Source organism: Ornithorhynchus anatinus, chromosome 5 (assembly GCF_004115215.2).
Source record: "Ornithorhynchus anatinus isolate Pmale09 chromosome 5, mOrnAna1.pri.v4, whole genome shotgun sequence".
Taxonomy (NCBI): Eukaryota; Metazoa; Chordata; class Mammalia; order Monotremata; family Ornithorhynchidae; genus Ornithorhynchus; species Ornithorhynchus anatinus.
Genome location: NC_041732.1, coordinates 55,625,579 through 55,753,893, shown reverse-complemented (window position 1 = coordinate 55,753,893; position 128,315 = coordinate 55,625,579). Strand labels below are relative to the sequence as shown.

General features: G+C 54.7%; 2 protein-coding genes across 4 annotated transcripts; one reads left to right on the top strand and one right to left on the bottom strand.

The window, feature by feature from the left end:
- The first annotated feature begins 6,309 nt into the window (after positions 1-6,309).
- NOC2L (NOC2 like nucleolar associated transcriptional repressor) lies at positions 6,310-38,633 on the top strand. Its single transcript, XM_029066304.2, has 19 exons — positions 6,310-6,365; positions 6,452-6,592; positions 13,511-13,685; positions 14,589-14,693; positions 22,141-22,261; positions 22,357-22,447; positions 24,340-24,418; positions 25,040-25,150; positions 26,355-26,468; positions 26,918-27,106; positions 27,424-27,563; positions 28,432-28,543; positions 31,380-31,493; positions 31,978-32,079; positions 32,563-32,706; positions 33,489-33,602; positions 34,865-35,009; positions 37,533-37,625; positions 38,267-38,633. The coding sequence occupies exons 1-19, from the start codon at positions 6,340-6,342 to the stop codon at positions 38,416-38,418; spliced, it is 2,268 nt and encodes a 755-aa protein (XP_028922137.1). The 5' UTR covers positions 6,310-6,339; the 3' UTR covers positions 38,419-38,633.
- Positions 38,634-39,637: 1,004 nt separating this feature from the next.
- Positions 39,638-118,797, bottom strand: SAMD11 (sterile alpha motif domain containing 11). 3 transcript variants are annotated; one of them, XM_029066709.2, is made up of 14 exons: positions 118,292-118,797; positions 114,864-114,955; positions 85,497-85,675; positions 76,651-76,701; positions 68,693-68,817; positions 60,162-60,254; positions 58,505-58,669; positions 52,952-53,081; positions 46,121-46,236; positions 45,656-45,734; positions 44,672-45,354; positions 42,864-42,988; positions 40,716-40,826; positions 39,638-40,027 (listed from the first exon to the last, which is right to left on the bottom strand). In XM_029066709.2, the coding sequence occupies exons 1-14, from the start codon at positions 118,791-118,793 to the stop codon at positions 39,782-39,784; spliced, it is 2,697 nt and encodes an 898-aa protein (XP_028922542.2). In that variant the 5' UTR covers positions 118,794-118,797; the 3' UTR covers positions 39,638-39,781. The 3 variants fall into 3 exon arrangements, with proteins under 3 accessions (XP_028922542.2, XP_028922544.1, XP_028922545.1); XM_029066711.2 differs by lacking the exon at positions 118,292-118,797 and adding an exon at positions 116,160-116,256; XM_029066712.2 differs by lacking the exon at positions 118,292-118,797 and adding an exon at positions 115,634-115,785.
- Between the last annotated feature and the right edge of the window lie 9,518 nt (positions 118,798-128,315).

Sequence of the window (128,315 nt, the reverse complement as noted above, 5' to 3'; positions counted from 1 at the left end):
TAAGTGCTTACTATGTGCAGAGCACTGTTCTAAGCACTGGGGGAGGTACAGGTTGTCCCACGTGGGGCTCACAGTTAATCCCCATTTTACAGATGAGGGAACTGAGGCCCAGAGAAGTGAAGTAATAATAATAATAATGTTGGTATTTGTTAAGCGCTTACTATGTGCAGAGCACTGTTCTCAGTGCTGAGGGAGATACAGGGGAATCAGGTTGTCCCATGTGAGGCTCACAGTTAATCCCCATTTTATAGATGAGGTAACTGAGGCCCAGAGAAGTGAAGTAATAATAATAATGTTGGTATTTGTTAAGTGCTTACTATGTGCAGAGCACTGTTCTAAGCGCTGGGGGAGATACAGGTTGTTCCACGTGGGGCTCACAGTTAATCCCCATTTTCCACATGAGGGAACTGAGGCCCAGAGAAGTGAAGTAATAATAATAATAATGGTGGTATTTGTTAAGCGCTTACTATGTGCAGAGCACTGTTCTCAGTGCTGGGGGAGATACAGGGTAATCAGGTTGTCCCACGTGAGGCTCACAGTTAATCCCCATTTTACAGATGAGGGAACTGAGGCCCAGAGAAGTGAAATGTCTTGCCCACAGTCACACAGCTGACAAGTGACAGAGCTGGGATTTGAACCCATGACCTCTGACTCCCGAGCCCGGGCTCTTTCCACTGAGCTACGCTGCTGGAGCACCCACTCTGTGCAGAGCACTGCTTGGAAAGTACAACTTGGCAATAAAGGGAGACAATCCCTGCCCACAGAGGGCTCACAGTCTAGAAGGGCAATAATAATAATAATCGTGGTATTGGTTGAGCGCTTACTATGCGCCAGGCACTGTACTCAGCGCTGGGGTGGATACAAGCCAATCGGGATGGACACTGTCCTTGTAATCCCCATTTTACAGATGGGGGAACTGAGGCCCAGAGAAGTGAAGTGAGTTCCCCCAGGTCACCCAGCAGACAAGTGGAGGAGTCTGGATTAGAACCCGTGACCTTCTGACTCCCAGGCCCGTGCTCTATCCACTCCATATCTACCCCAGTGCTTAGTACAGTGCTTAGCACAGAGTAAGCGCTTAACAAATACAATTATTATTATTATTTTTATCTGTTTATTTCTGCTTTGCTCTCCAGCCCCCCCGGGGTTGGTCCAGGGCCTTGAGCCCCTTCCCCCCACCGGGAGAGTTAAAGCCTGGTGGCTAGAGCATGGGCCTTGGAGTCAGAAGGCCATGGGTTCTAATTTGGATCCTCCATTTGTCTGTTGTGGGACCTGGGGCAAGTTACTTCACTAATCTGGGCTTCAGTTACCTCATCGGGAAAGCAGTGTGGTCTAGTGGCTAGAGCACGGGCCTGGGAGTCATTAGGTCATGGGTTCTAATCCAGATCCTCCTCTTGTCTGCTGTGAGGCCTTGAACAAGTCACTGCACTTCTCTAGGCCTCAGTTTCCTCATCTGTAAATTAGGGATTATAACTGTGAGCCCCATGTGGGACAGGGACGGTGTCCAACCCTATTTGCTTGTATCCACTCCAGTGCGTAGTACAGTGCCTGGAACATAGTAAGCACTTAACAAATACCAGTTATTATTATTATTATCTGTAAAATGGGGATTGAGACTGTGAGCCCCAAATGGGACAGGAATCGTGTCCAATTTGATGTGCTTGTATCCGCCCCAGTGTTTAGGACAGTGCCTGGCACAAAGTAAGAGCTTAACAACAATGATTATTATTATTATTATTATTATTATTTAAAGGGCTGGGCAGCCCACTTGTCTTGCTCTGGAACCAGCAGGGAACGGTCAGGAGGTCCAGAGGTCATGGGTCACAGCTGGGAACTGGGGGACACTGGCAACTGACATCCTCAATTGCAAACTGGGCACTGACCCTCCAGCTGGGACACTGTGGGAAGGGAATGTGTCTATTATATTGTTGCATTGTACTCTCCCAAACGCTTGGTACAGGGCTCTGCACACAGTAAGCGCTCAATAAATACAACTGAATGAATGAATGAATGAATGACCCCCCAGACCAGGAGAAGCAGCGTGGCTCAGTGGAAAGAGCATGGGCTTTGGAGTCAGGGCTCATGAGTTCGAATCCCAGCTCTGCCACTTGTCGGCTGTGTGACTGTGGGCAAGTCACTTAACTTCTCTGTGCCTCAGTTACCTCATCTGTAAAATGGGGATTAAGACTGTGAGCCCCACGTGGGACAACCTGATTCCCCTATGTCTACCCCAGCGCTTAGAACAGTGCTTGGCACATAGTAAGCACTTAACAAATACCAACCTTTATATGCTTGTTGAGGGCGGGAAACGCATCTGTTAATTGTTGCATTTTGCTTTACCGAGCGCTTCGTGACTTAGTCCAACTCGATGTGTTTGAATCCACCCCAGCGCTTAGAACAGTGCCTGGAATATAGCAAGCATTTAATGAATGCCACAATGGTTTATTTTTTATTATTATTGTTATCATTTTTACTACCTCTTTCCAAATGGCTATTTGCCCAGCTAGTGAGTGCTACAACACAAATTTTCCCCAATATAGAGTGTTTTAAAAACGGTTTTACTACCCCCACCAACCCCAACATCCGCAGAGAAAGGATTGTCCTGTAGCTGCAGTGGGAATATTTTTTTTTTGGGGGGGGTTGGGGTATCTGTTATATATCTTCATAACCCTATTTATTTTGTTTAATGAGATGTACATCACCCTGATTCTATTTTCATTTTTATTGTCATTGTTCTTGTCTGCCTGTCTCCCCCGATGAGACTGTAAGCCCATCAAAGGGCAGGGACTGTCTCTATCTGTTACCAATTTGTACATTCCAAGCGCTTAGTACAGTGCTCTGCACATAGTAAGCGCTCAATAAATACTATTGAATGAATAGTAGAGAAGCAGCGTGGTTTAATGGAAAGATCCCGGGCTTGGGAGTCAGAGGTTGTGGGTTCTAATCCTGACTCCGCACAGCTTGTCAGCTATGTGACTTCGGGCAAGTCACTTCACTTCTCTGGGTCTCAGTTCCCTCATCTGTAAAATGGGGATTAAGACTGTGAGTCCCACGTGGGACAACCTGATTACCCTCTATCTATTGGCACATAGTAAGCCCTTAACAAATACCATTGTCCTGATTTTTCATTCCTTCATTCAGTCACATAGTAAGCGCTTAACAAATGCCATCATCATTATCGTTCTTTCATTCATTGTCACCTAGCAAGCACTTAACAAATACCATCATCACTATTGTTCATTCATTCAAACGCATTTATTGAACGCTCACTGTGTGCAGAGCACTGGACTAAGCGCTTGGAATGTCCCATTGGGCAACAGATAGAGGCAATCCCTGTCCAACAACGGGTGCACTGTCTAGACGGGGGAGGCAGACAACAGATTATTAGTCCAGTGCTCTGTAAAGTTGTCAATAAATACAACTGACTGACTGACTGATATGTCCTTAGAGGTCTCCGGAATGGCGATCTCCTGGCCCCATCTAGAGAAGCAGCGTGGCTCAGTGGCAAGAACCCAGGCTTGGGAGTCAGAGGTCATGGGTTTTAATCCCGACTCAGTTGCTTGCCTGCTGTGCGACTCTGGGCAAGTAACTTCCCTTCTCTGGGCCTCAGTTCCCTCCTTTGGGATATGGGGATGAAGACTGTGAGCGCCACGGGGACAACCTGATCACCTTGTATCCCCCTCTCCCCCCAGCGCTTAGAGCAGCGTTGCTTAATGGAAAGAGCCCGGGCTTGGGAGGCAGAGGTCATGGGTTCTGATCCTGACTCCGCCACTTGTCTGCTGTATGACCTTGGGCAAGTCACTTAACTTCTCTGTGGCTCAGTTACCTCATCTGTAAAAATGGGGATTAAAAAAAAAAAAGTGAGCCCCACGTGGGACAATCTGATTAACCTGTATCTACCCCAGCACTTAGAATAGTGCTCTGCACATAGTAAGCACTTAACAAATACCTACATTATTATTATCAGCCACTGTCAGCTGTGTGACTGTGGGCAAGTCACTTCCCTTCTCTGTGCCTCAGTGCCCTCATCTGTAAAATGGGGATGAAGACTGTGAGCCTCACGTGGGACAACCTGTATCTCCCCCAGCGCTTAGAACAGTGCTCTGCACATAGTAAATGCTTAACAAACACCAACATTATTATTATTAACAGTGTTTGGCACAGAGTAAGCACTTAACAAACACTATTATTATTATTATTATTAATAACAGTGCTTGGCATCTAGTAAGCGCTTAACAAACACCAACATTATTATTATTGTTATTATTATTAACAGTGCCTGGCATAGAGTAAGCACTTAACAAACACCATCATTATTATTATTATTATTATTATTAACAGTGCTTGGCATAGAGTAATAATAATAATGTTAATAATAATGTTGGTATTTGTTAAGCGCTTACTATGTGCCGAGCACTGTTCTAAGCGCTGGGGTAGACACAGGGGAATCAGGATGTCCCACGTGGGGCTCACAGTCTTAATCCCCATTTTACAGATGAGGTAACTGAGGCACAGAGAAGTTAAGTGACTTGCCCACGGTCACACAGCTGACAGGTGGCAGAGCTGGGATTCAAACTCATGACCTCTGCCTCCAAAGCCCATGCTCTTTCCACTGAGCCACGCTGCTTCTCTAAGTGCTTAACAAACACCAACATCATTATTATTATTGTTAACAGTGCTTGGCATAGAGTAAGCACTTAACAAACACCAACATCATCATTATTATTATTATTAACAGTGCTTGGCATAGAGTAAGTGCTTAACCAACACCACCATCATTATTATTATTATTATTAACAGTGCTTGGTACAGAGTAAGCGCTTAACAAACACCATCATTATTATTATTATTAACAGTGCTTGGCATAGAGTAAGCGCTTAACAAACACCAATATCATTATTATTATTATTATTAATAACAGTGCTAGGTATAGAGTAAGTGCTTAACAAACACCAACATCATCATTATTATTATCATTAATAGTGCTCTGCACGTAGTAAGCGCTTAACAAACACCAACATCATTATTATGATTATGAACACGGCTTGGCACAGAGTAAGCGCTCAACACCAACATTATTATTATTATTATTGTTATTATTATTAACAGGGCTTGGCACAGAGTAAGTGCTTAACACCAACATTATTATGATTTTGAGTATGAACAGGGCTTGGCACAGAATAAGCGCTTAACACCAACATTATTGTTATTATTATTATTATTCTTATTATTATGAACAGGGCTTGGCACAGAGTAAGTGCTTAACACCAACATTATTATTATTATATTATTATTATTATTATGAACAGGGCTTGGCACAGAGTAAGGGCTTAACACCAACCTTCTTCTTCTTCTCTTCTTCTTCTTCTTCTTCTTCTTCTTCTTCTTCTTCTTCTTCTTCTTCTTCTTCTTCTTCTTTTTATTATTATGAACAGGGCTTGGCACAGAGTAAATGCTTAACACCAACATTATTATGATTTTGAGGATGAACAGGGCTTGGCACAGAGTAAGTGCTTAACACCAACATTATTATTATTATTATTATGAACAGGGCTAGGCACAGAGTAAGGGCTTAACACCAACATTCTTCTTCTTCTTCTTCTTCTTCTTCTTCTTCTTCTTCTTCTTATTTTTATTATTATGAACAGGGCTTGGCACAGAGTAAATGCTTAACACCAACATTATTATGATTTTGAGGATGAACAGGGCTTGGCACAGAGTAAGTGCTTAACACCAACATTATTATTATTATTATTATGAACAGGGCTTGGCACAGAGTAAGGGCTTAACACCAACATTCTTCTTCTTCTTCTTCTTCTTCTTCTTATTTTTATTATTATGAACAGGGCTTGGCACAGAGTAAATGCTTAACACCAACATTATTATGATTTTGAGGATGAACAGGGCTTGGCACAGAGTAAGTGCTTAACACCAACATTATTATTATTATTATTATGAACAGGGCTTGGCACAGAGTAAGGGCTTAACACCAACATTATTATTATTATTATAATTATGAACAGGGCTTGGCACAGAGTAAGCGCTTAACACCAACATTATTATTATGATTTTGAGGATGAACAGGGCTTGCTCGAGAGTAAGCGCCTACTCAATGGCCTCCTTAGGCCTAAAGACGCCCGCCCGCCTGGGCCCGGCCGCCCCCGAACCCGAGAGCCGGCGGGCTGGGGGGGGGGCGGGGCCTGGAGGGGGCGGGGCCGGGAGGAGCGCCGACCAATGGGAGCGCGGGACTGCCGCCTAGGGGGCGTGGCTTGCGCGACCGTTGGTGAGGGCGCGGTGCAGTGTGGGAGCGGAAGTGGCGAGCACGCGGCGGCGCGAGGCGGCATGGCGGCGTCCGGCCGCCCCTCAGGGTGGGTGAGGGGGGCGATGGCGGGCGGGGAGGGAGGGAGGAAGGACCGGCCGGGCCGCCCTCACCGCCATCGTTCCCCCGCCGCAGGCCCCGGCGCTTGGCCGACCTCACCGTCGACGAGTTCCTGGCCGGAGGCTTCGGCTCGGAGCTGGACGGGGAGACGGACGACGAGGCCGCCCCCGACACGGCCCGCAACGGGGGCTCCCGCAAAAAGGCGCCCTCGGGAAGGTAACGGCCTCACAGTTATACTCATAAGACTATGCTAATGATATAGTAATAGTGTAGTAATACTAATAAGATAGTAATAGGTTAATAATAATGTTGCTTAAGCGCTTACTATGTGCACAGCACTGGTGTAATAATAATATTAATGTTGGTGTTTAAGTGCTTACTATGTGCAGAGCACTGGTAATAATAATACTAGTGATGTTGGTGTTTGTTAATAATAATAATTATAATAATGTTGGTATTTGTTAAGCGCTTACTATGTGCACTGGTAGTAATAATAATGTTGGTGTTTAAGGGCTTACTATGTGCAGAGCACCGGTAATAATAATACTAATGATATTGGTGTTAATAATAATGTTGGTATTTGTTAAGCGCTTACTATGTGCACTGGTAGTAATAATAATAATGTTGGTGTTTAAGGGCTTACTTTGTGCAGAGCACCGGTAATAATACTAATGATATTGGTGTTAATAATAATAATGTTGGTATTTGTTAAGCGCTTACTATGTGCACTGGTAGTAATAATAATAATGTTGGTGTTTAAGGGCTTACTATGTGCAGAGCACCGGTAATAATAATACTAATGATATTGGTGTTAATAATAATAATAATAATGTTGGTATTTGTTAAGCGCTTACTATGTGCACTGGTAGTAATAATAATAATGTTGGTGTTTAAGGGCTTACTATGTGCAGAGCACTGGTAATAATAATACTAATGATGTTGGTGTTTGTTAATGATAATAATGTTGGTATTTGTTAAGCGCTTACTATGTGCACTGGTAGTAATAATAATAATGTTGGTGTTTAAGGGCTTACTATGTGCAGAGCACTGATAATAATAATACTAATGATGTTGGTGTTTGTTAATGATAATAATGTTGGTATTTGTTAAGCGCTTACTATGTGCACTGGTAGTAATAATAATGTTGGTGTTTAAGGGCTTACTATGTGCAGAGCACTGGTAATAATAATAATAATGATGTTGGTGTTTGTTAATAATAATGTTGGTATTAAGCGCTTACTATGTGCACAGCACTGGTAGTAGTAATAATGATAATGTTGGTGTTTAAGGGCTTACTATGTGCAGAGTGCTGGTAATAATAATACTAGTGATGTTGGTGTTTGTTAATAATAATAATAATGTTGGTGTTTAAGTGCTTACTATGTGCAGAGTGCTGGTAATAATAATACTAGTGATGTTGGTGTTTGTTAATAATAATAATGTTGGTGTTTAAGGGCTTACTATGTGCAGAGCACTGGTAATAATAATACTAGTGATGTTGGTGTTTGTTAATAATAATAATAATAATAATAATAATGTTGGTGTTTAAGCGCTTATGTGCAGAGCACTGGTAATAATAATAGTAAGAAGAATGATGTTGGTGTTTGTTAATAATAATGTTGGTATTTTTTAAGCGCTTACTATGTGCACAGCACTGGTAGTAGTAATAATGATAATGTTGGTGTTTAAGGGCTTACTATGTGCAGAGCACTGGTAATAATAATACTAATGATGTTGGTGCTTGTTAATAATAATGTTGGTTTTTTTAAGCGCTTACTATGTGCACAGCACTGGTAGTAGTAATAATAATGTTGGTGTTTAAGCACTTATTATGTGCAGAGCACTGGTAATAATAATAATGATGTTGGTGTTTGTTAATAATGTTGGTATTTGCTAAGCGCTTATTATGTGCACAGCACTGGTAGTAGTAATATGATAATGTTGGTGTTTAAGGGCTTACTATGTGCAGAGCACTGGTAATAATAATACTAGTGATGGTGGTGTTTGTTAATAATAATGTTGGTATTTGTTAAGCGCTTACTATGTGCACAGCACTGGTAGTAATAATAATGTTGGAGTTTAAGTGCTTACTATGTGCAGAGCACTGGTAATAATACTAATGATGTTTGTGTTAATATAATAATAATAATGTTGGTATTTGTTAAGCGCTTTGAGCCCGGGCTTGGGAGTCAGAGGTCATGGGTTCAAGTCCTGGTTCTGCCACTTGTCGGCTGTGTGACTGAGGGCAAGTCACTTCACTTCTCTTTGCCTCAGTTCCCTCATCTGTAAAATGGGGATTAAGACTGTGAGCCTCACGTGGGACAATCTGATGACCCTGTATCTCCCCCAGCGCTTAGAACAGTACTCTGCACATAGTAAGCGCTTAACAAATACCCACATTATGTGCACAGCACTAATAGTAATAATAATAATGTTGGTGTTTAAGTGCTTACTATGTGCAGAGCACTGTTAATAATCATACTAATGATGTTGGTGTTTGTTATTAATAATAATAATAATAATAATAATGTGGGTATTTGTTAAGCACTATGTGCACAGCACTGGTAGTAATAATAATAATGTTGGTGTTTGTTAAGTGCTTACTCTGTGCCGAGCACTGGTAATAATAAATATAATAATGATAATAATGATGTTGGTGTTTGTTAAGCGCTTACTATGTGCAGAGCACTGTTCTAAGTGCTGGGGGAGACACAGGGTAATCAGATTGTCCCACGTGAGGCTCACGGTCTTCACCCCCATTTTACAAAGGAGGTAAGTGAGGCACAGAGAAGTTAAGCAGCGTGGCTCAGTGGAAGGCGCCTGGGCTTGGGAGTCAGAGGTCATGGGTTTGAATCCAGGCTCTGCCACTTGTCAGCTGTGGCTGTGGGCAAATCACTTCACTTCTCAGTGCCTCAGTTACCTCATCTGTAAAATGGGGATTAACTGTGAGCCTCATGTGGGACAACATGATTACCCTCTATCTACCCCAGTGCTTTGAACAGTGCTCTGCACATAGTAAGCGCTTAACAAATACCAATGTTATTATTATCATTAAGTGACTTGCCCGCAGTCACACAGCTGACAAGCGGCAGAGCTGAGATTCGAACCCATGACCTCTGACTCCCAAGCCCCGGCTCTTCCCACTGAGCCACGCTGCTTCCCAATCTGGCCATAATATCCTGGCTGAATTATGATGTCAACCTCTCTCTGACCTCCCTTTCTCCTGTCTCTCCCTGCTCCAGTCTGTTGTTCATTCCGCTGCTCGGATCATCGCTCTGGGCCTGTCACTCCCCTCCTCGAAAACCTCCAGTGGTTGCCCATCAACGCTTAAGTGCTTAGTACAGTGCTCTGCACATAGCAAGTGCTCAATAAATACTATTGAATGAATGAATCAATCCCTGCACGAAACAAAAACTCCTCACTCTGGGCTTCAAGGCTCTCTATCCCCTTGCCCCCTCCTATCTCATAGAGAAGCAGCGTGGCTCAGTGAAAAGAGCCCGGGCTTAGGAGTCAGAGGTCATGGGTTCTGATCCCGGCTCCGCCACCGGTCAGATGTGACTTGGGGCTAGTCACTCGACTTCTCGGTGCCTCAGTTTCCTCCTCTGTAAGATGGGGATGAAGACTGTGAGCCTCAAGTGGGACAACTTGATGACCCTGTGTCGCTCCTCTGCCGCTCACCTCCTCACCGTCCCCCGTTCTCGCCTATCCTGCCATTGACCCCTGAGCCACGTCCTCCCGCTATCCTGGAATGCCCTCCCTCCTCACCTCTGCCAAACTAATTCTCCTCCCCTCTTCAAAGCCCTACTGAGAGCTCACCTCCTCCAAGAGGCCTTCCCAGACTGAGCTTCCCCTTTTCCCTCTGCTCCCTCTCTGCTCCCCCTCCACCCTCTGCTCCCTCCCCCTTTCCCCCTTCACCTCCCCTCAGCTAAGCCCCCTTTCCCTCTGCTCCTCCCCCCCCTTCCCCTCAGCACTGTGCTCATTTGTATATATTTTTATTACCCTATTTATTTTGTTAATGAGGTGTACATCCCCTTGATTTTATTTATCGTGATTGTTGTCTTGTTTTTGTCCGTCTATCTCCCCTGATTAGACTTTGAGCCCATTATTGGGCAGGGATGGTCTCTATTTGTTGCCTAATTGTACATTCCAAGCGCTTAGTACAGTGTTCTGCACATAGTAAGTGCTCAATAAATACTATTGAAAATGAATGAATTAATACAACCTCCACCATTCTGTTTATCTTGAGGATGTTGTCCTCTTTTCCTCTTCTCTTTTCCATTGATGTCTCCCCCTTTTCGACTGTGGGCCCGTGGTGGGGCAGGGATGGTCTCTATCTGGTGCCCATTTGGACATTCCAAGTGCTTAGAACAGTGCTGTGTGTGTAGTCACGTGGGACAACCTGATTACCCTATATCTACCCCAGTGCTTAGAACAGTGCTCTGCACATAGTAAGCGCTTAACAAATGCCAACATTATTATTATTATTATTGTTAGTAAGCGCTCAAGCAGTACGATTGAATGAATGAATGAACGGGGGAGAGGGGCCTGTCTGGGCCTGTTAGTGGAAAGAGCCCGGGCTTGGGAGTCAGAGGTCATGGGTTCTAATCCAGGCTCCGCCACATGTCAGCTGGGTGACTTTGGGCAAGTCACTTCACTGCTTGGAGCCTCAGTGAGCTCATCTGAAAAATGGGGATTAAGACTGTGAGCCCCACATGGGGCAACCACGTTACCTTGTATCTATCTCAGCGCTTAGAATAGCGCTTGGCACATAGTAAGCGCTTAACAAATACCATCATTCATTCATTCAAGGGGGGAGGGAGAGGGGCCCTCCTGTCCGATCCTGTCCAGGACTGTCCAGGCCACTTCGGTCCTCCTGGTGAAGTGGGGGCTCAGCGCTGGTGGGGGCAGTGGGGTCCCTGGTGGCAGGGCCGCCTTGGCCTGCCCCGGGGGTGATCAGAGAGATTCATTCATTCATTCAATCGTCTTGATTGAGCACTTACTGTGTGCAGAGTGGTGTACTAAAAGCGCTGTGATGGGTATGTATCTATAATTCCATTTCTATTGATGCTATTGATGCCTGTTAATAATAATAATGATGGCATTTGTTAAGCACTATGTGCCAAGTACTGTTCCAGCACTGGGGTAGATACAAGGTAATCAGTTTGTCCCATGTGGGGTTCACAGTCTTAATTCCCATTTTTACAGATGAGGGAACTGAGGCACAGAGAAGTGAAGTGACTTGCCCAAAGTCACACAGCTGACATGTGGGGGTGCTGGGATTAGAACCCATGACCTCTGACTCCAAAGCCCAGGCCCTTTCCACTGTGTCACGCTGCTTCTCAGGTTTACTTGTTTTGATGTCTGTCTCCCCGCTTCTGTTCATTCAGTCGTACTGATTGAGCGCTTACTGTGTGTAGAGCACTGCACTAAGAGCACTGTGATGGGTATGTATGGGTAAGTTGAGAAGCAGCATGGCTTAGTGGTAAGAGCCCGGACTTGGGAGTCAGAGGTCGTGAGTTCTATTCCTGGCTCCCTCACATTAGCTGTGTAACTTTGGGCAAGTCACTTCACTTCTCTGGGCCTCAGTTCCCTCATCTGTAAAATGGGGATTAAGACCGTGAGCCCCACTTGGGACAACCTGATTACCTTGTATCTACCCCAGTGCTTAGAACAGTGCTTGGCACATAGCATTTAACAAATACCAACATTATTATTATGTGTCTACAATTCTGTTTATATGTGTTGATGCTATTGATGTCTGTCTACTTGTTTTGATGTCTATTCCCCGCCCCCCTTAATCGTATTTATTGAGTGCTTACTGTGTGCAGAGCGCTGTACTAAGAGCACTGTGATGGGTATATATCTATAATTCTCTTTATACTGATGCTGTTGATGCCTGTCTACCTGTTCTGATGTCTATCTCCCCCCTTCTATTCATTCAGTTGTATTTATTGAGTGCTTACTGTGTGCAGAGTGCTGTAGTAAGAGTGCTGTGATGTGTATATATCTATAATTCTCTTTATAGTGGGCGTGGCTCAGTGGAAAGTGCACGGGTTTTGGAGTCAGGACTCATGAGTTCGAATCCCAGCTCTGCCACTTGTCAGCTGTGTGACTGTGGGCAAGTCACTTAACTTCTCTGTGCCTCAGTTCCCTCATCTGTAAAATGGGGATTAAGACTGTGAGCCCCACGTGGGACAACCTGATAACCCTGTGTCTACCCCAGCGCTTAGAACAGTGCTTGGCACATAGTAAGCGCTTAACAAATACCAATATTATTATTATTATTAGTGATGCTATTAATGCCTGTTTACTTGTTTTGATGTCTCCCCCCCTTCTATTCATTCCATCGTATTTATTGAGTGTTTATTGTGTGCAGAGCACTGTACTAAGCACTTGGAAAGTACAATTCAGCAACAAATAGACCGAGCCCATTGTTGGGTAGGATTGTCTTTATTTGTTGCTGAATTCTATTTTCCAAGTGCTTAGTACAGTGCTCTGCACATAATAGACACTCTGCACACAGTAAGCGCTCAATAAATACGATTGAATGAATGCGTGAATAGGAAGCAGCATGGTCTAGTCGTCAGAGCTTGGGTTTGGGAGTCAGAGGTTGTAGGTTCTAATCCCCACTTTGCCACTTGTCTGCTGTGTGACCTTGGGCAAGTCACTTCACTTCTCCGGGCCTCAGTGACCTCATCTTTAAAATGGGGTTTGAGACTGTGAGCCCCTACGCGGGACAACCTGATTACTTTGTATGTACTCCAGTGCTTAGAACAGTGCTTAGCACACAATAAGTGCTTAGCAAATACTATTATTATTATTATTGTTATGGTGTTTGTTAAATGCTTACTATATGACAAGCACTGTACTAAGCTCTGGGGTTGGTACAAGCAAGTAAGCGCTCAACAAATACCGTCATCATTATTATTATTATTACTAATCGCTTGTAAGAGTACAGTACAACAATCAACAGTCACAGTCCCTACCCACAATGAGCTTAAAGTCTAGAGAGATGGGACCTGGGTCTGGTTGGGTCGGGGGTGTCTGGCTGCTTGCAGGGAGTAGGGGCGGCTTGGCCAGCGACAAACTCTGCAAGCGACTCCCCGGCCTGACGTGTCCCCCGCTGCCGTGCAGGAGGACCAAGAAGGGCGAGGCATCAGAGCACAAAGACCAGCTGTCGCGGCTGCAACAGCGGGATCCCGAGTTCTATAAATTCCTGGAGGAGAATGACCGGGAGCTGCTTAACTTCGACGACTCGGACAGCTCCGACGAGGAGGAGAAGTTCCACACGCTGCCCAGCCAGCTGGAGGTGTGGGGTGCCGACTGGGCCTGCTGGCTTCATCCCCCGGAGCCTATGGGACTGAGATTTAGGTCTCCCCCCACCTCCCCCGCCCCAGCTGGGAAAGGAGAAGGGGAAGGAGAGGGGGTGCCTCATGGATCGGGAACTGCTCGCCTATAATTGGTGAGAAGTTTCAGGGGAAGGAGGTAGAGGAATGGGGAGCATGAGGGACGGAGAGGGGTGAGTCAGGATGGATGGGCTGTGCTGGATCACTAAAGGGAGGGTTAGGGATGGGGAGAGGAAAGCCAAGGGGTTTTGTCTGGTCCAAGCTGGGTCACTGAGGGAGAGATAGGGGTGTTGATTGGACTTGCAGCCAGTGCTGTTTCCCTGGAGAGTGAATCAATTCAAGGTGGAGAGGGAAGAGTTAGTGTGTTTGACTGGCTCGTTCTTCACTGTGAGAGGGGGTGGACAGGAGGAGACAGCCTACTGTTTGTAGTGCTGCTTGGAGGGGATGGTTAGGCCAAGGGACTGGTCTTGGGATGATGCCTTATGTTCTCAAGAGTTTGACACGGCTATAGTGAAGCTTCCACGCTGTGGTTTCATTCACCTCCCAGGAGAGGGTCAGGGAGAGATTCCTCTCCCTTAAGTTTACAGCTGGGAAAACTGAGGCACAGGCGGGGGCAGAAGCTGAGAGGGAACTGGGTTCTCCTCTCCCCTCTCTTCCCCCCACCCCAGCAATCCTCTTCATTCTCCCCCCTCCCTGGCGGATTCTTAGCTCTCTTGCTCTCGTGTATCATTCGAAGTATTCTCCTATCCTGGCAGCTATAAGACCCCTCTGCGTCCCCTTCAGGAGAAGGATGGCTGGGGTGGGAAGGGTTGGGTAGGGTGGGACTCTTTTCCCTCATGGCAACAAGGCTTCTCTGCTTGCTTCAGGAAGCAAGTGAGGATGATGATGATGCTGAGGAGTCCCAGGGCACCAAGATCGAGTTTGTTAACGTGACCATGAAGATGGTGGAACAGTGGAAACACATGGCAAAGGTGAGTAGGCCCAGTGGCAACAGGAGGGAGAGTCCTACGGGGACTCTTTCCCCAATGTGGACAGAACTGTTGGGGGAGGGGACGGCCTCACCTTCCCAAGACACGTGACTGTGAGCTCCCCATGTGCTTTGTAGAGTGCCCTGCCCATAGTAACGTCAATTATCAGGCATGCAGAGCGTTTTAGTTGGCACTTGGAACAATGGAGGTTAAAAGACATGGTCCCTGCCCACGAGAAAGACAGGCACTGTGATTTACTGAAAGGCAGACGAAATGCTTAAATACTGGAGCGAAAAGTGCCTTGGGTGGCCTTGAGCGTGGGAAAATGTAAGTGACATGAACGCATGGAGCTGATAGTTGAGAGATTTGTTTCCTGGGGAGAAGAAACATGAGTTAGGGAAGGTCTCCTGGAGGAGGTGGGATTTCAGAAAGTCTTTGTAGTTAGGGGAGGGCTGGTAGTGGCGGATTGGTAGTGGGGAGGGAATTCCAGGCAAGAAAGGGGAGGACATGAGCAAGAAGTTGGAGGCAGGAGGGTTGAGAAGGAGGCAGCGGAACAGGAGGAATGGGGAGTACGAGCTGGGGTGTATCGGGAGAAGAGAGCAGATGCAGTGCCTTGAAGGTAGTGGTCAGGAATTTTACTTAAATTAGCAGTGCCAGCATAACCACAGAAGGGTTTTGAGGAGTGGAGGGATCTTTTCAGAACGACACTTGGGAAAGATGATCTGAGCCACAGAGCAGAGTATAGACGAGTGGAGGGTCTGGGGACCGGGGAGCCCGGGGAAGGCCTGCTGAGTAGTCTAGCTGGGACGCCACACCTGCCTGGACCAGGCTGGAGGCTGTTAGGGTGGAGAGGAAGAGGCAGATCCGGTTAATGTGAAGGAAAAACCAACAGGATTTAAAATGACAGAGTCGAAGGAAAGCAAGGATGATGTAAAGGTTCCAGGCTGGAGTGAAGGGGAGGATGGTAGTGAGTCATCTTGGACGGGAAGGTTAGGTAGAGGAGAGAATTTGGGAGGAAGTTTTAGGAGTTCCATTTTAGACATTTTGAGTTTAAAGGTGCCCATGGGCATTCATGTGGAAATGTGAGTTAGAGTGTGTATTAAGCACTTACTTGGTGCAAATTGCTGGGGTGAAAACAGGATAATTAGTTCAGAAACAGCCCCTGGGTCACAATATTTTTTAAAGGCATTTGCTAATCGCTTATTATGTGCCAGGCAGGTTTTCTAAGTGTGGGGGTAGATACAAGTTAATCAGGTTGGGCACAGTCCATTTCCCACTTGGAGCTCACTGGCTTAATCCCCATTTTACAGATGAGGTAAGCACAGAGAAGTGAAGTGACTTGCCCAAGGTCACACAGCAAACAAGTGGCAGACCCGGGAGCCCGTCAATGGGCAGGGACTGTCTCTATCTGTTGCAGATTTGTACATTCCAAGCGCTTAGTACAGTGCTCTGCACATAGTAAGTGCTCAATATATACTAATGAATGAATGAATGAATGAAATCCAGGTTCTTCTGACTCCTGGGTCTATCTTCTATCCACTACGCTATGCTGTTTCTTTAGTAGTAATAGCAGTAATAATAATTGTGGCATTTGTTAAGCACTTTGCACCAAGCTGTGAACTAAGTGCTGAGGTAGATACAAGTAAATCAGCTTGGGCACATGGATACATGGGGCTCACAGCCTAATGGGGAGAGAGTATTGGGATTGAATCCCCATTTTACAGATGAGGAAACAGGCACAGAGAAGTTAAGTGACTTGCCCAAGGTCACAGCAGGCAAGTGGTAGAGCTGGGATTAGTACCCAGGTCCTCTGATTCAAAGGCCTGTGCCCCTTCCACAAGGTCACGCTGCTTCTCACGGAGCTCATTGTCTAAGTGGGGAAAGAACAACATAGAAGACATAAAACAGTAAGAGTGAACTCTAAACGTAAATCAGAGACAAATTCAGCAGTAGAAATGAGAGTGTGCAGAGGTTGGAACTAGGGAGATGGGTTTGGGAATCATCTGCAGAGAGATGGTGGGAGCAGGTGAACTTTGAGGGAGCCAGGAACAAGGGGGAAGAGTACGGGACCCAGGGTAGGTTTTGGAGTGACTCCCACCAATAGGCATTGAGGCGGAAGAGGAACCAGCAAAAGACTGAGACAGACTGCCAGAGAGATGTGGGGGAGAGAACGGTGTCAGTGAGACCAGAGCTAGATTGCGTTTCCAGGAAAAGAGTAGTTCAGGAGACCAGGGAGCGTTAGGATAGAGTAGCGTCCTTTAGATTTGACAAGAATGAGGGCATGGGCATTGGTGACCTTGGAGAGTGCCATCCACTGAGACAGTGGACTGAAGAGTGGAAACCAGATGGCAGTGGATTAGTGAAAGCAAAATCAATCAATCAATGGTATTTACTAGAGACTTACTGTGTTCAGAGCACTGTATTAGGTGCTTGGGAGAGTATAGTACAACAGAGTTGCTACATATGTTCTCTGCCTGCAAGGAGCTTCCAATCTAGAGGACTGTAAAAGGGGCAAAAGGTGTAGGCAACCAATTCAGGGAGTTTGGATAGAAACAGGACATGAGCTGGAGCAGGCAGCGGGATCCAGAGAAAGCTTCTTTGAGCGTGGTGGCTGAGGCTTGAGGTTGCTTGAAGGCAGAAGGGGAGGAGGCATCAGAGCCAAGAGGGAGACGCATCTCCTGATGGGTGCTGTCAACTTCTTGAGGACAGGGAGCATACCTGCTTACTCAAACGTACTCCCCCCCCCCCCCCCCAGAAAGTTCTTAGGAAATAGTACTGATAACCATCAGTGCTGTAGGGCACTCTTTCACTCTGCTGGCTATCTGGGTGGGCTTTGCTCCCAGGCTGGTCCTGGTGTGATCCTCGACTCATATCTCTCTCATTCCATCCACATACTCAATCTGTTACCGAATCCTGTCGGTTCTTCCTTCACAACATTGCTAAAATCCGCCCTTTCCTCTCCATCCAAACTGCTACCATGCTGATCCAGGAGCTTATCTTATCCCGCCTCGACTCCTGCATGTGCCTCTTCACTTAACCTCCCAGCTTCCCGTCTCTCCCCACTCCCATCCATACTTCACTCTGCTGCACAGATCATTTATCAACAATATCAGTTCATGTCTCCCCACTCAAGAACCTCCAATGGCTGCCCATCCATCTCCGCATCAAACGGATACTCCTTATCATTGGCTTTAAAGCCTCAATCAGCTCACCCCGTCCTACCTCACCTCACTAATCTCCTACTACAGCCCAGCCCTCTCATTCCGCTGCACTAGCGCCAGCTAACTCAATGGGCCCCGATTTCGTCTATCGCACCGCCGACCCTTTCCCGTATCTTTCCCTTAGCCTGAAACTCCCTCTCCATATATGACAGACCACCTACTCTCTCCACCCTCAGAGCCTTATTAAGTTCACATCTCCTCCACAAGGCCTTCCCGATTAAGCGCTCTTTTCCCCGTCTTGCTCTTCCTTGTATGTCATCTGTAACCTTCGATCTGTGACCTTTGCACATTTGATGTTTGTCCCACCCCCAACTCCACAGCGCTTATGTACATATCTTTATTACAGATGGCTTATGCGTATTCATGTCTGTCTCCCCTTCTAGACTGTAAGCTCATTTTAGGCAGGGAGCGTATCTGCTAATTCTGTTATATTGTACTCTCCCAAGAACTTAGTACAGTGCTGTGCATATACTAAGTGCTCAACATATATGATTGACTGATTTAGATGTAGTAGTCATCGTACCTATAAAGCACTTGCTGTGGGTAGGACACTACTCTGCTGGGAAAGAGGGCATAGGTAGGAATTGGACGCAGTCCCTGGGCCTTTGGGGGGGTCACAGTCTGTAAAATAAAAAAAGGGGAGAGGGGTCTGGTTAAATGTGTTATTTTTTAAATGCTTACTGTTTGCCAAACATTGTACCAAGCGCCAGAGTAGATACAAGGTAATCAGATTGGATGCTGTCCCTGCCCCTCAAGGGGCTCACAGTGTAAGGGGGAAGTAAAGCAAGCACTGAATTCCCCCATTTTACAGATGAGGAAACTGAGGTACAAAGAAGTGAAGTGACTTGCCCCAGGTTACACAGCAGGCAAGTGGCAGAGCTAGGATAGAACCCAGGTGTCATTCATTCATTGTCATATTTGAGCGCTTACTGTGTGTAGGACACAGTACTAAGTGCTTGGAAAGTACATTTCAGCAATAAAGAGAGACAGTCCCTGCCCATACCAGGCTTACAGTCTAGAGGAACGGAGACAGACATCAAAACAAGTAAACAGACATCAATATAAGTAAATAAGAATTATTTACTGTGGGGCAGGCAGGAAAAGGGAGCGAGTCGAGGTGACACGAAAGGGAGGGAAAGCTGAGGAAAGCTGAGGGCTTGGTCTGGGAAGGCTTCTTGGAGGAGATGTGCCTTCAGTAGGGCTTTGAAAGGGGAAAGAGTGATTGGCGGATTTGAGGAGGGAGGGCGTTCCAGGCCAAAGGTAGGAGGTGGGCCAGGGGTCGATGGCAGGACAGGCGAAAGATGGAGGCACTGTGAGAAGGTTAGCACCAGAAGAGCAGAGTGTGTGGGCTGGGCTGTAGAAGGAGAGAAGGGAGGTGAGGTAAGAAGGGGCAAGGTGATGGAGAGCTTTGAAGCCAAAAGTGAGGAATTTTTGTTTGATACGGAAGTTGATGGTCAACCACTGGAGATTTTTTGGCAGGGGTGGGGTGACATGCCCTGACTGTTTCTGTAGAAAGATAATCCAGGCAGCAGAGTGAAGTGTGGACTGAAGTGGGGAGAGGAAGGAGGTTGGGAGGTCAGAAAGGAGGCTGATGCAGCAATCCAGTTGGGATAGGATGAGTGATTGTACTGATGTGGTAGCGGTTTGGATGGAGAGGTAAGGGTGGATCTTGGGGATATGGTGAAGGTGAGACCGGCAGGATTTGATGATGGATTGGATTTGTGGGGTGAATGAGAGAGCAGAGTCAAGAATGACACCATGGTTATGGGCTTGTGAGATGGGTAGGATGGTTGTGCCGTCCACAGTGATGAGAGTTCAGGAGAGGACAGGATTTGGGAAGTAAGATAAGGAGCTCTGTCTTGGACATGTTTAGTTTTAGGTGGCGGGAGGACATCCAAGTAGAGATGTCCTGAAGACAGGAGGAGATGTGAGCCTGGAGGGAGGGAGAGAGAACGGGGAGGAGATACAGATTTGGGTGTCATCTTCATAGAAATGATAGTTGAAGCCGTGGGAGTGAAAAAGTTCTTCAAGGGAGTGAGTGTAAATAGAGAATAGAAGGGGACCAAGAACTGAACCTTGAGGGGCCCCCACAAGTTAAGGGATGGGAAGGTGAGGAGGAGCCCACAGAGGAGGATGAGAATGAGTGGCCAGTGAGATAAGAGGAGAACCAGGAGGGGACAGAGTCAGTGAAGCCAAGGTTGGATAACATTGAGGAGAAGGGGATGGTCCACAGTGTCAAAGGCACCTGAGAGGTCGAGGAGGATTAGGATGGAGTAGGAGCCGTTGGATTTGGAAAGAAAGAGGTCACTGGTGACCTTTGAGAGGGTGGTTTCAGTGGAGTGAAGGGGGTGGAAAGTCTCCTACTCCCACGTTTGTGCTCTTTCCACTAGAGTACATTGCTTCTTATGAGAAGTGATAAAACATTAAGGCAACAGATCTATGGGATACTGTGACTAGAAGAGGAGTGACTTAATTAAGGGTGTTTATTGAGGACTAATCGGGGTTAAGCACTGTGCTGAAGGCTCGGGAGAATACAGCAGTAGCGAGGCTTGTATTGCTTGCCCCCAAGGCTTCAGTCTAATACTGGGGGAGAGACAAGCAGAAATAATTTTCTGATCATAAAAGTTGGAAGAACAAGTGTGAGTAGGAAGCAGTAGGGAGCACATCCGGATAAAGCAGCTGAACAAATAATTGAATGTGCTGCTAAGTGTGTTAATGATCCATAAATTAAGATATATAAATGCTCACTAGTGTTGAGATTTTGATTAAATTAAGTGCTAAGGCTGGTCCCACAAGACTGGAGACTTGACTTGGTCAGAGGAAACTTCTTGGAGGAAGTGGGAATTGCAGAGAATATTGAAGATTCGGGGGCGGGCGGAGGGGAGAAGCGCTCCAGGCTGGGGAAACAGCGGAAGTGGAGGGGAGGAGGCGAAGAGGCGGGAGAGTCGAGAGTGAGATACAGCCAGGAGATGAGCTTAGCATCTCCCTGCAGTGGGAGGCAGACAACCTCTGGAGGTTTCTGAGCAGAGTGCGGACGAGTGTGGAACGCCGTTTCGGGAAAGTATCGGGCCACAGAGCGGAGTGTGGGCAGGAGGGGCGAGGGGCCAGACGGGTGGAAGTCAGAAGGAGCGATCTGGAACGGCTCGGATTGTGTCGAAGTGGATGGTTTTTGTTTTGGCGACAAACGGCTTGGCCCCGGGGACTCCACCCACGGCTGGCATAGTGATCTGGGCCAGGCAGGGGGCTAGGCCCCATCGCGGTGGTGGCGCCAGCCCTTGCTCGAGGCCGTGGCACGGGGCCCATGCTGCAGTTGTGCCAGGCAGCCTCCGGCAGCGCCATCTGCTCCCGCGACGAGCCGGCACGGCTGCAGGCGGGACTTGGGAATGGCCAGCCTGCGCTCCTGCTTCCCCCTGCTGTTTTGGTCAGAGGATCCCCACCCGGCCCTCTATGCCAGCGGCAAAGAGCGCAGACAAGGGCGGAGAAGCTTGGCTTGTTTGCTGCCTGGGAAAGAGCTGAGGGCTGGGAGCTGCAGGTTTTGTGGGTAGTTACAGCAGCTCCCAGTCACTGCGACCCCCAGCCCAGGTCCACCCTGGGCTTCCCAGGCCCTTGCTCTCCTTCTCGCCCTCGACAGTCCCCAGTCCACCCTAGGTCTTTCTGGCCCCTAGCTCACCCTAGTTCTTCTAATTTCCCACTGTTCCTCCCAATCCCCCCAGCCCCCAGCCCATCCTATGTCTTTCCCCAGAGCAGTGACCCCGGGTCTGAGGCCCAGCCACTAGTGCGAGTGAAGGGGAACCTCAGCCTTATTGCAGGGACGGGGGCTAGCTTCTCGTTCCCATCAGCTTCAGTAGGACCCAGAGAGAGGGTCCAGACCCTCTCTCCCCAGGGCTCTGGACTGCTGTGGATGACCTCCACCTGGTACTTATGAGCTGTACCAGGGCATCAAGGTGGTTTTGGGGACATCAGATGGCAGCAGTGAAACCATGGACACCCATATTTAATGTCCTCTCAGATCCAATGGGGGTGGGTGGGTGTGTCCGTCCATCCGTCCCCCGGGTGTGTGGGTGTGTTCACATTACATGCACACTCATATCATCTCCCTTCTCCTTTTAGGTGGGCTTTGGAGAGAACTTTAGTGAATCTGGGGTTGGGCCTCTGGGTCTCTGCTTGGGACAGGCAATCCCCGGACCCAGCCACACCCTCTCAGACTTGTGCCCCTCATCCTATTTCAGCGCCAACTGACTCCCAGACTCTTCCATGACATCGCCCAGGCGTTCAAAGCTGCCGTGGCGACCACCCAAGGGGACAGCGACGGGACCGACACTGGCAAGCTCAAGGTAGTCGACGGAGCAGGTGAGTGGCTTCTCTCTCTCCCGCTAGCCAGGGTGTAAGGGTGCTGGGCCACAATGGCGTGGCTCCCCTGAGAACCCTGGCCTTTTCCTGGACAGTGTTCAATGCCATCGTGACCTTCTGCATCAAGGACCTTTTTGGCTGCCTGGAGAAGCTGCTCAATATGAAGCCGTCAAAGGACAGGACCAAGTAAGTGAGGCCAGCTGCAGGGAGGGAATCGTGCCAGAAAAGGGGCTGGGCTAGGGCCGGCTCTGGAGTGGCCAGAAGAGAGTTGGGGCCTGATGCGCCATTTGGCTTGTGGGACCGGCACCCGCTGTGGGTAGTGTTCACTGATGGTGCTGACCAAGGACTACTTGTCTGTGGGAGGAGTAGGGAGCAGGACCAGACCCCATCTAGCAAATAGCACCATGTTGGCTTTTCTGAGAGGAAGAGGTCTTTCTGTCTGTCTCTGTTTCTCTCTCTTTGTCTCTGTCTCCCTCCTGCTTGTTGCTCTGATCTTCTCCCCACTTGATCTGTGATGCCCTATTTAAAACAGGCCCCTTGAGTATCACCTAGACCGCTCTGCCACCTGTCTTTGAAGAGGGGGAGGGGGTGGTCAGGACTTCTTGTAGACGAGACTGATGTTGGCCAGGTAGGCCCCCACCAGGCACCATCCTGGAAAGGGAGAGACAGCTAGAGATGGGCCAGGGAAGGACAGCCAGGATGCTCAGGCTGGGCAGGGGAGTTGGGACAACTTCTCTCTGGACAGAGTCTGAAAGGGCCAGGACTCTATAGTCTGAACAGGTGCGGGACAGTATTGGAATGTATGGAACCCAGAAGAGGGTGGGCAGGGTGCATATGAAATTACTCTTCCCCAAATCCCACACCCCCATGGCAAGGGACATCCTTTGGAGGTGGTAAGGGGAAAGGTTCAGAACAAACGGGAAAAACATCTTACCATAACAGGGTCACTTTTATTGGTGTATTGTACTCCCCCAAGTGCTTAGTACAATGCTCTGCACACAGTAAGCGCTCCTTAAATATGATTTACTGATTGGAGGGAGAGTTGGGGTGGAAGAGGAAGAGTCAGGAGTGTGGGGCAGTCCATATTGGGCCATTGGAGGGAGACCCTGGGGGTGGGGCAGAGGGGTGGATGGCTGGGTGATCTGTCCCCAACCATGAGGGTGGGAGGGCAAACAGTGCATGCTCCAAGTGTCCTGATGTTGCTGCTTGGGGCAGAGTCCTGGACTGGCCCAATGCTAGTACACTCAAGTGCTGACTCAGAGGCAAGGTCCCCACATCCAAATGTGGGCTTGGGAAAATCTGGAAATTCTGGGGAAAGGTGTTTTCTAGATCCCTGTTTCCAAACGTGCAGAAGAAAGTTGGTGGGCCAATCTAGGGGGGTGTTTCCAGGGTCAAGAACAGGCAGCAAGCAGTGCACACCGACATGGAAATCCCCAGTGGTCCTCAGCCGTAGTCTGTGGCTTGGCTGTTTGATCTGGTCTGGCCCTCTGTGTCTGCCCGGGGCTCCGCAGCAGCTCCGAGTTGTTAACATGGGTACCGGGCAGTCACCCCGGGCCCCGCGCCAAGGTGCTGGCACCTCCCCCTTGAGGGCACTGGAGGTGATAAGTCCAGCAGGACCAGGCAGCGGCTGTGCTCTAGGCCACAGACTTCTCTGGCTTCTGGTGTCTCTCTGGCGGTAATGATCATGGATCGTTGGTGTGGGGCCCCAGCCACGACAGTCCGCTTGCTTGGGAGCCCCAACTCCATTCTGCTCGGGCCTGGCTTCTGGGCTCCCTCCCTCCGCAGCCTAGCCCCATCGTGGATGGGTGCCCATCAGACCACCCCAGCAGAGCAAGAGGGAGCTGACAGCTGGGCCTTGGGTCCTCTAGCTTCAGCTAGCGGAGTTCAGTGGCTGCGGCCACTCAGTGGAGTCAGTGTCTTTCACAGGGCTGCCCCGGGGGCTCAGGGTTGGCCTGAGGCATGGGTATTCTCTGGCTAACTGAGCTGTGGGGAAGGCGGTCTTGATATTGAGCCGGGCCCTGGTTACCTGCCTGGGCCCAGGAGGTGGTGGAGAACCTGACGGGATTTGTCCTATCCAGGCTGACACTCCCGACCAGCAGTCCGCTCTGGGGGAAGCTGCGTCTGGATATCAAGATGTACTTGGGCTCTGTCATTCAGGTATGAGCTTGGACTGGATTCCCCCCCGCCCTCTCACCCCCATACCTTTCCCCTTTCCAGTCTTCTACCCAATTTCCCCCTCTTTGTCCCCTTCCCGTCTCTTCCTTGGGGCAGAGACTGCACAAGGCGCTGTGGCTCGGCTGGACCGGGGTTCTGGCTCTCTGGTGCCATGGAAACCATGGAGGAAGAGAGCTAAAGGGACGCCTCTTCATTGGGGCTGGGGTCCCGCTTAGCAGTCAGTCATCTTGTCCGGGATACAGAGCTTTCCTGGACTGAGACTCCATCTCCGTTCCCCTGCTTGGAGTCCCGGGCGGGCAGGGCGGGATGTGATTCCACAGTCCTGGCTGTCTTGCTCCATCTGGTGCCGAGAGATAGGGTTGCAGCCACCCAGCTCGGGGTTGGGGTCCCCCAGCTCGGGGTCGGGGTCCCCCTGCTCCGTGTGCGGCGCTTGGCAGGATCACCTCCACGTGACCCCTTTGGCCTCCCACCTTAGTCTTTCCAGCCCTGGCAGAACAGTGTCTCCCTGGCTCTGTCTCCCCTGCCAGGGTGGCAGCTCCATCCCCCTGGTGATACCACACTGGGCATTCGGTCCGAGCCGACCATTGTCTCCCGTTCCCTCAGCTGATGTCGTGCCTCACCCAGGCGTCCGTGGTGGCTGCCGTCCTCCACCACATCAGTCGCACCATCGCCTACTACCTGGTCTTCCCCAAGCAGTGCCGCAAGATGCTCAAGGTGCCGGGGGGTACGGTGGGCTGCGGGTGGGTGGTTGCCTGTCTTCCCTTCTCCTTGGGGCCAAGGGCTGACCCCGGGGGCAGCCTAACGCAGCGAGCATCAGAAGACCCAGGTTCTAAACCCATTCTCCGCCCTCCCCACCCCCTTACAGTTTCTCAAGAACTGTCGGATCTGAGCTGATTGTACTGTGCCCTACTAGCGCATAGTACAGACCTTGGCATATAATAAGTGCTTAACAAATATTACTTTGATTATTGTTCGGAAGGCCAAGAGGTCTCTGATAGGTCCAGGACCCACCCTCACTTGCAGAGATGGGCGTTGGCCCGCCTGAGGTGGAGGTGATTCTGAAGGGGCGGCTGGGAGTGGAGGCCCCTCCTGCCCCCCACTCCACCCTTGCAAACCCCCACTGCCTCCCTCTGCCTCACTTAGGAGCATCTAGCACAGCACTGTGCAGATGGGCGTGCACCTGTGACCACCTCCAGCCGATGTAGCTGGGTTTTTCCGTGTGGGATAATGGTATTTGTTAAGCACTTACTATGTGTCAAGCAGTATTCTGAATGCTGGGGTAGATGTAGGCTAATTAAGTTGGATACAGTCCCTGTCCCATATGAGCCTCACAGTCTTAATCCCCATTTTGCAGATAAGGTAACTGAAGCTCAGAAACATTAACCGAGGCCCAGGGTCACACAGCAGACAGATGTCAGAGCTGGAATTAGAACCCAGGTCCTTCTGATTCCCAGGACTGAGATCTATCCACTAGGCCATACTGCTTCCCAGTCCCTGGCTGGGGTCTGAGGACTGGGACTGAGGGCCTGGCTGTTTTCCCCGCTACCACACGCATACAACTCTCCCCCATTCCGGGGAGCCGGGGGGGCTGGGTCAGGAGATAAACCAAAGCCCACTCAGTGCTGGGGCTGGCAGGGAAGAGATCCCCCTGGGATCGAGCTAACGGGCCCATCTACCACTCTCCTCATCGCGGAAATGAGGAACAAGGAAAAGGGCGGGCATGGCTAGATGCCCCAGGCTCAGGGGAACCATGGGCTCGGGGCCTACATGGGGAGGAGGCCTGACCTCGTGTTGCTAGAGGTGAGCCAGGCTCAGTTCCCTCTTGGGGATGACCACTCCACCCCTGCCTCCCGCTGCTGGACTAGGGTGGGCCCACTCTGTCCCCCTGACCTCTCCCCATCTGCCCCACTCCATCCAGAGAGCAGTAGGGCTGTGGAGCACCGGGGAGGAGACGGTCAGGGTCCTGGCGTTCCTGGTTCTCAACAGAACGTGCCGGCACAAGAAGGACACGTACCTGAACCCCATTCTCAAGGTAACGGTGCCAGGATCGCGAACTGAGTGCCCGCTGCTGGTCTTGGTGTCCAGGCTGGGAAATGGGTGATCTCCAAATGTTGTTGGACCCCAGTTCCCTTCCCAGAGGAGGGGAGTGCCCAGTGGACGTGAGGGGCAGGTGCTGGATCGGGGCCCCCATCCCAAGGACCGGTGACATATTCCTCGGTCATCCTCAGGGCAGCCCCAAGGGGATTGTGGAGGTTTGGGGGCACCCTGAGGCCGGGGTCGGGCTTATTCGTCTGATTGGATGATTCCTGGTGCCCGCAGAAGGCACCAGGCCATGCTCCGTGCACCGTGGGCGAGACTCGGGGCATCGGAGAGCTGGCGGCGGCTGGGAACGGGAGGCCAGGCGGGGTCTGAGCCGTCCCCGGTTGAGGAGGCCGGTGCGGCCGAGTTCAGGGTGGCTTCTCCTCTCTTTCTCCCTCTTAGCAAATGTACATCTCACTGGTGAAGAATTGCAAGTTCACCTCACCCAACGCCCTGCCCATGATCAACTTTATGCAACGCACCCTGGCAGAGATGTTTGCACTGGACCCCAGCGCCTCCTACCAGCTCGCCTTCCTTTACATCCGCCAATTGGCCGTCCACCTCCGCAGTGCCATGGCAGTAAAGAAGAAGGTGGGCGGGGTTCCCGGGGAGCCGAGTCAGGGTGACCCCCATCTGACCGGACGGCCCCTCCATCCCAGAGTTGGCTGGCCCGCTTCCCGGCATTAATTGCCGGAGAGACGAGCCGCCGTTAGGCGGTCTCCCATCCTGAGCGGAGTCAGCGGCCCTCCCGCTGCCTCAATCGTTCCGGGCTCCCGGTTCTTCCCACCAAGGTGGCCGAGGCCTCCAGGCAGAATTGCCCGGGGAACCCCACCAGCCCGAACCCGGAGTAGCCCCCAGCTCCTCCTCCCTTCCTGCCCTCACGGGCCTCCCGTCACCCCTCCTCGCAGGAGACGTACCAGTCGGTGTACAACTGGCAGTACATCCACTGTCTATACTTCTGGTGTCGCGTCCTGAGCTCGGTCCACCCCAGCGAGGTGTTGGCCCCACTGATCTACCCGCTGACCCAGGTCATCATTGGCTGCATTAAGTACGTGCGATTGGCGGGGCCGGCTGGCGGGCGGGGGCGCGGTGGGGAAGGGACGTCAAAGGCAGGGTGACAGGCGGGGTGGGGGCCGCGGAACAGGCCTGCCAGGCCTCCGGCCTGCTCGTCGGCACGTCTCTTAAGGGATCCGCCCCTGGAAGGCGTTTTCCAGCCGACCCCAAAGCTGGGCCCGTGGCCACGTTCTGTCAAGGGTACCAGCTAGCCGTTCCTGTCAGGGCAGGGAGATGCTTGGGACCCCCAGAGGCCAATCTGGAGGACGCAGTGGGTGCAATCTCACATACCCACCCCTGCGTGCACGATACATACCCACGCATGTCCAGACAATCCTGCCCGTGGGAATGCTGCTGTCTCCTAAATGGCTGCGGGGACCCAGACGGCAGAAGGCCAGAATGCAACCCCAATAAGCCCTGGGGTGGGGATGGGGTCAAGAGGGGGTGCAGGATGAGGTTGGGGAAGGCCTCCCTGCATCGGGGCAGGGCTGGAGGGCTTCCTGGTGTGTCCAACCCCCAGTTTTCCAGCTTCTGGCCAGGAGGTGGTGCTATGCTCCCGCTATGGGGTGCCTGATTGCTGGGAAGGGGGCCTCGTCTCGGGCGGGAAATCCAGTAACCCTGGGGAGTGGGAATGGCGTCGGTGCCTGGAGAAGATCTCCGAAGGGTGGCGCCTGCAAAATTGGGATCAGCCCCTCCGTGCCTGCTTTCTGGGGAGACCTGGCAAGGAGCTGGTGAAGTCAGGCCCTGGGGGCTTTGGGAGCTGGGAAGAGGTGGGGCTGGGGGAGCCGGGGTTGTATGGGCAGGGCCCTCCCTCTCTTCCCCCTCCTCCCCCTCCCTGTAATGGTTTCCCCGGTCTGTTGCAGGCTGGTCCCTACGGCGCGCTTCTACCCTCTGCGGATGCACTGTGTCCGGGCCCTGACCCTGCTGTCTGCCAGCACCGGGACGTTCATTCCCGTCCTGCCCTTCGTCCTGGAGGTAACGGCCCCTGACCCCGCCCCCCCCCCCCCCCCCCCCCCCCCCCGCCTCCTCCACCCCAGCACCTGTTGCCTTGTATCTGGAGCGCACACACTCACACACGCCCATACACACTCTGCTCAGGTAAACCGCACTGGGATCTTCATTCTGTTTCCTCGAGGATGGACTCTTGTGCGGTTACAAACCCAGTGTCAGCCCCCACCCCTCTCTCCATTCCTGCGCTGGTTTTTGCCCCGTACCGCGGCCTCCTGGTAAACAAGCTATGAAGCAGAGGCCACTCCGGCCCCTTGGCTGTTTGTCGTCCATCCACACGCCCCTCCTCCTGCCCTTCGTGCATCCGGCTGGGTGGGCTGAGCCGGACCGGGCTGCGGTCTTCGAGTTGGTTGGCCCGGAGCCCCCGTCCCTCTCCTTCACGTCCCAGGGCTTGTTTACCAGGCTGGCCCTTCCGGCCTGGGGCCCGGGACCTCAGGACAGGGTTGGGAAGAGGGTGAAGGTTGGCGTTTGGGCCTTTGGCCGGGGAAAAGAGGGGCAGGAGTGGACCGGCTGGGAGATCTCGGGAGAGCGGGGGTCGGGGCTCCTGAGTGTGCACGGCGCTATTCTCGCTCACGCTCCCACATCCCCACCACCCCCGTGGTGCTCGGACCCGGCGGCCGTGCCGCGTGGGGCCCTGTGGTCCGGCCCCTCCCTGTCCGGCCGCAGGCCCTGGCGCCCGAGCGCAGACGGGAACGCGGAGGCGGCGCGGGGCGAGGGGGGGCCGAGGGGGGCTGAGGTGGCCAGGGCAGCCAGCAGCGAGCTGCTCAGCCCGGGCTGCGGTCAGCCCCGCGGGAAGGAAGCGGAAGGGGGGCGAGGGGGCGGCGGAGGGAGGCTCCATCTCGGTTGGGTTCTGCGGAGGGACGGCGGGGGGGTGGGGGCGGGGAAAAAGGCTCGCGGTTTTGTGTTGTTGTAAACGTCGTGCGCAAACCACATCCTCTTCCCCTGGGGCAGCCAGCGGGGACCCCCGTGCCCGCCCGCCACCGCCCCTCCCGCCTTGTCTTCCTCTCAGGCAGCTGCCAGCAAAGTCGGGTGGGGGAAGGCGGGAGGGGGGGTCCGGTTTCCTCCCCAACCTCCCCCCTCCCGGCCAGGCTCCCTCCAGCTGTTACCGCAGAGCCGGGGGCTCCCCCCACAGCCCCTCACCACATCCGATGTCGGTGGGGCTTTCTGCTTGGCTCTGTCTGTGTGTGACCGAGCCCGTGTGTGCATGTGCACGGATGCCTAGGCATGAGGATCAGAGGTGCTGTGGGTCTACGTGTGTGCTCCGTGGGGTCTGCGTATGTCCACGTGCGTGTCCCTGTGCTCGGTGCAGTCCTGACCCTCCCTTTTCCTTGTAAATCAGGCCAATTATTCAGCCAGAACTCCCCCCACAATGCCTCCATCCCATGGAGCGTGCCGTTGTGGGGGTCGGCGGCCCTGGTTTCTGGCTTCCCCTGCCGCCCCCTCCCTGGCTTTTCAGCTCCGAGAGCCGGAGGCAGTCTGCCGCCACGTCCTCGGCTCCCCCCTCCCTGTGCAGGGCAGAGCCCATCCCACCGTGGGGAGCTCCTGCAGCCCCGGGCGGCGGATGGGCGGGGAGCGAGGCCGGGGAGGGGGGCCAGATAAAGGGCCTAGCGAGCGGGAGCGAGAGAGCGGGTAGGCGGGCGGGCGGGCAGGCAAGCTAGCGCTCCAGGGAATCAATACATTATTCATCGTCGCTGCTGCCGCTGCCGCTTTCTTTCAGGATGCGCGGCTGCCCGCCGGCCGCCAACCACGCCACCACCTCCCCCCTTTCTCTTCCCGCTTCCCTCCCTTCTTTCCTCTCAAAGTGTGTGTGTGTGTGTGTGCGCGCGCGCGCATACATGTGCGTGCGTGTCCCCGAGTTGCCCCATTAAGAACAGCGTCAGGGACTTTAGAGTTCTGGGCCCTGAGTACTCCTCCTGGGGGCAGAGCCTGCCGGGATGGAGAGAAATAACACAGGGGACCTGAGCTATTGGGTTATATTGGATTATTGTGGATCACGCACACGCACTCTCACGTCAATGACCCCTGCAGGGCCATGGGGGAGGGGTGACGGCTTCAATGTGTGTGAGTGTGTGTGTCGGTGTCTCAGTGCCTCTCCCAGTCCCCCTGCCTGACCAGATGGCCACTCCACCTCTGCTCTTTCCCACACTCTCTGTGGGGGTGCAGAGAGTCCCTCCGTTCCCAGAGCTAGTCGCTGTTCACTTCCCCGCCACACACCCCCCGAAGGAAGATTAGGGTTGCTAGCCCATCTGGAAGAGAGGAAGATGGAAATGTAGGTGGGGAGGTGGGTGGGTCACAGAACTCCGTGTCCCTGAGCTGGGCTGCTCCTTTTCCTTTCCCATCCAGTCCCAGGGTCAGGCTAGACCCAGGGACCCCAGCAGCAGGCAGGGCTGCTCGGGTTTCCCTCCACACTAGGGGCACCTGAGGGGTTGAAGGAGATGGGCCACACAAACCAGAGCTCTTGAGTTAGAATCCCATCCCTGCCCCAAACTTGCCCTGGGTCGCCATGGATCTCAGTCTCGTCTTATGTGACACGTAGAGAGTGGACTTATTGGGAAGCCGTGCCTTTCTGGAAGCCTCCGTGGGCCGGGGGTTGGATCAGTGCCAGGTCCGAGGGTCAGTCCTGGGACTCGGCAGGACGCTTCCCGGTGAGGACCTGGCCGATGGCAATGGGAGGTCGTCAACCGGTCACGGGGGCTCCCGACGAGGATTCCGAGGACGGTGGCGGAGGTGCCGAGTTCCCCGGGTCTGATGGGCGTGGAGGCTGGTGGCCGACCTCTGACCCCACTCCCGCTCTCTCCGGCAGGTCTTCCAGCAAGTGGATTTCAACAAGAAGCCAGGGCGCATAAGCTCCAAGCCCATCAACTTCGCAGTCATCTTGAAGCTGTCCAATGTCAACCTGCAGGAGAAGGCTTACCGGGTGAGAGGCCTGACTCCAGGGAGTGGGGGCAGCCCCGGGGGAGCTCTGGGAGTGGGTGGGTGGGGGTGGATTTCTGCAAGATCCAGCACAGGCCTGAGCAAGCCTGGGCAGGGCTGGGATTGGGCCTCACTGTGGGCCAGCTGGAGCGACACCGGACAAAGGGCGGGGTTATTTGATAAGTGCTTACTATGTGCAGAACACTGTTCTAAGTGCTGGGGTAGATACAGGGTAATCAGGTCCCACCTGAGGCTCACAGTTAATCCCCATTTTACAGATGAGGGAATTGAGGCACAAAGAAGTTAAGTGACTTGCCTGCAGTCACACAGCTGACAAGTGGCAGAGGCAGGATTCGAACCCATGACCTCTGGCTCCCAAGCCCGGCTTCTTTCCACTGAGCCACGCTGCTTGAGAGCCTGATCCTTGGGTTGTCATCGGTGGGCCCCGGGATGGTATGTGACTGACCCGCGTGACGGTCCCCCTATAGGATGGGCTGCTGGAACAACTGTACGATCTGCTGCTGGAGTACCTGCACAGCCAGGCCGCCAGCATCGCGTTTCCGGAGCTCACCCTGCCCGCTGTGTTACAGGTGAGACCGGGGGCTCGGGCCTTGGGTACTTATTGTGTGCCATTGCGGCATGTATGGCACGTGTGCATGCTCACACAAGTACACACGCGTGCGCGCGCGCGCTGTACTTTCGGGTTCTCTGCAGCACCTGGTCCTGTTTTGGCAGAAGCCCCAAGAGGGTCATGAAGCAGAGCCACACCTCAACATGTGGGAAAAACCATCTTGGAGAAGTGGGGGAGAGGGAAAGGGTATAGGGCAGGTGACCTGGCCCATAAAGAAGAGGCCGTGCCTCCGGGCTGGGATCGTGAGTTAGAACACCAGGCCTGGGATGAAGGGGCAGCTATCCAGACGGAGCCCGCGGTCGGGCGTTCGGAGACGGGTCCCCTCGGGCCCTGTGCTAGAACCCCCGAGCGACGTTTGTTTCCCTAAGCCGGGGGCGGAGGAGCAGGCTGGAGTCCTGCCGGGGTCAGGCCGGGATCTGAGCCCTGCTCTCTCCCGGGGCAGCTGAAGTCCTTCCTGAAGGAGTGCAAGATTGCCAATTACTGCAAGCAGATCCGCCAGCTCCTGGAGAAGATCCAGGAAAACTCAGCCTTCATCTCCTGCCGCCGGCAGAAAGCTCCATTCGGCGTGGCCAGCGCCCAGGCGGTTGTGAGTCTGGGCGGCGAGCCGGGGCGGGGAGGGGGGCGCCGGGGGTTGGGCGGGCCGGCCCCGGGCCATTTTGAATCTGGGCATCAGGCCAGGCGGGGGCAGGTCGGGCCGGGGTTGAGGGGCAGTCCCGACCGCAGGAAAAGTCGAGTCCTTCCAGGCCCCTTGGCCACAGCATCCCAGAAACTCCACCGAGTCACCAGTGTGTTATCATGGAGGCGGGGCCCCGGCCTGCCTGCGGGGCCCTGGTCGGGGAAAGCGGGATGGGGGCCGACTCCGGGGTCCACCCCGGGGCCAGCGGGGCCTGGAATAGGCTTCGTTCATCCACTGTCCGAGGAGGCTCTAGGGAGTTGGCAAGGAGGGCGATCCCACAGCCTTGGGATGCCGAGTGGCAAGACCCCTTGGCTCTGAGCAGCCTCCAGCTTCCGGAACCCTGCCCCTCCCTGCTGCTCGGGGACTCCTGGCCTGTGCTTGAGGCTGAGACTGCTGCTGTGAGTGGCAGTGGGGTCTAGAGTCCGCTGGGAGGGACCAACGAAAGGACGGACAGATGGGGGTGGGGCGGCATGTAGCCTAAGCGAGAAATTCTGCCCAGGCACCCCTCAGTCCATTAACCCTTTGTTGCACTGGTGCCTATCACTCCAAGCCTCCTGGCTCCGTCCTCAGGTATCGGGCTCCCTGCCGGAGCAGGTTGGCATGGATTGAGGGGGGAGGAGTCCAGATTGGAGCCTTAGTAGTGATCCAGGAATGGGACCCTGAGGCATGTGTCACCCCCATTGTGCATCCAGGATGCTTGGGAGAAGCAGACCCAAGAAGAGGGGACACCTCTTTCCCGCTACTACAGTCACTGGAGGAAGCTGCGGGACAAGGAGATTCAACTGGAGATAAGCGGGAAGGAGAGGGTAAGGATGCAGGTCCCCCGGTATATGTGTGTGTGGGGGGGTCTTATCCTCCCCCTCCTGTTCATTTGGGATCCCCAGGTGGTGGAATCAGAGCCCAGCGGGCAGCCAGTTGGACTGCTGGTGGGTGCGGTCCCCCAGAGCCGGTCCGGCTTGAGTGAGGGATGTGGTTCTCACTCTGCTCCGCTCCTGAACGCTGGGAGTTGAGGTGCATTGACCGACTTGATGGGCCGCAGCCTTAGATCTTAGATCGACTCCCTCTCCTCAGCTGATGGGACAGCCAGAGATCACCCTGTCTATCCCCCTGCCTCTGAGCAGGATGAAATTTAAGTTCCTCCCAGGTGCCTCTTACTTTGCCTGCCCTCACACCTCCACCCCCTGCCTTCCCCACCCTGTCACTATTCAGCAGCTCTGGCAGGAAGTTTCCCTTTACCGCTCACCTCCATCCCTCCTGCTGCTGTGGCCGAGGGTTTGAATGAGTGGGGCAGATCTCCTGCCACCGTTACTCTTGGGGCTGGAGCCGTGGTTTGCTGCTGGGTGGGTGAAAACCTCCAGCCAAGAATTTGTTGAGTTCTTCCCGAGTGCAGTGCATTGTGGTAAGCGCTTGGGAAAGTACAGCAGGAGAAACGTTCCCTGCCCACAAGTAGTTTATGGTCTAACAAGGGAGGCTGACATCAAAATATTTACAAATAGTGCAGTCATCATCGGCAAATCAAATGTTGTCGGGATGGGAAAGTGGAGGCGTGGGCTTGGAAGGGAGGATGAGAAGTTCAGGGACATGGGCTGGGCTGGGGACTGAACACAGTAGGTATGAGATTGTAGCAGCAACATAACCTAGTTAGATGGAGCACCGACTTGGGTGTCAGAGGACCTGGGTTCTAATCCCGACTCCGCCACTGCCTTCCATGAGACCTTGGGCAGAGTCGCTTCATTTTGGTGCCTCAGTTTCCTCAACTGTAAAAAGGTGGTTTAATACCCGTTCTTCCTTTTACCCCAGCACCTAGTAGAGTGTTTGGCACATAGTAAAAGCTTAAAAATACCATTATTATTATTACTATTGGTTAAGGAAGGTGGGGTTGGTGTGTGGAAGAAGAGGAGCCTCCTGAGAAGTAGCAGGAATGAGTGGCAGAGGGTGGTCCAGCAGTTGGCCAGGGCAGGCAGATCGTGTCCCCCGAGCCATTGTGGGGAGGGGGACAGAGCATGCCAGGGCCAAACTCCCCTGAGTGTCAACAACCCCAGACCCTCTCTGTCTCTCCCTAATCTAGCTGGAAGACCTGAACTTCCCCAAAATTAAAAGGAGAAAAGTGGGGGATCGCAAGGAAGAGGACCAGCAAGAGTTCAAGGATCTCTTCGACTTGAGCAGCGACTCCGACAGTGAGGGCGAGGGGGCCTCTGGCTTTTCTTTGAAAGGTATGCAGGGGCATGTGGAAGGGCGGGTGGGATCCTCGGGATGCCGGAGCTGGTTTCCGTGGGCGGGCGGCTGGCTCCTCTTTGCGTGCCTCACCTCTGACAGTCTTCACTGAGTGGGAGGGAGGGAGCGTGACCTGCAGCACGGTTCTGGGTCACCCCAACGTGCACGTGCGTGTGTCAGTGTTTGCGTGTGTCAGTGTTTGCGCGCACACACACAAACACATACGCAGTAGTGGATGTAGTTTCCCACCAAGGAGAGGGGAAGACCGCTAGTATAAAAACAAGAGCAGACATGGAAGGGGAGCAGCTGTTTCAGTGGGGGTGCCCCAGTGGCATTCTCTTGAATTGGGGTGGTTTAACTCAATGGGCTGGGTCGCCTCGAAAGGGGTCACTGCCGCCAGAATGGAGACCCCCCTCCGACCCCTCCCTCCTTGCGGAGAAGTACTTGAGGGGAGAGGGGCTGAATTCACGTGGTGGGAAAATCCCTGGTTAATGGACAGGAAATTACCAATTTTCTGCTAATTAGCTGCTGCTCGCCTCCCCCCCCACTCCAGCCCCTTTTTAAAGTTAAATAGTGCTCCCCTGGAGAATTTAGCCTAGCCTGTTGTTGGGGTTAAGGGGGGGATGTTCTGGGCTGAAGCATTGGAGAGGGTCTGGGGGGAATAGTGGGTGGCCTCGGGGTTGGGAAGGCCGTAAGGGAGTTGTTGGAAGGCCTCACAATCCAGCTCCATTGCTAGGAATGCTTGCGTTTGATTTCCTCAGAATGGGCCACTGGTAGCAGTGGTGTGGGGTGGAGGTCTGAGATCCAGGCAGGGCCGCCATACCACAGTCTGGGGGGGTCTGGTCAGCTGGGGCGGGCTGGGCTGGGGCTGGACCTCAGCCTCGCGCCCCCCCGCCGACCCGGAGGTGCTGGGAGGCTGGGGCGGGGGTGGGCACGGGAAACAGCACTCTGGTAGTTTCATGGCAAACACTAGGCGCTTCTGTTAGCTGGGCCCTCCCTTCTTCTCCCCCCACGTGCTCCTCCTCCGCCCAGCAGCTTTGGGAGAGGAGGAGGTGGCGGCGGCGGCGGCGGCGGAGGCGGCAGCTACCACCACTGCTGCTGGAGCTTCAAAGGCGCCAGGGAGGGGTGACCCACGGTCTGAGTCTCTGCCGGGGGAGGGGCTGGCGGGCCGGCAGGAGGAAACCACCTGATTTAGCCGTTGGGCAACTGGGGAGGGGGCTGCACGACCAGCTGTTGTTGTTGGATTGAGGGAGTGGTTTCGTTGTCAGCCCTGGAGGCAGCCATGGCCACATCTGTCTCCAGACCCTCTCTCCCCGCCCCCCTTTCCTGTCCCCGGGCTGCAGCGGGGTCCTGGGATTTCCCAGCCTCCGCAGCCCCAGTCACTCTGGGGCCCAGGGAGGCCGCGCAAACGGGATTCCAGATGTGCCTAGACAGGAAGCCCTTGAAGCTACCCAGAGGAAAGCCCCCTCCCCAGTTTTCTGTTTCCATCCAAGGCTGGGGCAGGAACAAGGTTCTGCCCCTGCCTTGCTTGTTCTGAGGCACAGATGAACACAGCCCGACACTCACGTGAGCTCCCCCAGGCCCACAGTTTTCTACCAGGCCATCACAGCTCCTGGTGGGGTTTTTTATGGTATTTGTTAAGCACTGTGCCGGGCACTGTACTGAGCACTGAAGTTCGATACAAGCTTATCAGGATGTACACACATCCATGTCCCACATGGAGCTCACAGTCCGAATCCCCGTTTTCCAGATGAGGTCATTAAGGCCCAGAGAAGTGAAGTGACTTGCCCAAAGTCACACAGCAGACAAGGGGCCGAGTTGGGATTAGAATCCAGGCCCGTAATCTGTGTCTGCTCTCTCAGGCCCATGTTGCACACGTGTGGGCTGGGATGCCAGCTGCTGCTACTCGGAGCAGGTCTTGGGTCTCCCCATGGCCAGGCCTCCTCCATCTGGCCACAGCCAAAGGGATCCGCTCCAGCCTTAGAGCTGTGTTCAACCACAGCCTCCCCTCCTCCCCCCTGCCTTTTTTTTTTTTCTTTTTTACTCCCCACAGGAATCTGCCCCAGCACCAGAGCTGGGGACCGCCCAGGGCACTACAGTAGAGGTGCAGGAGGGCAGGATGGGGCAGGACCAACCGTCATCCCCAGCAGGCAGCCAGTGGGGTCTGAGCTTTCGGAGGCTGTTATTCCTGGTTTCCCTTCCCAGGCCCCTGAGGCCTGAAGCTCGGTTGGGAATGTCATCCTGTCTTGCACCTTGGCCCCAGTCCAGCTGCAGAGCGGGGTTGGGGGGGGGGAGCGGCGAGTGGAGGGGACTCCCTCTGTATCAGAGCAACCTCCATGTGTCTCTTTGGAGTAGTAGATCCTGGGTGGCTTCTGGTCGGGAAGACAAGCTGCTGTTCTGAGGTCAGAGGGGCTTGGAGGTGGGGAGAGGGGGTGAAGGGGGGGGGGGCACAGAGGCAGATATGTGTCTATATGTGAGACAATTTGTTTCTTCCGTCTCATGTCCCCTCTCTCTAACCCCAGGAAACTCTAAGGGCCAACATGAGCTGTCAGGGCTGATCAGTGATGAGGAGGAGGATGATGAGGAGGAGGAGGAGGAGGAGACCAGCTCAGAAGGTAAGTTGCCCACCAGGCCTATCCAGCCGAGGATTGTCCTTTCCCCTTCCATTCCTGACTCCACTTCCAGTGACGTAGCAGACAGTGTCTGGGGATCAGTCCAAGCCCCACTCTTCCTGCTGCTGCTCCCACTCCCACAGCTTCCTCTGGGAGTGGGATTTTTTGCAGCAGGACAGTGGTTAGGGCTTTTAAGTGCTGGGGGAGCAGACGCCCTGTCTAAGAACTGCCTTATTTAAGGCTGCCAACCCTCCACAGGCCCTCGCTCTTGGCCTGGAAGCCCCAGATCCGGGGTGGGGGAGGATTTGGCTGGGAAGTCTGTCCCAGGGGAGGGGTGGGGGAGAAGGGGCAGGCCAGGGACATGGGGGCCCAGGAGAGGAGGGGGTGGGGTCTGACCTCCCCACCCTGCAACCTCCATTCTGCCCAAGGTTTCCTGCAGCTCCACAGGAGCAGTGACCTCCTCCCGGCCCCACCCCCACCCCAGACACTCCAGCTATTGGGCTGCAGTGGCTCCAATAAATTAATTAGCGGCATGATTAATTAGTGATGAGCAGCCTCTGCTCCGGCTTCTCCCTGATAAAGCAGAATTTATTCAGTGTTCGGCGCTTTTCCTCCTCTTCCCCCTCTCCCCCCTGCCCCCACAGAGGGAGAGGAGGGGGCCCCCCGGCTGGCAGGGGGCCGTGGGGGAGCCAGTTCCAGTTCCGGGCCGCAGCTTTCCCGGGCGGATCTCCAGCAGCTGGCAGCCGGCGAGGACGACGTGGTAGAGGACCTGAGGGTCTCAGAGGAGGAAGATTGAGGACCGCGGCCCGCCCTCCCCCCCACTCCAGACCTACTGCTCTGGGATGGGGGGGGGGGTAGGGGGAGACCTGCAGGGGGCGAGGGGCTGCTGCTGATGGGATGGCTCAGGCCTGTGGGCTAGAGTGCAGCTGCCCCCCCCAGCCCCCAACCGTCCGTAGTCCCCGTCTTCCCACCCCCGGGCTGAATAAACACAGAGGATATTTAATTTATTAATCAATGTCAATTCTTGTTTTCTTTCCCAGCGGAGCGTGGACCCTGCCCCCACCCCCCTGCGGCCTGTTGTGGGAATGGAGAAGGGGGGTGAGGGGGGAGGAGGCCACGCTCACTCTCTCCTTGTTCCCTCTCAGATGTTGTCTCAAGTTTCCCCCACCTCCGTTAGGCTTGGGGCAGGAGGTGTTACTTGAGCACAGTGTTCCCTCTCTGCTGTGGGGGTGCTGTGTGTGGGAGGTGGATGATGGACCCCCCCCCCCCCCCAATGGCAGAAGCAGCCCCCGTTCCTGCCCCCAGGCAGGAAGAGAACTCATGACCTCGAGGCTGGACAGCAGCAGCCCAAGGGCTAGTGACCGTTGTCTTTATTTGACAATATAAATGAGCCGAGTGGCCACAGGAAGGGGGGAGGCCCCAGCAGCTGAGCCAGAGGGGTGTGTCCAGCCAGCCTCAGGCCAGGCTGCAGCACTGGCCTTTGCAGTAGAGTGGACTGACTCCTCACACCTGCAGGGCCGTGAGCCCCCCTCACTCCCCCACTGCCACACCATAAAAAAATAAATCTGGCCAGCCTGTAGGCACCAGGCACTGGGCAGGGGCCTGCCTCCCCTGCCCCATCCTCTGCCTCCCCCCAACCCCCCCCCAGCAGTCATTTGTCCCCTCCCCTGCACTGACCTGTGTGGCCCCACCCTCCCTCCCACCCCCACCTCTCGTCCATCTGTCTGTCTTTGCTTTGGTTTCAATTTGCTAGAGCTGCATAGACACCTGAACGAAGACCAGAGTTAAAGTGGGAGGACAGGGGTTGGGGGAGGTGCAGCAAGACCCTCTCCCTCCCCCACCACTTCATCTTCCTGCTTTCCTGGGAGGGAGCGGCGAGGCAGCATCCGCGACCACCCACCCACGGTTCTCGTAGCAGAGCAGGACGGACGCTGTTTTGCATCAGGGGCTGTCTGCCCCACAGGGGCTGGGGCAGCTGGGGCTGGGGGCTGCTTGCCAAACCCTTGAATTGCTTCCAAAATTCTTTGGGTTTTTCCACTTTACAAACATCGCAGATTTTCTTCTTCCTCCTTGAGACGGCGGGACGAGGCCGCCTCCGCCCCCTGCTCTGCCGCCAGGCCCCGGCTCCAGTCCGTGCGGGCCCCGGCTCCGGCGGGCAGTTAGGAAGGAGGCTGTTTGCTGTCCCCGAGTCCGGTCAGCAGCGGGGGGTTCCCGTTCTGCTTGGGAGAGACGCGGCTCAGGGGACCGAGGCCGCCACCACAGGGGGACGCCACGCTGGCCGGAGAGGCAGGGCGGAGGTCCGGCGCCATCAGGTCCCGCTCCGGAGGCCGGAGGCCGGGGGGCTGAAGGGGAAACGCCATGGGGAAGTTGGCCAGGTACAGGACGCGGCCGACGCGCTTGGCAACCTGCAGAGAGCCCGAGAGGGAGAGGGTCAGTGTGTGAGAGGGTCTGTGCCCAGAGAGAGGGTGGTCCCAAGCCCTTGCCAGGTCCAATGGGCACCTCGCTGCAGGGCTGCAAGTGATCCGAGGGACAGGACCCAACCCTGGGCACAGTCCTTGAGGCGAGGAAGCGATGCCCGCCCCATTGGGCTGAATGGCTTGCCCTCGGCCAAGACTGCCTCTCCTCTGCCTGTGTTCAGTGGGGCCGAGGTACGGAGGCGGGATGGCGGCTTGACTGGCAGCGGAAAGACTAAACCCATGGGCTTTGTCGGGTCTGGCGCAGACTTGGCTCCTGTCTGTGATTTCGCCTTCCCCCAATATGCAGCCAGCCACACTACTGCCAGAGAGGCCAAGGCTGGACCTGGGCTCCGGTGAAGGAAGCTCACAACTCCCTTCCTGGCCACAGGCCCTGGAGGGCAAGGTGAGTCTCTTTACACACCCCTTGTCCCCTCCCCATTTCCCACCGCCCCATCCCCAAGGCTGGGGCCAGGGCTTAGGCAACCGCAGGAGCTTTAAAGCATCCAAGTGGGAGAAGCAGCGAAGGAATGTAGCATGGGCCCAGAACCTGCAGCTCCCTGAACTAAGCACGGGCAATGTACCGAGAAGCGACGCACTCCCAGCCCCGATGGGGGTGACCAGACACGGGCTACCTCACCTGGGCCCGGACCTTGAGCGCTGGCCCCAGCTTCAGCCCCATGTTGGTCAGGAGGTGCTCCTCGGTGAGCAACGGTAGCGTCTCCCCATCAATGGCCTGCTCCCTGAAGACCTGGGCGGCAGGCAGGAACAGAGTCAGGGAGGAACTGGCAGGCTGAGCTTGTTCCGACTCCGTGCTGGCTTCAGCACACGGACCCTCCGGCGCTGGCCCAAGCACGCGCGTGCACACACACAAGCTACAGGCACAAGGGCCCAGCGGGGAGGGCTCCCTCCAGCAGCAGGCCGAGGGTTTGTCTGCATGACCTCATCCTTGTAGCCACACAGTGGCAGGGTGAGGCGCAGTGGCCACTGACCCGCTTGGGGATCGGCTGTCGTGCTGGAGCGAGTTTTAACAACATGGGAGTGAGTTTTAAGGTCATAGGTTCTAATCCTGGCTCTGCCCCTTGTCTGCTGTGACCTCAGGCCAGTCACCTCACTTCCCTGGGCCTCAGTTTCCCCTTTGGTAAAATGGTGATTGAGACTGAACCCCACATGGGATGGGGACTATATCCAATGTGATTTGCTTGTATCCACCCCAGCACTTAAAAAGTACCTGGTACATACTAATCACTTAAATACAATTATTATTCCACCAGCCTGTGCCCATGGCTTCTGCCTGGTGCCTGCGGGGTAAGACCCTGGGCTCCTCATGAGCTTGCAATGGGAAAGGAATCCACAAATTTTGGCCAATGTGATAAAAACAACCCAAGCTCCCTTCCAGCTCCAAATCCTGGGCCCAGTTCAGTCCTGGGGTTTGGGAGATGAGAGTTTCAGCTCCCTCGCCACAGCTCCACAGCTGGAGAACCTGCCCTAACATCTTACCACAGAGTGAGGGATACAGGCTGTGTGGGGAAATGGGGTGTGGGAGGGCTCAAGGGGAGGGGGCATGTACATACCTTTCCCACCCTCCACCAACCCCTGGGAGACAGCAGATAAAACAAAGAAGGGTTGAAACAAATATGGGCCAGCAGATGGGGGCTTGACCAGCCTCAACCCTATAACCACAGTCTTATAATAATAATGGTATTAAGTGCTTACTATGTGCCAGGCACTGTACTAAGCACTGGGGTGGACCCAAGCAAATTGGGTTGGACACAGTCCCCGATCCATGTGGGGCTCACAGTCTCAATTCCCCTTTTACTGATGAGTTAACCGAGACCCAGAGAAGTGAAGTGACTTGCCCAAGGTCACACAGCAGGCAAGCGGCGGAGTATTAAAACCCATGACCTTCTGACTCCCAGGCCATGCTCTACCCAGTACACCACGCTGCTTCATCTGTCCACCCGCAGCTCAATCCCAGCCTGGCTCTGACCCTGTCCTGCCCTTGCCCTGCTCCAGCTCCAACCTGTCTCCCCCCCCAGCCCCGGTTCTGGCCACTGATCCAGTGATTGAAGTATGCATGTGTGCGTACGTGTGCATGTACTACACGGATGCACACACCCCTGCGCTTGTGTCCAGCCCAGCTTAGGATGCAGAAAGCCCAGAGAGAAAGACGCCTTGCTCCCTCCTCAACCTCCTCTCCCTCCGGGCTGGCAGCTCCTGTCTGGCTCCACTTCCTCCCTGAGAGGTTCCTCTCTGGCTGCCAGCCAAGCCCTGTCCCCCGCCGCCGTCTGCCCGGCCCCCTCCCCCTTACTCCCCTCCCCGCCTCTTGGCACGCTGCAGCCTCCACGGCGTCCAGACGGCTCCGGAAACGGCCCGCTCGCCCGGGGGCCCGGCTCAATGGGGCGTTCACGCAGCTCCAACGCTGCACAGACAGATGGTGCGCGTGCGTGCATGCGAGAGACAGTGTGTGTGTACACACACGTGCATGCGTGTCCTATGTGTCCCCCTGCCCCCACACTGGACATCTGGGTCAGCTCCGGGGAGCGGGAACCGAATGTGTGCGTGTCTGGATGCTGGGAAGACTGCACAGGGGTGTCCTCCGGCCCCGGGGGCACGTGTGGTGCTCAGTATGTGTCGGTGAGAGGGTCCTGGGGGGCCCGGAGCGATAGCAGCTGCTCCAGCCGTGCTGCTCAGCTGCAGTTGGCCAACTTCCGAGCTGGCCCTCCCTCAGGGCCCGGGGCACGACCCCCCCGCCTGGCCTGTCACCTCTCCCCCGGGGCTCTGGTACCTGCGTATACTCGCTGCAGCCAGCCAAGCTGCCCACGAAGCTGCACACGTCCTCCACTGTCCACTTGCTGATGTCCTCCAAGGTGGGGCTGTCTTCTCCGTCCAGGAAGAGGCCGCCCACTGCGCCTGGGGGGGCCGAAGGGGGAGCCATAAATCACTCGGCCCCCCCCACCCTGGTCTGCCGCTACAGCGCCCGGAGGGACTCCCCTCCCCGCCTGCCCGTGTTTAATGACCCGTCAAGTCCGGCGGCGGCGGTGGCGGCTGCAGCAGCAGAAGTAGGGTCAGCGCTTGGCGCTGGCTGCAGGGACCAGGAGAGCAGAACGGGAGTCGGGAGGTAGAGGGGACACACCCAGCTAATGCCTCTCACGTGTGAGACAGACTTCAGCTGCTGCCAAACAAACACCAGCCCCACTCCCAGTCTGCCCCCACCCCGTCATCAAAAGACTCCAGCGGCTCCCCCAACCTCCCTCACTCGTGGAACTCGCAGCTGGGGAGGGAAGAGGCAGGAGATGTGCACGGGGGAAGTCAGGTTTGTCCAGAAGTGGGGCCTGGGAATCTAGAGATTCAGAGCCCCAGGGGTTTAGTGCCCGGAGTAGCCAGAAAGTAGATGGGGAGGATCTTGGGGGCCAACTTGGGCATGCTCAGACCCTCAGACACACAAGCGCTTTAAACAGTGCTTGGCACACAGTAAGCAATTAAATATCAACATTATCATTATTATTAACAAATACGCATTTACAGAATTTACATCATGGGGAAAGCCTCTGCCTCCATTGACAAAACTTCTTCCCTAAGAACAGACCAGCTACCTGTCCCCTCACCAACCCAGCTGCCTCAGTAGAGCAATCAAGTCGGATGGCTCATCTACAGACCCCACAAACCACTCCTGCCCCACATGTCCACCCAGAGTGACTGCTAACCTCTGAGCTGTGATGAAAAAGGCTCCAGAAGGCTCACCCGCCAGCCCTACCCCCTGGCCTGCCTCAAACTAAACTGGCCAATGGGGGACATGGGGTGTGTTCCAGGAGGGGCACAAAATTGGATACAAATCACTCACACATGGAGCTGGTTTGGCTGCTGACTCCACTTCCTGTATCTCTCATCTACTGTCCTGTTTTCCACCAACACAAGGCTCAGCCCGGCCTCCCATCAGTCTCATTGTGGGCGAGGCTGAGTGACAAAGTGTCACCCCAACCAGCAACCCCATCTCAGGTGCACAAGACCCCTCTTCCCCACCCCCTACTGACCCCTCACTCTTTCTCATCCAGCTGGTGCCCTGGGCAGGCTCATTCTACAGGCCAGAGGGGAGCTGAGCCAGAAAGGTCCGGCAGTCTCTAGTCCTCACCCCTGTGGTCTTTGGAGCTATAAGCCTCTCCCTCCATCTGCCTCTCCCTTAGCCCCTGAATCCACAATTCTCCCTGTCCCAGTGAGCTTGAACCTTGCATTCCCCGACTCTACCTGCTCCCTGGAAGGTTGAGCCGAGCTGGCCGCTCACCTTTTTCCAGCGGGCGGGGGGCTCCTGCTGAGGGCAGGGCTGACGGGTGGGCTGGGACCGTTGGTCATCAGCATCCCAGGACCCTTCCCGGGCTGGCAGGAGGGGGTGTGGAGGGCAGTTCCCTCCTCACCCTCAGCCTGACACTCCTTCCCTCTGGACCCCTCGCCCCGCACAAAGCCGACGGCTGAGAGTGCCTTGTCCCAGGAGTCTGGCTCCTGGGAGCGGGGAGGGGAGAAAGAGACAGCGGGGGCTGCTGCCTAGGACAGCGAGACCCCGGGGCGGGGGGAGGAAACAGGTGGGGAACCCACACCCACCTGTGTGGAAGTACGGGCTCATGGTGTAGGGAAATCCAAAAGGCAGCGGCTGGGCTGGGGGGAGAGGTACCGGGGGTGGGTACTTCCCCTCGTTCTTGGTCCCGAGCACACGGTTGGGGGATTCGGCACTGGAGCCTCCGCTGCCCAGGCCCCTGGCATTCCCCACTGGCTCCCCGCCGCCCTCGCCGGTCTTGCCCGGCTCCTTGCCGCCTCCACCGGGGAGGCCTCCGGGGAGTCCACTCTCTGCCGGGAGGCCCTCGGGCTTCTCCTCGCCCCCGTCGGGCTCACTCTCTGAGTCCTTCATGTCCTCATCCGCTCCGCCATCTCGCGGCGCTGCTTCAGACGCCTTGACCTCGCTCGGGCCCGACCCCTCCACCCGGGCGGCGCCCCCCTTGCGGGAGGCCCGGCGGCCAGACTCCCGGGGTGGGGTGGCGGGGCTGGGGGTGCCGTGGGGGGTCAGCGGGAGCAGCGGGGCACTGCCGTGGCGTAGGACCAACATGGCGTTGCGGCGGGAGGCGTCGTCTCGGAGGGCCGAGCCGTCGGGGCCATCGTGCACGCTGCGCAGGGCGGGGTGGTCCGGCGGGAGGCCCGGGGGCAGGCTCAGCCCGTCCCCCACCAGGAGCCGCTGCCGGTGCAGGGTCTCCAACTCCTTGTGGCGGATGATCTCTGCCGACATCTCCAGCCTGCGAGGGGAGGGGGTGCTGAGAGCCGCTCTGGCCAGACCGCCCCCACCCAAACGCCACGGAGCCCCCACTGTCTCCTCGGTCATCCCGCAAACACCCCACAGTCCGGCAGATGGGACACCTTCCCGCACAGCTATCTACAAGGTGGCTATGTACAAGGTTGTCTTCAGAGGGGCCAGGAGGGATGGGGCCTGGTGGGGTGGGGGAGAGAATTGGAAGACAGGTGGAAGGAGGGGACAGAAGACAGGCCTCACTATGGGGCAGCTGAGAGAAAGAGGATGTGAGAGACTCCTCCCCTTACCTGGCCAGATTCTGCTTCCGTAGCATTTCCTGTTGGCGGGCGAATATCTCCGCCTGGGCGGGCTGCAGGAAACCGTATCCTGAGATGAACAGGGGATATGGTGAAAGCTCAGAGGTGAAGGGGGCTCCAGGTAATCCCGAACCAATTTGATTCCCTTTGCCTAGTTCTTTAAACATTCCCCTGTCCCAGCCCCTCTTCCACCAGTAAACAAAAGCAGCACAAGTGAGTGCGCAGGCACACACACACAGCCATGTGGCTTTGTTTTACAGCTTCACCACCCTCCACCACATGGACACCCACATTCTTGTCTCACACACACACGGACACCCAGGGTCACAGAGCCATTGAGGCAAAGAACCATGGTCACTCCAAACAGAACCCACCATATTCACTCCCAATAACCCCATCACCTGTCCCAGGTGCACACCCACCAAGCGTACAGACACTTCCACCACGGTGGCTCACCTGGAGTCTGGCACAAAGCTGAGGGTACTCCCAAGAAAGGGGGTCTCAGGTGGGGGCCCAGGGCGATGTGGGGTGCGTTCTGGGGTGACAGCAGAGGCGGGGGGTGGGACATCTCTCTGTGAAAACAATTGGAACATCAGTCCTGGTCACCCATCAGGATTTAGGGGATTCCCTCCCCACCCGCCACCTTCCAAGACTTCGACTGGGGGCCGCAGCTCAGCCCCTTTGTCCACGGGGTGATGGGCCGCGGAAGCTGGGCCTCCACCACAGGAGGTGCGCGGGGCAGGGGTCGTCCCTGGAAAGAAGCGGGAGAAAGGGGCAAGCAGTGAACCACCTCCAGTAGCGGCACCTTCCTGGCCGGCTGATGACCCTTAAGCCCTTGTAATGGCCCTTTAGAGCGGAATGGGGCCAGAGTGAGGCCACCAAGGTGGGGGCACAGGCGGGAATGATTAGGTGGGGCTGGAAAAGGAAGTATCAGGTATTCGATTCCCCACCCCAGCAGGTCCCTCTCGGGGAGAAAACCCTCCCCCCGTCTTCCCCCACTTTACCATCCTCCTTCCCCATCCTCTATCCCTTTCCCATCTCCCTCCTCCTCTCTCATCCCTTTCCCTCCTTTCTCCGCCCATCCCCCTAACCCTCCATCCCATTCCCATCTTCCTCTCCCCCCCCCGGCTCTAAACTAATTGCGACGCGGGGCGGAGGAGAGGGGAGGGGGCGGCGGCGGTGGATCGACCGGCCGCGGCTGCAGCTCCCACTAATCGTCTCAGCGGCCGCGTCCCTGGCAGGAGCAATTCATCTCGGGACGCAGCGCGTGACCTTCGGCCGGGCGCCGGCTGCAGCTCGTGTAATTACACCGCCAAGTGTGTAATCACCTGCCCGGCCCCGCGGCCCGCAATTAGCCCCGCGCCGCCGCCGGGCTGCGGGCGGGACAATTCCCACCGCGTGGCCGGGCCGGGGAAGGGGGGGCCCCGAATTAGCTCTAATCGCGGGGAGCGGCACAGGCCGCCAACCGACCGCGGCCTCTCGGAGGAAGCAATTCGAAGATCCTGGCGGCCGCCTCGACCGTTTCCCGGCCCAGGCCCGCCCCCGGACAGTGACCCGCCGCCGGGATACTTCCTGGCCGAGTGGGTGGTCTTCGTTTGCCTCGGGGAACAACGCCTCTCCCCTCCACCGGCAGAAATCTCCAAAGTCTGGACCAAGGAGTCGCGTCATTCTGCCCAGAGTCTGGGGGGGGGGGGGGGGTAATAGTAATAATCATCACGGTGTTTCTTAAGCGCTTACTATGCGCCACGCACTGTCCTAAGAACAGGGTTAGATACAGGGTAATCAGGTTGGCCCACGTGGGGCTCACAGTCTTAATCCCCATTTTACAGATGAGGGAACCGAGGCACTGAAAAGTGAAGTAGCTTGCCCGAGGTCACTAAGCGCTGGAGTCGATATAAATAAATCAGGTTGGACAAAGGGGCTCAGTCCTAATCCCCATTTTACATCGGAGGTAACAGGCCCAGAGAAGTGAAGTGACTTGTCCGAGGTCACACAGCAGAGAAGTGGCAGAGCAGAGATTAGGACCCACGACCTCTGACTCCCAAGCCCGTCCTCTTTCCACTAAGCCACGCTGTGGGGGATATACACGTATGTATGTATGTGTGTGTTTGTTTGCATCTGCACGCACACATGTGCTCATTCGCTCGTTCCTCAGACTTGTGGTTTCAGCACCTCCCCGCCTGGCTCCATTAAGCAATCCTGAGGGTGCAAACTGTGAGCCTGCTGTGGGCAGGGATTGTCTCTATTTGTTGCTGAATTGTACTTTCCAAGCGCTTAGTAGAGTGCCCTGTACAAAGTAAGCACTCAATAAATACGATTGAATGAATGAATGAAAAGCGGGGTGAGAAGCAGTGTGGCCTCAAGGAGAGATCACGGGCTGGGGAGTCAGGACCTGGGTTCTAATCCCATACTCTGCTACTTGTCTGCAGTGTGACCTCGGACAAGTCACTTCACTTCTCCGGGCCTCAATTACCTCCGATGTAAAATGGGAACTGAGCCCCTGACTTTGTCCAAGCTGATTTATTTATATCGACTCCAGCGCTTAGTACCATGCCTGGCACATAGCATTCATTTAACAAAAAAACATAAAAAAGTGCCTCACCCGTGGGCAAGGGGCAAATCATGGCCCACAGAGGACAAGCAAGTGACCTGAGACTCACTTGAGAAGCAGCATGGCATAGTGGAGAGAGCACAGGCCTGGGAGTCAAAAGGTCACGGGCTCTAATCTCAACTCCTCCACATATCTGCTGTGACCTAGGGCAAGTCACATCACTTCTCTAGGCCTCAGTTACCTCATCTGTAAAATGGGGATTGACTGTGCGCCCCATGTAGGACAGGGGCTGTGTCCAACCCTATTTGCTTGTATTTGTTAAGCACTGTACTAAGTGCTGGTACTAAGTGCTTAACAAATACCACTGTTTCATGGAATTCAGGTATCCTTAGTGCTTCAGACTGGCACTCTTACCCTCCTTCCCCCTCACCCCTCAATTCCACGGGTTCTTGGGGGGTACAGGAAGGGTACAGGACTCTGGGGTGACTCAGAAATAAGGGCGTGGTGGACAGTATGGACAGGATGCCGTTCTCCCCTGACGGAGTCCAGACATGAGGTTCAGTATCAATTGCATCCTCGCCCCAACCTCCAGGCTCGGGCCTCGATTTTCCCTCTGTCCCCCCCAGCCCCAACCAGGCAACAGCCCAGCCCCTCCTGTCACAGCTTCTCTGACCCTGCAGTCCCCAACCCGGGCTCAAGCGGGAAGGGAGGGGGCCCAGCTGGGGCGGGGGGGCCCTGCGGGAATCTGTGCGGCAGGCAGCAACCGCTAAATTTGATCCGTCCTTTACCGGGAGACAAATGGGGCTCGAGGCTTAGAGAGTATTGACTTTTCCTTAACAATAAGCGCTAATGGCCTTCAAATAATCGATATTTACAGTCATTACGGGGTGCACATTACCCGGTTAAAGCCGGCCCCGCCTCTTAACCCAATCGTGTCACCAACCCCAGCCGAGGCGGCCAGGGCTGGGGGGGTGGCGGGGATGGGGGGAAAGGGGGACCCCTCTCTGCCTCCCTCCAGCCCGGGGAGGGGGCTTAACAGAGAACAGGGCTGGAGTTGGGGATTTCTAGTATCTGCTAAAATGGAGTTGAGGGTCCTGGCCCCTGCTTTTTAGGTTCCAGATCCCCTTCAGCCCCAACCCCAAGAAAAAATTCTCACCCAGCTACCCCGACTGGGGTGGGAAGTGGGAGGCGGAGAAAGGGAAGGTAATCTGGTTTCCCCCCTGGAAGTGGAGGCAGGAGAAATCGGGGGGAACCCCCATCCCGATATGAAAGGCCCCCCCACCAGAGTCAGGGACCATGTCTAATACCCACATGTGTATTCTTTCCCAGCACTCAGTACAGTGCTCTGCACACGTTTAAATAAATACTACCACAACCGATGCTAAATGTCAGTCAACCAAACCAACGTACACCAAGCCCTGTACCAGACGACTACTGGGGTCAGGGAGCTGTCCCGGGTATTTACTGCATGTACAGGAGAGCTGTACTGGAAGCCTACTGCATGAAGAGCACTGTGATGGCTGCCTATTACATGCAGATCACCAGACTGAGTACTTGGGAGAGTTCAATTGAATAAGAGACACGTTTCCCTGTCCGTACTGGAGTGTGAACTACCCCCGCCCTCCCCCTTCCCAAAACAGCTTCCCGACTTGGTAATGACCCAGTTAACACTCTCTCCCACCTTTCTCCTCTCTCCCCTTCTTTATCCAGCCCAGCACAGTGCTGGTCCTGGTCCTCCCCCCAGCCTCAGGGCCCCTGCCGTGACTCCCATGTGGGAACACCTGGGCCGTGGGGTTGGCCAGCCATAGAGACTTAACTGATTTTCCAGATGGGGAGGGGGAAGGGAACACTGGCTTTTACATCCCTCCAGCTCCCCCCATTCTCCAGCTAAGTTCCTGACATTCCTGCCCCCCCCCTTCCCTCTCCCAGGGCCTGGAGTGGAGTGGGTCACGGTGGCTGAGGATTTAAGCTGGGCCTGTGGCTTGGAGGACGTGGCCCTGGGGGTTTCTTTCCTTGACAGCCCAGAGAGAGAGGATCCCACCACTGCCAACCAGTTTGTAAACAAGCCCCAATCCCAAGGGTTCTGAGGCAATTGAACAGGGATGTAAACTGAAGCCTAGACTCCTGGCTCTGATAGGAGGCACAGTGTGAAGATGAAATTGGGTGCCTCGATGTGGATAGGTGCAGGGATGGATTAACTCTCTTATGGACCTGAGGCTATTAGATTTTGGAGGGGGGGAACTCCTTGAGCGACACATGACCCCATTACATCTTGCTGCCCACAGCGCAGTGTGATGACACTTTTACATCATACCGCATATATTAGTGGATTTCCCCCGCTTCTCCCTCTTCCTTGTCCGCATTTTGCCCCACGGCCTCCTTCCTCTCCTCATTTTACCCCTCCCCTAAAATCTGCCAAGAGCTTCTCGTACCGGACCCAGCCGGCTCCCCGCCTTCTTTTTTAAATGGTATTTGTTAAGAGCTTACAGTGCCAGGCATTGTTCTAAGCACTGTTCTAAGGACTGGGGTAGATGTAAGGTAAACAGATTGGACACAATCCATGTCCCACAAGGAGCTCACAATCTTAATCCCCATTTTACAGATGAGGTAATTGAGGCTCAGAGAAATTAAGCAAATTGCCCGAGGTCACCCGGCCGATATGTGGCAGGGCCAGATCCTTCTGACTTCCAGGCCTGTGCTCTATCCACTATCCGCTGCTTCTCTCGGATGACTCCTGCTGCCCAGGACAGAATGGTCTGTAAAGGTTAGAGAGGGAGGCAGGAATTGGTGTGAATGTGATCAAAAGCCTTAGGAGTCCGGATCCTCTTGGCTCCTACAGCTTGGGCTGAGGGGCAATGCCTCTTATCTGCTTTAGGTAGGTGCTCCCTGGACTGTCCAGAGCTACCACTGTATCTTGAGGGCCCTGGCACTCTCCAAGACAGGCAGGCAGCTGTGCCCGTGGCTAGGACTGAGAGTGGAGGGGGAAGGGGGCACGCAGGATGGCACAGGTGCGACTGTAGCCAGAGGAAGGACAGGCATCAGGGCCAGTAGCTGGTGTGTGGCTGGGGGCTGCGCGCTTATCCCGACTATGGGTTTGGACAGCTCTCCGCAGGGTGGGGGCATCTGTCTGACCCAGCCATAGGGAGGTTGCAGTGGCGCTGGGCATGACAGCAGTCCCACAAAGGTCACAAGGGTCCCGCGGTGACTCACATATAGGTCTATATGTGTGTAACTTTCTGTGTCTATGATGATTATGGTATTTGTTAAGCACTTACTATGTGTCAAGCATTGTTCCAAGCACTGGGGTAGATGCACGCTAATCAGGTTGGTCACAGTCCCTGTTCTACTGCCCATTTTACAGTTAAGGAAACTGAGGCACAGAGAAGATAAGTGACCTGCTGAAAGTCACACAGCAGATAAGTGGTGGAGTCAAGGACCCAGGTCCTCTGATTCTTTGGCCTGTGCTCTTTCCATTAGCCCATGTTTCTTTCATCTGTCCAGTTACACGTATCTTTGTGGCAGCACAACAAACAGCAGTCTTTGTGTATGCATGACACAGGGTCCCACTCCGGCCTTTTCAGCTATTCAAGCACTGTACAAACATGAACTTCACCATCAAGAGCACCTTCTTGGGAATCAAAGGACAACTATATATGTATTTGTCTCTATGTGTCTGCCTGTCTGTATGTGTGCATGAAATAATAATAATAGTATTGAGCATGTTCTATGGGCCAAGCACTGTACTAAGTCCTGGGGTACATACAAGTTAAGTCAGGTCCCACACTGGGTTCACAGTTAAGTCATGGGGAAAAAAGGTAGTGAATCCCCATTTTGCAGATGAGGGAACTGAGGCACAGAGAAGTAAAGTGATTTGCCCAAGGTCATGCAGCATGTAAGTGGCAGAGCTGGTATTAAAATCCAGAGCCTCTGACTCCCTAATAATGTTGGTATTTGTTAAGCGCTTACTATGTGCCGAGCACTGTTCTAAGCGCTGGGGTAGACATAGGGGAATCAGGTTGTCCCACGTGGGGCTCACAATCTTAATCCCCATTTTACAGATGAGGGAACTGAGGCCCAGAGAAGTTAAGTGACTTGCCCACAGTCACACAGCCGACAAGTGGCAGAGCTGGGATTCGAACTCATGAGCCCTGACTCCAAAGCCCGTGCTCTTTCCACTGAGCCACGCTGCAGGTCTGTGCTCTTTCTACTAGGCCACACTGCTTCCCAGATTGGACACAATTCCTGCTCCATATTCTGTTCACAGTCAAAGAGGGAGAATAGAATTTTTATCCCCATTTCACAGTTGAGGAAATGGAGCATGGAGAAGTTGTCACACAGCAGGCAAGGGGCAGAGGCAGAACTAGTACCCAGGTCTTGTGCTTAGTACAGTGCTGAGTACACAGTTGCTGTTTAATAAATACTATTATTACTACATCTACTGACTCCCCGGCCCATGCCTCTTTCCACTAGGCCATACTGCCTCTACACATGTGTTTGTGTGTATGTCTGTTTAGTTGTGAATGTTCGTGAGCAAATGTAGCCCCCTGAGACCCACAGTGCCTTGGGGGTAGAGGTTCCATACATGCCTCCCCCCCCCCCAGTCCCAAGGACAGGTACCACCCCCTCAGGATGCCCCACACCCCAACCTGCCCATCTTGGACCTGACCCTTCAGTTCCCAGAAGCCCAGGCCCACACCAGCCCCTCAGGCATCCAGAGGACCCTCTGCAATTGTTACCTGTCTGAGAAGTGCGTTTCCCGGGGCTGGGGGACCCCTTGCTTGCGCCGCTGACTGGAGGCACTGGGGGACGAGGAGGGGAGGTGGGCCACAGCCGCCGCTGCCACTTCCTGCCGGACCCGCAGGAGATCTGGTGGAGGAGCGGGGAGAGAGTACCTGTGAGCTGAGGGGACCAGGGGAACTGTCCCTAACGGTCAGAGGTCTCCCTGGACCCACGGAAACACAAACAAGCGTCTGTAAGTAGGAAGCCCAACCCAGCGCCCCCTCCCTCAGCCCCATGCCTCAATCTCCCCCCTCCCACCCTGTGAGTGCCCCCTCTCCTCCCCCCACCCACCCAACACCAGACCCAGAATGAGTTCCACCAACAGGAGCTGAGCGGAGAGCTCCCAGCCCCACAACCCCAGTTCTTCCCCTGGGGAGAATCCAGTGTCTGATCAAGGCCCGGTGCTCTGCTTCCCTGGAGCCAGAGAGCTGGACCAACAGCTTTTGACCCACTGGGCCATAGAGTTTGGGGCCGGATCCCAGAAGACGTTGCTAGCACCTCAATTGTGGTATTTATTAAATTTATTGAAAACAGAGTAAGTAGACACAATCCCTGCCCTCAAAGAGTTTACAGTCTAACCCTTTGGCCTGGTCAGAGGGCAGGTCTGCTGCAGGGAGTTGAGAATGAGGGTAGAGGGTAGAGGAAGGGTGTAGGGGGCATTCTATCAGGTCAGACCAGGACAGGGATGGTTCACTTAACGTCTCTTCCTGGGGAACAGGCCTAGCTAGGATGGGTTAGTATAGCCCAGTCCCTCAACCCCACAACCCCACCTCAATCCGCACGCTTAGAGAAGTAGCGTGGCCTAGCGGACAGAGCATGGGTCTGAGAGTCAGAAGGACCTGGGTTCTAATCCCAACTCCGCCACTTGTCTGCCATGTGACCTTGGGAAAGTCATTTCGCTTCTCTGGGCCTCAGTTACCTCATCTGGAAAATGAGGTTAAGATTGTAAGCCCCTTGTGGGACAGGGACTGTGTCCACCCTGATTAGCCTGTGTCTACTCCAGCGCTTAGAAGAGGGCCTGGCACATAGTAAACACCCCCCCCCCCCCCACACCCATCCACCACCAGCTGGGGGCTGTTCTCCCCTGATTCTCACACAGATCAGGGCCCGTTTCAGAATGGGGGGGTCCTTTGTTCTTCCCCACCCCCCCCCGCCCCACATCACTTAGGAACATACCTGTCATTCATTTATTTATATTGATGGTTGTCTCCCCCATCTAGACTGTTAGCTCATTGTGGGCAGGGAATGTATCTGTTTATTATTGTATTGTATTTTCCCAAGCGCTTAGTACAGAACTTTGCACACGGTAAGCACTCAATAAATGCGACTGAATGAATGAATGAATGGATGAGGCGATCCCTCCAGCAGGGAAGAAATGCTTCACTGCTGAAGTAAGCTATGGACTGCCCCATGACCTGCTTACCAGCAGAACTCTTTTCATCTTTTCCTCCCCACATCTTCCCCCATCTCTCTCTGCTGCTTCTTTTAATCCCAAGGGCCAGTGCCGAACCCCTTAGGCTGCTGGAGACACTGCAGAGTCCAAAACCTTGGGGTTCCCACAACAAAGTCACATACAAAGGCACATGAGTTACAGGCCCCCTCAGAACTAGACACCTCACAGACACATAGTTACAGTCAGGCACACTGACCCCTGTCACACATGTACAGATACACTGTGGCACACCTAGTTACAGACCCAACCACACACCCTCAGACCACAGGTAAGAAACACAGGCACACACACACTGACCCCCATCACACATGTACAGATACACTATCGCACACTCAGTTACAGACAGTGAATCAGATGCACAGTTAAGAAACATAAGCACACACAGACTGAATCACGCAGATTCACAAAGACACCCTGGTGGGGGATGGTTCTACCGGGGAGGGGGGAAAAGGGGGAGGACGGGAGAACTGGATATGATGAGGGAGGGGCAAGGGTACCTAGATGGGGTGGACAGATTCTATATAGGTGTAACGGCAGCAGCACTGAGCTCCTGTAGATCCTTCTCGAGACAATCCCCTTTCCAGATTGAGCCTCGGATTTCTGGGCCAAGCCTCCCCTTCCCCGCCCCTGGTGAAATCTACCCCTGCAATTGCCCACGCAACCCCCTCATTTTGAGGTCCCACGTCCTCTCTCCATCTCTCCCTCCTTTCCCCCTGCCTCCGGGGCAGCCTCTGCCGCTCCTGACTAATTCCCGAAGAGCGCGGGCGGGCACTTCCCCGACGCTGCAGTGCAGCCGGCGGTGGCGGGGGCGGGGGCAGGCAGCCAGCCCCGGGCGCCGCTCCGAGCCGATGACCCCCCTCCCCCGGTTCCCCCCTCGTTATTTACAGTCCTGCCCGCCGCCGCGGCAGCCAGTTGGATGATTGACACCGCGACGCCGGGGACCGGGGATCCAGGCACGGAGACAGTCTGGTGCCCCCCGGCGCGAGAGGGGGAGCGGGGGCGGGAGGCAGGGGAGGGGGGCTGCAGGGCGGGGGATGGACGACACTGGGCTGGGACTGGGGCTGAGCGAGGAGGGGGGTGTGGGGGAGGGCAGTTTGAAAAGGCTTCTGATAGATGAAGATTTGGTCAAGGATTCGCGCTGTTGCTGCCTCAGTGCCCTGGAGCATGAATCAGGCCTTGGGGGTGGATGGACTGGGTCCAGTGGACTCTGCGGTCACAGAAGGACGACGCTTCCTTTCTCCCCCGACTCCCTCACCCTTGACCCCCAAGCTCCAGGCGGCGGTGGTGGAGACTGCAGCCTCTCTGGGAAGGGATGGGAGTCAGCCGGCCTCACTGAAGGGGGAGCTCAGAAAGACTGGATGAGTGGAGGGGCTGAGGTGGCAGTGAGGGTGCTCGTGGGCCCTTGGGGATGTGTGGGTTTGTGAGTGAGTGGGTGCTTGTGAGCTTTTGGGGCTGTGCGGGGCTGTGAATAGTGGGAGCTTGTGGGCCCCTGGGGATGGTGCGGGTGCGTCAGTGCTTTGGGGACGTGTGGGGTTATGAGTGGGTGCTTGTGGATCTTTGTGGACGTGTGGGTGTGTGCGTAGGGGGAGAAGAAGTAGCGTGGCTTAGTGGATAGAGCACGGGCCTGGGGATCGGAAGGACCTGGGTACTAATCCCGGGTCCGCCACCTGTCTGCTGTGAGCTTGGGCAAATCATTTCACTTCTCTGGGCCTTGGTTACCTCATCTGTAAAATGGGGATTCAGACTATGAGCCCCATGTTGGAGAGGGACTTTTTCCAACCTGATTAACTTGTGTCTACCCCAGTGCTTAGAACAGTGCTTGGCATATAGTATGCTCTTAAGAAGTACCATTATTATTATTCTTGTGGGCATTTGGGGATATGTGGGTGTTTGAGTGGGTGTTTGTGGCCCTTGGGGACATGTGGGTGTGTAAATGGATGCTTGTGGGTCCTTGGGGACATATGGGGCTTGTGAGTGAGTGGATGCTTGTGAGCCCTTGGAGACATGTAGGTGTGTTAGTAAGTGGGTGCTTGTAGGTGTGTAAGTGGATGCCTGTGGGTCTCGGGGAAGTGTGGGTGTGTGAGTGATTGTGGGCTTGTGAGTCCTTGGGTATGTGGGACTCTGTGCTTGAGTCTTTAGGCACACGTGAGTGCATGGGTCTTGGTATGAGTTTAGGTGGGGTGTGTCTACATATGTGTGACAGCCTTTGTATGTGTTTTTGAAGTGTGCTTATACATGTCTGCTTATCCTCCACTCATCTTTCTCATCTCTCACATATTCAATCAGACACCAAATCTTAAGTTCTACCTTTCTTCTCCAAACTGCTATGCCGATCCAAGTGCTTATCCTATCCCGCCTTGACTACAGCATCAGCCTCCTCACTGACCTCCTTGTCTGTCTCCCCCATCCCAATCCATTCCATAGTAAACTTGGCTGCCCAGATCATTTTTCTAAAAGAACATTCAGTCCATGTTTCCCCACTTCCTGAGAACCTCCAGTGGTTGCCCATCCACCTCTGCAACGAATAGAAACTCCTTCAATCGGCTTTAAAGCACTCACTCACCTTGCCCTGTCCTATTATTACCTTGCTGATCTCCACTGTAATCCAGCACACTGGCTTTGCTCCTCTAATGCCAATCTTCTCTCTGTACCTCTTTCTCACCTATCTCACCCACATCCATCCCACATCCCACACCCACTCACATCCCGCCCACATCCTTCCCCCTTCATATCTGATAAACCATCACTCTCCCCACCTTCAAAGCCTCATTAAAATAACATCTCCTCCTCCAAGAGGCATTCTTCCCTAAACCCTCATTTCCCCTACTCCCTCTCCCTTCTGCAGTCACCCTTGCAATTGGATTTGTACCCTTTAAGCACTTGATATTCACCCCACCCTCAGTCCCACAGCACTTACGTACCTATCCGTAATTTATTTTAATGCCTGTCTGCCCCTCAAGCTGTAAATTCCCTATGGGCAGGGAACAGGTCTACTAGCTCTGTTACAGTGCACTCTCCCAAGTGCTTAGTACTGTGTTCTGCACACAGTAAGCACTCGGTGGATATGTTGGATTGTGCATGTAAATGTGGAGAAACATGTATGTGGTTTAATGTGTGCATGTGTATGTTTGCATATGTGGGTGGTGTGTTAGAATGTGCCGGTTTATGTCACTGTTGAGGAGTGCTCATATGTGGGTGTGTGTGAGAGGGGGTAAGTGAAAGAATGGGCATGTGTGAGGGCATGTAGATTTATGAAATGACAGAGTGTGCACATACGTTGTGGATGTGGTGGGTGTATGTGTGTGTCTCCATATGGTGGGAGTGGAGTCATTACTGTAAGAATTATGATTACTGTTCGGGGCAGGGCCACCGGACTTTCCCAGATCTCCTGCGGTCCCTTGTCTCTCTCCCCACACTCAGCAGAAGAACCTTCTCAATGTTAAGGGCTAAGGAAGGGTGGAAGGAGGAGGCGTGCGCTTCATTTGCCTAACGAGGTTCCCTGAGGCTGACTCCAGGCGAAAGCGTTTTCCCTCGCAGGCGTCCGGGAGACAAGCCGTCCTGGGTGTTCTCCCCTCCCTTCTCCTCCCCAGGCCTCCCTGAGGCTCCCGCCTCCTGCTTCCCAAGCCAGCCTGCTCTCTCCTCCTCCCCTACCCCAGGGCCCCCTCCCGCCTCACAAGGCACCACAAGCCGCCCGCCACTATAGCAGGGGTCGCAGCCTATCAGAAAAAGTGAGTCTGCCGAGGCTGCGGTAGGCAGAGGCCTGGGCACAGCCTCACCAATGGGCTTTGTGTTAGGCTTATCAACAGAAATATCCTTGGCCCTTTTCAGTCTGGTGACCTCGTCCCACACCAGCCTCCCAGGCTGGCACACCCAGGCCCCCATCTCCCAGCTTGGCATGTTCAGACCTTCCTTCTCCCAGCTTGGCATGCCCAGACCTCTCAGTTTCCAGCCTGGCATGCTCCAGGCCTCCCGCCTTCCCGTCTGGCATGCCCAAGGTCCCATCTCCCAGCCTGGCATGCCCCAGGTCTCCCACCCCCAAATGGTGGAGGGTTCGTACCACTGTGGCTGGGCACCGCTATGCCGCTGGCCAGCTGGTAGAGGCGCTGCTGCTGCTGCTCCTCGAAGCTGCTGTGCTCGCTCAGCGCGGACATCATCCGTCTGTAGTGCTCCTCCGGGGTCATCTGGGCGGTTGAGTCCTCCAACAGAGGTGTGTGAGAGGTTTCTGTGGGGATGGGGGCCAGCATGAGGATCTTGGGGGGGCGGGGAAGTTAGTGTGAAGATGGGGGAAGAGAGGGAGAAGGCTGAGAAACTGATAAACTGAGTAACTGAGGAAGGGTGGCAGCCTGAGGGTGTGGAGTGGAGAGAAGCATGAGGATATTGTGGGGCAGAGGCAGGGAAAGGGAGGTTCTGGGGCAGGGGAGAAGCGTGAGGATTCTGGGGGTGGGAATGAGGGGGAGAAGCATGAGGATCTTGGGAGGAATGTGAGGTTGGGGGAGAGGGAGAAGTTTGAGGATTTTGAGGGGATGGAGGGAGGAGATGTGAGGCTCAGAAGAGGAGGAGAAGCATGAAGATCTGGGTAAGGGGAGGTTCTGGGGAGGGGGAGAAGCGGGGGAGTGTGAGCAATAGGGAGAAGCATGAGGATCTTGGGCGGAATTTGAGGCTGGGGGAGAGGGAGAAGGGTGAGGATTTTTTTGGGGGTGGAGGGAGGGAATGTGAGGCTCAAAGGAAGGGGAGAAGTGTGAAGGTCTGAGGGCAGGAGCAGAGAGGGGGAATGTGAGGCTCTGGGAATGGGGAGAAGGGTGAAGATCTGGAGAAGTGGAGGGGCAATGTTAGGCTCCGGGGATGGGGAAAAGTGTGAGTCTTGGATGGGGAAGGGGAGGAAATAAGGACCAACGAGGGTGGAGGTGAGGCCAAAGGAAGATGACCCCTTATTCCCAAGGCAACAAGATCCTTGGGGATCCCCAAGGGATCCCCACGGACTCATAAATATAAAGCGGAAAATGTGTTTGGGGGATGTCCCGATGGCCAAGCAGGGTCAGGGCAGGGAGTGAGCTGTCCCCGGGCCCCAGGACCAGCACCTTCCTGTCAGCATTGCACCTTTGGGGGAGTTGAGCGTGGGGCACCTGTGCCCCTGGTGACCTTACAGAGATGGTCAACGAGACTGACCAGCCACAGTCGCAAGTGCCTCGTGCCGAGCTCCCTGTCAGGACCACATGCCCTGTGTGTGTCGGGGGGGGGGGGCACCACCACCTCCACCATCTGCTTGCCTGGGGGGGGGGGGGCGTGACTGTCTGCATGCGCATGCGTGTTTACTTCTGTGCATGTTTGGGTTGTCTGCCCCTGAATGTGTCAGGGGTGTGTGCAGGTTATGCCATCCCAAACTTAACCCCTGCCTGACCTTTAGTGATTTTCCCAGAACCAGACTCCGTGACCCCTGCCCCCTGGGGAGGCCTGGGAGCGACTGGTTGAGGGAGGGGGACAGAATAGGGGAGTAGGGGGAAGTAGCTCCCATTCGTGTTGTGAGCTGAGACAATCAATGTGAATCATCTACAGGGGGGACTGGGACCCTAATGCTAGTCCCCTCCCCGCCAAAAATACATTTGGCCTCCAAACTCCATCAGGGACAGGGCTGCTCTCCTCAAACCCCTCCAGCCACCCCCAACTCCACACCCCTTCCCCAGGCGAAATCCAGGAAAGGAGGAGGGGGGACTCACCGTTCGGGGACTCGCTCCGGACTTTCTTGGTCTCCAGGGGGCACTCGGAGTTGCTGGGGGGTGAGCACGCTCTCCTTTTCCCTAAAATGTCATCTGGAGTTGGGGAGGCAAAAGAGCGGCAGAACTGAAAATCAGCAACGGGGCTTCGGGTGGGCCGTTGAATTCTCTCCCTGAGCCTCCCACCCAGTGGGGGGCCAGGGGTCACCGAGGACAGAGGCTGAAGATCGGGGCAAGGAACTCCTATCTGACCACCGTCCTCAGCCCCCTTAATCTTACAGATTCCAGCCTTCGAACCCTAACTGTGTTTCATCGCGGATCTTCCCTCAGGGAATTTTGCATGGGCGTCTTGCCAGTGCGGCCCGCTCTGGGGTGGGGGGTGGGGGAGGAAGTCCCCCGACCCCAGCCTTCTTCCTGCTGTGTCTCCAGGCCCACGGAAACGCTGCAGCCGCTTGCATTAGAGCCGCCGCAGCCCACGCCGAGATCTAATACACAATTACCGCGCGCTGGACAGATTCAGAATCAATACCCTCCCGCCCCAGCGCCGGGAAACAGAAAGCGTGATGTTGTAGGGCACCAGGAAGAGCCTGTTTGTCAGGACGAGCATCAAACTCCCATCTATCAGGGGCTGGTTAAAGCCGTGGCTCTCGGAAAAATCCACGGAATGAGAACCCAAGTGGTTGGTCCAGTGTTCCCGCCGGCCTTTATGCTGGCGACCCCACCCTGTGGCCGAACCCAGGGGGCTTTGCCGCCTCAAACTGACTCTGGGTCTCAGCAGGATCCGCATCCATTTCCTGATGAGTGAAGGTTCTGCCGGACTGCAGGGGAGATTACCAGGACAGACAGGTCCCCACACTGGACAGGAAGGGCAGACAGAAAGGACAGGACTGCTAGGGGAACTGAAAGGACAGACAGGCAGGACCGTTAGGACAGACAGACAGACAGGATGGACATGCAGCTAGGACAGACAGGAAGGAGAGAGACGGAGAGACACAGACAGCCAGTAGAGACATGGAAATTCAGACAGGTATCCAGAGACAGACAGGAGTTAACATTGATGGAGGGTGGGGGAGGATATGTCTCTGTCCATGTCTCTCCTTTTCCATCTCCCACTGTTTTCACCTAAAGAGTTATCTGCAGGAGCTGCCAGTTAGTTCCCAGTGACCCCTCCCTACTGAGGACCCAGCCCCAGCCTCCCAGGATGCCTGAAGACCTTAAGAGGGGAATGACCCCGCGGAAGAGATCACCTCATCCTGCTCCCTCCCGCCCTCCCGCACAGACTCCAGACACAGCTGCGCCAGAGCTGCGCCAGCCCAGCCCAACCAAGTTGGAGCTCCATGGCCTTCTTCGATCATCTCATGCCGAGTTAAAAGTACTTCCTTATGTCTAGCCTAAATCCCTCCTGCTGCCTACATGCTCCCTCTCCAAGGGAAACTGGGTGCAATCGCCCTGTTCCTCCGCACCCCCTCCAGAGGCCTAAGTCCTATGGTGGGAGCAAAAGCAGCTGGGGAGAGGGAGGGGGAGAAGGAGCAGGGCAGCGCACGACGGGGTCGGACCCGGAGCATTCACGCGTCAGGCTGTCTCCTCCCGGCGCTCCGGTGACCGCGGGCAGCTCCAACCCTAATCCCTCTCCCGTCCCCGCATCTGTCATCTTTATCGGCGGGGGGGCGGGCGCAGAGCCGCGGCCCCGATCCATCTCCACATTACAGCTGACAGAATGGTGCTAATAACTTATTGATCCGGCGGGGCTGGCCCCGGGGGCTGAGCGGCCTCATTGATTGGATCCAGGGACGGAGCCGTCGTCTCCCCCGCCCTCCCCCCGAACCTCCGCCTCTGCCCGGTGTTGTTGGAAATTGTCCAATTGGGAGACAGCCCAGAGCTGAGAGTCAGAGACTTGGGGTGAGGCAGAGATCCAGGGAGAGATAGAGACACAGGCGGGTACAGGCAAAGACACCGGGTGAGAGAGAGAGACGGGGGAGGGAGAGAGAGGGGCAGAAACCCGGGAAGAAACAGACAGAAACCCAGGGAGAGAGAGGCAGTTTCTGAGACAGATGGGGCAGAGATACAAGGAGAGGCAGAGATCCAGGGAGAGACACAGAGGGGGCGAGTGGTAGAGACATTGGGTGAGATAGGAAAAGAGACCCAAGGAGAGTGAAATCTGCAGAAAGACAGAGACAGACACACAGGGAAGAGACAGAAAACTGGGATCGCTAGGTTCAGAAATACAGGGAGAAACAGAGACACAGGGAGATATACGTATAAAAAACCCAGGGAGGGGGAGAGACAGAAATGGATATGGGGAGAGAAAAGTGGAGACATAGGGAAAGAGGAAGATACAAAAAGGGAGACATGGACAGAGACACAGGGGGGAGAAAGAGACCAGAGGCATGGGAAGAGTCTGAGATACAGGGAGAAAAAGGTAGAGCGACATGGGGAAAGAGACAGCGACATGGTATGAGACAAAAGGGAATGTGTCTGATTATTGTTGAATTGTACTCTCCCAAGCATGTAATACAGTGCTCTGCACACAGTATATGCTCAATAAATACGACTGAATGAAAAGGGAAGATAAACAGAAAGGCAGAGACATCCAGAGAACATGAAGAGAGACAGACACATCACCAGACCCTGCCAGGTAGGGAAAAAGGTTGAGAGGAAAGAGGAAGGCATGAGAGGGGAGAGGAAATGTTGGAACCAGAGCGTTCTGGGAGTGTTGGGGAAAGGAAAACTCTAAGATCAGAAAAACCAGCGGCTCAGGGGTGGGGGACCTTGGGGGAGTCAAGGATTCCTGCTGCGGAGCCTTGGACCACGATCTACCAAGAGCAGAACTCTCTTCTGAGCATCTACTTCATGCAGAGCACTGGCTTTTACCATGTCTAGGGCACTGTGTTGGGTGCTACTATGTGCAGGGTATTGTACTGAACACCTGCTGTGTGTAGGGCACCAAAAAAAAAGTACCTAATATGAGTAAAGTGCTGTACCAGGTGTTTGCGATGTCCAGAGCCCTGTACTGGCTTCTACTTAGTGGACAGAGTACAGGCCTGAGAGTTAGAAGGATCTGGGTTCTAATCCCCACTCTGCCACTTGTCTGGTGTGTGACTTTGGGCAAATCATTTCACTTCTCTGGGCCTCAGTTATCTCATCTGTAAAAAGGGGATTAAGAGTGTGAGCCCTATGTGGAACAGGGACTGTGTCCAACCTGATTAACTTGTAGGTACCCCAGTGCTCAGAACAGTGCTTGGCACAGAGTAAGCACTTAACAAGTACCATAATTATTACTATTACTGAGTACACAGCATAGTACTTAGTGCTAAGAGCTGAGCACCATGTGGGATGCCAACCTAGGCACCCAATATGGTCAGAGTGCTGTACTAAGAGGGGAAGAGATAGCCAAAGTAGAAGATAAAATCCCTGCCCCCAAAAAGATTACAGACTAATGGGGGTAACACACATAGGTGAGTTAACATTCTTATGAGACAGAAACTCATAATTAAGAGATTCGTGTGAATAGCATCCACATGTTTTCTAACTCGCTCTTTATGGCTTCTGAACACATATATGCACACGTACCCCTCCCCTCCTCACATACGTACACACCTACAACACCCTTAATTCCACAAACCTCACAATCTGGGGTGGGGTAGGATGCCCCAGTCCCCACCCAAGCAAGACACCACCAGACAGAAAGGGATTTCTGTGACCAGTCTAGACTTTGTTTCCAGTTCTTCCTGTCCAGCCTGCACTGTGTGTCTCTCCCCCTGCCACCAATGCGCGTGCGCACATACACACACACACACACACACTCTTTCTCACCTTGGAAATTGCAATGGTTTTTCAAGATTAAATGCATTTGGGATTTTTTTTTTTCTGGGTGAGTTTAGTAATTCCGCTTTGAAGGGGACAAATATCCAGCTCAGGCCACCAAACTCAGGCTCAAGAGGTCACGGTGGGCAGCAACCGCTCCCTCCTTTCAACTCTGTTCAGCCTCTGGGAATGAGATTCCAGAGACACACACAGGAGCAGGGGCTTTGGGGTCAGCACTTGCAGGACCCTCAGAGCGGAGAAAAGGTGGCCGCTCACCCTCCTACTGGGTGGAAGCCTGGACTTCCCTCCCATGACAATTGAGCCAGCCTCCCTGGGGTAGGGAGAGCTGCAGGAAACGAAGAAGACAGCTCTCCCAGTGTCACCCCATGTCCTCCGAGCCGCCCCACGTCTCTGAGGAGGAAGTGAAAGTGAGGGGGAGAGGGGCAGATTCAGAGTGACAACTCAGGTGGCAGCTCCCAGCCTGAGCCCCAGCCCAGGTTGGCATGCCGGCGGGCATCTCCTGGAAATCTGACTGCTCTCTGCCCAATTGGGTCCTGCTGGGGTGGGGGAGGCCCATTCCCCCTCGGAGGGCCCTGGGGCCTTCTTTCCTGCTGTCCCTCTGACTGTGGGGAGGGGGCACAGAGCCTGTCCCCACAAAGAACCCCCCACCCTTAGTCTTGGACAGAAGTTGGGTTGGTCTGGGGAGGGGAGTGGAAGGACCCCACATTGCCTCACCACTCCTGCTCTCATGCACGCTCCCAGCTCGCTGAAGGGGCTGGGCCACAGGGGCGGGCCTGGAGCCCCCCTCCCCACCCCATCGGGTTTAGGAGGACAATTTAGCCGTCAGCTGCCTGCCGACAAACAGCTCCAATCCATCCTCATCAGTGGCTCTCCCCCCGCTGACTGCAGGGTGATAACCTTCTCCACAGGCTGACGGCGCTGACCTGACCCTGTCACACAGCCCAGCCTCCCCGCGACCCCTCTCTGGGCTCAAACTGGAGGGCGGGGGTGGGGGGTGGGGTGGAAGGGGGAGTGGCTTAGAGAGGGGAGGAATGGAAAGAGGAATGGAGGGAAGAGGGGCCTGGTCACTGCATCCTGCAGGGCACTGCTCACAGCTCAGATCAGGAGGAGGGCCTTCTCTATTCCCTTTACCTCCAGGGGACTGAGCTAAGCAATCCAAGCCACCCGCCCCTCCCTGCCCTGCTCTCATGGCTTTCGCCAACCATAGAGGTCAACGGTAGAGCTGCCCCAAGGGCCCGGCCATGATCCCATTGCAGGCTGGCAGAGTGGTTGTTTTAGCAGGTGGGAACTGCACAGTGAGCTCCAACGGCCCAGTGGCACCGGTGGGAGTGGGTTAGTGTCTTCTCCCCAAGACAGGCTTAACCCCAACCAAGAAGCTGGGATTCAGCATTGGCTCTGGCCAGCAGGGCAGGGCAGGGCAGGGCAGGGCTGGTAGAGGCAGGATATGGCAGGGCCAGTGGGCAGGGCAGGTTGGCAAGGCAGGGTCAGTGCAGCGGGGCAGGGCTGGTGGGGTAAGGCCAGGCTGTTCAGGAGCTGGGACTGGTTAGCAAATTTGACTTCAGGTTCCCAAACTACTACTCTACGCACTTTCAATGCCCTTCCAAAATCAAATCTCCTCCAAGAGACCTTCCCTGACTAAGCCCTCATTTCCCCTACTCGTCCTCTCTTCTGCATTGCTTATGCACTTAGATCTGTACCCCTTAAGCACTTGAAAGTCACCCCACAGCATTTCTGTCCATATCCTTTCCGCCTGTCATTTTCCTTAGCTGTAATTTATTTTCATATCTGTCTCCCCCTCTAGACTGGTTCTATCAACTCTACTGCACTGTACCTTCCCCAGCGCTTAATACCATATTCTTCGCCATAATAAGAGCTCAATAAATACCATATGTCGATTGTACCTGTCCCACCTTCCCACTTCCCCTTGTTGAAGTTGGCCCGGCCAGAATCTTGCTCATTTGGCTACAGCAGCTAAGGGGTGGGTTTGGAGCCCTTTAGAGTGCGAGTGTGAACGCACAAATGTGAAGTTGTTTGTTTTCTGCAGATAAATCTGGTGAGAAGAGCATGGTAGGGGTGGCAGGTAGGAATTACAGGTAAACCCAGCAACCCCCATCACCCTCTCCCACAGACCCTACCGACTCCAACCCCAACTGTGAAAAGCTTGACCTGTTGGGTCTCCAGTCCAGAGTTCTAGTAGCCCCTGCCCTTGCTCTCCCCCAGCCTGTGAGACTACCAGTACATGTGCTTGCCTGAACTGCTGGGACACTCAGCCCCTTCTCATGTTCAACCCACGATGCCCCCAGACCCCTTCCCGCCCCACAAGGCTGAGGTGTGGCTAGTGTTTGGGTTGGGAGTCAGGTCCGCAAACCTGGATTTAGCAAACCCCTCACCCTCTCTGGGCTTCAGATTCCCCTCTGAAGAGTGAGGCAACTCAGTGCTGAGTGGGTGAGTGAAGGAGAGTTCTCTTCCCCCTTTACACCTCTCTGAGTCAGAGTCCCTTCCAGGGCCCACGGTCTTCCACCTCCAGAGCCAGAGACTCCAGGGATCTCAACTACTTAAAACAAAAACCCCCTTGGGTAGTCCGAGAGGATGCAGCTTGCAGAGCTGATCCGCTCAGAGTGGGCCGGAATGCCTCTCTGGGCCTGGTCTTGCTCAAGGGTGGATGGGGGTCAACTGGACAGAAGAGGACTCTAGGTGGGGTGATGGGATGTGCCCCACAGGGAGGGAATAAGATCAGGTGAGACCAGGCCTATTCTGGGCAAGGAGGCTGGCATGAACTCTGACAGAGTCCATGCAGACAAAGCGGGGGGATGACCATGAACAGACCTCCCCAGGGCTAGCCGCCCACTCACCCACGGGACCTGGTCCTCAGCACGGGGCCGGCAGTCAGCACTGCCTTGGATTGAGAGGTCTCAGTGTTATCTGTCTGGCCCCGAGGGAAGGCAGGAGGGGCGAGAGGCTGGCAGCTAGCACAGAAGAATATCTCAATCGTTACTCCGCGAACACCGGCTTTGGTCCAATCGATAGGGCAATTAGATTTTATCAGCACGCTCCCCTCTGCCCCGCCCCCGCCCACTGTCTGTATAAACCCTAAAGTTGCCCTGTCCCTGCCCCAACCCGACCCCCACCTTTTGCTAGAAACGTTCTCCTGATGCTGATGGGCACCGTCTTTCTGACTGACATGGGAAAGCCGCCAGACAGGCAGGCGGGCAGACAGACAGACAGGGAGCCACGGAGACAAGACCACTGACCTGGGACGGAGATTCAGGGATGTGAGCAGAGAAACAACGCCAAACAACACGAAAGCCCAAAACCAATCGACAGGGTTGGGGCCCCCACTCCCACCCTCATATTTCACTTGCTGCGAATGAGAAGCAGCGTGGTCTAATAGATGGAGCACGGGCCTTGGAGTCAGGACTTGGGTTCTAATCCCAGCTCTGCTACTTGTCCGCTGTGTGACCTTGGTCAAGTCACTTAACTTCTCTTTCTTCCAGTTACCTTATCTGTAAAATGGTGATTAAGACTGTGAGCCCTATGTGGAACAGGGACTGTATCCAACCTGATCAACTTGTATCAACTTAGTACAGTGCCTGGCAAAGAGTTAGTGCTTAACAGATACCATTAAAATAAAAAAGTCCTGGTTCCTCAGGAAGAGTGTGGAGTCGGGGAGAAGCTGGGTCCTCCAGCCTCTCTCCGGGCCCCTTCCCCTTGGTGTTCCTGCACCAGAAGCCAGGTGTTGCAGGCTGGCTGCCACACTGCCTGGCTTGGGAGGAGGGGACAGGGGTCTCCAGTAGAGCTCCCCTGTCCTGTCATCTTGGATGGCTTCTCTGGGGTTGGGGGATAGGGGAAATTTGCCCAAAATCTGGGGCTTCCTCCTTCCTCTGCATTGCCACTTCCCTATTTCAGAATCTGGATTCCCCTCCCCGACCTCCACCCCGAGAGTGGGGATTCAGACTCAACTCAAAAACCCTTCCAATGCCACTCCACTGGCACGCCCGAATTCAGAGCCTGAATGTTTTGCCCCGGTGTGTCCCACTCCTTCTCTTCCAGTCTCATGTCTTGGGGAGCCCTGGGGGGGCGCTGGCAGCAAAATTCCAGCTATTAGGAAAATGCAATCTCCACTCCTGGCGGGGTGCAGAAGCCAATGTCACAGAGAAAAGCCCCCGTGTCTCACTCAGTGGAAAGATGGGGGCAGGAGCAAGGCTAGGGCACAGGAATATCTGAAGAGTGCGGGTGAGTCTTGAGGGCACAAACACAACCCCTGACCTCACGACTCCCACCACCGAAAACTCCCTCTGCGAGAAGCAGCAACAGACATGCGGACTCGGGGGCTCCCCCTTCCCCTACTGCCCAACAAGGAACTCAGGGCCCAGAAACGCCACCTTCCTCTGGCCACATGTGAGCATCTCTGGGTCCCATGGACAGGGCTGTACCCCCCTTCCTCCATCAACCCAGGATAAGGCTGGCCAGGAGTTAGCTCAGCAGAGCCCGCTCTGGTTCAGCAAGGTGAGGCCCAAGCCTCCACATGAGGCAACTATGAGCGTCTCTATTTCGCCGCTTCCTCCTTGTGGGCACCAGACTTCCCTGAGGGCCTAGAATCCGGTGGGGGAGGGGCAGGGGAGGCCGGGGGTAGGGTCGGCTCAGGGTGGCATGAGGGGTCCCAAGGAGGAGTGGGGGGGGGAGGGTGCGAGGCCAGCCTAGCTCCCTACCCGCCGGCCCCAGGCCGAGGTCGAGGCTGTTTCTCTTGAAGTCGCAGCGGCTCTGGGTCTCGGGCATCCCGGGCTGGCGGCCCTGGTGCAGGCTGGACAGGAGGGCGGGAAGGGTGTTGTCGCGGCTGCAGAGGAGCAGAAAACAGCGAGTTAGGGAAATCCGATTGGATTTGTGCCAGTGGAGGGGAGCTGAGGGAGTTGGGAAGTGGGTGGGGGCCCTAGGGATGGGGAGGGAAGGTGTCTTGGGCCTTCCGAAATCTCTTCTCAGCTGCAGAGGGAAGTGAGAGGGTAGGGGCTGAGAATTCTCAGCCCCCTCCCCAGATGGGCCAGGCAAATGCGTCCCTCCAGAGCTGGTTTCTTGGTTGGGTTGAGCTGGGCCAGGTGGGTCTTGGGCCTGGACTCTGAACCTCAAGGTTTGGGCTATGCAGATGTTGCCCCTGACAGCCTGTTGATTTGGCGGCTTTGGGGGATTCACGGTCAGGAAGGTGACCTGCCCTCCCGCACCTCACCCCACACCCTGCACCCCTCTCCATGGGGGCCAGCCCTGGCCCTGCCCACCCCAGTGCCCCATGTGCAGTTGATTTCCCACAAACAGCGTTACTCCCCTCAACCCTTCAGGGGCACTCCTGGTGCATGGGTCCAGAGTGTAGACTTGAGTGGGGAAAAAGACGCGTGGGGCTGGCCTTGTGCTGGGTCTGAAAGGCCTGTCCCCTGCCTCCGAGAAGCCTTGTTTCCACATGGAAGCGAACACCCTGGACTGTGTCGGGGGTGGGAAGGGGGGCTCCCTGCTCACACGACATCCAGCCCCCCGATCACATTCCTGCAGCCCCCGGGGTCCCTGTTCTGGGTGTATGTGTGTGGTGGGAGGGGTCTGGCTGACACTGGGTGTCCCAGGGCAGCCACCATCCCTGCAGAGGAGCATCCAGCCCACCCGGCCACCCCTTGGCTCTTACCCTGGCCTCTCCCGGCACTGCTCCGCGCTGACCCTCCAGCGCGGCCCCAAGGAGACCAGGCTCATCTGCTGCCCGGCGCCCGCTAAGCCGATCGGTTTGGCGGAAAAGTCTGCAGACGGAGCCACCTTCCGGGGGCGTCTGGCTCCCTCCGGCTTTTCAGGCGCCGCAGACACAAACAGGCTTGGCCCCCGCCCCCCCTCCCTCCCCCAAGCCTGCCTCCCTCCGGCGAGCTACCCTTTGGCGGGTGGGTCCGGCGACGGCAGATGCAGCGGCCCTGGCCCCCTGAGCCCAGCAGTTTTCCGGCTTAGCCACTCCGAGCTGCCACCTGAAGATGCATTATGCAAATATTCGGTGTTTTAAGTAGTTTATGGGATTAATTTGAGGTGATTATCAGTTCTCCTTAATCATCCGAATCAATACAGGCTGTCGGGGACAGATGACAAATGCAGATAAACGCTGCCGTCAGCGGGGGGTGGGGAGACAGATGGGGCGGCGAGGGACCGGCGAGGCTCCTCACCCCGGGCCATGGCCCGGTGGCCCTCCACCGCCTGGCCCACCCCCCATCTCTTGAAGCCAAGGAGAGGGGCTCACTATGACCGACCGACCGCAGCCGCTGCGGCCTAGGCAGGGCCAGTGGGCTTCGGTAGCTCTCTGGCCCAGTGTGGGGAGGGGCTGTGGGGACAGCCCTTTTCCTGCTAGGAGAGACCGAAGGCCTTTGGGAGCTGGTCCATTCCCACAGATTTTCCAGGGCAGGGGCCGCCAGGAGGGACTGGTGGCCCTACCCTGCCAGAAGCCAGCCACACGTCTGGGGCCTCACCAAGTCAAGATCTGGTGGGGGGCGAGGGATCAGCCCGGAGGACCGCAGCTGAGGCCTCCGGACCTCAAGGAAGCTCCTGCTGTCAGGAGTGGAGAGGGCAAGGGCCTGATGGTGGGGGCAGTTTTGTTTCATTAATTGGGGCCAAGGAATGCAAATTTATCCACGGAGAGGCGGCCACTACCTCTGAAATGTGTTTTTTAGCCCAAGCCGTGGTTCCCCTCCGCCCCAGCCCCAAATGAAGCTGCACCTATTGCCTTCGGGGTCACCATCCTCCAAAATTGCAGTCCCCAGCCTCCTCCCCGGGGTCAGTGCCTCAAGAGGACTCCCTTATCCCCCCCAACCAGGGGCCTCCCAGACCCTGACCCCGACCTCTGGTCGAATAGCCAACCCTTCCCAAAGCTTTCTGCTGGGGGAAGGGGGAGGGAGTCCGGCCAGAGACACTTTGCCTCGGGCGCTCCTTCTCCCTCCCACTGCCCCCACGCTTTATATTTCTATATTTTAATGGGTTGGAGAAGGGGGTCATGGCGGATCCATATCTTGCGAAAGGTCAAAGAGGAGATAAATAATCCTTTAAGGGATGCCGGTTGCCATAGCGACAGTCCATTTGTCGGGGTTTTGATAATTAACATGTTGAGTCTGAAGGGTGCGCAGGGCCGAACTGCAAGCAGGCACGGATGGGGGAATCTCAAAGCCCATAGTGGTCATGGAGCAAGGCAGCAGGGAAGAGGCCTGCCAGGCGGGTCACTGGGCTTTGGTGGGTGGGGCGAAACTCAGGAGGTTTGTAGGTGGGGTCCCAAACTGGAAAGGCTGGGCAGCGCTGGGTTTCTCCAGGATGGAGAAGCTGCAGGGCTGGTAGAAAACAGGACTCTTGCGAGGAGGCAGGGGAATGACTGGGAAAGTTGTTCTCCCCCTTCCTGGAAGCAGTGAATAGATTTTCTCCAAGCCTGAGGCATGAAAGGCACAAGATGTCTATGGGTACATGCACTGCATGTTCAAGCGTGTGTGTGTGCGTGAAATACTTTAACTCATTGCCCATGGGTTCTGTGTGGTTCAGTGTGTATACTATGCCCTGTGCCTCTGGGTGCATTTCTTTGTGTGCATGTATGCAAGACTGAATGAACCCAGCACTAAGTGGCCCAGCTGCAGATTCTGGAGTTTAACAGGGAAACTCATAGCTCTGGTGCCCCAAGAGTCCTCTCAGCACTAGCCACAGCAAAAGTCTCTCAGACCAGACCATCTTCTGAGCGTGGGCCAGGCCCATCTACGTGTTCTATGCCTGGCCCAGGGGATGCACAGCTCAGTGTCGGATGGGATCCGGGCAGACATCACTGTTTGGCCACTCCTCGTTTTATGTCTGCCTCACCTGACCCCTAAAATACTGTAAGTGCCTTGTGGACAGGGATTGCATCTTTTCCATTTACTTGCCCAATCAATTAATATAGTGCTCAAGCTAAGCATAGGTGCTCCATAAATACTATTGATTCATTGACTGAAAGCTTGTAGTGGGCAAGGAACAGATCTACCAACTATGTTGTACTTAACTCTTCCAAGCACTTAGTACAATGCTCTGAACGCAGTAAGAACTCAATTAATACCACTGAATGAATGATTGATTGACTGGGTCACCCGAGCCTGGCCATGGCCAGGACAGATGAGCACAACTGGCACTACAGTGCTCTGCCCACAGTAAGCGCTCCATAAATACAATTGAATGAATGAATGAATGGGCAGACCCTTCCTCTCTGATGGTGGACCCTCTCTTGGGTGGGAAGCTATGGCCTCTCTTCTGCTTAGTGGCATTGCTTTTCCTCCCTTAACGACTCCCAGGTCCACTGCCCAGTGCTCCCACCTTCCCCACTGCATACTCCTGACAACTTTGCCAACTACTCTGTTGACAAAATCAGTGCTAACAGGTGTGAGCTCCCCAAATCTCCTCACCCATCCAAATCATCTTTCTAAGCCATCTCTTCCACCTCCCACTCTGTCGCGTCCCACATTTTAAAAACATTTGTTCCACCCTTCTTCCCCCCAACTGCCATCCCCAACCCCTCCCTCGCGAACGGCTCCTTCCCCCCGCCTCCTCACATGCCCACATCACTTCTACCCTAAAGATGTCCTCAGGACCCCACTATTACTCTCCAACTTTGGCCCCACATCTTTCTTCCTAGTCTCATCCAAACTCCTTGGGTGGGACATAAACTCTCAACATCTCCACATCTCCTCATGATCCTCTACAATTTGTTTTCCATCCCTTTCATTCCACGGAGACTGTTCTCTCCAAGGTCACCAGCTACTTCTTGCTTGCCAAATACAAAGGACTCTATACTGACTTACAGCTACTTCTTGCTTGCCAAATACAAAGGACTCTATACTGACCTACTTCTCAGCCTCTCAGCTGCCTCTGACACTGAGGACCGTTTCCATCTTCCTAGCTAATCTTGTTTTTTCTGACATTTTTTCCATCCCTGGCCAGTCCTTCTCAGTGTCTTTCATGGGCTCATTCTCTGCTTCCCACCCCTAACTTGGGGTGTCCCTCAAGACTCTGGGCCCCTCTCTTTTTTCAGTTTACACTTACTCCCTTAGGGAGGTCATCTCCCACAGCTTCAACAACCACTCCTATGAAGATGACTCCTAAATCTACCTTGATAGCCTGGACCTCTCACCTCCACAATCTCACATTTCCTTTGGGTCCCAGTACAGCTCTACACAGTTGTCCCTCCGGCACTTTACGCTCACTATACCCAAAACTAAACCCTCCACCCATCCACCAAACCCTCTCTTCCAACTAACTTTCCTATCACAGTGGACAGAACCACTACCCTCCTCATTGCTGAAAAGCATGACATTGGCATTATTCTTGAGTCCTCCTCTTCCAATGGCCTGAGTCAGTCTGTCCCCAAATCCTATCAGTTCTTGCTCCACAACATTGTCAGAATATGTCCCTTCCTCTTCACCCAAACAGCCACCATGTTAGTTCAGGCACTTGTCATATCTCAGTTTGACTACTGCATCAGCCTCCTCACTGGTCTCTCTGCCTTCTCCAATCCATGCTTCAGTCCGCTGCCGGAACTATTCTTTTAAAACTGTACACATCTCTTCACTCCTCAAAAACCTCAAATAGTTACCCATTCCTCTCCTTATTAAGCAGACTCCTAGCCATTGGCTTTAAGGTACTCAGTCAGCTTTCTCCCTCCTACTTATCCACTCTTATCTCCTATAATACTCCAGATTGTATTTTTCATCCCTCTCATTTCTGTGACTCATTTCTGTCTAACCCACCCATAACCTCTTGCTCAAGCCCTCCCCCACCTAGAACTCTCTCCCGCTTCATATCGGACAGACTTCTGCTCTCCCCACCTTCACAGTTCTTTTGAGTGCACATTTTTCTCTTAGCAATCGCTGATCTCCGCAATCTATATCTATCAACTACCATTCCAGCTCTTTCTCGCCACCTAAGCAGTTAAATTCCCACAATTCCCTAGCATTCTCTAATTTGTGTCTGCCCATTTCCAATTATCTTGTATCTATCCCAGCAGTTAGAACAGTGTCTGGCATTTAGTAAGTGTTTAACAAATACCACAGTTATTATTATTCCCCCTCCATCTCCACCCATCCTCTCCCTGCTGGATTGTAAACTCCTTGTGGGCAGGGATTGTGCTTTTTAACTCTATTGCATTTTCCTAAGCACTTAGTACAGTGTTTTTCACATAACAGGCACTCTATAAATGCTATTGATTGATTGAAAAGGAGTGGGGGAGAGGGGACTTGAAGTACAATCTCCATCAAAGGCAAAGAGGAGAGCAGTCAGAGGTCAGCGCAGCTGCAGTACATGGCCAGAGAGCATAGAGGCAGCTGCCTGGACAGCATCCAGTCTCTTTTTTTTTTTTTTTGAGGAGGGGGCGAGGGGAGAAACATCCAGAAAACACCAAAGGGGAAACAAAACTCTGAAGTTTCTCAATTCCCCCATCTTTGGAGAACCCCAAAGCTGGGCTACAGAAGTGGTAGGGGAAGAGCAGCGCTTAGAACAGTGCTTGACATATAGTAAGCACTTAAATATCATCATTATCACTGTCATGGGCTGCAGGTGGAAAACTGTATGCAGACTGGGCTGTAGAAGTAGGGGAGTAGGGGGACTGGGCTGTGCGGGGGGGGGGGGGGAGAGAATCTAATATATTTCCTATCTTGATAAAGCCCTCAAACTGTTATCACCCCTCCCCACTGCCCTTCTGGCCCAGTAAACAGGATCTGCAGAAGAGGAAACGTGGAGGTTTTGAGTAAGGAAGGTTCAAAGACAGAGAGAATGTCAGACGGGGGAGTATGGGCCTTTCCTGACTTCCAACCCGCAACCCTCTCTGGTTCCGGAAACACACCTGGCTGTTCCCTCCAGCCCTTGCCCCTGACTCTGTTGTTGTCCCTGAGGGTGCATGCCTGGTCCTGTGGCCCCTTGGTGGGAGATGGGGGGGGGGGGGGGGGGGAAACAGGATTCCCAGGTCTCAGCATGTCTCCCCTCCCCTACCGGGGGTGGGAAATACAGAGGGAGATTGCCCTCCCTGTGGCCAGCCCTGGAGTCACTGATCCCTCCCCCACAGCCCTCCAGACAGACAAATGACAGAGAGAGTCTCCCAACCCCTCCCAAAGCTGGCCACCCAGAGGTTCCCGCAGACACAGGGGGATGGTCCAGGTTCAGCTATGACCTTCAAAGTCACGAGCTGCTTGGCTCTGATGCTTGTGGTCACTGGCACAGAGAAGCTCAAGCAGACAGACCAAAAGATGGCTAGATGGTTGGTCATTACCCAGCTGCTGGAGCATTGCTCCTACTATAGTCCCTACCCCCTCCAACCCCAGCACCATCTGTAACCCACTCCTCAGACCAGGATCCTCCACATTCGGGACCCACGGCCCTGAGTCTCCAAGAAGGTCAGAAGGGTCAGGGATCTGGCAGATTGATCATGGCGCCCTAACGCAGAGTCCAATCTTATAAATCTACTTGGGCATGCTCAGCTCCCGTTCCTCTCCCACCAACTGTCTATGTCTGGACCTCCTGTTCCCCCAAGTTTCCCACTCCCATTTAGTAGGCTAGGGGACATCCTAGGTGATGGGTGGAGCAGGGGAAAAAGATGGGAGAGGTAGATGTGGCTGGAAACAAAATGGATTTGGGGGCTCCAGACCAGCTACTGCTTGGGACCCAGAGGGGAGCACCAGGAAAGGAAGCACCTCTCATCCAACCTGAACAGGCCAGGGCCGAGGATTAGTTGGTCCAGGTGGTCCTGGTCTACATTCGGAGTCCTTGTTGGGGGTGGGGGGGTGGGGAGGCTGCCCACCTGTACTGCATAATTAGCAGCAGCTAGAAGTTGCAGACTTCTGATTCAGCACCGTACCCAGAAAGGCCGAAGGGGAGTGAACAGGGACCAAGACCGTGCTTCTGGGCCCCATGGTGAACTGAGATGTGCTGGAAGCCTAGCTTGAGACTGGGGCTCCCTGCTCTCCATCCTCATTGGGCCCGAGGGGTGACGGACCTGGGAGAGATTCCCTGGGCTCTGGGCCCAAGAAATAAGGCTCTGGTCCCAGCCAGGGTCAGACTTTCTCCCTGACTGGTCTGCCTCCGGCAGCCCCTGCCCTCACGGCCCTTGCAGCGGGGAGCCGAGGGGATGGGGGAGATCAGAGAGATGCAAGTCTCGTTGCAGATTTACCCTGGAATGTCCCAAGTCAAACGCTCATAAAATTTCATTAACGCTCATGACAGTCCATAAAAATGATCAGTTGAGCTAGCAACTCCAGAATGAGGTGGAAATAAGTTTAAAGATGTTTTTATTGTAATTCTGCTTCGTAATCCAGGACTGTCAGGGATATAAATCAAAGTAAACCTGCAGCGGAGCCGACACTGGCTGGGGAGACCGGATCCGAAATGGGGAGAGTCAGCCTCGTAGCAACCCCAGACATAAGACGAGATGTCTCATCCCTCAACTCCAACAGGAAAATAGGAGAAAGGAGCAGGAGAAAAGTAAGCTGTCAACAGAGTTGGGCAGAGCTGGAGAGATGGAAAGACAGAGACAGGCAGAAAGCAAGACACAGAGAGGCAGGCGGGCAGACACACAGACACACACACACACACACACACAGGTTCATTTCCTTCCAGGCCCACTGTTCAGAACTTCCCAGCCCCCAAACAGGGTAGTCCCAGCATGTACCTGCAGGACGTCTCTCGGAAAGAGATGTTGAGGTCCCAGTGAGTGTGGATCCTATAAATAAAGAAAATACACCTGTCACTTTCATGGTTGTTTCCTGTTGGTCACTCTGCCCCTGGGACTCATGCCCACAGCCTCTTCCTTTCCGCCTCCCCATGTTGACAATCCACCCTTCCCTTCCCCCTGCCCAGCAGCCACAAGCCTGGTTTCTCCCTCCTCCTCCCTCCTCAGGGAGGCTGAGCAGTCCACTCCCACCCACACAATATCTGACTGGACAGGCCAATCCACTGCCTGCCTCTCTCCATTCACACGTGCCAGGAAGTGGGGAAGCTGAATGGATCGCTGGGCTCCACTACTCAGTATTGGCATTATACACCTACAGACTGTATACACAGTCACACTCCGTGACCTTGGACAAGTCACTTCCCTACTCTGTGCCTCAGTTACCTCATCTGGAAAATGGGGATTAAGACTGAAAGCCCCATGTGGGACATGGATTGTGTCCAACCTGATTAACTTGTATCTACCCCAGTGCTTAGAACAGTGTCTGACACATAGCAAGAGCTTAACAAATACCATTAAAAAAAGGTCATAGGCATATATGCAATTAACACCAGACAGTCAGTCACCCAGTCATTTACAAAACCATAGACACGCACCCCCTCATTCTCACAATCAATCAGCAGTATTTACTGAGTGCCTAATCAGCACTTGGGGGAGTTCCACAAGAGCTCAAAGACTCTTCAAAGATCCCTGACCTCAAGGAGTTTACAGTCTAACAGGAAAGCAGATCCAAAGAGAATAAAAAGATCCAATCCTAGATGCACTGGGGCAGAGTGCCATACATACATACACACATTGAGACACACTCCTACGGGCACAAATATACACACGGGAATGTACAGGCACACCCAGCCACAGAAGTACAGTGAAATAGCAGCATGACCTAGTAGAAAGAGTATGGGCCTGGGAGTCAGTGGATCTGGATTCTAATCCCGACTCTGCCAATTGCTTCCTCTCCGACCTTGAGCTAGTCACATCACTTCTCTGCGCCTCAGTTACTTCATCTGTAAAACAGGGATTAAATCCTCCTCCCTCCAATTTAGACTGTGAGACCCATATAAGACAAGGATTGTGTCCAACCTGATAAACCTGTATCTAGCCCAGCGCTTAGAAAAGTGCTTGACGTATAGTAAGCGCTTAACGGACACCATTAAAAAAAGGATACACATGATCCTACCAGACAACATGCAAATACACATTGCCGCATATAGTCACACATAGCATGCAGATACACACTGACCACACACAGACAATATGTAGAAAACACAAACAGTATGCTGACACAAACAACGTACAGACCACACACACAGCTACCCACCACAGGGGCACACCCGCAGTCACCCCTCCTCCCGGGAGGCCCGAATCTGCCCATTTCCCCTTTGGACCCCCTGGGCCTGGAAGCTGGGAGTCAGAACCCGGGGTCTGGCCCGACTTTGGTTGGTGGGCCAGTGGGCTAGTGGGGTCAGAAAGAAGCTCCAGAGTCCAATCCTCTCCCTGGCCGAAGGAGGCCCCGCTAGAGCCCCAGGTGGGCTGATCTTTGCCTTGCTCGGGGGGCTCGTGACCCCGAGGGCCAACGCCTTCCCCCAGGCCCCGCCGGCCACCTGGTCCGGCGCTGATTGCCCTAACGACTGTAACGGGGAGTGGGGGAGATGTTTCCCTCCCCCTGCTTCCCGCCGAGCCCCCCTCCTCGGGCCCGGCAGCCCCAGCTCCAGCCCCGCAGAGGGGATTTAATTTTATTTGGCTTTTCGGCTCCGCGTTGTTTCCCCCAATGCATTATGCATGGGGACGGATTGATTAACTCCATTAGCGCAAACCCACTCTTCCCCCACCTCTCCCGCCTTCCCCGGGCGCGCAGACCCCCCTCCTCCCGCCTTCGAAGCCCCAGACAAAGGACCCCGCGGCTCGGCGGCTCCGAGGGGCTGGGGTCGGGGCCGGGGGATGGAGGGGGGGGGGTGGGGGGACATACGGTCCTGCTGGTGACAGACTCCTTCGGCCGGCCGCCTCCGGCGGCGCTTCTGGGCCTGGGGCCTCGGCTTTGTAGTTATGGCCCCATGCTGAGTGTGTGTGTGTATGTGTGTGCTTTTTTGTGTGTGTGTGTTTGTGTGTGTTGGGGGGGTGGGGGTTGTCAGGAGCCCATTTGCGGAGGAGCCTCCCCCGCCCAGGACGCTTTCTTTGCTCAGTCCTGCTCAGCTCTCTGGGCGCTGATGACCTGCCCGGCCCCTGTTCGACTGGGCGTCCCCGGCGGTCACCCCGGCCCCGACAGGGCGACCTCGGCCCCGACAAGAAGTCCCCAGCGGTCACCCCGACTCCGGCTTCGACAGGGCGTCCACCCTGGCCCCGACAGGACGACTCCAGCGGCCACCCCGGCCCCGACGGGGAAGTCTCCAGCGGCCATCCCGGTCCCGACAGGATGTCTCCAACGGCCACCCCGGCCCCGAAGGGAGAATGGACCTGTTCCTCGAGGGCAGCCATAAGAGCCCCCGGCCCTAATTCTTCCTCCTCCCCCTTGGCTCCGCCTCGGTCCGAGCCGACAGACGAGAAGCCCAAATGTCCCAAGGGAGGCGGGGGTCCTGTTTTGGGAGGGGGGCGGCTCCTTTGGCCCTTCTTCCATCCGTCCGTCTCCACCACTCATGGGAAGCAGTCGGTGGGGCTGGGAGGCGGATACAGAAACACCGGCGGGTCTTTAGGCAAGTCAGTAGGTAGGCACGGAATTAAAACTTCATTATTTTTTCCTTTTTTTTTTCCCTTCTGCCCAGGAGCTTGGCGGCGCCCCGGCTATTTCTACGGGTTTTTTCTCTCCAAGTGGCGGGCGGCGGCGGCGGCGGCAGAGCGGGTCCTCCTCCTCCTCCCCCTGCACATTATTCATTCAATTGAAATCAAATTACCAACGCGGGCCGAGTCCCGGCTGGGGAAACGTTCCGGCGCCCGGCCAGGACCCGAGGGGGGCGGAAGGGAGGGAAGGGGGTCGGGGAGGGAAAAGGGGAGGGGGAGGAGAAAAGCGAAGGCGGGAGGGAGAAGAGGAGGAGGAGCAGGAAGGGAATGGGGGAGAAGGGAAAGGGGGTAGGGAGAAAAAAATTTATGGTATTTGTTAAACTTTTACTATGTGCCAAGCACTGTTTTAAGCGCTGGGATAGATACAAGGCATTCAGGTTGTCCCACGTGGGGCTCACAGTCTTAATCTCCATTTTAGAGATGAGGTGACTGAGGCCTAGAGAAGTGAAATGGCTTGCCCAAGGTCACACAGCAGACATGTGGCGGAGTCGTCATTAGAACCCACGTCCTCTGACTCCCAAGCCCGTCTTCTTCCATTGCCTATGGTCACACAGCAGACATGCGGCGGAGTCGGGATTAGAACCCACGTCCTCTGACTCCCAAGCCCGTTTTCTTTCCACTAAGCCACACTGAGCGGGAGGGAAAAGGGGAGGGGGAGAGGAAAGGGGGAGGAGGGGACGCCCCCGCCCGACTCGCCAGGGCGCGTTATTAAGAACCTAATAACACATCGCAGCTGGCCCCCCGGCGACGGAGCGGCCACACAGGGCTCGGTGAGGGGGATGGCGGAGAGGGGGGTTGGGGGGCAGGGGGCAAGGGGAGATGTCGGAAAGGGCAGAGGGGGACGGGGCCAGCGGAGAGGGCCCGCCAGCCCCGGCCCGACGGGTGGCCGATTCCCCTAAGAATGATAACAATAATGCCGGCTGAGGTCAGCCTCAGAGGAGCCAGACACTGAGACACAGAGAGGGGCAGAGACCTGCCAAGGTCGCCCAGCGAATCGCAGAGCCCACGGGGCCAGGCCATGGGACGGAGATGACCACAGATCACCATCACCCTGCCTCTCTCTCACCCAGACCAGCCTCAGCCCCGTCTCCTCCAGGACAACAAAATCGGATTTGAGAAAGGATTCTGAACCACGCAGTCTCCGGTTGACGCCGGCCAACCTGGTGGGGGGGCAGGGGTTCGGGCTAGGCCCCCTGCAAGAAACCACCTCATCCACGACCCCCTGGTAAGCAGTATGCCAGAGGGGGAGACTCTTTGGGGCTAATCTCCCACTAGGTCCCTTACACCAAAAGGTCTCCCCACACCACAGTCAGCCAATAGTATTTATTGAGCACTTACTGTATGCAGAGCACTGTACTAAGCGCTGAGGAGAGTAAAGTATAACAGATCAATTCCCGGCCCATAATGAGCATACAGTCTAGAGGGGGAGATAGACATGAATACTTTGGCATTCGTTAAGCACTTACTATGTGCCAGGCACTGTTCTGAGCGCAGAGGGAGCATCGCGAGACACCCTGACACTCCTCTCCCCGCCCCTACTGGCTCAGGCCGAAGCCCATACCATACGCTCTCACTCTCGTCTTTCCTCTTAGACGGCAATAGGAGCGGTTTCAAGCCGGGCTGAGGACAGGGCAAGGAGTGGAGGAGGGGCAGAGACTCGGGCCGGGGAGTGTAGACAGATGGGAGAGACCCTCAGAGACAGTGACAAACAGGGAGAGAAACACAAAGACATCAGAAGCACAGAAACTCACAGAAACAAGGACAAAGAGTCAAGGGAGAGAGACCCTCAGAGACAGGGAGACAGGCCAACAGAGCCAAGAAGAGATCCACAAAGGCAGGGAGAGAGGGCTGCAGAGACAGGGAGAGCGGACCACAGAGCAAGGGAGAGAGATCCTCAGAGCCTGGGAGAGAGACCCACAGAGAAAAGGAGAGAGGAGGAGAGCCCTCAGAGACAGGAAGAGAGAGTCACAGGATAGGGAGACCCCCAGAGACAGTGAGAAAAATCCACAGAGACAGGAAGAGAGATCCACAGAGCAAGGGAGAAAGATCCTCAGAGGCAGGGAGGGGCACCGACAGAGACGGACAGAGGCCCCCAGAGCCAGAGAGAGAGAGAAACGCTCAGAGCCAGGGGAGAGACTCCCCAGAGAAAGGAAGAGGGGCCCATAGAGTCAGAGTGAGAAACTCTCAGAGCCAGGGAAAGAGGCCCACGGAGCCAGAGAGAGAGAGAGAAAAACCCTCAGAGCCAGTGAGAGAGACCACAGACTAAGGGAGAGAAACCCTCAGAGTCAGGGAGAGAGGCCCACAGAGCCAGAGAGAGAAACCCTCAGAGCCAGTGAGAGAGACCACAGAGAAAGGGAAAGAAACCCACAGAGCCAGAGAGGACACAGAACCAAGGAGAGAGAACCTCAGGGCGAGAGACCCAGAAAGGTTGAGGGAAAGATTCCCGAGGCAGGAGGGACCCACAGAGAAAGGGTGAATGCACGGATTCAGTCGGGTCAGGCAGGGTAACAGTTAAGCCCCTGAGAATCTGCGAGGCCTCCCCAGTAAAGCCCATCGTCCTGCAAAAACGCTCCAGCTCCTCTAAGCTCCAGCAAGGTCCCAAACTAAATCTGGGGCTGGGGATCAAGAGATCCCTGAACTCAGGCCCTAGGGCTCCCTGAACCCGCCCCTGACAGGCCACCCTGGACCACTGGCCCCACCAATGGCTTCGAGTTAGAAATGACTGGTCCTCACGGGGCCTGTAGGGTCCAGGCTTGGATCCAGCGCTCCATCCTGCTCAGCCCGGTCTCTGGGGGAGGGACACAGCCCGACCCTATCTGACCTGACCTGACCCGATGGCGCCGTCCTCCTTCAGCTCACCCCGCTGAACATCCGGCTGAAACACGCGTGCATTAACTCTTTGTTGGTCATGTTGGCCAAGTACAGTACGGAGGCCCACCCCAGGTCCACAACCACCATTCCGGCCAGGTTCCAGGCAGATACCTCCCCGGTGAATCGCTCCAGCTCAGACTCAAGCCGCAGAATCCAGCCAAGCTCACCCTCACCTAAAGGTCAACCATGGGCATTAATGCCCTTGCAAGGTGCTGGGGCTCGTGGAAGGCTCCCATGGGTCCTGTGCACATGCGGACCTGGGCTAGGGCTAGAAGCCACGTTTTCCCCAACCTGGCAAGCTCTGGCCCCTCAACCCCCCAACTTTAACTGTGAGAGGAGCCAGCACTGGTTCCGGCCTTGACCCTCCCCGCCAAAGGCCCCACTCCAGAAAGAACAGCAGGTGAACTGGAAACAGAAAGCAGATGGGTCCTGGGTCCAGCTGGCCCACGGCCCCTTCCCATCCCCCCGCGTCCCTCCCTGCTTCCTGCACTGCTCTGACCTCGCTCAGGGTGACCAAAACTCTTCTCTTGGAGGCTCCAAGACTGAGCAGCCACTCCCAGAAACTACGGGTCCCATGGGGCCTCAGCTGCGCCCCACCTCGCTCTCCGTTTGGCCCAACCTTGCACTCTGAATGCCCCCAGGTCGGTGACAGGTGACGACTCTTTGGCTGCTGGAGCCAGGCTCCGTGTTCGCTTCTGGGCCCAGCCGCAACTACCCCGAATCGGACCTTCCTATTCTCCCTCCTCGCGTCCTGGCTCGGTGGCCTCGTCACTCCTCGTTGATTGTGGCTCTGTTTGGGAAAGGGGCGGAGTACAAGGACACCCCAGGATTTTGAGGGAGAGAATGTTTTTGCTGGTGTATCAGGTGGTCAGGGTATTTACATTCCAGAATCCTGGAGCTGTCTGGCCAGTTCCCCAGCCTCAGCCTGGAGAGCTACTAGAACACAAACCTGGGAGTCAGAAGGACCTGGTTTCTAATCCCAACTCTGCCACATGTCTGCTGTATGACCTTGGGCAAGTCACTGCACTTCTCTGGGCCTCAGTTACCTCATCTGTAAAATGGGGATAAGGAACAGTGTCCAATCTAATTAACTTGTATCTACACCAGAGCTTAGAACAGGGCTTGGCACATAATAAACACTTCACAAGTACTATTATTATTATTATTACCACCCAGGATGTCCATGGACAGAAACTGGGTAGTTTGTTCCAGGGATATCCCCCTGATAGTGAGGAGGTGCTTCCTTGTCAGTCAATTGTATTTAGTGGGCACTTACTGTGTGCAGAGTACTGTACTAATATAACAATGTAACAGACACATTCCCTGCCCACAGTGAACTAACAGTCTAGGGTCTGTCAAACCATACTCTCTCCTACTGCCCGTGTTTCCTTCAGACCCAGACCTCCTTCTCCCTAGAAACCCTTTCCTCTCTGCCTCCTCTCTCCAGGACAAACACCTCTAACACTTTTCCCCTGGGCCAGTTTTCTGCCCCCTCTATCACTCCATCCCTAATCTTCAGACCCTCTCAGGTGTCTCCACATCCCATTACAGGGGCTTGTTTGAACCTGGAACCCAGGGTCTGTTTTTGCACCTCCAGACTGTTACCCTGATACCTCAGCTCCCTCAGCTGCCTCATGGCCAAACCTCCCAGCTGGGGCTGGGCCGTTGCCCCAGTTCTCCTTCTACTTTAACATACCTGCACCAGACCGACGACCCCTCTCTTGAGTTTAGGTTGTGTCGTTGCTTACCCCACTAAACTTCACCCCATGTTTGGGAGTTTCCCACTTTACCAAGTCACCTGGAATCCTCTCTCCTGCCCTGCACTCTCCAGGGGCGTCTGTAAGCAGGCCAGCATCTGAGTCTGCCCATTTCCACCTCATGCAACACAGGAAAGCAGTCAGTTCTGGTGCACCCAACAAAGAGTTGACCCCGCAGGCCCAGACTTAGGCTGCCCCAGACAACCTGAACAGGTCTGGGGGAAGAGCATGACCCTAGGAAGCAGGCGACACCCCTGGTCCTCAATTGGCTCATTTCTGAAGCCACTAAAAGCATCTCTCCTTCCCTCAGCCAAAACCCAACTTGGGAAAGAGGAGTCAACATTATCCAAACCTGGTTCCTTCCCTAGAATGGGAAAAGTTGAGGGGGGGCCACGGTGAGACTGGCCAGGCGGGAGGAGGCCAGCAGGGTGGTCCCAGATTTTGCTGCTTTCCTCCAAGTTTGAGGATGAATGTTTTGGGCCCTTCATACCAATTAAATATAGATTATGTCATTTTCTTCCCAATAACAAATGCCCAGCTTTGTGATTTGGCAGAATTTGGGGTGTCCTACCCGACCCTCAGCATGTCTATCCCCACTCCTGGCCTGGAACTCCTTTGGAGAGGCCAGGGAAGAGAGTGGAGTGGGCAGCTCAGTGGATCTTCCAGCACCAGGCTGGGTCTGCACCTCCCCCTGTCCACCTGGTGCTCTCTTCCTGCTGGCCTCTGCCCCAGACAGCTCTGTGCCCACGCAAGAAATGCATATTCCGGAAAGAAGAGTCAAAGGGCTTCAGTTTTTCCTGTTGTTAGCAGCTACTCCAGAAGCCCAAGCCAGTCTGTGCCTTGGAGGCAGGTGGGATCGTGTGTTGCAGTGATGTACGTGGGCGTGGAATGCGGGGGGAAAGGGGATGCACTGGCACGGCAGAGGGGTTGAAGGGAGTGGGCACAATAGCCCCTGCAGAAACTGATTTTCTGTGCTCCCTCCATCATGAGAGTGAAACCCAGACCTGCAGGCCCAACTAAAGCCACACAAGGGAATCAATCAATGAGCGCTTGGGAGAGTACAACATAACACTTGGTAGACACATTCCCTATCCACAACTGGATCAAGTAAGAAACAGATCCTGGATACACGGCTATGGAGGAGGGGTCCTTTGCTGATTCCTTTTTCAACTCTTCCTCACCGGCCACAATCCACCAGCATCTCAATCTCCCCAAAACAACGAGAGACCCCTGATTTGCCAAGGCCCAGGGCGGCCCTGATTTCGGCCCCCAAACATACATTGCTACCAGCCGCGATCGCACGGCCTAATGTTCGCTGACCAGCGGTCAAGGGTTCTGTCTGGCTGACTGGGGTGGGATCTCCTTGCCTCTCCCGGGGGACAGTACCTTCTCTTCATGATACTGATGTGCAGGTCGTCCTCCTGCTTGACCTCCGCCCGCCGGGCGAGGGTTTTGCTGCTGTCGTCGCTGTCGTCGCTGTGTGAGAAGACGGCAGCCAGCTCTCTCTTCGGGAGCCTGGTCGGGGGCAAGGGGACCGTCCTCTTCTCCGCCAGCCGCCCCCGGTTCTGGGAGGGAGAGGGACAGCAGTGAGAGAAGGGACTGAGCCGGGTGCACATCTGGAAGGCTCCCTTCCTGAGGCATCGGGAGCCAAACAGGGCTCCCAGAGCCACATCTCCACCAGGCTCCCTCTGGGTTCTGGCCTCCCTGGAATGTGATCCCATCAGGTCTGTGGGGGGCACAGTGAGCCTGCCCTGGCCTCAGAAAACCCCTCCCGTACCAGCCAGCTGGGGGGCAGAGCATGCCCACCGCTTTGCCCCAGCCGGGAGTCAGCCAAGCGGCCCCTCAACCCTCTGGGGCATTTTGGGCTGCAGCCCCTGGGGTGACCAGCTCTGCCTGACTCTGACACCCAATCAGCCCATTCTCTCCTCCCAGAGGAGCCATGCCCAGCTCGGGACCCTCGCTGGACACCACCCAGCTGCGGCGGACTAATGAAATGTTGCTACTACTCCTGTCCTCCTCCCCGTGGCTTGAGAAGCACCCCGATCCTGGCCAAGGCCCCCAAGGCCCCTGGTAGAGGAGGGGAATGGTGAAGAGAGTTCAGGCAGTGTTGACCCATCGGGCTATAACGTCAGCTCGGATGCCTGGACGATCTGAACAACTCCAACTGGCCCTCCCAGCTGCCCCAATGCCCACTTTACTCCTGGCTCCTGCAGTCTCCAGGCCCCAGATTGCCCTTCACCCAGGCCCAGCCCCAGCCCCAGCCTACTAGCTCCCCATCCTTTACCCTAAAATCACATTTTCCAAGACTCAGGGCCCAATCCAGGGCAAACTCCCCCCATCATCTCCCTGATTTGGGGCAGCCTGGGAGCCCTCGCCTCCTCCTTCGACTTCCTGAAGGGAGTCTTGGTCTTTGGGGATTCGGCAATAACGTCAACCCTGGATTCCAGGAGTTTCTCTCTGGTCTGGGGGCTTGAACTCTGCATTCCAAAGAAGCAAGATCGGTTTGCCTTCACCGTCCTCTCTCTCCCGGGATTTGGGAACTCCTTCTCCCATTCATGTCGTGTGTTTCACCCTCCATCGTGTCTCTCCCTTCCCGCTGTGTTATGGCTTCTCCACCAGCCCACGAGAGAGCCCTATGCTCATATAAACCCGTTCAAACGGCAAAACTTCCACCGCCTTATCCTGCCTTTTTTCCTGTCCTAGGAAGGTGCCTGCTGTCTGCTCTCTGGCCTCGGGTTTGGACGGGATGGATGCTCCTGGAAAATTTTCTCGCAGACTGATTTCTATTCCTGCCCTGAGTCTGGGGCAAGCTTCTTCTAGATGGCAGAAGGGTTATTTTGGAGCGGGGGAGGGAAAGGCGGTGGTTAGGAGCGATCAGGAGGTCAAAGAGAAGGCCAGGGAGTTTCTCCACCCACTCTCTTCTCCCTTCCCACCCCCACGAATAGGGTCCAGGAGCCCGAGACCCCTCCCGCTCCTACGGCGATGCTCTCCGCCCCCTCCTTCTCCGCTCCCTCAAGCCGTCCGGCCCGCTGCGCTGCGGCTGGGATTCTCGCTCCAGATGGCTCTAACCGCTCCTAATGAGCCGTTAATGAGCTGTCAATTACAAATGCAAATTTCAGGTCGCTGGCAGCCTAGTGAGATCGGTGTCTCCAGGGGGGCTGCCCCTCGAAACAGGCAGGACCTGGGCCTCGAGGCCCTGGCCCGCGCCCGGCCTCGGTTTTGGCTTTGCGAAGCCGCAAGACGGTGGAGGCCGCGAGTCTGGTTGAAAGAGGAACGACCCTCAGCCCACCACTCCGGCTCGGCGGAAACCACAAGCCAGACCCTCCCCCTCAATACCGCGCCCTCTCGCTCTCCGGATTCTGTGCCCGAGGTGGCCAGAGGGCCGGTGGTTCTGGGGGCAGGTTCTGACCCGAGGTCCTCAATAGGCCGAGGGGTGGAGGGACCCCGAGCGGGAGACGCCGAAGTTAGGACCAAGTCCGACCCCGTTCAGGATCGGCCAGGCCTTTCTGGGGATCTGAAGGGGGTGTCCGAGAGGACAGCGCTGGGTCTGGGAACCCCGAGGGTCAGACTTGGGGACAGTATGGCCCAAACTGCGCTCCTCCAATTCCCCACCCCCGCCTTTCCCACTGGTCCTTCGTTTTCTGCTCTGGGATGGAGACGAGTCGCCGTGCGAGCTTTCAGCTGGAGAACAGCTGGACCATCCGGGAAGGAAATGGGGGGAGGGGGACAAAGACAGACGGGTTGTGAAGGGAGGACCCTAGCCCAGGGGCCGAGACAGTGACAGTAGAACAGTTGAGGTTCAGAAAGCTCCTTCTTTCTCTCCTCCATTCCTCTTTCCCTTTCCCCTCTCTGTTCCCTCTTCTTCTAGCTCCCCTCTTCTCGGCAGCAACTGGGTGGCACAAAGAAATGGCGGGTGGAAACGTCCCCAACTACTTGAGAGAGCCAAGGTGGACTTTCTCATGACGACAGTCCTTCCCACCCCCAAACAGAAGCACCCCTATCACAGTCCCCTCCCATATGCACATACAACCTACACATGCACACCCATACATATGCTCTTATATATACACACACACACGCATTCAATGCCCACCCACTGGCACATGCACGCTTACAACATACACACCCAACGCATATCCAAGCACACATATTCACAGATAAATCTGAAGCTCAAAAATGTGTAAAAGAGTGGAAAAACCAAGTGTAAAATGATCCAGGTCCGGGACAGATTCGACTCAGCCGCTGTGAGCTCCAGGAATTTGTTCTGCGGAATGAAACAACTCCAGAAAAGAGCACGCAAACGGATTCCGTCGGCTGTGTGGGGCCGTGGGCACCGCCACGTCCTGACCACTCTCGTGAGGTGAGAGGCGAGTGCTCGAGCAATAGCGAGGGGCGGCTGGCAGTCGGGCGAATAAGGCCAGGATGCAGAATCAGTTCCTTCTGAGCAGAAAGACGCCCCACCAGACCCCTGCCCCTCCCTGCCACAGAAGCGCGAGGGTTTGGAGTGTAGCTGATTAACTGGTTTTTGGAGCTCCAAATATCAGGTTGGTTTAATAATCATAAAAAAAAAAGCCAGAGCGGATGGGTTTTCATTAAGGAAATGAATTACCTAACAGACCTCAGCAGGCCCAAGATTCCCTCCTTCCACCTCCCCCACCCCGACTCGCCCCCCCCCACTCCCGGACCCTGGGCCAGGGAGACAGGCAGGGCTGGGATTAGCGTAAACAGTCAAGGACGGTCAGTGCTGTTCCAGAATTAGCTGCTGGGCTCCCCTGGGTCTTCATTACCTGCTGGAGGGCGGCGGCGGGGCCGCCGTGCTCATTGCCTCCCTGGAAAATCCCGAATTCAGCCCACACCTGCCAGCTCTGAGCTCAAACGAGGGCACGGATCCCAGCTCCCGACTGGCCCCGGCCTCGCTCCCCGCCACCCTCGCTGGCCCCGGGCTGCGGTAATGAGCTGATGAATAAAAGATGAGGCAGGAGCCCGGGAGCTACAGCCGAGACCTCACAGGCTGGGCCGGGGGGCGGCGGGGGCGGCCAGAGCTGGCGGGGATGGGGGGTCCCCCCTCGGGCCACGGGAGGCCGCAGACCCCGGCGGGGCGCCACCCGGTCCGGAGCTGGGTTGGACTTGGGCCTGGGCCTGGAAATTCAGCCCGGGCCCCGGGGACGGGCTCATCAGAGGCCACCTCCCCTCGCTCCGCCGTTACAGGCACGACTCTCCCCCCACGATGAATCTCCCGGGGATTCCGGTTCCTCTCCCCAGCCCGTGAGGCTCGGCCGGGAACGGTATGGGCTGCCAGCGAACGGCCACGGAGGGTGGTCGTTTTAGATTAATGAAACTAGGACTAGAAACAGTCCCTCTCTCCCATCCGGGGGAAGGAGACCCCACCCCACATCTTCTGGCCATCACCCGCCCCTCCCTCGCCCCCTCCACTGCCCAAAGACTGTAGTTTATTTATTTCTAGTAATTGTCTCCCACTCTAGACTGTAAGTTCATTATGGGCAGGAAATGTGTCTGTTTACTGCTGTTGTATTATTATTATTGTCATGGTATTTGTTAAGCATTTGCTATGTGCCAAGCACTGTTCTAAATGCTGGGGTAAATAAAGGTAATCAGGTTGCCCTACTTAGGGGTTTACAGTCTTAATCCCCATTTGACAGATGAAGTAACTGAGGCACAGAGAAGTTAAGTGGCTTGCTCAAGGTCACACAGCAGATGAGTGATGGGACCAGGATTAGAACTCATAACCATAGAGAAGCAGCATAGCTCAGTGGAAAGAACACGGGCTTTGGAGTCAGAGGTCATGAGTTCGAATCCCAGCTCTGCCACTTGTCAGCTGTGTGACTGTGGGCAAGTCACTTAACTTCTCTGTGCCTCAGTTACCTCATCTGTAAAATGGGGATTAAGACTGTGAGCCCCACGTGGGACATCCTGATTCCCCTGTGTCTACCCCAGCGCTTAGAACAGTGCTCGGCACATAGTAAGCGCTTTACAAATACCAACATTATTATTATTAACCTCATAACCCCTGACTCCTAAACCCATGCTCTTTCCACTAAGAGAACTGCTTCTCACATCCTCTGACTCCCAAGCCCGTGCTCTTGCCACTGGTCCATGTACTCTCCCAAGTGCTTACTATAGAGTTCTGCACACTACTGTGTGCTCAATAAATACAATTGATGAACTGAATGACTGGTGCCCTCTCCAGGTGACCAGCTCTCCCCTGGATCCCAGGCCACTGGCTGCACCAAGAGGTAGCAGTTGTTGCTAATGGTTCCCTGCATCCCTCGGGGGCAGCGGGCAGTAGTGCCCAGAGGGCTCAAGAGAGCCGGCCCCACCGGAAGGGACAGGGCAGGACCCAGCTCTGACTCCAGAGTACACCAACTGCCCCACTCTGCCCCACCAGTCGACAACAGTAGGCAGCTCTAGCTGCCCAATTTGGGAAGGCAGAAGGCTCGGGGAAGGACAGGGCAGGGCAACCAGGATGCTCAGGTAGATGGGGCAGCTTCTGTATGGGAGCAATCAATCAACAGTATTTATTGAGTGCTTTTTTAAAAAAAAGGTCTTTTAAATGCTTCCTATATGCCAGGCATGCCACTAAACGCTCAGGTAGATACAAGATAATTGGGTTGGACACAGTCCATGTCCCAAACGGGGCTCACACTCTTAATCTCCATTTTACAGATGAGGTAACTGAGGCATAGAGAAATTAAGTGACTTGCCCAAGGTCACACAGCAGAGAAGTGGCACTCCCAGGCCCATGCTCTATTCACTAGGCCAAGCAGACTATGCTGTACTAAGTGCTTGGGAAAATACAATGCAATAGAGTAGACATGATCCCTGCCCTCCAGGAGCTTACAGCCTACAGGGGGAGACAACATTAAAATAAATAATAATGTATTTGTTAAGCACTTACTATGTGCAGAACACTGTTCTAAGCAAACAGATAGGGAGCAGATGGAGAGGACCAGGACCCTCAAATCTGGAAAGACACAGGCTGAGAAGGAAGGGTTTAGAGGAGTTTAGAAAGGAGTTTAGGAAGGGGGTGTGCAAGATGAACCTGGAACTATCTGTGAATACCTGCTTGTAAATATTTTATGTCTATCTCTCCTTTTAGAGTGAAAGCTTCTTGTGAATGGGGAACGTCATGCATCTGTTGTACTTTCCCAAGAGCTCAGCACAGTGTGGTTGCACCCAGAGAACCTCGGCAAATATCATTCCTCCTTCTGATAGACCTCCCCCATTAGACAGTCAATTCCTTGAGGGCAGGGCCTGCGTCTTCTGTTTTTATTGTACTTTCCCAAGTTCCTGGAACAGTGCTTTGTGCACAATTGGCACCCGGAGCAATGTTCTGTGCAGAGTGGGTGCCCGAAGATGCTGATGACTGACTGATTGAGGATAGCCAAGCCTATGCTCATTCTCCATAGTGAAGAGGGCTCAGGAGGGCGAGTTGGGCATGGAGGAGGGGCAGGGGAACTCAGGACTGGGACTGTGGGCCTGTGGAGAAGGCGCTACAGTCAAGGGGCTTTGGAGGAAGTGATGAGGTGAGGAGCCCATGGTTACAGTTGCCACAACTTTCTTCTCCCCAAGCTATGATCTATGATCCCTTCTGCTGGGAATGGGGCTGAGGCTGGGGCTAGAGACCAAGGGCAAGGGCAGGGGTAGCGGCCAGAGCCAAGGCCGTCAGACTCGGCAGATCTTCCCTGCAGCTGGTTGGATCTGAGTGACTGGCCTGTCCTCCCGCTAGGGGCTGTTCTGGAAACTCCGGCTGTTGCCCACACTCCCCTAGGACCTGCCTAATTGACTGAAATGCAAAAGCCCCGAGATGGCCCGGAGACTCCAGACACTCTGACTACGGTTGGCGGGAGGCGGGCAGACGGGCTGGATTCGCCCCAGCCCCAGACTCTGGATGAGGGGCCATGTCCTGGACAACTATGGGTCCAGCACCCCTCCCCATACCTCCTGATCCACTGTCCCCCAACACTGTGGTCCCCCCACCCATAGCATTCATTAATTCAATCATATTTAATAATGTCGATATTTGTTAAGCGCTTACTATGTGCCGAGCACTGTTCTAAGCGCTGGGGTAGACACGGGAATCAGGTTGTCCCACGTGGGGCTCACAGTCTTAATCCCCATTTTACAGGTGAGGTAACTGAGGCACCGAGAAGTGAAGTGACTTGCCCAAAGTCACACAGCTGACAAGTGGCCGAGCCAGGATTCGAACCCATGACCTTGGACTCCAAAGCCCGTGCTCTTTCCACTGAGCCACGCTGCTTCTCTATTTATTGAGTGCTTACTGTGTGCACAGCACTGTACTAAGCTCTTGGAAGAGTACAATATGACAATAAACAGACACATTCCCTGTCTACTACGAGCTTATAGTTGAGAGGTGGGGAGACAGACATCAATACAAATGAATAAATTACAGATATGTACTTAAGTGCTGTGGGGCTGGGGGTGGGGGAAGAGTAAAGGAAGCAAGTCAGGACAACGCAGAAGGGAGTGGGAGATGAGGAAAGGGGGGGCTTAGTCTGGGAAGGCCTCTTGGAGGAGAGGTGCCTTCAGTAAAGCTTTGAAGGGCTGTGGGGGGGGAGAGTAAATGTCTGAGGGATTTGAGGATGAAGGGCGTTCCAGGCCAGAGGCAGGACATGGGCTAGGGATCTGCTGCGGCTGCGAGATAGGAGAGAACAAGGTACAGTAAGAAGATTAGCACTAGAGTGAAGTGTATGGGCTGGGTTGTTAAAGGAGAGTAGTGAGGTTAGGTAGGAGGGGGCAAGGTGGTGGACTGCTTTAAAGCCAATGGTGATGAGTATTTGATGCAGAGAAAGATGTGCAACAGCAGGGCGACATGTCCTAAACGTAACATCCCTGCAGATTCATATTCCCTGCACCCTGGCACCCCAACCCACGGTCCACAGATAGTGATCCATGGTCTGCCACCTCCTGCTGTTATGGCCCTCTGACACTGACCTCTGTTTCCCTACGCCAAACTAGGCCCCCTCAGATAGCAAACCCCTACTCCCTCATCTCTACCCACACTGTGGCTCCCAGGCACTGACCTCTTCTCTCCCCCCACTCTCTATTCTTTCACTCATTCATTCATATTTATTGAGCACTCACTATGTGCAAAGCACTGTACTAAGCACTTGGGATATAAAAATAAATAGACACATTTCCTGCCCACAATGAGCTTACAGACTAGAGAGCAACCCAGGGCAACCAGAGTAACCCAGATTCAAATCTCCTGGTCCCCCACCACCATGTCACCATGGCTCTCCGGATGCTTGCCCTTTTGCTCTCCAGGCTTCTTCCCTAACACCGTACTCCTCTGGATAACAACCTTCCCACAACCTTAATGGAGAAGGGAAGGAAGAGAGATGATAGGAAAAGAGAGGAGAAGAGGAAGTGGGGAAAGGAGAGGAGAGCCTGAATAGACCACTGTCTCAGCCTCCTCATTGAATTTGCTCCCTCCAATCTCTCCCCTTTCTAGTCTACACTTCACTCTACTGCTCAGATCATCTTCCAAAAACATCTTGGTGTGCATATCTCCCCACTCCTCCAAAATCTTCAATGCTTACCCATACCTCTCTGCATCAAGAAGAAACTCCTGACCATTGGCTTTAAGGCAGCTCTCTCCTACTCCTACTTATCCACTGTCTTCTCCCACTAGATCCCAGATTGCACTCTTCATTCCTCTCAAGCCATCCTACTCACTGTTCCTTGTAGTGGTGTCCCACTGTTCCTACTCCCTCTGGCCCCTTGCTCATGTCCTTCCTCCTGCTTGAAATGCCATCTCTGATCAAAGTCTCCAGGCCACAGTCCTTCTTAAATCCCCCCCTCTTCTAGGAGACTGCTTCCAATTAATTTTTTTTCTCTGCTGATCAAATCTACCCATCTTAGCACTTCTGAACCATCTCCACACTGATGCACTCCCAACCAACCGTAGCTCTTCTGAACATGAATGTAGACTTACCTACTTCCTGACCTACCTTTCAGCTGCCTTCAATTCTGTGGCCCACCCCTTCCTCCTTGAAACAATATCCAACTTTGGCTTCACTGATGCTGTCTTCTCCTGGTTCTCCTATCTTTCTGACTACTGCTTCTCAGTCTCTTTCACAGGGTCCTATTTGGCTTCCACCCTCTAACAGAGGGAGTCACTCAAAGGTCATTTCAGGGTCCTCTTTTATTCTCCACCTATTCCCACTCCCTTGGAGAATGCATTCGCTCCCATGGCTTCAACTTCCATCTCTTCACATCTCTCTGCAAATGATTCTCAAATCTACCTATCCAGTTTTTCTCTCTCTCCTTCACTGAAGTCTAGCGTTTCCTCCTTCAGAACATCTCTACTTGGATTTCCTGGAGACACCTCAGAACTCCTTTTCCTATCCAAATCCTATCCTTCCCCTTTCTTTCCCACCACTGAAGACAGCACCACTATCCTCCCTGTCTTACAAGCCCATAACCTTAGCATTATCCTCGACTCATCTATGCCATTCAACGCACAAATTCAATCGGTCACCAAATCCTGTCAGTTTGACCTTCACAATATTACTAAAATCTGACCTTTACTCTCCATCCAAACTGCTACTATGCTGATCCGAGCACTTGTCCTATTCTGCCTTGACTTCTGCATCAATCTCCTCACTGACCTCCCTGCCTCCTGTCTCTCCCCACTTCAGTCCATACTTAATTCTGCTTCACACATAATTTTTCTAAAACAATGTTTGGTCTATGTCTCCCCACTTCTCAAGAATCTCCAATAGTTGCCATCCACCTCCACATCAAAGAGGAACTCCTTACCATTGGCTTGAAAGCACTCAATGAGCGCTCCCCCTCCCACCTTTTCTTACTAAGTTCCTCATCAGCCCAGGCTGCTCACTTCACTCCTTTAACACCAACCTACTCACTGTACCTTGATGTCATCTATCTCACCACTCACCCTCTGCCCATATTCTCTCTCAGGCCTGGAACTCCCTCCCCGTTCATAATATGACAGAGCACTATGCTCCCCACCTTCAAAGACTTATTAAAATCACAACTCCTCCAAGAGGCCTTGACCGACTAAGCCATCTTTTCCCTTGCTTCCTCTCCCTTTTGCATTACCTAGGCACCTGGATCTTTACCCTTTAAGCACTCGATATTCACCCCACTCTCAGCCCCATGGCACTTATGTACACACTTGTAATTTATTCATTTAACATCTCGCCCTCTAGACCGTGAGTTCCTCATGGGCAGGAAATGTGTCTACCAACTCTGTTGTATTGTATTCTCCCAACCACTAAGTATAGTGCTCTGTACACAGTAAGCACTCAATAAATATGATTGATTAATTGACACTCCACTCTTTTAAGCTTATGCCGGTTCAGCCACTTGTCTGCTGTATGACCTTGGGCAAGTCACTTAACTTCTCTGTGCCTCAGTTACCTCATCTGTAAAATGGGGATTAAGACTGTGAGCCCCACGTGGGACAACCTGATTACCTTGTATCTAGTCCAGTACTTAGAACAGTACTTGGCCCGTAGTAAGCACTTAACACATACCATAATTATTATATCTGTCTCCCCATTCTGTTTTTCCTCCTATCTGTAAATTCTTTTATTTTCTCCATTAGACTAAAAGCTCCCTGAGGGCAGAAATTGTGTTTTCCCATTCTACTGTACTCTCTCAAGTGCTTAGTACAGTGCTCTGCATAAAGTAAACCCTAATACAGATGATTGATTGATTGGGAAGTGGGGGAGGGAGAAGCAAACAGAAGGGCAAGCAGAGTCCTAGGCAGAAGGCCCAGGGAACAAGGGAGTAGGGGAAAGAAAGAAAGGGAAGCCCCACCCCTGGAACCCATCCACTGGGACACCATTACCCCTAAATCCCACAGCCTTGAGAACCCTCCCACCTCTGGATCCCATCCCTTGGGACTACCCCTACCTCTGGATCACCCAGCCTCAGGGTCCTCCCTGGTTCAAACAGTGAGCAAAAACAAAGGAAATCACTGCCTCAGCCCAACCTAGTGGGCTTTCCAAACATGACACTGCTCACAACCTTTCTCCTAGATGGCAGGTTTGGGATTTCTCTTAAAGGTGGGTGTGTTGCTTTCCTTCTCAAGAATAGTGGCATGACAAAGTGAGCCATGAATGGGGTGGCAGTTGGTGATTTGGAGCAGAACTGTCTGGGCGGTTCAGCTGAGGGGTAGGCACAAGGGCACGGTGGGGGCGGGGCTCAGAAATGCTCTCCTATTCTCCTGCTCAACACAGTGTATTATGTCATCATGAATCATGATGGTGTAATGCGGGAGTCTTTCACGTGTTCCTGCTGGGCTTGGCCTTGGTGGTGGGAAAGGGCGAGGCGGGGTGTGAATAGCATATTTGGCTTCTTTTCTGCCCTCCAAGTGGATTCTAAGTGACACCCGATCCTCATTGGGGGTCACGAGGCAGCCCCCGCCTGCCTCCAAACTTAGTTTTCTGTGGTGCTTGGGGGCCTGTCCCACCCCCCTGGCCTTGTCTACCACTCCCAAGCTCCCGCTTGGCCCCGGCCCCTGCCCCCATCTGGGAATCAGGCCTGCCGGGCGGCTGCTGGCAGATCGCCTGCCAAACCTGGGGGATCTCCAGCAAATTGCATTACTTTATTTGATCAATTGGCCTACAAATTGATTTTCCTGTACAAATAATGAACATTTATGGTTATTTCCCACATGGATGGCGTTGTTTTCCATGTAACAAACAGTTTGGAGTCACACACACACAAGGAGACTTGGTCCTGGAGGCAGGGTGGCCCAGGAGGCGGCTGCGAGGGATGGAGAAAGGGGATGGAGGGAGGGATGGAGGAAGGGGCAGAGGGAGAGAGGGAGAAAGGATGGGAGAAGTTGAAGGAGGGAGGTGGGGGAGGGAGGGAGAGAGCGAGTGGAGGATGGAGGGAGGAAGGAGCAGAGGGACAGAGGGATGGCAAGCAGAGCTCAGCACTGGATGAGTTTATGCCAACAGCTCCCGGGGACAGTGGGGTAGGCTAGGCAGGACTTTTAAGTTCTTGCTGGAGTCATTATTTATAATAATAATGATAATTATTGTTAGGGTATTAACAAGCTATGTGCCCAGCACTGTTTTAAGTACTGAAGTAGACACAAATTAATCAGGTTGGATATAGTTCCTGTTCCACATGGGGCTCACAGTCTTAATTCCCATTTTACAGATGAGGAACTGAAGCCCAGAGAAGTGAAGTGACTTGTCCAAAGTCATTCAGCAGACACGTGGCAGAGCTGGGATTGGAACCCATGTCCTTCCAACTCCCAGGCCTGTGGTCTATCCACTAAGCCACGCTGCTTCTCGTGGCTTCCTACTCCCCAGTCATTGCTCCTGACTACCTGGGCTTCTACATTGTTGATCAAACTGAAACCACCAGGCTTGAGCTCCCCAAACTGCCCCCTTGCCCATGCAACTCCATCCCACCCTCTGTGAATTATTGTATCCTTTTGAGCCATCTCTCAAGAAGATGTCTCTCACCTGCTTTCAAAATCTACCCCTTCTACTTGCACCTCCAACCACATCCCTGTGCACTTTACAAAAGCACACCTTTGTGATATCTCCCTCTCTGAATCAATCAATCAGTCCAATCAATCATATTTATTGAGTGCTTACTCCTCCTGTGCCTTCAAACATGCTCAAATTGCTCCCATACTAAAAAGCTTCTCTGGATCCCAAGGCCCCCTAATTACGATGGTGTTTATTTAGAGTTAAGCCTGTGTTAAGCACTGAGGCAGACACAAGATAATCAGGCTGGACACAGTCCTTGTACCACATTGGGCTCTCAATCTAGAAGGAGATCAGGCTGGACACAGTCCTTTATACCAGGTTGGGTTCTTAATCTAGAAGGAGCCTCATTTTACAAGGTCACACAGCAGGCTAGTGGCCAAAGTAGGATTAAAAGTGAGGTCTTCTGACTCCATGTCCCATGCTCTTTTCACTAGTACCCTGTCTGTCCGTCTTCCTTCAAATTTCCTGCTTGATCCATTACCATCTGGCTTCTGCCTTCTTTACTTGACTGGAAATGTACTCTCCAAGGTCACCAACGACCTCCTCCTCATCAAATCTAATGGTCTCTATCTTAATCCTCTTTGGTCTCTCAGCCATCTTGGACACTATGGATCGTTCCCTCTACCTGGAAACACCTGGAAATCTTGATTTCACCAATACAGTTCTCTCTTGGTTTTCCTCTCTTAGTTTGTCACCTCTCAAACCCATAACCTTGGCATTATCCTTGACTCTTCCCTCTCTCTTAATTCACATATTCAGTCTGACGCCAAATCATGTCTTTCATTCCTCCATAACATTTTCACTATCGGCCCCTTCCTCCCTATCCATATAGGCACCACACTAGCCCAGGCACTTGTCATATCCTATCTTGATTACTTCATCAGCCTCTTCACTGTCCTCCTTGCCTCCTACCACTTACCTTTACAGTCTCTACTCCACTCTACTGCCCAGAACATTTTTCCAAAACATTCATTCATTCATTCAATAGTATTTATTGAGCGCTTACTATGTGCAGAGCACTGTACTAAGCGCTTGGGATGAACAAGTCGGTAACAGATAGAGACAGTCCCTGCCGTTTGACGGGCTTACAGTCTAATCGGGGGAGATGGACAGACAAGAACAATGGCAATAAATAGAGTCAAGAGGAAGAACATCTCGTAAAAACAATGGCAACTAAATAGAATCGAGGCGATGTACAATTCATTAACAAAATAAATAGGGTAACGAAAATATATACAGTTGAGTGGACGAGTACAGTGCTGTGGGGATGGGGAGGGAGAGGTGGAGGAGCAGAGGGAAAAGGGGAAAAAGAGGGTTTAGCTGAGTAGAGGTAAAAGGGGGGGTGGCAGAGGGAGTAGAGGGAGAAGAGGAGCTCAGTCTGGGAGGCCTCTTGGAGGAGGTGAGTTTTAAGTAGGGTTTTGAAGAGGGAAAGAGAATCAGTTTGGTGGAGGTGAGGAGGGAGGGCGTTCCAGGACAGCGGGAGGACGTGACCCAGGGGTCGACGGCGGGATGGGCGAGACCGAGGGACGGCGAGGAGGTGGGCGGCAGAGGAGCGGAGCGTGCGGGGTGGGTGGTAGAAAGAGAGAAGGGAGGAGAGGTAGGAAGGGGCAAGGTGATGGAGAGCCTTGAAGCCTAGAGTGAGGAGTTTTTGTTTGGAGCGGAGGTTGATAGGCAACCACTGGAGTTGTTTAAGAAGGGGAGTGACATGCCCAGATCGTTTCTGCAGGAAGATGAGCCGGGCAGCGGAGTGAAGAATAGACTGGAGCGGGGCGAGAGAGGAGGAAGGGAGGTCAGAGAGAAGGCCGACGCAGTAGTCTAGCCAGGATATAACGAGAGCCCGTAACAGTAAGGTAGCCGTTTGGGTGGAGAGGAAAGGGCGGATCTTGGCGATATCGTAGAGGTGAAACCGGCAGGTCTTGGTAACGGATAGGATGTGTGAGGTGAACGAGAGAGACGAGTCAAGGATGACACCGAGATCGCGGGCCCGAGAGACGGGAAGGATGGTCGTGCCATCGACGGTGATAGAGAAGTCTGGGAGAGGACCGGGTTTGGGAGGGAAGACGAGGAGCTCAGTCTCGCTCATGTTGAGTTTTAGGTGGCGGGCCGACATCCAGGTGGAGACGTCCCGGAGGCGGGAGGAGATGCGAGCCTGAAGGGAGGGGGAGAGGACAGGGGCAGAGATGTAGATCTGCGTGTCATCTGCGTAGAGATGGTAGTCGAAGCCGTGAGAGCGAATGAGTTCACCAAGGGAGTGAGTGTAAATGGAGAACAGAAGAGGGCCAAGAACTGAGCCTTGAGGAACTCCAACAGTTAAAGGATGGGAGGGGGAGGAGGCTCCAGCGAAGGAGACCGAGAATGACCGGCCAGAGAGGTGAGAGGAGAACCGGGAGAGGACGGAGTCCGTGAAGCCAAGGTGAGATAAGGTATGGAGGAGGAGGGGATGGTCGACAGTGTCAAAGGCAGCAGAGAGGTCAAGGAGGATCAGAATGGAGTAGGAGCCATTGGATTTGGCAAGAAGGAGGTCACGGGTGACCTTAGAGAGAGCAGTCTCGGTAGAGTGGAGGGGACGGAAGCCAGATCGGAGGGGGTCTAGGAGAGAATGGGAGTTAAGGAATTCTAAGCATCGATTGTAGACGACTCGTTCTAGGATTTTGGAAAGGAAGGGTAGTAGGGAGATAGGGCGATAACTGGAGGGGGACGTGGGGTCAAGAGCGGGTTTTTTTAGGATGGGGGAGACGTGGGCATGTTTGAAGGCAGAGGGGAAGGAGCCACTGGAGATTGAGTGGTTAAAAATAGAAGTCAAGGAAGGGAGGAGGGCAGGGGCGATGGTTTTAATAAGGTGAGAGGGAATGGGGTCCGAGGCGCAGGTGGAGGGGGTGGCACTTGCGACGAGGGAGGAGATCTCCTCTGAGGATACTGGAGGGAAGGATGGGAAAGTAGGGGAGAGGGTCGGTGGGGGGGAGGGGAGAGGCGGAGGGGTGACTTTGGGGAGCTCAGACCTGATTGTGTTGATTTTCATGAGGAAATAGGTGGCCAGATCATTGGGGGTGAGAGATGGGGGAGGGGGAGGAACAGGGGGCCTAAGGAGAGAGTTAAAGGTCCGGAACAATTGGCAGGGGTGATGGGCATGGGTGTCGATGAGGGAGGAGACCCTCCATTGCCCTCCATGTCTCCTCACTCCTCAAAACTCTCTGATGGTTGCCCATTCTTCTCAGCAACTATCAGAAATTCCCATCCACTGGCTGTAAGACATTCCATTAGTTCTCTCCCTCCTACTTATCCATTCTCTTCTCCCACTACACCCCAGCTCACACTTTTAATCCTCTCAAGCTAATGACATGTGATAGGAACTTGCTCTGCTTTGGTTCTCGTTTTTCCCAGCACTCTCAATCCCATCAATCTCTGTCTCATGCCCTTCCCTCTGCCTGCAATTCCCTTCCCCTTCCTGACAGACCACTGTTCTCCCCTCCTTCAAAGCCCCTCTGCAATTACATCTCCTCCAGCAAGACTTCCCCAGTTCACCTCTCACCCCTCTACTTTATTTGCCCCAATCTCTACCTAATCACACAAGTACTCACCACCCCCCCATACTATTTATGAACATCTGCTATATACCCTATTGTCCCATTATCTGCATTTGAATTAAGTGTCTGTCTCCTGTGATAGACTGTATGCTCCTTGAGGGTGCAGATTGTGTAGTTTAACTCTCTTGTACTTTCCTAAGCATTTAGCACAGTGCCCTGCACATAGTAAGTGCCGAATCAATGCAATTGATTGATTGATTGGGGAACTTATCCATTTCCATGGCTTTAGCTACTATCTCTATGTGGATGATTCCCAAATCTACCTCTCCCACCTCATATTTCTTCTTGCCTCCAGGACATCTCCCCAAGGATAGCAGGGGAAACTTAAAATCAGATAAAGATGAGAGGCAGCAAGGCCTACTGGAAAGAGCACCAGGGCATGGGCCTGGGAGTTAGAGAACCTGGGATCTAGTCTTGGTTCTTCCACTTGTCTGCTGTGTGACCTCGGGCAAGTTGCTTAACTTCTCTGTGCTTCAGTTATCTCATCTGCAAAATAGGAATTCCCTATCTGTTCCCCCTCCTCCTTGGAAAGTGAGCCCCTTGTGGGACCTGATTATCTTCTATCTCAACATTTGGCACAGTATTTGGCATATGTAACTCCCTTGTCCTGTGTCCAGCCTGACCCCATCCTGACCCCCAGCCCTGATCTCAGCCAGAGTCCATCAGGTGGCTGTGAAGAGGGGGCTGGGGGCATGAGAGGGCTGGAAATCCCTTCTCCTACATGCGCCTTTCCAGATGCCAGCTCCCCCTTTCCCCTGGCTGGCTGTGAGTCATGTAGGACCACCAACCCTCCCCTATAACTGCTGAGCCTGCTGGAGCTATTTCCCACAGAGGACAAGGTGCCAAGACCCTTCCCGAGGGCTGCAGGGGCACGGGTGGGTTGGGGGGGGAGCCAGGGGCAGGGTGGGGTAGGAGAAGGAGCCCTATAGAATGGAATGGGGTAGTCTGAAGATTACAGTATGAAGAGACAACAAGCTGTCTGATCCCCTATCCCCATTCCAGCCCTGGCTAGCCTTCCCTCTGGGGTCCCCAGAGAGGTTTTGTGGGGGGTCATGCATCCACTTTTAGAACTCCCAACCCCATCACTCACCCCAACTTCAAGCTGTAGCATGACTCGGCCCATCCTGAACCAACCAGGGCTGCCGGCAGCCACCTTTGGACAGAGGGGGTTCAGATGGCGTCATCCAGGCATCCGTGGAGGTGCCCACCTCCACTCTGCTCAGTGCTCAGTAGGGCCTGGCCTGAGCCTGCACCTGGACTGTTCTGCCAGTGCAGGAGAAAGGAGAGCAGTGTCTACTGTCCGCTCAACCCGGGCCAGGGATTGACCTGCTGTCCACACTGGGTGGTGCTCCTGTACTCATCCATTGGCTGATGGCTGCAGTGGGGCAAACCTAGTGGTAGTTGCTTGGGAGAGGGGGGTAGAGGAACCAGGGAATTCACCCCAATGTGGCTTTTGGAGATGGAAAAAGTTTTAATTCATTCTGATGCTGTAGGAGGCAGGAAGTTGGGATGACTTGGCTAGATTGGTTGAGAAGCAGTATGGTGTAGTGGATAGAGCACAGACCTGGGAGTCAAAAGGTCATGGGTTCTAATACTGGCTCTGCTATGTGACCTTCAATAAGTCACTTTACTTCTCTGTGCCTCAGTTACCTCATCTGTAAAATGGGAATTGAGACTGTGAGCCCCATATGGGACAGGGACTCTGCCCAATCCGATTTGCTTATATGCATCCCAACGCTTAGGACAGTGCTTGGCGCATTGTAAGCACTTGAATACCACGACTCTTCTTATTATTATCTGTTTCTTTAACCTCGGCCCAGTGCCTGCTGGGAATGAGGTGTGGGGAAGGGGGCTTTGGCAGCCAGAGGAACTTCTACATTTGAGAACCAGTTTCACTATTATCATCAGTCAGGAGCCAGCGTTCCCAAAAGACTGGGGGCAGATCGGGACCTCAAGTATGTAGTAGGTGGTGAGGTTGTATGACACTTTTATACCTCCAAAGCACACCAATGACCTCCTTGTATCCTACAACAACCCTGGAAAGAGGAAGTATTGTCCCCCTATTACAGATAAAGATACTGAGGTCCAGAGAGGTTACCTGACTCGCTCAAGGTCACACAGACAACCAGCAGCAGAGGTGCAATTAGAATCTGGGTTTCCTGATTCCCAGACCCCGGCACTTCCCACTGGACCATGCTGCCTAGACTCAGGGACAGGGTAAGGGGCCGAGGTGGCCAGGGAAGGACAGAAAGTCTAAGGAATTTGAGGGGCTGGTTACCAATAAACATCAAAGAGCATGGAGTAAATCCCGATTCATCCAGGTGAGAATCTTGGGGTGGGAACCCAGACCTAGCTGTTCTCCTGCCTCTTTGCCCAGTGAACCCTAGACTTGGCTCCTCATCCCATCCTCCACTGCTTCTCACTGCTCCCTGCCCTTTTCCTACGACATCTATTTCCCAGATGTCTCCCGTTGTTCACATCTGTTTGCCTGCCACAGAGACTCCACACCCCGAGACGGACACTGCCATTGGCTATCTGTTTGCTTGGTCCCCCAGGGCTCTGGCCTCTCCTGGCCTTCCTAATAATAATAATAATAATTGTGGTATTTGTTATAATGCTGTGTGCCACACACTGTACTAAGCGCTGGGGTGGATACAAGCAAATTGGGTTGGACATTGTCTCTGTCCTACGTCCCCTGTCCCCTGTCTCAATCACCATTTTACAGATGAGATAACTGAGGCCCAGAGAAGTGAAGTGAGTTGCCCAGCCACACAAGAGATAAGTGGCAAAGCTGGGTTCAGAACCCATGACCTTCTGACTCACAGGCCCGTGCTCTATCGGCCTTTGGCTCTCGATTTTGCCACCCCAGCCTTCTATCATCCCCTTGGGTTCACAGTCCATCTGGCTCACCCTGCCTCCTTACCACAGGTCTCCTTTAACTTTCTCCGCTTCTTGGCAATGGGAACAAATTCTCTCCCAGAGGCACCTCGGCTCTGTTTCTCAACCCCCTGAACCTCCACCCTGGGAATGGGTCACACCAACACTGGGGAAACCCTATGTCTCCCAGCTCTCTTTCTCCCCACCACCACATGTGTTGACTGCTCTGGGGATCTGCACTGCTCTCGGGATCTGCACCATTCTGCATTGTTCTCCTAGTGAACAGCAGAAACAGCAGCCAGGGTCACACTCCTGCTGGGTCTCAAATGACCCCTGGTCTGGGCCCCAGGTGCATTGGTCAGGGCCAACTTTGTTCCAGACCCCCTAGCTATTCTCCCAGCTTGAGTATGTGTAGCCAGGGAGGGTGAGACCCTGGCTTGAGCAAAATAGCCCCAGGCAGCTCCTCCAGCTGCTCGGCCCCAATGGTCGGACAGGATCAGAGGTCGGGAAGGAGAAAAAGAACACGGAATAGGGACAGGGGAAGAGGAGGCTTGTCCCCTCTGAACTGGGAGGGTGGTAGATTACAGGAACTAGAAGTTGTAGAGATGGAAGAGAGAGAGAGAGAGAGAGACAGAGAGGGGGGTGGGGAGGGAGAGAGAAGTAGGGGGCAAGATAGAGAGAGGATCACATTGTGGGTAGGGAAGCAGGCTGACTTTTTCCCCTTTCCCCAGGAAATGGGAGTGGGTGAAGATGAAGATTCCTCAAGAGAGGGCAGCAGGGAGACATCGTCATTTTTCGAGGAATGTGTCAGGAAGAAGAGAGAATGTCAGGAGCAGATGAAGGACAAAGGTCAGAGAGGTAAGGAGGACTTTTTTTTAAAGGTATTTGTTAAGCACTTAATATGTGCCAGCGACTTTACTAAGTACTGGGGTAGATATAAGCTAATCAGGTTGGACACAATCCCTGTCCCAGGAAGGGCTCACAGTCCTAACCCCCATTTTACAGAACTGAGGCATAGAGAAGTTAAGTGACTTGCCCACAGTCACACAGCAGACAGGTGGCGGAGCTGGAATGAGAACCCAGGTCCTTCTGACTCCCAGGCCTGTGCTCTATCCACTAGGCCATGCTGCTTCTCATCTCTGATGCTTCTCAGTTCCATTCATTAACTCCTCCTTCTCCTAGCAGCTCCTAATTGTGGGTGTTCATCAAAACCTCTGTTCTGGGTCCTCTGGGCCAGGAGCCCATGACCAGGAGACCGGAGCCAAGATCCTGCAGCCAGGAGCCCCAGGCAGGAACCCCTTCGGGGCTGACTCTTGTTGTTCAGGCAACGTGACAGAAGCGGCTTCCTCAGCGCTAGGTGTTACCCCGCATCCCATCCACCTCCAGCTAAGGAGGGAGGTTGAGGCCATGGGCCAAGGAGGGTGCTGGGTGGTCTCGGGGACGGAGCTGGGGTGCAGAGGGCAGTCAGGTTGTCCCAGTCCAGACCGGTGGGGACAAGGTTGGTCTAGTCCCGGCCCCTTCTGGCAGCAACAAGGGAGAGTGAGAGGTTTCGTTGCTTCATTTCTCTGCTGGAGGGAAGCCCCTGGCCAGACTCCAAGTTGGGACCCTGCAGGAGCTTGGGGTCTGGGAATCGCTTGGGGTCTGGGAATCTGTGCTGGAAGATGTGTTTTAATCATAGCACGGAACATTGAACTTGCCTCATCCTGTCCTCTCCGCTCCAAAGTGCTTTCACATCAACGATCGCATCCTGTCCTCACTCCACCTCGAACAGACAGGGATTGCTACCACATCCCCACTTTAGAGATGAGGAAACTGAGGGCCTGTGGTGATGTTATGTGGTTTGCCCGGGGTCCCACAGCAGGTTAGAAGTAGAGGCATGGTGGGAGCCAGGGTCTTCTGGGCCTCAGATCTGTGTGGTTTCATTGGACCACATTGCCTCTCAGCACCTTCCTCACACATCCTGAAGGGGCTACAGGAGTTTCTGGACTGTCTTCCCAGAATAGAACTGCCCAGGTTGGGGGCCAATTTACCATCAAAGGCCCCTCATTTACCTCATAGTCCAAATCTGGACTTTGTTTGACACACTCCCTAGACCCTGCCCTTGGGCTCTTCCTCCTACCCCCCCACCACTCCATCCTCCTCCCTCCCCACAGTGTTCCCCAGCACCTGGCCCTGCCTAGGGATAGACTCCTGCCCCTTTCCTTCCCTCCCCTGCTCCCACACTCAGGACAGCAGCATGGAGTAGTGGAGAGACCACAGGCCTGGAAGTCAGAAGGTCATGGGTTCTACTCTGGGCTCTGCCACTTGTCTGCTGTGTGACCTTGGGCAAGTCACTTCACTTCTCTGGGCCTCAGTTCCCTCATCTGTAAAATGGGGATTGAGACTGTGAGCCCCACATGGGATAGGGATTGGGTTCAACCCAATTTTGCTTATATCTACCCCAGTGCTTAGTACAGTGCCTGGCTACATAGGAAGCTCTTAGCAAATACCATAATAATAATACGAATAATAATGACAGCTGTAGATGTCTGGAAGGTATCTCAGGAACAACACCAGTGACACCCCATGACAACAGTGGCACCACACGACACCGCACAACATCACATGGCCCCATGCAACTTGGTCACAGAGCGCGGTGGCACCTGGAGCTTAATCATCACCTGCCCTGTAGCTTCAGCTCTGACCCGCACTGTCACCTCCCTGGGCAGGAGCTCACTGAGTACAAAACACTCACACTCTGACCACCCCTAAAGGTAGTCCCTGCTTTTGGTATACAGATACAGCTCTTGGTCATGGCCCCTGCTCATGGCCCCTGGTCTCAGGCACCACAGACAGCCTCTGGTCATGAAAATAATAATAATGATATTTATTAAGTGCTTACTATGTGCCAAGTACTGCTCTGAGCACTGGGCGAGGTGGGGGATGTCATAATCTTAATCCCCATTTTACAGATGAAGTAACTGAGGCACAGAGAAGTTAAGTGATTTGCCCAAGGTCACACAGCAAGCATTTGGCAGAGTCAGGATTAGAACCCAAGTCCTTCTGACATCCAGATCTGCGCTCCATCCACTAGGCTACACTGCTTCTCATGGTCATGGCCTCTGCAGATGGGCCCTGATCACTGCCCCCATAGGAGGCTCTCAGGCACGGTCCCCACAGTTGACTCCAGGTCATGGTTCCCAGTTACGGCCCCTGTAGATGGCCCCCAGTCCAGCCCCCCGAGTCCCCAGGCCTGACACCTATGGATGGTTCTGGAACAGCACTGGGCCCCAGCGGGGCAAAGGGGTGCCTTCCAGATGACTTCACGGGCCAGGCAGGCAGCACCGTCACTGTGATGACTCCCGCTGTCAGGAAGGGAGGAGGGGGCAGAAATCAGGCCCAGAAGTTTCCCTGTCTTGAGAACATGGGGAAACTTTAGCTGGGGATGTTTCCATTCTCTAGAAAGGCTGAAAAATTCTGCCTTTGGGTGTTTGCTTCCCCCTTCCCTGACCCCCTCCAACCTCCCCAGCAGGAAGGTAGAGCCTGGGCAGCGGCCAGTGACCTGGGACGCTCGGAGGCCACAGATCCCACACAGGTGGGGCAGATCATGGGACACATCTGGAAGCCTTTTCTGGTGAGCTGGGGCCTAGTTCGCAAATCACAGGACACGTCAGGAAGACTTTTCTGGTGAGCTGGGGCCTAACTCCCACCCTCCAACCTGTTGCCCACTTGCAGCTGGGAGCACAGCCCTCCATGAGGATGCCATGGTAGTCAAGCCACAGCATCCAAAGCCCTCAGTGAGGAGACCATGGTAAGGAAGCCTCAGCAGTGAAGTCCTTGATGGGGAAGGCACTGTGGGAAGCACTCATTCATTCAATTCTTTCATATTTATTGAGCACTTACTGTGTGCAAAGCCCTGTACTAAGTGCTTGGGAGAGTACAGTATAACAATAGACCCATTCCCTGGCTCCAACGAGCTCATAGTCTACAGCCCTCAAGGGACAGGGAAGCAATGGCGGTGAAGACATTGAAGGGGAAGCCATGGGGTTGAAGGGGTCCACTCTTTGGAACTGTGACAGTCCTCGGCTCCCTGTCCGGTCTGGCTACGAGGGTGGAGGAGGACGCTTTGGGGACAAAGGCGGGAAGGGACATGCATTTGGCAGAGGGGCCTGAGGCAGGAGGGGCTGTGGCAGGAGGCCAGAGCCGACACCCCTCCTCCACCCTGGCCAGGGGCTGGCCGTGGTGACCAGCCGGTGGCCGGCGGTCAGCCAGTGGCTGGTGGCCATTGACCGGTGCCTGGGGTGGGCCCGATGCTGGGAATGGAGTTCGGGTTCTCGGCCTCCGGCTCGGTGGTGATGACGCACTTGGGCCTGGGGGAGGGGGGCCGGAAGCTGCCACCCGAGACATCCGAGACAGACGGGCTCAGCACTGGCATCTGTTGTGGAAGGAGCCGCGTGCTGGCAGTCTGGCTGCAGGAAGCAGACTGCGCCCGGGAGACGCAGAAGGGGGCGTCCAAACGCAACGGAACGAGGGGAGGGGAAATGAGGGTGTAATTTCCACTTGGCGTTCTACAACTAATTGAAAACAGAGCAGGGCCGGGCCAGGCTGGGCCTCCCAACCCGCTGTGTCCGGAGCCCACGGCGGTGTGCGCAGCACGAAAAGCCCCCTGCCCCCTCCGAGTTGGAAACAGCACCTGCTTTGTGTAGGAGGAGGGACGGGGAGGAGGGGACGGGGGCAAGGAAAGAAGAGAACAGATGGTGCCAGAGGGGCGGGAGAGGAGGGGCTTCTGTTGAGGCTACCCCGAGCGAGCAGCTCAGGCCGGGGCCCCCGGCCCCCAGGCCCTCCAACCACCACCCCCGCGACCCTCAGCTCCCAGGGAGCCAGCCGACATGTCCAAAGTTAAATGTGACAGCAAAACTATTGTAATGTCTCACCTTTACCTGCCCTGTCGGGAGTTCCAGAAGGTGCTGTCTGTTTATCTGTCCGCCTGCCTGCAGGACTGCCCAACTCAATGCCTATCTGTCAGTCAGTCTGACTCCTTGCCTGCCTGCTTGTCAGATTCCCAGACTCCTAGACCCCAAACCCCCAGCTCCTTATCTTCCGGCCCTCATCTCCCAGCCGTTTGAGTCTCCAGCTGCCAATCCTGCAGCTTCTGATCCCCCAGCCTCCGATCTCCCAGACTCTGGTCCCTCGTCTCAGATCCCCCAACTTCTAATACCCCGTCTCCATCCCTCAGTTTCTGACCCCCCAGCTTCCTGTCCCCTAGTCCCCAATCCCACGGCCTATGATCCCCCAGCCTCTGCTCCCCCATTCCTGGATCCCCCATTCTCTGATTCCTTCTTTGCCTGATGCTGCTGGGCCCAGGCTGGGAGGAGGGGTCAAGTCCCAAATCCAGCACTGAATGGTCCTGGGGCTTTGTCCCTGGTTTTGGACAGGTCAAAACTGGGAGAGAAACTTCCCTTTCCCTGCAGGAGGCTGGGAAGGGGTCTCAAACTTTAGAAAATCAAGGACGAGGGAAGTGCCTTGGCCCTGAGAAGTCGGCCCGGAAGGCGTGGGTGGACTCTCACGATGGCCTGTGGACAGAGTGCCCGTGGGCGCTACCCTGACCTCTGTGGAGGGTTGGGGGAGTGGGCAGGGTAGGGGGTGGGGTTTTGTGGAGTGGAGCCAGTGAGGAAGAGGATGAAACAGCTGACAATGTTGAAGGAGAGATGTGCCCTCCCCACCCCGGACTTCTGATGCAGGCCAGCAGTGTTTGGCCCGGGGGGGCCCTAGGTGAGAGCTGTGAGCTATGAGGTGGGCCCACCATCACCAGCCACCAGCCTCCCTCCATCTCCCTGGGGCTTCCCAGTCCCCTGCCTGGGTCTCCCCACGATGAGCTTGGCATGAAAGCCCCAGGCACCCCCAGGGGTGTATCTGCCCACCAGCCTCAGCCTCTCTGGGTCCTGATCCTCCCAGAAGCCTCAGCCCTGCTCTTTCACAGACCTGTGTTGCTGCCTTGAGGGGGCTGTGGGCTCCATTCCCTCCTGCTTAGCACATCTTGAGGATTTTCATGGTGGGACTGGGAATACAGGGGGATGGGGTTGGGGGGTGCCCCCTCCCCACCACGTCTCTCCAGGCCCAATCATTTCCTCTCAAAACACAATTTCATTTCCCAAACTAATTGGCCATCCCTGATAACATTCCAGACTCACTGGGGTCCTGCTGCCAGTCTGGCAATGCTGGTGGGACTGGGCTCAGGAGGTGGGGACAGGATGGGTCCAGCAGTGGGTGGTGGGGTGAGGGGGTGCTGGGTGACTCTCAGCTGCCCACGGAGGCACCTCCGGGACTGTGTGTCCTGGCCCACTGCAGGATGAAGGAGGGAGGGGGGGAAGACTCCATCACAAAAGCAGGGAAAATGTGAAAGAAGTCCAGTTTTCCCTCAGAGGGGGATGTAAGCGACATTCCTGTCAGTTTCCATGGAGCAGGGCCCCTGGCCTCAGATGGGAAAGGAGAAAGCTAGACAGACAGGGAGGCACCTGGCCCCATGTGTGAACCTCCCATGCCCACTTGGCCGAGGTGGCCGAGCACGAGAGTCACTGAGACCCTCGATGGCCAAAGCGTCCCCATCGCATCAGCGTTTCCCAGCAGAGTGCACAGAGGCTCAGGCCGGCCCCGGTGAGCAGTGGCTAGCTGTACCGGACTCACATCTCCAACGGCCCGAAGGGAAGAAAACAATTCAGAATCCCGACCGCCCTGCTGTTTCTGACCCCCTTCGCCTCTCAGCCGCTTCAATGCTGTGAACCACCTCCTTCTCCCTGTTTTATTCCCCAGTTTTACCAACACGATCCTTCCCCAACCCCCACTCCCACCTCTCTGGCTGTTCCTTCTCCATCTCCTCATTTGCTGGCTTGCACCTCTACCTCCAATTCCCTCCCTGTGGGTGCTCTGCAAGGCTCTGTTCTGGCTCCTTCACTCTTCCCACTCTCGACTCCCTCCCTTGGGGAGCTTATCCGCTCCCACGACTTCAGACTCCGGAGTCTGTCGTGCCAGTCCTGACTTCTCTCCTGCTCTCCAGTCCCTCATCTTCTCTTGACTCCAGGGCCTCTCCACGTGGATGGCCCTCAGGCATCACAAACTCAACACAGCCAAAATCCACCCACTCATCTTTTCTCCTAAACCTTCCCTCCTCCTAACTTTCCCCTCCTGGTCGAAAATATCACCATCCTCCTTGTCCCTCAAATCCGCAATCTTATAGTCATCTCGATTCCTCTTTCATTCAGCTCTCACATCTCACATCCTTACTATTATCAGTATTATTATTATTACTATTTTATTAATGGAATTTGTTAAGTGCTCACTATGTGCCAAGCTCTTTACTATGTACTGGGGTAGATACAAGATAATCTGGTCACACATTGGGCTCACCATCCAAGTAGGACGTCTAAGCTATTGAATCTCCATTTGGCAGATGAGGGAACTGAGGCACAAAGAAGTTAAGTGACTTGCCCAAGGCCATGCAAGAGACAAATGGCAGAGCTGGGATTAGAACCCAGGCTCTCTGACTCCCAGGCCCATGCTTCTCACTAGGCCATTCTGCTTCTCAGTTCTTCCTTCCTAATGTTTTCTTGCCCTGTCCCTTCATCTCCACCCAAACAACCATCCCTCTGGTTCAAATTCTTCTCCTAACACCATTAGACCACTGCACCAGCCTCCTCACTGGTCTCCCCGCCTCCAGCCTCTAGCTCTTTCGATCCAGAGTCCATGCCGCCGCCCTGATCGACTTTCTGCAGTATCGCTCAGCACACGTCTCTCCACTCCAAAACCTTATGACAGCAGCACATCTCCCTCTGCAGAAAGCAGAAACGCTTTTCCATTGGCTTCAGGGCCCTCTACCGATTTTTTCCATCTTATACAGTGGCCCCTGTCACTGGCTACGACCAGATGACACTCTCCTCCCCAGCCACCCGCCTCCTAACATCTTTGGATCTTGTCTCACCGCCTCCGACCGCTCGCCTGGAATTCCCTCCCTGCCCAAATCTGCCAGCCCTTAGCCCTCCCCACCTTCAAAGCCCTCCTAAAGCCCCATCTCCTCCTCTTCCTCCAGTAAGCCTTCCCTGATTAATTCCCCACACCTGGAACCATTCCAACCAATGGCCACCTCTAGCACTTGCATCTATTTATACTCAATCTCTCACTGCATGGGTGTAAATGGATATCCAACTGAACACTAGATTAATCTCTTCCGATATCACTTTGTGACAATTTCCATGTCTGTCTCTCTTGTGTGTATGGGGACATGTCTCGGGTTTTCCCTAGCGCTTAGTCCACAGCCTTGTCTTCAGTGGATGCCCAGCGAATGCCGTCATTACCACCAAGGCCAGGCAGGGCTTTTATCCTCCTGTCGGGAGAGCATATGCAGGGCGGCACCCCTGATTTACCCTTTCAGTCCCTTCCCTGCCTTTCCTGGGATCCCAGGTCTGTCAGTAAGCACAAGCACCCCTCCCCATAATGTGCTCCACCTTTGAGAGTTGGGAGAGAGAACAGTAATCCTGGAGATAGAAGAATTACCCCACTCTGAGCCCCTGGTCTCCAGGCCAGGTCCCAACTGAAGCTATGTCACAAGCATGGTCTAGAGGAAAGAGCATGGCCCTGGGGGTTAGAGGATAGGGGTTCTAATCCTGGCTCCACCACATATGCCTGCTGTGTGACTCTGGATAAGTCAGTTAACTTCTTCAATAAACTGTTCTCCCTCCCCCTTAAATAGTAAGACCCATAGGAGATAAGGCCTGTGTCCAACCTGACTGCCTTTTATCTACTCCAGCTAATACAGTGCTTGACATATAGTAAGCACTTAACAAGAACCATTATTATTATTCTTACTGTCATCATTATTATTATTCTTACTATTATTATTATTGTTATTATTCATTGACTCAAAAGGAGCAATCTCTTGTTTTCACCACAGCCGCCTGCCAGTACCTCTCCCCATTTCCGCAAACCGGCTCTCACCTGGGTGAGCCAGAGGGAACCAGGTATGGGCAGGATTATCACGGCTGCTCTGATAGACACCCTCTTCTCCTCGGCAGTTGAACCCTCTCCTTTGGGGTATGGTTTGCTCCCCGGGCAACAGGAGGATCCCGCCTCCCACACTGTAGCCTCAGATCTCCAGAGCTGGGGGATATGCCCTGAGACAGAGGACTGAGGACAGGAGACAAAGGATCCAGCCCCTTCTGCCCAGGACTGCGGGTGTCTGAGTTGGGGGAGGGGCGCCAAGCTGATAGACCGGCTGCCTCTGGGCCAAAGGCCTTGACCCTGTCTGTGTCTGAGGCTCCCAGGGTGACCCCACCCCTCGGCACAGACAGCCCAATCCAGTCCCACAAACGCTCCCGTCCGAGCACCGAGATCCCCTTCACATACCCAGCAGAGCAGGCCGGTCATTTCTGAAATAACACACATGTCCCCAAAATGACACACTTGCCCCAGAAATAACACACATGTCCTGGAGAAACAAATAGGGTAGGGAGAGAAGTCCCCACTGGCCCTCACACTAGCTCACAGGATTGACCTCCTGGCCCCACAGAACCCGGGGAGAAATCACGCCTCCCCCGGGAGAGGAAAAAGCCTTTCGCCTGGGACTTAGCATCTGACAGCCAAAGAGAAAGTTGAATAGAAAGGCACAAGTACTTACAGCCACAGCGGCCTGAGCGTTTCCAACCAATGGGAGCTGTGCAATTTTGGACCGGGGGGGTAGGCCACAAAGGGGCCCCTATGCGTTCACAGCAAATAAGGGAAAGTAAACAAACGCCAAGGCTCTAAGAACTCCATGGTCCGGCCAGCAGGCCCTGCCGGTCCCAGAGGCTGAACCATCTGGTCATGAGGACAGCCAACCTCTCAACCTCTTTGGGCCCCTCAGCCACCACAGGCCCAAGGTTTATGCCTCTGTTCCTCTGGAAGGCCTGAACTGCTACCCCATCACACCCTTGAGGCCCCTTGCACCTCTTCGGCACCCATCTCTGAAGACATCACACTATGAGTTCACTCTGGACCACCTACGGCACTGATACCTGATGACATCACATTATGAAGTTACTCTGGACCCACGTGGAACACATCTCTGATGACATCATATTTTGACATCGATCTGGACCAACAAAGTAGGGACCTCCGATGACATTACATTATGAGGTTGCCTCTGAACCAACAAAACAGGGATCTCTGATGACATCACACTCTGAGATCACTGGACACCAAGTCCCTCATTTCTGATGACATCACATTATGAGGCAACCACAGGTCTTGAGACTCCTATTTCTCATGACATCACATTGAGGCGCAACTCTCTTGGTCACCAGAATCAGGTGGGAGGCCTTCCTAGCCCCAAACACTCTTTCACCTGGCAGCTCAATGACGTGGATGAGTAACGGGTCTGACCCAATCCGGAGAGGAGAAGCTGCCAAAGTTCTGGGTTGATTGATTTTTCTTTCTCCAGCCTGGCCCTAGAGCCCTCTGTCCTCTGCACCCTTGCCTCTCCATGATCTTCCTCACCCATCAGCACACCCTCACCCAGTGCTGAGAGGTTCCGTGACACATGGGGCTTAGCCACCTCTCCGGTCCTCCCCTCTCCTCACTGGACCTCCGAGTCTCTCCCTATCCCGCGGGGAGGGGGTTGGGGGGGAGAGGGCGCAAGAGCCTGATGGGCATGCTTGCTTCCTTTCCAATACTTTGAGACCTTGGGCTCCTAAGCCGAGGAGTCAGAAGAGAAGGGCAAGGAGGGAAAAGCCTCAAATCCCGACTTTTCACGAGACTCTTACCACTGGAGATGAGATTCGACACCCCGGACAGTCACAGATTGGAGGGTGAACCTGCAGGATTCCTTTGGACATAAGGGTCTTCAGGCTTTTCCCTGGATTCAGAAGAAACAGAGAAAGAGGTGTAAGAGGCTGGGGGATGGAGACCTGGGGGCGGGGGGGGGGGGGCGGTGAGGAGACACACATACACAAGGCATGCACGCGGGCGCACACACACGCACACACACACACTGAGCAAGACACCTTGGCATCCGCCTTGCAATGTGCCGCATCCTTGCCCGCCTACTCATCCTCTGGGAACATGAGGGGCAGGGAAGTCGGGCAGGGGAGAGAGTGTGAATGGCACAGTGCAAACCACTACCATTAGAATCAATTCCTGCAGGCAGGTTCCCCGTCCCGAAGTCTCATTCCCAGAACCGGAGCTCATCCATCCTTCCTGATGGGAGACGCTACCATTCACCCACGCACATATGCCCACACCCCCACACAAGCGCGTGCGCGCACACACACACAAACTATATATATATATATATTCCAGGCAGACACAACATACAAACTATCCCCGCACACCCCCAGAGCCCCCCAGCTAACACATATTAAGCTCATGCTAATATGCACAGATCCATTACTATTCTCGCTCTCCCGCACATACACCGACTCCATCCTCTCACGCACACGCTCCCCATAGTCTCTGCCACGCACATCCAGTATTTGCAGAAACAGAAGTTATTTTCCTTCACACGTTTATCTGATACACACACACACACACACACATTATTATTATCTTCCTCGTTCTTTCTCCCAGCTAATCCCATCTCTACATGTGGCAACTTTCTCTCAGCATGTCGATGTCGCCGTTGTCCGGAGGATCGGGGGCTGCCGCCTCCCCGGCCCCGGCCGGTCCCGGCTCCCCTGACCCGGGCGCCACCGCTCCGCGCCGCGGGTGGATCCGTCTGCAAGGAAACCCGATTCCCGGGCGAGGGTCCCCGCCCCGCCCCGCCCCAGTCCCTCCCCCTTTCCTTGCCTGGATGCGGTTTATGGTGAGGTGCGGGGGCGGGATGGAGAGCCGGGGGTCGAGGGTGCGGGGGGTCGTCGCAGACGGGTGGGTGGGAGTACGGGGGGCGGCCTCGGGGCTCAGCCCGACCCCCGTACGCAGTCCACGACCCGCTGCTCCGCGGAGCCAACTTTCCCACTCCCCAGATCCCACCCGCATCTCCTCCCCTTCCCCTCCACCCCCTTTTCCCCCACCCTCCCCGGCCTCTGCCCCCCTACCCCCGGGGAGGCCGGTGCCACCCTTACTTGGCAGAGGTTCTGCTGCTCCTCACCCCCCTCAGCTTCGCCCCGCATCTCTGCGGGGCTGCAGCTCCCGGCTGCTGGTCCCGGCCGGCGGCGGGAATTCCGGCCTCGCCCGAAGACCCCTGCCCCTCCCTCCGACCCTCCCTCCCCGCCATCCCTGCGCCCCCCCGGCGCCGCCGCTCCCCGAGCCTCTCTTTACCGGGAAATCCAACTCCCCGCACATTTCCGCCCCATCTCCACCCAGTCCGCAACTCCCCCCGCACAGAGGCTCCATCCCGCCCCCACACTCCTCTACTCCCCCCGTCACCCGCCCAGAGACTTCATCCCGCCCCCACAACCCTCTACCCGCCCCCCGCACGGAGGCTCCATCCCGCCCCCCGCCCCCGCATCCCCCCGTCACTACATGCCCCCGCACGGTCTCCATCCCCTCCCCAGAGCCCTCAATTTCCGCCACCCAGAGATTGCAACTCGGCGCCCCCCCGCCCCGCACAGTCTCCATCAGGCCCCCCGCAGACCCCGGGACAGAGCCCCCATCGCTTCACCCCCGTCCCCCGACATCGACGCACCACTCGCCTCCCACACGGAACTCCCATCCCGCCTCCCACGGTCACCAATTCCCCCCGTGGAGACTCCATCCCGCCCCTCCCCCAGAACCCCGCACTCCATCCCCGCACAGAACCCCTCCTTGTTACACCAACCCCCCTCAGAGACTTCCACACTCCCCGCGCAGACCCCCTCCCACCGTTACACCCCCCGCACAGTCTCCATCGGACCCCGGTCACCAACTCCCCCTGCCCAGGCTCCAGCCCGCCCTGAAGAGACGCCCCCGCCTCCCCGCACAGACCCACCACCGCACAGGCTCCATCGGACCCCAGTCACCAACTCCCCCCCGCTTCCCGGGCCTGAAGAGACCCCCACAATCCCCTCACATAACCCTAACCGCTACACCCCAGCACGGTTTCCATCCCGCCCCTACTCACTAACTTCTCCCCATAGAATCCATCCCGCACCCGGCAGAGATCCCCCCACATATTCCGCACAGTATCCCCACCGTTACATTCCCCGCACCGTTTCCATCTCACCCCTACAGTTACTAACTTTTCCCCCTAGACTCCATCCCGCACCCCGCAGCGATACCCCCCCCCCCATTTCCCGCACCAGTACCCCCACCGCTACATCCCCCGCACCGTTTCCATCCCTCCCCTAGAGTCACTAACTTTTCCCCCAGACTCCATCCCTCACTCCGCAGCGATCCCCACCACACACAATTTCCCGCCCAGTACCCCCCCACACCTCCCGCAGTTTCCATCCCGCCCCCACAGTCACCAACTTCTCCCCTCCGACTCCATCCCGCGCCCCGCAGGGCCCCCTCTTCTTACCCCCCTGGCAGAGAAGAGCGAACTTCGGGGAAAGAGTCGACTCCTCTGCCCCCTCATCCACTCCCCAGATTTGTCGGGGGCTGCGAGAACCCCGAGAGGAGACCCAAATGTTGACCTTTCACCCCAGGCCCGGGCCCTCCGAGTGACCCGGCCGTCCCTGCTCCGGTCCTTAGAGGTCCGGGGGAGGTTGGGGCGGGGGCGACGGGCCTGACTGGGGATGACCGCTGGCACCGTCGCTGGGCAGCCAGGAGGGGCGGTGGGGAAGGGGCTCCCCCAGAGCGGGGGGTGAGAGGAGGGCGACGAGGAAGTCCGGCGTCGGGGTTACCCCGGGGGAGGGCTTCCAGGAGGCGCCAACGGGGAAGCGCGGCCGAGTTGGGGGATGGGGGTGTCGACCCGATAAGAAGGTAGAAGTCGAGGGCTGCTGGGGGGTCCCGAGCCGGAGAAAAAGGGGGACGACCAGGCAAGCGCCGGCCCGGCTCGGCCGGGCAGACGACAGCGGGGGTCGAGGTTGGCAGCCCCGGCTCCAGAGTCCGGCCCGCCGGGTGTGCCCACTGCCAAGTGCCCAGGCTGGGGGGGTCTGGTCCCGGCTGGGCTGGACGGGGGGGGGGGGAGGAGGAGGGGTTAGGGAGGGGGTCCGGACGGCGGGAAGGGGGGAGGAGGACCGGAGGGGAGGGTCCGGGCCGGTCCCGTCCCGGGCCGGTCCTGTGCCAGGCCGGTGCTGTGCCAGGCCGGTCCGGTCCTGTCCCGGGCCGATACCTTTGTGTCGGATGCTGCGCTTCCAGTCCTTGGCCGTCTCCCGGCCGCTGACGAACTGGAACTCGTTGGGGGTGAGCCACTCGCCCCGGTAGCGGATGGAGGGCCCCTTGCTGCCCTGGCACAGCTTGTGCACGTAGAGCAGCGCCTTGTTGTCGCCGCACTCCACCTCCAGGCAGAGCTCGCCGTTGTCCAGGAGCGGCTGGAAGTCGGGCGCGGCGCAGAAGCGCTGGAGCGGCGGCTGGTCCCGGGGCAGGTGGAGGTGATGGTGATGGTGGAGGTGCGTCTCGTGGAGGCTCAGGTAGGCCCGGGGCCCGGCGGGCAGCGGCGGGGGGGCGTGCAGGGGCGGGGGCGCCAGCAGCGGCTCGTAGCCCGGAGCGTGCGGGAGCCCCACGGGCAGGGCGGCCAGCGGGGCCAGGCAGTCGGGCAGCAGGTCCAGGGGCTGGTTGAAGGCGGCCAGCGCCAGGTCCTCCCTGCCCAGGCTCTCCTTCTTGACGGCGGGCATGGTGCCGTCGCCGCCGCCCGTCCCGGGGCCGGTCCCGGGGCGGCCCGCGTCCGGCGCCGGCGGGCAGCGGCCTCCGTCTCGGAGGGCCAAACTTGTCCCCGTCGGGGCCGGGGGCCGGGGGTCGGGAGGGGGGCGGGGGAGGGGGCGGTGTCAGGGGCGGGGGGCTCCCCGGGGGGCTCCGGCCGGCGGCCAGCCCGAGTCCGGGCTCCTAAGGCGCCGCAGACCCCGGAGCCGCCGCCTTCGCCTTCGCCTCGGCCGCCGCCGCGCCGATGCCAGACCCGCCTCCCAGGACCTGCTGCTGCCATCCCGGCGCGGGCTCGGCCGCCCCCGCCCCCCCCGCCGCCCGGCACATGGTGCCGCTTGGAAACGCTTATTGATCCCCGATCGACCGCCGCGCGCGCCGAGCCGACCCGCCCCTCGACTCGGGGCCGGGGACCTCCCCTCCCCCGCGCCCCCCGCCCCTGGCACAACTTTGGGGGCCGGATCCACCTGCCGCCCCTCCGCCTCCGGGGTTAGAAGGCGGCTCGGGCGGCCCCAGGCCGAGGACCCCCGGTTCCCCCCCCCGGGCGGGGGTCGGCCTCCAGCTGGACTCTCCGGCCCCACGAGCTCGGCCTGCGCCGCCCCTTCCCCAACTTGGGCCCGTTTAAACGTTCCCCGGCGCGGGACTGGCCTGGGAGGGGGCGCAGAGGGGGTGTGCGACGGCCGGCCCGCTCTCCCCACCCCACCTCCGACCCCCCGCTGCAGCCCCGCAACGCGGCCAAGTGTGCGGGGGCGAGCGGGAACCAAGCCTGGGCCAATTAACCACGGGAGGAAGGGGCGGGGGGGGGGCGAGGGGGGATCCGGGGCAGCCGCCACCGACGGGACCGAAAGGTCACTCGAGGCCACGGGGGAGCGGGGAGACCACGGTCACTTCGAATGGTGGCCCCGGCTACACCCTTTCTTCTGGAGGACCGGGAGATCCACGTGGTGGTGATGGTGGGTGGAGGGGATGGGGGGGGAGGTTGATTCTTTGGGTGCCCTCTAAAAGAGGAGCGCTGTGTGTCTGTGACTCTGTGTGTGTGTGTTTTTGGAGGGAGGGAGGAGGGGAAGTCCTTATTAAGGAATCGTGCCCAAGGTCGTAGGTTCAGTTGTGAGTGCCAGGGTGATAGGTAGTGCCCACTCTTGGGTGTGTGTCTGGGGTTGTCGGCTGGAAACCGGGGCTGTCTGGCCCGAATGGAAGCGGAGCAGGTGGGCGAGGCCTGGGAATGCAGGGTTTTATGAAGAGCCTTGTGGGGGGCGGGCGGGAGAAGGATGGGGGGTGGGAGGGGAGAGAGGGGCGGTCTTTCCCGGAGTCCCCCCAACCTCCTACCACTCCAGTCTTTTCAGAGAAGCCAGGCCCCGGGGCAGTGGGATTGTTCGGGGCAGGTTGGGTCAGCCGGCGGCCTCCCAGGCACCCAACCGACCGGTCCTACAAACACCTGCCTGCCAGATGGACCAGACCCTGGCCCGGAGCTCGTTGGTGAGGACGGGCCAGACATGACTGTCAGGGGAACTGGAGCATCTCCCAACCCGGGATGCGGGTAGGGTGACGGGCAGGTGGGAGACAGGGGGCTTCTAGCTCTGGGCTGTCCCCTGCTTTTCACAGCCCTAGACCCGCAAAGCCCCCTCCCCACTTGACAGGGACTGACTGGCAGCCAAAGAGCTGTAGCTGAACACTATTTCCCTGGTCCTGGGACTCTGTCGCCACCCCGGGCTGGGGCCGGGAAGAGCCCTGGCACAGGAACGCTACAGGCTTGTGGCCCGGACGAAGAAGAGGCCTAGTCTGCCAGCCTCTCCTGCCAGAAACTCCTCCCCGCCTCCGAGCAGACTGTAAGAACAACCCTCGTCTCCCCTTTCCCTTCCACTTTTAGATGCAGTGTTCATGTTCCCACTTCAGTGACAGATAGACTGAGTTCCAAAGTGCCAAACAGACCACTCCTCACCCTCTGAACTAACCATTACGCCTACACCTCCTTCCACAGGCATTGCCCAGTTACAGTACTCCAACGCGCTTGGTACAATGTCCTGCCCACAGCAGATGGTCAATAAACCCGATCGACTGACTGATTAATTGATTCTACTGAGTTGGAAGTCAAGACGGTCACTCACTATGCCACAAGAAGAGTGCCTCTCTGCCCCTGGTGGGGCTGCCTGGGAAGCCTCTCTGCCCCTGGTGGGGCTGCCTGGGAGAAGCCCCCAGTCAGGGCTGAAAGGAGCAGAGGGACTGATTTCTACCATCCAACCTCCCACCCCTACCCATCCCAGGATTGAGGGCATCAGCCTGGCAGACGGGTTGGGGGGAGCCGCCTCAGGCCGAGACTGGAATTAGGGAAGAGCCGAAGTCGTCAAAGAAGAAAGCCACTATGGTCTGGGTGTCCCCTCACCTTCGGCTGGGGAGGAAGTAGGAGCAGGGAGTGGTCAGGGTGAGGAAGGGTAAGGACAGGGTTACTTTCACTTGAGGCTCTACACGATTTCAGTGAAAGAAAATGAAAACAGAGGGTGACAGCCCCTCCAACCACCCAGTTAGGGCCGCCTCCGGGGGAAGAACACGTTAGCCACAGCACCACAGCAGTACCATGTTAGCCACAGCAGCACCAAGAGCTTGAGGTGGGGTGGGATGTGGCAGAGAAGAGGAAGGGCAGAGGGTGCCAGGCCAGGTCTTCCCACTGTCAAAAGGGACAGAAGCTGCACAGAAACCCAGTCTCCTGAGCTCAGTTCCAGGTGCTCTGACAACCTGATCTGGGCCAGGGAGGTGGGTGAGTGGGCAGGTGGGAGGGGGAGGACATGGAGGAAGAGAGAGATACTGTGAGGGAGTCCTGCCGTGGTCAATTCAGCCAGGGATTCATTCCCCAAACAGTTGGGAGCAGGATATCTGCACAGACTGTTCATTCAATTGTATTTATTGAGTGCTTACTGTAGGCAGAGCACCATACTAAGCGCTTGGAAAGTAGGATTCAGCAACAAAGAGAGATGATCCCTGCCCACACTGGGCTTACAGTCCAGTGGGGGGGACACAGACATCAAAACAAGTAAACAGGCATCAATATAAATACATAGAATTATAGATATATACACATCAAAACAAGTAAGCAGGCAATAATGGAAATAAATGGAATTATGGATATATATATATATACATACACACACACACAAATGCTGTGGGGACAGGGGGAGGGTAGAAGAAAGGGAGCGAGTCAGGGTGACGGGGAGGGGAGGGGGAGATGAGGAAAAGGGGGGGACTGTTGATAGCAAGGGTACACTTGGAGGCTTAAAGGGGTCCCAGCATGTTGACGCCCCTCTCAGAGCTCTAGAGTGCACTTGGAACAGGCTTAACTTAGAGCTCCTGCCAGTGGCTACTGAATTCTGCACAGGCCAGACCAAGACTTCCTCTTGGGACTGCTGGCTCGGTGGGCTGGCTGGCACACCATGCCAGGGGTCTCGAACCTAAAGCAAATATCCTGGGAAGGCAACCTGATGGATTTGGAGCCAACCCCACCTCCCTAAGCCCAGAAGGTGGGCTGGGGGTCGGGGTTGGGGGGAACCGCTAATCAAACAACAGTATTTATTGGGCACTTACTGTGTGCTAAGCACTGTAGTAAGCACTTGGGAGAGTATAATATAAAAACAGATACACTCCCTACCCACAGTGAGCTGTGGGGCTGAATTCTTCCCAAGGTGGGACAAGCCACCTCTGGTTCAAATTTCTCTGCTGGAACTAAAAGAAAGAGCATAGGGGCAATGGGGGAAGACAGCCAGGGACAGCTAAAGGGAATAACAGTAATAATTATATTATGGCATTTGTTAAGTGCTTACTATGTGCCAGGCACTGTACTAAGCACAGGGGTGGATACAAGGAAATCGGGTTGGACACAGTCCCTGTCCCATGTGGGACTCACAGTCTCAATCCCCATTTTCCAGAAGAGGGAACTGAGGCCCAGGGAAGTGAAGTGACTTGCCCAAGGTCACACAGCAGACAAGTGGTGGAGCCGGGACTAGAACTCATGACCTTCTGACCCCCAGGCCCATGTTCTATCCACTATACCATGATTTAGGCCTTCGGTCAAAGTGGAGGACCCTGGTCGGGGTGGGGAGGGCTGGGCCACAGGGTTCATGGCAGGTTACAAATACTAGCAGTAACAGTATTTTCTGAGTGCCCACTGGCTACAAAGCATTGTACTGAATGCTTGGGAAAATACACCAGAGACATAAGGCATGTACCCTGCCCACAAGGAGCTTACACTCTTGTGAGGAAGACAGACATAAAAATATTTACACATTGAGTAATCAGAGGAAATAACGTAATAGTCAATTGAAAAAACTTACACATACAAATTCCTGACCACTGGCCTCAAGGCCAAGCTCTCCCTGTCTTACCTCACTACGCTCTTGCCCCACTACCATGCAGCTCACACTCTTCTCTGAGAAGCAGAGAAGCAGCGTGGCTTAGTGAGACACTGCAAAGCTTAATGGATAGAGCTTGGGCCTGGGAGTCAGAAGGACCTAGGTCTGCCACTTGTCTGCTGTGTGACCTTGGGCAAGTCACTTAACTTCTCTGTGCTTCAGCTATAAAATGGGGATTAACACTGTGAGCTCAACTAGGTCAGGGACTTTATCCAACCCCATTATAATGTATCTACCCTAACGCTTCATACAATGCCTGGCACATAGTAAGCACTTAAATACTTCTGTTGTTACTGTTATTCTTCTCTCCCATCTGAGCCTCATTTTCAGCTCTCTAACCCCTTACTCATATCCTCTCCCCACAACTCATCAGGAACACCCCCCACACTCCGCCACCACCTCCTTTAGATTCCCCCAGACCACATCTCCCTTTTGCTTCAAAGCCATTTCTTCCAGGAGGCCTTCTCCGATTAATCCCCTCTTTCCTGGCCTTCTCACTCTATCAGTTGCATTAGCACCCGTGCTTCACTCTTAGTTAATTAATGTGCTTAGGCTCTTACTTTTATATTAGTTGTGTATTTGGCAATGTGTAGGCTTAGCTCCTCCATTAGATCATTAGCTCCTTGGGGGCAGGGACTGTCTTTTACTTTTCTGTTTCTTGTTCCCAAGCACCTAATACAAGTACAGTGCTCTGCACATAGTAAGCGCTCAATAAATACTATTGAATGAAGTACCGAGCACTCAGTAGGCACTCATTACAGAGCTCTTCACACAGCAGATACTAGGTCAGTGCCCTCTACATAGTAGACACCGTTAGCGGGGTTCTGCACATAGTAGGTACCCAATACCTAATGAGGTGCTCATTCAATACAGTTGGTGATGGTGATGATGGAAACCTACTAGTTCAAGTGCCCACAAGTCCCTGCTTCTCTCTACCCAGCGGGGGACTCAGGAACAAGATACCCCATCACACTCGGGGCCACTGCTGGAATACAGTTGCCTGCTGGGGGGGCAGTTCTTAGCCTGGCCCAACCCATGGAGCCCTTGTGATTCAGGATTGGAGGTCTGGCCAGCCTTAGGCCACTGCCCTGAATGGTGAGGCCCACAGGAAGCCCAAAAGGTCAGGGAGGGGAGGCAGCAAGCCAGTACTCCATCCGGTGATGGTATTACTGAGTGCAAAGCACCATACTAACAGTACAAAAAGACAATCATTCCCTGCCTTTAAGGACCTTACAGTTTAAAAAGGACAAAAATAGTGCCTTAGACAAAGGAGTATATAATTATAATAACTGCAATATTTGTTAAGTGCTTACTATGCGCCACACACTGTAAAAAGCACTGGCATGAACCAGGATAATCAGGTCGGACAAAATCTCCATCCCACTTGGGGCTCATGGTTGAAGTAGGAGGGAGAGTAAGTACTTAATCCCCACAGGAAGTAGTTCAACTGTATCAGGATGCATTAGCAGAATAAGTAATTCAGTATATAAATGAGAGTCCATACAAATGTTCCTCCTTCCTCTCAACACACACACACACATACTTACACACACACACATGCTGAAGATAGGAATAAAACACACAAGTGCTAAGAGTGGCTAAAGGTCAGCCTCACGATCCAGTCAACCCAGGACTCTATCCCTGACAAGGACACCAGGACACTTGAAGGAACCGTATGCTGTTCACCCTTCTGGATACTCACTTTCATGGTTAGGAATGGACTGCCTAACTCCGCTAACTTCTCCCTTTCCACTACCGACTCTCCCTCCAGGGACCCAGCTTGGACCACCCACACCCCAACTCTCCCCTCTCCATCCCTGGCTCTCTCTCCAGTGACCCTGCACCTCTGATTTGCCCCTCTCCATTCCTGACCCTCCCCTAGAAACCTCACCAGGACTGTTCATTCACAGCTCTGTCCTAACTCCTCTGATCACGGGGCTCGTTAATAACTGGGGTATTTGTTAAACCCTTACTATATGCCAAACACAGTACTAAGTGCCAGGATAAGTACAGGATAAAAAGGCCCTACATGGGGTTCACAGGGTAAGTAGAAGGGAGAACAGGTCTTGAGTCCCCTTTTTGCAGATGAGGGATCTGAGGCACAGAGAAGTGAAATGACTTGCCCAAAGTCACACAGCAGACAGAAGGTGGAGCTAGGATTAGAATCCAGGTCCTTTGACTCCTAGTCGTGGGCTCTTTCCATTAGACACACTGCTTCTCATTGGTTGCCTTTCTCCCACTCAGGTGACCAAGCTGCAAACATTGTGTGTTCTGAATCACTGAGGCAGTAGGAAATGTGAGATTAGGTGCTGAGATCCTGAATCCCATCTCCCACCTATTTTCCAAGAAACTCACCTCTTATTTTTTTTGAGTCAGTGATTCCAAAGACACTAGTCTATAGGACCCAAAGTATTACAAGATCATAGCTCTAATGCTGGTGGAGATTTTTAGTCACAGCAATATTTATGTTTATTGAGCTCCCACAGGGTGCAGTGCATTGTACTAAGCATTGTGGCAGAAAAGTACCCCAGACCTACCACAGGGAGGATATTAAGCACACCCCCACATGGCCAGCTCATATCAGCAGACTCTCCCAGACCCACCAGATGTGCAGATCTTTTCTTATTCCTCAGCCTACAGTTTGGCACCTGTGCTCGCTCATCAGCCAAATTCAGGGAAGATGGATCTGCCTAAGGGAGATGGTTTCCTAGAGCCCTCAGGGATTACCGTGAGGAGCAGTGTGGCCTGGTGGAAGGAGCACAGGCCTAGGGGTCAGAGGACCTGGGTTCTAATCCCAGCTCTGCCACTTACTAGCCGACTGTGTGATGTTGGACAAATCACTTAACTTCTCTATGTTTCAGTTTCCTCATCTGTGAAATGGGGATTCAATATCTCTTTTCCCTTCCCCTTAGAGTGTGAGCCCCATGTGGAACAGGGACTGTGTCCAACCTGCTGATCTTGGGTCTACCCCAGCACTTAGTACAGTGCTTGGTACACAGTATTGTAATAATCATAATTATTGTTGTTATTATTATTATTATTGTTGGGACCACAGGCTGTGCTCCAACCCTGACCACCGAAGACTGACCAGGGACGAGTGGACTGACCCAGGAATGACCGCAGACCCAAGTCTTGCTGAGCCTCAGCCAGGGGCACGATGATCTCACCGTGCCCTTCACCGAAGGGCAACTACATAGCACTCTAGACTCTGCCGAGAAAGAAGCTTAAGAACGCCCAACCTCCATGCTCGAGGCAGAAGAGGGGTTCCCGCAGAAGAACTGCACAAGAGGAGGACTCACTCCTGGACATTTGGCTGTTCTGTTTGGTCGTTTTTTGTTTTGTTTTATCTGAGTTTTATGTTTGTCACTATTGTCATGACAACAGGTTCGCAAGACTGTATCCCTAGTTGGAGTAGAAGCGCCCTCCTACTCTCTGACCAGTCCAGGGCTTGGGGCGGAAGTGGGAGAGCAGGAGGAGGAGGTGAGATGGGCAGGAGGTGACACCTGCCCACCTTAGCCTGGGGTTACTTGGAGTCAGCAAGCTTGAGAAACTGGGAGGACTCTGCCCCTTGTCAGCTATGTGACTGTGGGCAAGTCACTTCACTTCTCTGTGCCTCAGTTCCCTCATCTGTAAAATGGGGATGAAGACTGTGAGCCTCACATGGGACAACCTCATTCCCCTGTATCTACCCCAGCGCTTAGCACAGTGCTCTGCACGTAGTAAGCGCTTAACGAATACCAGCATTATTATTATTATTACCTATGACTCCAGTGAACTAAAGTTTCTGAGCACCTAAGAGAAAGGGCAAGTCATTTCACTTCTCTGGGTCTCAGTTCCCTCATCTGTAAAATGGAGATTAAGACTAGGAGCTCTATGTGGAACAGGGACTGTATCCAACCCGATTAGCTTGTATCTACCCCAAAGCTTACAACAGTGGCTGGTGCATTGTAAGTGCTTAACAAATAGCTTTATTATGATATCTACCCTCTGTTTCGTTTGGGCCACCTTGGGTTCGGATCCTGGGAAGGGCCTACTCGAGATCTCTCCTGGAAGGGGCTTTGTTCCATAGTGGCAGAGGGGTTTGTCTGCAAACGAGTGATGTTGGTGCTTTTGTGCTCTCCTAGGGTAGGGTCCTGGCCAGCACCCATGCACCCCCACAGAAACCACGCAGACAGTGAACATCCACCCTGGACAGAACCTTTCTCCAACTAACTCCCTCCCTGGGAGACTGGGAGAAGCCCATCTAGACCAGAGAGGTATCTATGACTCTGAGCACCTAAGAGAAAGGGCAAGTCACTTCACTTCTATGGGGTTCAGCTCCCTCATCTGTGAAATGGGGATTAAGACTATGAGCTCTATGTGGGACAGGGATTGTATCCAACCCAATTAGCTTGTCTCTACCTCAGTTCTACTTCTCTGACTGTCCTTGCACCATCTGGGCACACACCTATGTCCCCCTTACACATACCTGCTGCTGCACCCAGTGTGTTCCCCTGGCACACAGCTGCCAGTACCTACAGTGTATTCCTAATGCACACACTCACAAGTGCACAAGGTGATTCCCTTGCACACATTTGCATGGATACCGTGTGATCCCTTGCACACACCTGCCATTGCCCAGAGTGTTATACTCTTGCAAACACTTGGCAGTGCACACATATCTCCTAAAACAGTCTTTCCAGGCCAGATGCAGGACATGGGCAAGGGGTCAGTGGTGAGATAGACGAGATTGAGGTACAGTGAGAAGGTTAGGATTAGAGGAGGTGTGTGGGATGGGTTGTAATAGGGAAGTAGAAAGGTGAGGTAGGAGAAGGCAAGGTGTTTGAGTGCTTTATAGAAAAGAAATCTCTCCAAGCCCTGATATCCCTAAGGACAGAATTTCTTCCTGGCAATGCTGGCCAGGTTGCAGCCTCCCCACCTTCTGGCTGGCACTGTGCACCTTTACTGTCAGACTCCTCTTTGTTTTCAGCACATTCCAGCTTTGTGCAGGAGTGGAATTGCAGCTCTGCCCACTGACTCCCCCCTCCCCCAGGAAGCTGGGACACTCAGAAAAGGGGAGGGGTCTCTCAGGGAGGAGGATGGCCCAGTAGGGAGTCCCGGGGC

Excerpts from the sequence above, each read along its gene's own strand:
- NOC2L (XM_029066304.2), top strand. The coding sequence starts at position 6,340 with ATGGCGGCGTCCGGCCGCCCCTCAGG. Across the intron at positions 13,686-14,588 it reads CGCTGCCCAGCCAGCTGGAG|GAAGCAAGTGAGGATGATGA; the intron begins GTGTGGGGTGCC and ends TGCTTGCTTCAG. Across the intron at positions 22,448-24,339 it reads CCGTCAAAGGACAGGACCAA|GCTGACACTCCCGACCAGCA; the intron begins GTAAGTGAGGCC and ends TGTCCTATCCAG.
- SAMD11 (XM_029066709.2), bottom strand. The coding sequence starts at position 118,793 with ATGCCCGCCGTCAAGAAGGAGAGCCTGGGCAGGGAGGACCTGGCGCTG. Across the intron at positions 114,956-118,291 it reads GCGCAGCATCCGACACAAAG|GGAAAAGCCTGAAGACCCTT; the intron begins GTATCGGCCCGG and ends TTCTGAATCCAG. Across the intron at positions 40,028-40,715 it reads CGCTCAAGGTCCGGGCCCAG|GTTGCCAAGCGCGTCGGCCG; the intron begins GTGAGGTAGCCC and ends GGCTCTCTGCAG.